Genomic DNA, 137,170 nt, shown 5'->3' with positions numbered 1-137,170 from the left:
GCCCACCCAAGTAATCAAGAATAATCTCCTATTTAAGATCCTTATTTTAATTACATCTGCAAAAAAGAACTTTTTCCAAATAAGGTCACGTACTTAGGTTTCAGAGTTTGATGTGGACAGCTTTTGGGGGCCATTTTTCATCATACCATAGGTACCAAACCGGAAGCATAATAATATTTAAGTGACTAAGGTCTCAAAATATAGGAGAATGAGAATCATTTCTACATATTACTAATATATTATTTTGTCCAGATGCTTTGTTGCCTTTTAAAGAGGTAAAATAAAATTTTCTATAGGGGAAAAAAAAACAACTACATTTCTGACTTGATTGCAAATCACGTAAGGTGTTCATCTCTACATATTAAGCCTCCTGCCCTCTTCCGGGTAATTGTTGAAACACTAGCTGTTTTTGAATTTTTTTCACTCCTTTTCTGCATTTTCTTTAGCTCTTTTTTAAAAATATTTTTATTAGCAATACAGTTGGCCCTTGAACAACATAGATTTGAACTACACAGGTCCACTTACATGGGGATCTTTTCCAATACATGTAGTACCATAAATGTATTTTTAAATGATTTTCTTACTAAATTTTTTTCTCTAGCTTACATTATTGTAAGAATACAGTATATAATGTGTATAACATAGACAATATGTGTTAATCAACTGTTTATGTAATTGGTAATATTTCAGTCAATAATAGGCTATTAGGAGTTAAGTTTTGGGAGAATCGAAAGTTGATTGCAGATTTTCAATGTGTGAGGGGTCGGTGCCTCTAACCCCCACATTGTTCAAGGGTCAACTGTATTAATGGATAATAGTTTATAAATAAGAACTCAAATGGAAAAAGTCACTGGCAAGAATACCCACTTTTCTTTTCTTATTTCAAACAAGTGAAAACATTCACAGTCTCAACTACTGACCTTTTCTTGACCAGGTAAACGTTCCTAGGAACCCCAGGCTACATTTGAGAAAAACGAGACAAAGATCTTGTGAAGAAATCAACAGGAGCCCCCTACTCCTCAGAGAAGACAGCAAGCGGAATACATGTTTTTGAATATATGTCATTTCATTCCCTATTTCCGCCCACAATCAGCCCAAGCAGCCGCCCTTACTGGTTGCTCAGGTTGGACAGGGATCACACTGGTTACTGGTATTTTCCCTGGAGGCATCTTGGCAGCAATTCTGGGTTCAGATCCTCAGATATCACAGGGTCTGGGCAGGTGGTTCTGTGCTTTATCAGCTGGATGAGTCTTACAGGTGGAGTTTCACAAGAATGGGGATTGGGGGCTGGGCACTGCTGAGGACTCTGATCCCTTGACCGTTCTACCCTACCCAATTCAGGAACTAGGGGGTGTAGATCCTCATCTGTGATTCTCAGGTGTGGATTTGCTTTCTCCACTAGAAACATATAGAATCTGAGAAGGCGGTTGGGTGTTACAGATTTCTGCTCCTCTGCATCTGGAGAACGAACTCAGCTTGCATCTGGCACACAGAAATTAACATGTATATGTGTCGGCAGAGTGAATTTCCAGTGTTGGAGACAGAACGATGAAATGGGAGGAGCTCTGGCCTGGGACACTGGTAGGCAGATCCTTCTCTGCCACCATCTTGCTCAATGACTTTAACCGGCATCTTCCCTTCTTTGCTCCTCAGTTCCCTGCATTTAAACAAGATGATTGGACCAGATGTTCTCTGAGGCATCTTCTACCTTCACTATCTATGAGATGCATACACATTATACCCTCCAGGCTGAACATTTGGAATACCTGTACGGCTCACTGGCTGCTTCTTTTTCCAGAAAGCTCTCTTCCCACACACCCTTATGTTGCTGGTGGTTAAATTCAGCAGGCCCCTAAAAGAAGTCCAAAAGTACAGGATTTCAGTTAGAGTTCACAGTTGTTCTCAGTTATGCTAGTATCAGTCATTCATCAAACATGAATTGGGTGCCCCAGGTAGGTGCTGGGGCTAGAAAAGATGAGTGAGATGGAGACCTATCCCTGAGGAGCACACAGCCCAGTGAAGGAGAAGGATGAGCAAATCAAAGGTTGCGTTACAGTGTGATAAGCTCCACTACAGGGTTATTAATCAGGCTGCCTGACACAGAGATGATGGACATATAAATCTGTCTTGGGTGGAGCCAAGAATACCTTCCTGGAGGGGGTGACGCATGGGCAGACGCTGAAGGAGTGAATAGGAATTACCTGGGTGGAACAGTGATCAAATACCTTAGAGAGCTCACAGTAAGGGTGGCCGCTCAACAGATACTTGCCAAGTGCCATGGGACACGTCTCTTCCTCTAAAGACAGTCGTTTCTCCCACTGTTTATTCCTTCGGGTCTGACACAAGGACTGGAGGAGTGTGCACCTGACTGGAGTCTCAGGGGCAGCCCTGAGTGAGCTGAGAAAGCTGACCTGAGCCCAACTTCAATATAGATCCAGAGACTGAAGAATTGTGGGCTCCAGCAATACCATTTTTGATATGCTAACACTTGGGTCTGACACAAGGACTGTGTCTGTGTTCTGTGTTCTGTGCATGGAACACATTCCCTCCTCTTTTTGGTTTTGTTTTGTTTTGTTTTTCTTTTTCTGGTGCAAGTTAGGGGGAAGGCACATAAAAGCTTTGGTTTCTGAGTGTATTTTTAAGGTCTCCTCTGATCTATTCAATCATGGCAGGCTTCTCGGAGGAAGTGCTCAGAAAGAAGGGTAAAGACTAACTTGACTAATGAGGCTAGCATCTTAGCAAGAAGCGATTCCTAGGGCCACTTGCTACTCACACCCATGCCGCCACCCTTCCCTGCATCTGACCTTTGTTCCTCTACTAACCTCCCGCCGAGTGGAACCTGGTTTGACCACTTCCCCTTTTCGGTTCAGCGGCTGAACATGTTCCTGAAGTTCGTGATTCAAAGCCTTCAGCCAAACTAGTTCTCCAGCTCCCTACGCTGGACTTGGGGACCTGTGGGCTGCATATAGCTCATTCTGGCTGTGAATTACCTTCGGAGGCGGTGGCCTGGCTCCGCCTCCGCTCCCGCCGCAGGTTCAAGAGTGGGTTTGAGCCAGCGCGGTGAGGCAACACCCCTAGCTCACACAGCGACCTGCTCCCTGCTCAGCCTGCCAGGCTGCTAGCCGCTGGGAGTAGGAGGGACCTAGACCTGGCGTTGCCCTGAGCGGTCCAGGCCAGAGTGTCCGGACTCTCACAGCGCTGATCGCCAGTCTCCAAGTTCACAGGCGTCCGAAGAGGAGTCGGCGCCGGCAGGAGGCAGGTGGCGCTGGGGCTCGGGCTGGGCGGCGCTGAGCGCGCTCGGCCCCGCCAGGGTTAAATCTTGCCGGCTCCCTGCTGCCCGGCTGGCGGCCAGCTGCCTTCAGGGAGAGGCCAGAGCCACTGCCAGGGACCCGGAGGGGCGCCAACAGTGGGGGGCTGCACCCGCATCAACGCGCCCCCCTATCCCCATCACTGCCTCTAGGAGGAGCAGAAAGTGGGGGCCGCGGGTAGGAAGCTCCTGCCAGTCCAGTGCCCCGGTGCCTGAAGAGCCAGAGGGGCGGCGGGACACGGAGATGGCTGATGAGGTTGACTGGCTGGACCTGCCAGGCCGATGGACGTATGGAGTTGACCGCGGCGGGAGAGTCTTCTTCATCAAGTATGTTGTCTGTGTCCTTTCTTTCATTTTTTCTTTAAAGTTGTCCAACTTGAAAGGCGGCAGGGCTGGGGGCTGGCTGCCGAGGGTGGGGGAAGCAGGGCTGGAACAGCAGGCGTGACTAATAAGTTTATCGCATGCCCGTTTGAATGGGTCTCCCGCCTTTTCCTCAGTGGGTCAAAGTCCAGCACAGGCTCAGCATTCCCGCGGCTTGGAAGGGCAGGGCCAGGCTGGGCAGGTGCGGGCCTTCCCCCTCCCCCACTCCCCAGTCATGCACGGGAATGGGGGTCCTGAGTAGGATGACTAGACCCAGGGCCCAACCTGCAGTTCCTTCCTTTCGGCTCCCACCAGTCTGCTGAAAGAGCCAGGCGTGAGTTCTTTCTTCTTCTCTTGCCAACTCTCCCCAGCCCCCACCCCTTTCCTAAGAGAAGACTTGGGCTAAGTGGTAACAAACCAAGGCCAAGGGACCCTACCTCTGCCACCCAATTCCTGGAGTTTGCTCACCCCAGGACTCAGTGTTCCCAGGTCCACAGCCTCTCTCTTTTCCTGCTTCTTTATGGGGCTGTGGTCATCGCGAAGAAGATGCCCACAATACATTCAGCATTCTTTAGAGAGAGGGACCCTTTGCTGCTCTCAGTAATATATCAGCATTGTTTTAATAATTTCATAAACCAAAATGGCTCTGGCATAATCTCATTATAACAGAGTAGCCCCGCCAGCACTATTTTGGCTTGCTCCTACCGTAGTCATCTTCGCCAAGGATGGACATTTCCCAGTAATATAGCAAGTTGACAAGCACCGCATGCTGAACTGTTACCCACATAGGATGAGTTGTCCCTTCTTCAAGATAGCCACTCATAGAACATGAGAGCTGCAAAGGCCTCGGATACACCTCCTCCCTTTTCAGAGATTGAGAATACTCATCTGAGATAAAGCCACTCGCTAATCAGAGCTCGGGCTAAGCCCAGTACCTGCTGACTTTTAGTGTGTTGCCTTTCTTGGTACAAAACTGCCTTTGCAGGAGGCCAGGAAGCCCGTGGTTTCTCTTTGGTGTTTCTCAGTTTCCACATTCGTTTGCCGTTGACCTTTCTTCTGTAATTATCATCACTACAATCATAATTGAGGTTGTAATTAGATTATCTTAGAAAGGAACTCCACTAAAGTTCTGGACCTTGGGTCAGATTTGTAAATAGTAGAACTTCCCCAGTATTTAAACTGGAGTTTCTTTGGTCAGTGATTTGAAACTTTAGTGTCTATAAGAATCACTCAAGGAACTTATGAAAAAGGCTGATCCTCACCCTACCTCCAAAGGTCTGGGTTCAGAAGATCTGGGGGGAGCCTTAGAATCTGAATTTCCAAAAGTTCCTCATTTATTTTGATGAACTGTTAATTTGACTCTTCTCATCTTTTTTCCCAATCTCTTGTTAGCCTTCCAGCTTCTTTTCTTTTTTTATTCCACACACATTCATTGAGTATCCACTATTTGTCTGTCGCAAAGCTAGGCATTGGAGATAAAAATAATCATAATAATAAGATACAGGTTTTTTCCTTGAAAAGAGTAGGAAGGAAATGTAAATAAAAATGTAGGAAATAATAAGATACATTCTAGAGCTATTTGCATAATGTTCCAGGAAAACAAAGAAGAAAGAACTAATGTTCTCTGGAGAGTTGAGGAAGGACCTCCTTGGCAAGAAAACATTTGAGCTACTTCTGGAGGAGAGAGACTAGAGTGAAAGGGGCCTCGAAGCAGAGGCCTGTGGGAGGAAGGGCACCGATGGGTGCCAGGGCACAGGTTTTCTAGGACACGCCGAGGGGGTCAGCAGAGATGGAGTGGAAGCTGCAGAAGATGAGGGGGAACAAGTAGGAAGGGAGCATCTTTGGAGAGGCCTGTGTGGTAGGCTAAGGGGTCTGAGCTTGATCCTGTGAGTGAAGGGAAACCAAAAGAGATTTTAAACAGAGGATTGACATAGATCCTTCTAAAATAGAAGGATCCTCTGGCAGCTGCATAGACGGAAGATGACTTGAGGGCTAAACAGGGAGGCAGGGGGAGAACTTGAGATGTGAAAGGTAGTTGGGAAGCGATTATAAAAGTCTAGAAAGCAGCTAATGGGAACCTTACTTTCAGCGATGAGGAGAGAGCAGAAGGGGAGGGAAAGATGGTAGAAATCTTTAGGAGTGGGATGGAGAGCACTCATGTATTGCTTGAATGTTGGGGAGGGGCGGGAAAAGGAAGAATTGAAGATAAATCTCAGAATGGTTAACTTCAGTTTGACAGAGATCAGCAGTATGGGAAGAGGAACAAATTTTAGGGAGGGTCAGGTTCTGTGGGGAAATATAGAATTTGAGGTCCCTGTGGGACATTCAGGTGATGTCTAATAGGACAGAGGTTCAGGAGAAAGGCCTGGGCTGGAACGAGTGTCCTGGGAGTCATCATGTAGAGCTGGAACCACCCAGAAGTATGTGAGGGAGAAGAAAGGGGGGTATCTAGGTAGCACCATCATTGACAGAAAGTATAGAAGAAGAGAGGATGGAGAAGACCTAGGGGTCACAGAGGTAGACAACATAAGAGCCAGGGAAAGGTGCTGCCCCAGAAGGCAAGGAAGAGGGCTATTAGGAAGGAAGGAAGGGTCAAGCAAACTTAATATTGGAAAGTCTTTATTGGATTTAGGAATTTGGGGGGAGGGGAGGTTCCTTTAATAACCTCTCAGAAAGTGTTTTCCAGAGAAGGCTGGGATCAGAAACCAGGTTGCAGAGAATTGGTGAGTGGGAGATCAGGATGTGGGAACGACTAGAAGGGATTCGTTTCCAAGAGGGATGTTTGGTCAACAAAAAGAGGAGCATGAGACAGGAGCTGGAAGAGGAGATGGCCCTGAGAGGGAGGAGGGGGCCACTGAGAATGACACGAACAGGAGTGGGGGCTAAAGGGATAGACCTGACAGGGAGAAGGAAGTTGAAGATACCAGTCTTTGATGCTCAATAGAATAAAATTCTACAGAAGATGGGAGAGGGTGGGAACTACAACCCAGGCAGAGGGATCAGCCTTAACGGAAGCGGGTCGCCTCTTCCCCAACATAGGTGGAAGTAAGAAAGGATGGGTGGGACATGGGTAAGTTTGAGGTGGTTGGGTGCATTAGGGAAGCTCCTGCCTAATGCTTTCTATTTTTTCTTGAATTATGCGATGAGATTATCTATTGAGAAGGGGTGAGGGATGCGAAGGAGAGGCAGGCGTGAGATTTGAATCGGTAAAAGAACCTTAGACAGAGGTCCCCAGCCCATGGGCTGTGGACTGGTACTGGACCGTGGCCCTTTAGAAACTGGCTTGCATAGCGGGCAGTGAGCAGTGGGCTTGTGAGTGAAGCTTTATCTGTAATCGCAGCTGCTCCCCAGTGCTAGCATCACCTCCTCAGCTCCACTTCAGATCATCAGACAGTAGATTCTCTCAGGAGCACCAGTCCCTGGTATCAAAAATGTTGGGAAACGCTCTGCCTTAGAACATTTTGCAAATGGCAACTAACTGGGCCACTGAAGAAGATTCTATGTGGTGTTTAGGGCCTAGCCATGCTTGGGGACTGTGGATTTGCAGTGACATCAATCTTTCCAGTTCCACAGTTTCTCCATCAGCCCATTCTGGAGTGGAGATAGCCCGCGACTGCATTGTTCTGGGCCAGGGGCTGACAGCGGGAGGGCGGCAGAAGGCAGAAGGGAAGAGGAAGTTGTGGGTATGGTGGGGCTGTGCCCACCCCGTTGACCCTGTGATTAGCCTTGATGGCTAGGTAGTGTGAGACAGACATGAAGGCTGAGGGTGCCGATCAATCGTGAGGAAGAGAGCGGTCAAGGGCTGGAAAGTCTCAGGGCGGCTGCAGAGGAGCTATGAGAATAAATCCCCCCCCCACACGCTTATAATTCAGTTCTGGCTGGATTTCCCCTTCCTCAGCCTCCTCTCCCACTGCCTCCCAGGACCAAAGCCCAGCCCAGAGCTCATCTCTGATGGTGCAATTGGCTCCAGAGCCCCAGGGGCACCAGAACAGTGACTTTGTTTCTTCTCTCTTGCCCTAATTAGAGGGGTGGGTCACTGGGAAATCTCTTCCTGCAGCAGGTGTCCAAACTTAGCAGAAAAATTAGTGAGGTCAAAAGAAAGCCTATGTTCACACAAAGACTTGGCCATGAACGTTCCTAGGTGCTTTATTTGTAATGGCCCCGAACTGGAAACAGCCCCAGTGTCCACCAACAGGTGAGTGGATGGACACACTGTGGTATACTTACAAGGGATTACTACTCAGTGATGAAATGGAATGAACTATTAACACATGCTACCACATGGGAGGAAGGAAGAGAGGAGGGAGGAAGGAAGGGAGTAAAGGAAGGAAAGAAGGAGGAAGAGAGTGAAGGAGGGAGGGAGGGAGTGAAGGAGTCAAAGAAGTCTGCCTTCTATAATTCACTTACAGAAAACTCTAGAAACTCTAGAAAATGTGAACTAATCGATTGTAGCGGGAAGCAGGTTATTTGTTAGTTGATAGCAAGAGCGGGCAGAGGGCAGGGAGAGAGGAATTACAAAATGGCACAGAAGGAATTTGGGGGAATTTATATTTTGATTTTTGTGGTAGTTTCACAGGTATACATATGTTAGAACTTTAAATTGTACATTTTAAATATGTGCAGTTTATTGTATTTCTTGCTTCAATAAAAATGTAGTGGAGCCTTTCTGAGTGGAATTTGTTATATTAATTCAAGTGATTAATTACCTTAAAAGCATTGGGTGGAGTCCTCTCCTGAGCTCCAGGCCACCCCTGGCCCCACCCTAAGCCTGGATGATACAGGTGGCCTGAGAGTCCTCTCCTTCACGTACATGGATTGGCCGAAAAGGTCAGGTGCTTCATTCTGGGTCATAGGTGGCTCTGGAAAAATCGTGTCACTTGGTTGGTACGGGCTGGGAAATGTCAGTGGGCTCATCTGCCATCAGAGCCAGAGCCTAGAGGATCTGTACTGCGTGGGAGCCCACCTTGCTGGGAGTCGGATATTAGAAAAAGCTCGGGGTTTAGGGGTACGGGTCTGGGTCTGAATCCTGGCTTCATCGCTTACTGATTGTGTGACTCTGGGCCAGTTGCTTCATCTCTCTGAACCTCAGATTCATCATCTGTAAAATCCTAATGTAAAAGAATGTTGTGAATGAAACTATATAGCACTGTGGACACCTAAGGACTGTCAGTTCACGCAGCCTCCTTCTTTCTCATCCACTGAGAAGCTGCCACTTGAGGACCTTCCTTGTTCTTCCCATGTGACTTCACCTCAGTGAAGTTCTCAGGCTGTTCCTCTTCCTCAACTTCACCCGAGCTAGTATGCCCTCCTCCGTGCTGGCATAACACGCTCTGTGCACACCTGTAATAGAGACTACTTCCTATCACATCATAGTGCAACTCTTTTTAATTTCATTTTTTAAAATCGGAGTACGGTTAACATACAACATTGTATTACCAACTACCTTTTTTTTTCTTCTTCTTCTCTTTAGTTCCCGTCCCCAACCCCCTGCCCCTCCCCCCCCCCACACACTTCCAGCCCTGACCTGACCCATGGATATTGCCTTTTCCCCTGAAGAACTGGATCTCCGAAGGCGGGGCATCTCCTCCCACACACTTGTGGAGTGCAGCCAGGGCCTGGAGCACCCCGGGGGGCCTGGCGCGCCTGGAGTACGGACTTTCTACGTGAAAAGCAGACAAGCTAACCATTACACTATGGAGCCACCCCCCTACAACTATCTTTTAATATGGTTGTTTCCCCAATGGGTTATAAAATCTTTGAGGTCAGGTATCCGATATTATTTCTCTGAGTCCTCAGAATCTGCTTAGTAAATGCTCTGTGAATGTGAATGAATGAATGAATGAACGAATGAATGACAACGTGGATGCTCCCGTCTCACGTGTGTGGGATGGAACAATTGGTGTTGATGGGAATTTGGAGATGGTGGCCTGCTCAGGGGAGCCTCTCTTGTACCTGACACCTTTCAATTGATCTTCTACAGTGATGAAGAAAAGTCAACCAGGTGGGTGCACCCTGGGACGAAGTCACCCATCCAGAGTGGACACTGCTCCAGCCCAGGTAAGGAGCTCGTCTGTCTCTGCCTTTGCCATCAAAGAGGAAGCTGCGCCTTGAGGTGGCAGTAGGACTTTGTTTCTGACTTTTCCTCTCCCCATGAATGGACTCGGCTGAGCTTACGCCCGCTATCTGAAGGATATTGCAGGGGGATTGATGCTCACCCTCAGCTCTTTCCAAACCTCCAGCTCTATAATTAGTACCTGGGACTAAGGTGCTAATCTTTGAGGACAAAGAATTTACTTCTCTCTCATCCCCTGCCCTGGTAGAAATCTCCAACTCGAGACCTCCTGAACTGGGCAGAATCCCAGTCCCCTTTATACCATGATGGAAATGTTCTCTCTCTCTCTGTGCTGCCCAATATGAGTTGTGTGGCCATGGGTAGCTACTGGGCAATTGGAATGTGATTAGCGTGATGAACTGAATCTTAAATTTTAATCATTGAATTTAAAAAGATCCACCTGACTAGTAGGAATTCCATGTAGGGGGGACATGAAAGAAAAGGAGACAGGGTCAACACTGATTGCTTACGATGGAGAAAGCTCCATTGCTGGCCCTCAGGGAACTCCCAGCCCACAGGGAACCCACAGGGAAAGGTGGGATGTGTACGGGCAAGGTTTCAGTCTAGATTAAAGATGTGGAGACGCCAAAAATCAGAAGCCCTGGGGCACTTCCAGTAAACAGCCCGTTGTCCTCTCCAGACGCCACCACAGACCCACCCCCACTGACCTTCTGGCCCTTTACCTGACCACAGAGCAGGCATGTAGTTCCAGAAGCCTGGGTCACTTGTGGGGCATGGCCAGCACTGCTGGACGCCGGGTTAAGGTATTGAATTTCCCAGGTTCCAGGCTGGAATCATTGTGTTTTAAGAGCTGGAAGAGTTGTCAGGGATCCTGAAGTCCTAGTCTTTCATGTTAAAGGTAGGAAATTGAGAAGCGAAGAGAAAGTCCTTGGCTCAAGGCCACACAGCTAGCTAACAAGTAAAGTGGTGTCTGGGTTAAATGCATAAGGCCTAAAGGCAGAGAGACCTGAGCTTGCATCTTGGCTCTACTTTCTATTAGTGTGGCCTTGAGCAAGTGGAAGGACTCGGCTTCTTCATCTGTAGAATGGGGAGAGGATTACGAACCTCAAAAGGTTTATAGCTCGGGGTACAGGACAGAGTCACTGTTGGCGGAGGTGACTGCAGTTTTTATTGTCATTGTCATGGTTCTGAAAGAAAGCGAGGCCTCTGGACCCTAAGGCAGGGCTGTTTTCTTCAGTGTTTCAGCTGTTCGCAGTCCGAGTCCATTCATCTCATCGTGACCTTAGGTAGGACTGGAAGATGAATAAAAGCCTGTGAGCCAATTCTTTCATTTTTGGCTGCAGCCAACTGGTCATCCAAGACTGGGAAGGGGTTAAGATGCCCCTGAAGCTTGCTGGGAGGGCAGCTGTCTCAGCGGGCACTCCGCCTGGACAAGAATATAAGCACACTTGGTGTTACCCAGGCAGAGAGGGCAGTGTGGAGGGAAGTTGCTGGAAAAGGCAGAGGACATAGTCCGTGCTGGCCTCTTTCCCAGGCACACCACAGTAGCAGGATTTTTTACGGTTCTGACCCAATGGGGATCCCTCTACTTTGGGAGGTTGCCAACCCATACCCTTCTGAATGGGAATGTCCTCCCGCAGGGATAGAGGGGAACAAGCAGCATTTATAGAACAGCACGGAGGAAAGAATGCAGGCTTTGCAGGCAGCAGACCAGACTCACATCCCGGCTCAGACGCTTCCTGTGCGACCTTAAGCAAGTCGATTAACCTCTCTGGGCCTCAGTTCCTTATCTGTAAAAATGTTTGGGCTGAGGCCTATTACATAATGTTGCCGTACAGATTAAATGCACTAGTGGCAGCGAGATGTGTAGCTCGGAAGAAGGAAGAGTTCACTCAGTGGTAGCTGATGTTATTACTCCTATGGACCAAGTCCTGAGAGGGGAGGTAGGCCTGCTGGCTGCCCTGCTGTGTTGAAGCAGCAGCATCGCCATTGGCAGCAACTATAGAAATAGACCCTTGATAAACAGTGGTGAGTAAAATGAATGAATAAAAACTGGGCTTGCCACTGTAGAACTTAACTGATAACATGGCGGGAGAGATTCAGACCAAGAGTAAAGTTATATTTTATAAAACCTCATACACAAGGCGGGCATTTGGACTGACCAGAAAGGAGGCACTGACTGTCAAGAGGATCTGCACCTGTTTTACATCATGTTAGCCAGGGATGTCTTGCACCCCAAAAGGAATGATCTTCCCCAGGGTCCTGTCAGTCCCCAACTCCGACAGTGGATTCCCTCAGAGTTTCTCAAAAGACTTCTCCACCCCTGTATGGGGTGGAGGAATCCTGTATGCTGGGCAGACAGGACACTTCCCGGAGGCTGTTCTGGGAGGGTGGGCAGGATGAGGCGAGAACCAACAGGGCGCTCTAAGGAGATGGAGGCGCCAGCCTCCGGAGCTGGCCTGCGGTGCCGGCACCCACGAGTGGGAACTGCCCAGGCACCTCTGAGCCAAGGTCAGCTTCCTCAGCTGTTCGGTCCTCATTTGGCAGGTCTGTGATTCTCTACTATTTCATGGATCATTTTTTTCAGAGATGTTATTAAAAATTTGTTTAAGACTCTTTTGTCCTGGGACTGATTTCCTTAGTCCTTGATGTCTGGTTTACAGCAGCAGAATCTGGAGGTAATAACACGGGCCTGGGGGTTAATTACCTGTGAGGCCTGGGGCACGGGACCCACCCTTGGCTCCAGCTTCTGCTGCTGTGATGTAAGGGGGCTGTGGGATGATCCTGAGGACCCTTCCAGGGGCACCATCTATGTGTTCACTGCTGTATCCTCAGGGTGGATGCTTGATAAAAGTTTGTTGACTGAATGAGCAAACCCTCCTGTGGGGTGATGATTCATTTGGTCACTTTGCTGCTCATTGATGGGGGATGTCACATTCACTGTTATCTCTCCTAATATTTGCTGGAAACATAGACTGGTAAGAATAATGGACAAAAAAAGGTGAAATGGTTGGTTCGAACACTATTGGCTGATCTGTGAATTTTCCTAGTTCTCCCAACTCCCATCCCTCTGAATGCAGATCGAGCTTGTGGGGCTAAGAAGGAAAAGAGGGTGATTTTGTGATTTTGCTTCCTCATAGATTTGCCCAAGGGCTGGGAGATGGATTTCACCCAGGAAGGAGCTGTGTATTTCATCAAGTGAGTAAGATGGACTTTCCTTCTGGTCTCCCTGGTTAGTTCTGCTTTTATGTTTGTCACTGATGCCTCCCTTGAGAGAAAAGGTTCGAGGGTCCGGTTTTTCACTGATGGCTTTACTGGGGTTTCTGAATGGCCAGGAGGTGTTAAGGTTTCTGAGTGAGCTGCAGATAAAATTGGGTGTGTGTGTGTGTAAGGTGTGTGTCTCTCTGCATGTGTTTATATTGGCCAGTGTTAATTGTGGGAAGCTTTCTAAGGTGGGGTGGGGTGGGTGGAGCATCAGGCTTGGCTCTACAGGTGGGAAGGAGATGGCTAACAAAGTAGAAGAGGGAGGCTCTACTAGACACACAGGACAAGGTTCAGAGGAAGGAGATGGAGCACTGGGTGCCACAAGAAACAGGAAGCGAGCCAGTTGGAGGGGAGGTGCGGGGAGGGGCACAAACAGGCAGGCGAGGTGGTGACAAGGCTGCCTCCACCACTTTTGCTCTTCTGGATGGGGCATTGTGATTCTGGGGGTGGCAGGTATGTGTCCGGTGGTCTGTTTTTCTCTAGGGAGTTGGTCAGGCCCCTTTGTGGGTCGGTTCTCAGCAGCCGACATGCCACCCTGCATGTGAACGTGGGAGCAGCTCTTTGGGCTGGGATGGTCCACATCTACCCAATAGGACTCACTTCCTTCTGTCTTGGCCTTGGTCTCTCCGTCTCCCAGCCAGGCTGGGTGCTGGCTTCATTCCTGTGGGTGAGGCTCGGCGTGCTCAGGCCTGTGGGCCTCTCTGCCTGGTCTGGCCTCAGAGTCTACAGAGCTGGTAGAGAAGGCGGCTGTCCAGAGGGAGCCCTCGCCCAGCCAGGGGAGGGGGGACCCTCCTCTCCCTCCCCTCCCTTTCTTCTTTGAATCTTCATTCATCTATACAACAAGAGGTCACCTTTCCATTCCCACCTCAAGACCAGCCAGTACTTTCATTGTCTGTCTGTTAACCATACTCTTAAACCAAAAACATTTGACAAATTATCTGTTTCAAAATTGTTGATATCACATAGCTGTTATAGCCTGAGTTTTCCCTGAAATTGAACCTGAATCCTTATGGCTTCAGTTAGGACATTTCTCCTTTGCTCCTTGCAGATATCATCTTATGATTCCTTTAAGTACATTTGGTTCTCGAGATCATTGACTAAGCGCTTTAACATGCATCGCCTCTCCTTGTCAGTCAGTAAAAACTTACCACCTACTACGGTCTGGCCCTGCCCACTTTCCTGATCTCACCTTCCATAGCTGGACAGCTATGGCGATTTTCATTTTTCTTTGTCTCCGTCATGGCAAGTTCGTTCCTACCTCACGACCTTTGCATTTGCTGTTCTTACTGCCTGGGAGCGCTTTCCTCTTGTTTTTGCACATCTGGCTTCAACTTATCATTTAGCTCAGTGTCATCTTCTCAGAGGGACCTTTCCTGACAACCCCTCTGAAGATCCCCCTCACTCCTCCTTAGTCCCGCTTACTTTTCTTCATAGCACCTACCACTGCCTGGTTTTTTGTTTGTTTATTTATTTATTTACTTATTTATGGCTGGTGTTTTCCTACTGCCATGCCAACCCCGAGAGCTGATTCTGGCTACTTTGTCCTATAACCTTTCTGGCACATGAGAGGAACCCAATATCTGCTAAAATGAATGAATAATGAACAAATGAATGAAAACTTTGGGGAGATGAACCACAGAGGCATAATTAACTGTTGCTTTGGCTACCGGCCTGGAGCATTCTCCTGAGCTCCCCCCACTCCGCACGTCCAGTCCTGAACCCATCGCCCTCCCATCACCAACACCTGTTCCTTCTTTGACAGAGGCGCCAACAAAGCACCTCAGAGACAGCCTCGAGCCCCTCCCTTGTAGGACCTGTCAGTTCTCCTCCTAAATATCTCTCAACCCATCCACTTCTCATCACCCCATGGCCACCACCTGAGTTCATGCCCACATGGGCTCTCACCTGGATCTTTCCAGTAGCTTTCCAACCCATATTCCTGCCTCCAGGCCACAATGCTGCAAGAATGCTTTTTCTACAATGTGAATTTGGTCATATTATTCTCCATTAAGAATCTTTCATGCTTTCAGTCAGTTATAGGATAAACTCAGGCACTTGAAAGGGTTTCACAATATGGCTCCTGCCTTCCTTCCCTAGCATTGCCTCTCACATTCTTGTTTGCCAGACCAAATTGCAGTGGTTCCCTCAACTCTCACCTTCCTGCCATGATTCCCAGCCTTTGCAAGTGCTAATCCTTTCTCTAACATGGCTGGTGTCCACCTGTGAACACTTGCTCTTCCTTCAAGACTCTGTTCATTATATCACTTCTTCAGGGAAGCCCACCTGTATTGTAATTGCTCGTTTACACATTGTCATTTTCCCTAGATCAGTGGTTCATAAACTTGGGTTTGCATCAGAATCACCTGGAGAGCTTGTTCAAACAGATTACTTGGCCCCACCCCTTGAGTTTCTGATTCAGAGAGTCTGAGAATTTGAATTTCATAACAGGTTCGCAGGTTATGCTGATGTTACTGGTCCGCAGACCACACTCAAAGAACCATTGGTCTAGATCGAGAACTTATCAAGGGCAGGGGTGAACACAGGATGGCGTAAAGTCTGAAAATAGATGACGTTATTCATTATGTATTGTAACGAAACGTCAACGTGCCATCTATTATGCATTTGTGTCTGTTCCCAGACTTCGTGGCCATTCCACACATCGGGAGCTGCCTTGGACACTCGAAGAACTGAGCGTTTTATTATGTGATTTCATTCAATCCTCACAACAGCTTTACGAGGGCGATGCTATCATCCTTCTGTGAGCAAGTAAACTGAGACTTTGAAAATAACTTGTTCAGTGTTACAAAACTTGTAGAAATCAAAGCTGGGATCCAGCCCCATGTCTGCCTGATTTCACAGGCTGTGCTCTTAGCATAATGCCATGGCTGCCTCTGGCATCCCCGGTGCCTGGTTCGGACGGGGAGGTGCTCAATAAAGTAGAGAAGAGAAAAAACAAAGGGTTAAAATGTGGTTAAAACCCACTGCACGCCTTATGCATGTACCACACAAATCCATAAGAGGGCACCAAAGCACATATGATCTGTCCAACTAAAGCTTGAAAGGGTCGGCTCAAATTCACTCTTAAGGCTAATAGGACCATCTTGACCATCCTCTGCCATATTTCAGTCGCTATAGGTCTGGTAGATTTCTTTCAAAGCTTAAACATCTATCCACTCCTTATTTTCTCTGACTCCTCCCCCTGCTTCCTGCTGAAGCAGCCAACAGTGGAGCTTGCCAGTTCTATCTCCAGTAGGTGCCTCTCTCTTTCTTCAAATCTGGCAGGGAGGGAGAAGTGACAGGGTTGCTTTCTGCAGAGCCACACCCCTGATAACCCTTGTTCCCAATCTGGGATCCCGCTGCTCCTCCTACGTGGTTGTGTAGCCCCCCTGGGCCATGCCAACCCGGCCTGGCACCTCCTCCAGCCCAGGGAGCCGCACTCAGCCACTGTGACTTCTTCCTTGTTCTGGTATGAACACTTCCTCCAAGAGGGTGTCAGAAGGGGCAGTCACTCCATCGGTGTCTTTGGCTGGTCCATGAGCTGGTTTGCTCAGTGCTGCGCTAGGGGATGTGGGAGGTAGGAATGCAGAGGCCCAGGGCTCTCTGTCCTCAGGTGCTTGTTGGCTGGGTCCCTGTGAGTGATCAATATACATCTCTGACCTGTGGGACCCCAGAGGGAGCAGTGCCCTGGAGAGTGCAGTGGATCTGCCAAGGGGAAGACGGGACGTAGGAGAGAGGTTGCAGGGCAGCAGATCTGGTAATTAGTGTCCCGACTAGCTCTGCCCTCGGAAAGGCAAATGACACCCTGCACAGTGAGGAATGAGACAGGTGAGGAGAAAAGATAGTGAGTGGTACAGGGCTGAGGGGAGAGAAGCCCCACCTGCAGATGAGGAACACCGAGGCTCAGCAGTGTGGGACTTACTCAAAGTCCTTCCACTGGTGAGGGAGGGAGTTGGGGTTTGGACTCAGGTAGAGCCTCACAGACAATTCGTCATGTGGGGCTCCCTTTTCTGCTCCCCAGGTGGTTCATTCTGGGAGGAAGGGAGACCCCCACGGACATGGCCTGAGTGAGGAATGGGGAGGACATGTTTAAGGGACAAAACGTCCATTGCGTTAGCGGCCACTGAGGCCGTGTGGCAGGAGCAGCGATGACACCGGAAGGCAGGAGGCCGTGCGTGTTTAGAGAACACTTGGGCTGTGGAATCTGGAGTGGAGAAGGACAGGACCACAGAGTCACTTTCTTGGGAACCCTCCTCCCCCACCTGGCTCCTTACAGCCACCTGAGCCACTGAGATAAGTCTTGTTTCTCTGCTGGCAGAAAACAAAGAGAATTCAGATTTGGCGAAGGGACCCAATCTCGTTGGAACTCTAAGACCCCCTTGCTACAAAATCTCCTCCACCCCCGTTCCCAGAACCAGGGCACTGCCCCCCGTAGCAGTCTCCCTTTGGCCTCTCAGGCCACCAAAGCCACCCAGATCTTCCAGAGGTATTGACATGTCTGGCTCAAGCCTCTCAGTGGATCCGTGGGGCTCGTCTGTCGCCCTTGCCCTCTGTCTGCCAGTGAGGAAACCCTCCCAGCAGGCCCATCTGTCTGTTTCCTGTCTTTTCCAGCTGCCTAAGGATTCTGTGGGATGGGGTCTTGGGTCCATGTCTCCTTCCCCACTCTTCTTGTCCCCTCTGGATGCTGTAATCTTTAGCTCCATTGGCTCCTCAAGGCCAGAGACCCCTCCCCCCCAGAGACCCTCATCTTTGGCTGGAAGCCAGCTCTCCCCCTGCCTGTCTGGGGTCACCTTGCCAAGTCCTGGAGAGCCAGAGCAGGTGAGTTGGGCTCAATCAGTCCTGCCTGGCACTGGGCCTGTACTTAGGACTTTTCTGCCCCTTCAGCTGAGTGGCTTTCCCATAGCTGATGTGTTCAGCATCTCAGCTGGGCTGGGGAGAGTTTCAGAGGGACCTATGGCTCTCCCTTCCCATCACAGCTGCAGGCAGGTGCGTGCTGCTCTAACCTGAGATTTCCAGCCCCTGCTTGGCCTGCTCTGAGGTGGGAGGAACAGCCCTTCCATAGCCTTTTAGGGTGTGGGAGTGGGGTTCGGGGTTTGGATCAGATCCCCTTAATAAACCCTGCACCCCATTTCCCAAACAGAGCTCCTCCTGGACCTGGGAGGAAAGTCTGCTTTCCTGATTATTCCAAAGCTGAGTCTTTTTAAAGATAAGGCTTCATTGGTAAAAATGATGCTTATACTCAGATCACATTAAAAGACACCCACTGAGAAGGGTAAATAGTTGTATTTGAGTGAAGAGAGCTTAATTTAAAATATAAGTTGTTCTAATAAATATTCAAAAAAGATAGACTAATCATGCGGGTGGGTCCTTGCAGATGCTCTTCCTCTAGCCCCTGCTTCATAAAATGTCTCTATATTCATTAGTGACCCCAGGGGTGCATCCGGTTCGGACTGCTTCTTCTGGGTCTCAGGGGCGGGTGGGACTGAGACCCAGTGAGCTGGCCTGGAAACGCAGGAGGGAATACTCCTTTTTCTTTCCATCTTTGATCCTGGTTATGAAACTCGTTGTTTCAATTGCACTTACCCATTGTTACAGAGAATCTATTATTTTTCCAGAATGCACAGAAATGTGAAGAGAAGGAAACTGAGGGAGGGAGATAGATACAGAGAGAGAGAGAGAGAGAGAGAGAGAGAGAGAGAGAGAGAGAGAGAGAGAGAGAGAGAGAGATCTCTTAATGGCATGGGCTTGTCTGCAGCAGAAACAGGGCTGCAATCCTATTGTCTGAAGCCCTTCCTTCTGCCTCTGACCCTTGATAATGCAAAACACAGGTATCCCCTGGCTTGGCCAGCATCCTTGCCCAAGGTCATTGGAAACTAACTTGGGCTGAGGACCTAGGAGGTCCTAGCATCTTGTAACAAACTTCAACCAGCTCTAAATGTTATTTCTTTAAATTCATTGTGCTGGGGTGGGGGTGGGGAACGTAAAGGCACTAGGGCCCTGGCCAAGCCCTGTTGATAACCAGAGGTGTGCCCATCTCTTGGGTGGACAGCCACAGAGGTGAAAGTCCACTATGGTCAGGCCAAACCTATGGGCAGCTTCTGGCCCCCCACACTCTGGTGGCAGAACTGAAAACCCAGATGGTGGCCCAGATCCCCTTTGGGGGGCAGCCTTGTCCTGGTGCTGGAAGGCCGGGAGGGCTGTGTGGGCGTACTCCATCCTCTCTGGGACAGGCAGCATGGGTGGTTAGCAGCTTGTCACTGGTGTGGATGGAGTTAACCTTTCCGGGGACTATTTACTCCTGATCTTAAGTGACAGCTTGGGGAGGGAGAGTCACGTGGCCCTGAAATCCCCTTGGGAGCCCACGGAGCATGCCCAGCTGCTTCTGCCTGGGAAAGATGCTGGATCCTGCAGTCACCACAACAGCATCCTCTGCCCGCGCCAGGGACCTGCCAGCCAGAGAGATGACTGATTAGAGCAGATCAGATCCAGAGCCCCGCTCTCCAGAACGGGCCCCCCGAGGGGCTGGGAAGGAGGACCCAGCCGGCCTGAGCTGGGGGAGAGTTATAGCTTTTCAGCAAGGGGCTCACACCTCAGAAGCCGGTGAGTCTGTTTTGTTGCATGTGTGGACGAGGTGGGAGGAGGGAGGCTGGGCTCTGGTCTGGGCTGGCAGCTGCCTGCGGTGCGAGTCTGGGCTGCTGGCACCGCGGTGCCACTCACTGCCTTCCCCATCTCTCATGCTTGGCAGCGTTACTTGGGGATCATGGATGCTGAGAGTGCTAATTATAGCCCTTTCTATGCCCCCCACCTCCAGAATCCCCAGGAAGGGCTGATGTGGCTTGATTTATTACACTTGAATTGCACCTCCCAGCTTTGGGGTTGCCACCTCCTTAGGGTCCAGCTGGGCCCCCCAGCCTGGCTATAGCAAAGAAGCCAGCCCCACCCTGCCTCTAATGCCGCCAGAAGGAATGCGGCCACCAGGAAGGAAAGATGGAGGGAGTTGCTGGGGTCAGGTTCAGGTCAGCCCCAGGGACTCACCTGCCTCAGTGCGGGGCGGGGTCAGGGTGTATATGTTTTTTATGGCTCAGAAGTTGGGGCTTAGAGCTGCTGAGGCTCTTGGACTCCTAGGGCGCATCTGATCTCTGGGGTCTCAGATAAAGTGGGGAGCACCTGAATGAGCTGGAGCCTGGTGCATGGGTGTGGACGTATGAGGGGGCAGGGTTATAATGGTGAGGCCAGACTGCAGCTGGCTAAGCTTCCTTGTGTGAGGCTCTGGGCAAAGGAGCAAGGTTGGGGTGCTGGTGGAGAGGGGTGGGGGGCAAGGCAGGGGATTGGACAGGAAAGGCAGAGGGAGTAGAGGCTGCCCAAGATGCTCTTTTCAACCACAGGCAAGCCAGGGAATGGGGAGAGAGGGGAGAGCCAGCCCTGGGGCACAGGGGCAGGGAGGCTGAACTGCAGGGCGGAAGGTGGTGGGGGAGGATGGATTCAGGGTCAGAGTCAGAGAGGGTACTGTCCTTTAGGGCTTGGCAGCTCCCCCCAACCGACCCGGCCTATCCCTGTAGACCCCTCGCCCTCAGTCTGGCAGTTTGGGCCATGGGCTCCACTGAGGGTCTTGTGCGTATGGGCGGGAGCTCTGGCTGGCCTGTCTCTGCCGGAGCCTGTGTGGTTCAGATGGCTGCAGGGGCATCGCAGGCGCCTTCCGCAGACCTTGGCTTCCAGGCCCCCCCTCAAGGAGCACTGGCTTCCACTTCAGAGCAGCCGCATTTTAGCTTGGGCAGGAGATGGGCAGGCCCTGTCGGTGGAGAGGAGGTGGGAGGTCCCACAGAGACGCGGGCTGGAGGCTCCAGCCATCTCCAGGTGGGGGCAGCAGGAGGGCGCCGCCTGGCACTGCTCTGAGCTTTCCTGCGGGAAACAAGCGGCTCTGTGTCTCCTCACTGCGGCGTGCTGGGCTGCAGATAGAAATTATTAAAAGCCTTTGGTTTTCCAACCAGTGCGAGGTGATAAATGTGTTAGCCTGGAGTGTAATTAATCCTGGGGCGGCTGCACAGGCTCAAGACAATGGGGGCTTTTTTTTCGGCTCGGTCGTCTTTTTTTTCTTCTTCACAGGAAGGTGACAGTGCAGGATGCATTACACAGATAATTACTTTTAACGTGTCTGCCTGGATTATTGAGTTGGATTCTTCCTGCTTGGTGTAAATGAAGTAATTATCTAGGAAGTCAGTGAGCCAGGCAGGCAGCCCTAGCTCCCAGGCTGACATCACTGGCCAGGCCCAGCCTAGGTCCCTGGGCTCCAAGGAGGGAGCTGGTGGAGCCTGGGGGCACTGGACAGGGAGAAGCTGAGCTGAGAGCCGGCCCAGCCCAGGGTGCAGAAGCCCCGCGAAAGCCAGTGCTGGTCGGCTTCAGTCTCTTTGAGCCCATTTCCTCTCAGTCTTCCTCCCCGGCCTGCTGTGAGGTTTCCCGAGGCTATTGGCACTGAGAATGGGGAACCTCCAGAGGATGGTCAGGAGGAAGAAGGTGGAAGTTGGGCTGCAGTGGCAGGAGTGGGTCCTGGTTTCTAGGGGTTTCGCGTGGGGTCTGAGCTATGGTCTGAGGTGGTCTGGAAGCCAGTGCATCAGTGGGATGACTTTGGCAGGCGAGTCTCTGACCGGTTAAAAAATATTTGGAGAGGAAAGAACATACTTCGGGAAGCTATTAGAAAAAATGGGGAGCAGAGAGGAAGAGAGGCTGAGGGTAGAGTGAGTGGGACCCTTTCCTTGGCAATCGCTCATCCAGGCAGGCTCTCGCTCAGGACCACACCTCCAGATGCCCTCAGAGACTGTCTAGTCCAGCCTCCCTCCCAGCCCAGATGAGCCGTCTGCAGCCTCCCTGAGGGGAGCACCAGCCTCTCGTGGATAATTCCAGAGACGGGGAACTCACCACCTCATCAGCCAGCCCGCGCCATAGTTAGAGCATTCTTTTATATTGAATCAAAATCTGCCTACTGCTAAGGGTCCGGCCTTTGATTCTGATTCTTTGAAGCAGCACAGAGCGAGCAAGTCAGCTCTCTTTCCCGTAGTGATAAAGATGGTTTTCTTTATATTAAAATAGCTTATAATAGTGTGTGGGCATAATGTATTTTATATAACTGTATTTGTATTGAACATTTAGGTTGTTACCCTTATATCCTTTTACAAATAACACAACATGAAAATTTTGTGCATAACTTTTTTCTGTATTTTGGATTATTTCCTTATAATAAATCCCAAGACATAGAATTAATGTGATGAAGGGTATATACTTTAAAAATTACTATTCTGTAAGTATAAAAGTAATACATAGTCATTAAAAATGTAGAAAACATATAAAAATCAAAATCATCCATAATTGTCTCAGAGATTTGGTATGTAATTTTGATGTTTTGGTATATATATATATATATATATATGTTTTTATGAATTCATACACAGACATGTGACTATATTTATCAAAATACACATATATCCTGTTAAAATTTTGGAGCAAGTGAATATTCTGTCACTTAAATAGAAGCATTTTTCCATGTCCTTAAATATTTTTTTACAACAATCACTTTTAAGTGACTGCCTAGTATTTTGTTATATACTTATTCTGTTTATTTGTTTAATTGGCCCCCTGTGTTAGACTAGAATCTTTACACATATCAATGACTTTTTTTCTTAGATTACATTTCTGGATTTGCTATGTTTTTAAATATTTTTACATATTTTGCCAAATTCCTTGTTAGAAAGTACTAATTGACATTCCCAGCAGCTGTGTATGGAAATGCATTCTGCTGCATGAACGTCGGCATTTAATATTATTACTTTTTATGTTGTTTTAATTCACTTTAATTCTTCGTTGTTTTAATGCATTTATTTGATCAGTAGTTAGTGTTAAAATTTTAAAAAGAGGTTTATAAGTATAAATAGTCCATTTGTTGTCATTCATTTGTTTGAGTGTTTGGCTTTTCTTTAAAGGCAGTTTAGTACAGTTATCAAGATCTCAGTTACGGGATCAAATTTGGGTCGAATCTGAGTTCTGCCACTTACAGTGACTTAATCTCTCTGTGCCTTAGTTTCTCCATCTGTAAAATGAAGATAATAATGTTCCCTGTCCCACAGGCTTCTTGTGAGGATAAATGAGGTCATATATGTATGAAGTAGATTCACATCAGGTGGAGGAAGTGATGAATGTGTTTGTCCTTATTGTCCTATTGCCGTTGATTTGCATGAGAAACATAGATATCTGAAGACGGTATCATGATCTTCCTCCGTCCAAACGTCCAAGTCTCCTTGTTGGATGCTCAGCGCCCTTGTCTCTCTAGTGATCTCCACTCCCCTTCTCAAGCTTTCCCAAGCCTTTCCTGGGGCCTCACACCAGGTGTGGTCTCGCCAGCATGGAGCACTGCGAGGTGGCCCCCCCTCCCTCATGATCCCCTGGGATTTCACACTTCTGAGGACTTCTTTTGGCAGGTGGGTGAAGGGAGTTAGGCTCCTCTAGTGTCTTCTGGCTAACAGGATGCTCCACCGGGGCCCCCTCCTCCGGTCGCCCACCCCCCTCACATACTGTCATGTGCACATGCTTTCTTTTCTTCCCCCCTCTTTAATTCCCTTCCTCCCCACTTCCCTCCCTGACCTATGGATGTTGCCATTTCTCCTTAAGAACTGGATCCCCCAACTGGATCTCTGACGGCGGGGCCTCTCCTCCCACACCCTCGGAGGCATGTACCTGGGACCTGGTGCCCCCGGCGCATTCTGGGGGCCTGGCACACCCGAGGTATGGTCCGTGGCTCCACCACCTGTGGCTGCACCTGGGGTGTGAACCCAGGACCTTCTGTGTGCTAACCATTACACAATGGAGCCACACCTGCACATGCTTTCTTGATTCTTCCTTGTCAAATCTACCCAGTGTTCCTCATCCCCGTGAGCCCTCTTTGCGCTTTCCAAAGTAGCACTAGCTGACAGTATAAACTAATTCTGGTCCATGTGTTAATGAGAGAATTGGTGCACTGCCTGCCAGGATTGTGGAAAGAACGCCTATCTTGAATTTGAGACTTGGTCCAGATTAGCAGCTGTATGATTTGTAGCAAGTCACTTAATCTCTGAGCTTTTGTTTCCTGGTCTGAAAAATGGGGTTAGTATCACCACCCACCTATCTAGTTGACAGCTAGATAAGTAATAAATATGGATGTGCTTTCTAAACTGTAAATAATTTCACAAAAGTCATTTATTATTAGACGTGGATTTTTGAACAAAGTATATCAGAAGGCGATGCTTTAACTTGAAGGTCAGACAGGTGCTGAGGTAAGTTAGTAGGAAATGTTTAAGGCAAATGGTATGCAGAGTGACTGTCAAGCCCCCTTAGGTTACTTAGTTTTGGGAAAGGGTTGGTCCTTACTGTGTGAATTCAAGAAATCAGGATCAATGCTGATCTGATAAACATACATGGATATCGAGGCTTTACTCCTATAGAGCCTAGGACCCCTCTCCAGGGCAGAGGTGAGGGCTCTCCTTAGCTCTGACATCACCAGCCTGGCTCATCAATACCTGAGAACCTGAGTCTATCATTGCAGGTGCCAATTTGCTTTTAATTAGCCTAATACTTGCAATTAGTATGTTAAATTCAACCCGGCCACTGATGGCCAGGTCATTTTTCTGATTTTGCTTGGTTCCTGGGTCCTCAATAGCATTACTGGGCTATCCAGAGACTGTAGGCAAACCTGTTGATTCACCTGAAACTAGGGAATTGAAAAGGTCATAGAGGGTCAGGAAAACTTGCTTCTGGTGGGGCGGGATGTGGGGTGGGAGTGCGTTGATGGAAGTATCATTAGACTTGTTAGAATCACCAGCGAGGTCTAGAACCCAGGTTTCCTCCTCCTAACTCAATGTTCTTCCCCTCCTGAGGCTCAGTCTCCCTGTCTCTAAAATGTAGGTAATAATTCCTGCCCTGCTCGCATCACTGAGGTTCAAACGAGCTAATGCAGGAAGTGAGTGTGAATGTGAAGCAATGCAACATGAAATGGCTCTATCACATCAAAAGCGAAAGCTCTGTAGAGTGATACAAATGATCCCAGTGTCCCGGCTACTAGTTCCTGGACCCTTGTCCTTATTAGTCACATCTCATTCTGTCTGGTAAGTCCTGATTCCCACTGTCTTCTCATTCTGCCCACACTGCCCCAAACCATGAGTGATTTGAGAGCATTAGGTGCTTAATAAATGTTGGCTGGTTATATGAAGCTTTGAATGGGAGGGAGTTTGGCCCAAATAGGCGTGAGGACACACTCATGAGAAAGCCTTTGATAGCAGTGGTGGGGGACATTTATCGCTTTTCCTGCTCAGCCTTGTCCCTCCCTCCACAAGACTGGGCTGCTTCAAGGCAAGAGATGGTTCTCTTTGCCTTTGTCTTTGTGATGTTTCGCACAGAGCCAGGCACACAGCAGTTGTCTGATAACTGCTTTTTGAATGAATGAAAGAGTGGAAGAGTGAGACAGGCTAATGTGATTGAGAGCACATGCAAATGAGAGTCAGGTGAATAGGACTTGGAATCCCTGCCACACCACTTTCTTTTGGCCAATATTTACTACATGCTCATTAGGTACCAGGTGGTGCTAGGTTGCAAAAGTGAATTTTTAAATTCTAGTAAGTGAGCAAATGTGGGAGCAAATGATTGTCTCGTGTATGATAGAGACATATGCTACGTGTGTTGGTGGGCAAGACAAGAGTGATGGAATCTCCTGGGAGAGCCAGAAGAGGGTTCCCCAAAGAAGGGAGTGTGAGCCGGGCCCCATTGGCTTGGGGAAGTCACTGAATTTCTTTGGGTCTCAGTTTCCTAAGGTGTCATAGGAAGAGACTAAAGCCTTCACAGAGTGAGGATGAAATAAAATAGTATGAACAAAACACCTGGCACTAAATAATATTTTAATAAAGGGGAAAAATGTTTCCTTGAAGGCAGGCCAGACTGGTGGGGGAGGGGCAGGAGCCAAGAGCCCAAGGAATTTCAGAAGCCGATCCATATAATTTCATCTTAGCTCTGCTAATTAGTACCCACGTGATCTTGAACAACTGCCTTAACTTCCCAGAATCTGTTGCTATATCTGCAAAGTGGGGATAATAAGTTTGTTGTGTGGATCAATGGAGAGGCTTCACACAAGGTACCTAGGACATGCTTGGCACATTGTAATGACTATCCTAGAAGATATCAGCTCTTCTTCATTATTATTATCAACATGTGTCATGGAGAGACTACATTGCATACAGACACACACATGTGGCATGCATGTTGAATCCCAGATATACTCAGAAAGGGAGGAGGGTGAAGGGGACTCAGGGTTAAGCCAATTGCTGCTCAGCTGCTGAGAAAACTTCCCCGAGGGAAAGTGACAGGGGAACTCTGTTGAAAAGGTTCAGCGACCAAATGGGAAGTCTGCTTGTGGCTCATGCCCAGACTGGGGAAGCTTGCCTCACGGGAAGCCAAGAGGTGGCCCCCTGACAGCAGCAACTCCATTCCCTCAGGCACGTAGGCCCCCGGTCCAGGCTAGTCCCACCCTGGCAACATCCCAGCCGCTCTGGCTCTGTCGCCTGGCTGGTCCCCTGACCTTCCTAAGCAAGGCAGCCTGGCGGCCATGCTGGGTTGCCATGGTAACTGGCAGCCTCCCAGCTGGGTTGCCGGGGTAACCAGTTAGCTGGTATTGGGGGAGGGGTAGTGAACTGGGGGGAATCAGCCTCCAAAGAGGCAGAGAAGGACAAGGGCGGGAAGAAGAGGAAGACAAACCCTAGATGCCCCCAGCACAGCCCACTCCTCTCACCCTCACAGGACTGGGAAAGCCAGAGAAGGGCAGGTAGGAAAGGATGCCGTGTTGTTTCCACCACACATGTGTGTGCACGTGTGTGTGCGTGTGTGTGTGTGTTGTGAGTAGTCTTGGCCAATGCAGGACACTGGAAAGATTTGACAGGGTGGTGCAGGAGCGCCTGTGGGCAATGACAAAAGCGGCATGGTCCAGAGGGACACCGTGGACGGTCCAAACGTAGGACTCAGTCCTGATCCTCCGCCCCTCTTTGAGCTCTAGTTTCCTCATCTGTAAGACGGAGGTGCTAATATGGACGTCCAGGGACATTGTTCGGGACAGTGCCTGGCGCTGTCAGTGGTGGTTCCCTCCTCACCTCTTGCGCTGATTTTCTATTCGGTGGATGCTTTCCAGCTTGTGAACCGCCCGTATGGAGAAGCACACAGCGGCCCGAGCCCCGCCCCGTGGCAGAGGATGGGGGTGGGAGGGCTGGAAAACAAGAAACCCGAGATGTGGCTCTCGCCCTCAAGGATTTTACCATCCCAATCTGCCATCTACACAGGTGGGACCATCTACAAAAAATGGTTCAAAGTAAGACATAATCGAATTTTTTTACTGCAGCCCGTAGGAATAAATTTTGCATCATAACCCAGCAAACACATGTGTGTTACCTATACTCCAAGTTTCTGTTACATTTGAGATTAGTCTGCTCTATTTTGTTTTTTAAAAGGGATAGCCTTGACCCTTTAGCTCAGTTGCACATCCACCGGTGGAGTCACTGCCTTCAGTTTGAAAAACACTGAGAAAAAACTTAAGCTCCTCGGGTGTGTGTAGGAGCTCAGGCTTCTCTCACATTCCATGTGTAACTTACCTGGTTGGATCCATACAACTCTAATCCATGAGGTAACTGAGGCTCAGCGGTCACAGGAGTTGCCCAGGGTTACAGATCAGGGGTCGCTCATTTTGTCCAAAGTTGTAGAGCCAAGGCCTGAATGGGGCTCTCTGCTGCTCAGGTTCATGACTCAGCATCCCTACGTGAGCTGGATCTGTTGCCTAGTTCTTTTCTTGCTGTGAGATAGACTGAAGGTTCTTCTTATAGAAGAAGAAACTGGGATCTAAAGATCCAAATGGCCCTGCCCTGGCCACCGTGGATTCATGGGCCGGGAGCTGAGCCCAGAACTCAGTGCCTCTTGTCCATTGTTGCAGGGATGGGAGAAGCTGTGTGCTGGGGAGGGCCATCAGAGGAGAGGCTGGGCCCAAAGTGGTCTGGGTGTTCCCTCGGTTTGTCAGGGGAGTGAGTCTAGGAAGGGAAGGGGAGTGTGGGCAGCCTGAAACTGAGTTGGGCTGGGTACCACTGCCAGGAAAGAAAGAGTATGCATCAGGGTCCTGGGGCCCGCCTAAATGCTTCTGGGAGATCTTCTGACAGGACAGCCTTAAGCCGGGCTCTAGAAAAGCTAGTTTTTAATTGTCTATCTCCTGTTTGACAACAGAAAGATAGTCCGTCAGCAGGAGGCTTGTGGAGTGTGGACTTGACCACAGTGTAGGTTCAGCTGGGGGAGAGATCAGCACCAGGTGGTGAGGTGAGGCGTGGCTGGAGGGGGAGGGGTGCTAGCTACTCTGAATACCCGGGAAGAATGCTGCCCTTATAAATATTTACCTGGATAAATTAAAGATAAGGCCTGGAATCAGAATTGGGTGCAAGTGGAGAATTCATACACTTGGTTCCATTTTCAACTGTGCTATGAAAATTTAGCCCGTTTCTCCAGTTCTCAGAACTGGGTTTTCCATGTGTGGCTGGTGCCATTCCCAAAGGACTTTGCCCTTTGCAAACAGAAGAATGGGCAAGCAAGGGGTGTTTATAGCTGAGAGACATTTCCTTTCCGTTTGGGTGTATTTCCTGCTCAGAGTTCACAGGGCCCCTACTGCACACGAGGCTGCCCAACCTGCCATGGCCCTGGGGAGGAGGTGGCATGGGGGGTGGATGGCGCTTCAAGCCCAGATGTGTCTTAGTCTCTGTATGCTTCTTGTTAATTTACTCAGCACCCATGGTTTGAGCATCAATTCCAACCATAAAAATGAGAGCGGTCAGCGCCAGGATCCTGATTTCAGGCTCTGGGTTCCTTTGTAACATGTCAGGCCAAAGAGGTGGCTGTGTGACTAAGAGTTCTGATGGAACTTGAGTGGGGTGTATACTTCCATCTGAGGCCGGGAGAACAGAGGCTGGAGCCTAGGTGGGCTTCCAATAAGGAGAATCAGTACCGTATAAGGAGGTTGTGCCTGATGCTTGAATAAGAATGGATCATACTGTGAAGGTGGATGAGTGTCTTTCTTGTATCAACCCTTTATCTCTCCATCTGTATATTCTGCGTGTCCTAGTAATATTCTATATTACGTTCCCTCCAGTTTCTCCAGGGTGACTTTCGATGACCCCTTTTTCCCCATGAAGAATCTGTATTTCTGAGATGATGGGCCATTACTTCAAGAGGACATTGAGAGGCTGGGGAAGAATCGGAATTAGAATTTATAGATGTTTCCATGTTTCCTGCTCAGTCCTCTCCTCACCTCATGTGACCTACGTTTGAGTGCAGATATATTAGCCAGTGAGATGGTGGAGATGGGGTCAGGGGGAAGGATGATGTAGTGATTTATTAGGCTCCACTTTGTCATAACACCTCCCCCCCCCAATAGTCACAGCTTATTTGTGGCTGCTCAAGGCTGCCCAGCTGGCCCCCCTTCCCCAGGCACCCAGACCCTGTGTCCTGGGAGAGGCAGGTGGTAGACGCTGCCTCCTCTGGAGGAGTGTGTGTGCGCTACTTGCATGTTCACGTCTGTGTATGGAGGGCCCGCAGCTGCTTTTGGTCTCATCAGGGGGCCCCTCAGACCATGCAGAAAGGGAGCCACAAAGACACTGAGGCAAAAGCTCGGAGGCACAGTTGGGCTGGAGGGAGAATCAGAGACGGTGTCGGGTGCCAGTCCTCACTGCTCCCTCCTGCCCACATTCTGCAGCAGGGGGATTATCTCAGAAAGCAGCAGCTCCTCTAGCAGCCATGGCCTCCTTTCGTGGCGCACGCCTTCTCTGAGTCCAGAAACCCAATGTCCTTATTTAAACCCAAATAGCCCTCTGGTAGCAGCCAGCAGGGTGGGCTTAACTTATTCTCTTTTTTTCTCTTTATTCTACTCCCATGTGTCCCTGCTCTTCCCTGATGTCCCTATCACTGTGGTCAGTGTGTGTGTGTGTGTGTGTGTGTGTGTGTGTGTGTGTGTGTGTGTGTAGATGTGAGTATGGACAGTGACTGGGGAAGTTGGGTGAGCTGACTTTCTCCACTGTATCTGGTCCCTTACTATTAAGGTCAAGTGATTCAGCTGAAAAAGGAAGGTTTTTGTTGTGGGGCGGGGCAGGAGTGGGACCTTCCACAGGGGAAGGGAGAAGAGGGAACAGGAGGAGTCCTTGCTGATCCTGCTGTCCTGGTCAGGGCGATTCTAGAGTGTCCCTGTTAGGGTGTGGCGACTCAGCCCCCTCCCCCATCTCTGTAGGACTGGGCTATGGGTGAGGCTGTACCCAGGGCAGAGCGCGCATTGGTTCTGAGGGGGGATGAAGGCGGAGCTCCTCTACACCTGCCTCTGGCGGCAGAGCCCAGATGCGAGGAAAACAGGAAGAGGAGAGAGTAACTGAGACCTCTGGAAGAGCAGCGCGGCAGAGACGAGTGTGGAGCGGCTTCCTAGGGGAGGGAAACCTTGGAGGGAGGGCCGGGGGTCTGAGGAAGGAAGCCTGGGTCAGCAGGGCCAGCCGCTGCCTCTGGTCAGCTCTTCCGGAGGCAGCGGGGCAAAGCACGACAATTTAGAGAGCGTCCAGACCCCAGAAAGGACGTTACTGAACTGAATGAAAGCATCCCAGTTGGGCCCAGCATCTTCCAAATCTGGTGTTATCAGAACCAAGGCCAAGTCATCAACACTTTACTTTGCTATATGATATTTTTTAAAATGTCCTTTTATAGGCTGAAAGAGCCAACTGGAAATAGAAGTTGTTCCAAAATATTTTTATGCACATAAGTCCTTCTCTCTGATCAATTTGTATTTCTCCCCAGTAAATAGCATAATGTCTTGAACTAGCTGGTGCTTGATCCCTACCTTCCCCACCTTCCAGGGGCATTATGCTCGGGGAGGGGGCAACGTGCAAGAGGGTAAGATAAGGAACCGCTCTCGGTCTAGATTCTTTTGTGGGCTGCAATTTCAGATTACAGCGAAGTCTTAAACAACGTGGGGGTTGGGGGTACCGCACCTGTTCAGTCGACAGTCCTCTGATAACTACAGTCCTCCCTCTGCATATGTGGATTCCCAGCCGAGGAGCTGACTCTGGAACAACACGGGCCAGTTGAAAAACATTCACGTATCACGTAGAGTGGGACCTTGCAGTCCAAACCCATATAGTTCAAGAGTCAACTGTATTTCTCTACCTGGCTCAGAGCCAGGATCATTGTCTCCCAGTCACTGCTGAAGAATTTAGAGTGGAGTTGGATCACACCTTGTCCACCCTTCTCTGCCTTTTTTCTTGGAGACCTGGTCTTGTCACTCACTTCTGGGGTACTCCAATAATGTAGATAAGGTGCTTGCCCACAGTATAATGTGGGTTAGGAAACACTGAATCTCTTACTTTTTATGATAACTCTGTATATTTTTAATATTTCTTCGAGAAAGAGTAAGCTATTTTAGACAGCTTATCACCCCCACAAGAACCTCATGAGATAACGGGTTGGAGAAGGAGGTGTCAACAGAAGCTTATTTGCATAGTTCCCACAATCTTTCCTTGGTCAATTTGTAGCTGTTCCCAGCAAGTTGTAGTCTGGGCCCGGCTGTCATTTTCTTTCCACCACACACGCCAGAATCAGTGGGCAAGTCAGGCTAGATACAGCTTGTTATAAACTCTGTGCATTGGTGTCAGAGTCTGCTTTTCTAGATCAAGAGGTCAAGACAGGAGAGGAACCCGGAGTCTCAACCTTGAAAGCGACCTTTCATTCAGTTCCACCCTCCTCCCACAGCATCCGCCTTTCCAGTGTCCCAGACCTGTGATCAGCCAGCGCCACTTGAATCACCCCTGTGACTTGGAGCACCGCTCTGTGAAGCATCCCTGTCCATCAGCGGACAGTGTCAACTCCTTTCTTAACATGGATCTCACACGTTTTCTCCTTCTACTGTCCACTCTTTAGTCCCAGTTTGACATCCTGGCCATTATTTCCTGTGCTCACTTGTTGTCTTTTTGAGAGTCAGGCAAGTGTTGAAAGACAATACGGCACAGTGGGAAAAATCTAGGCTCTGCTGTCCATCTGCCTGAGTGGGCACCTAGCTTCACACTCACCAGCTGTGTTACTCTGGTTATAAACCTTAACCTCTCTGGGCCTCAATTTACCTATCTGTAATACATGAGTAATGATGGTACTTATCGCATAGGGTAGTTGAGAGAGTTAAATGAATGAACACATGTAAAAAGTTTAGAACAGTGCCTGGCAGCTTTGTAAGCCACTCAGGTCATGGTAACTTTTTGTCTTCTCTTAAAGTAAGCTGTGTAGAGTTGAACACAGTACTCCAGATGTGGTCTATTCAGCGGGACTCTGATGCCCTCTACTTTATAAACTATTTCTGTTGTGTCAGACTATGTTTGCAAACCACCGGTGTTTAAATTGAGCTCATTGTACTGAAATCCTCAGGTCACTTTCCCATGGACAGCCATTAAGTTTAGATTTCCCCTCTCCTACATCAAAGATGTGATCTGCTTCAGAGAGAAGGTCAATGTCAAGGGCAGCTCAGAGAGTCCCTTCACATTGGTTCCAAACACGCACGTACCCTCATTGAAGCAGTCTGGTCCTTTTTATAATGTCGTTCTGCAACTGGTGTTCTATTTGGAACATCCCTTGACCCACAGTGGCCTGAAATAAGCTTCCCTGCCCCATAGGTCTTTTCTTCTTCAGTGGGTCTCTTTCATGCTTCTCTGCTTATTTGATGCTCTTGCTTATCAGGTGAGCTGAGCGTGTGCTGTTGGGACCTTTCTAACCTCCAAATCCAGCTCCCCCACTTCTCACATTTCCCACAGGTACCACAAGCCTACTCAGAATGCCCAATTTCACAGGTAAACCCTTGAGACCCTCTAAATCCTTGCTTTTCATGGGCCAGCAGCATTTACAACACTTGGTAGAAATGCAGAATCTCAGGCCTTACTCTCTACCTATAGAATCAGAATCTGCATTTGAACAAGGTCCCCCAGGAAATTCACACGCACATTACCATTTGAAAAGTACTGCCCTACATTATTCAACTTGAGATGAGAATGAGGTTGAGGGGGGAAGAATCCCATCTCCTAAGATCTTGAAATCAGTCCTACTGACCAGGCTCCTGGGGACAGACATAAAACCTTTTCCAGGGTATTTGATCACAAACACTCCACATTCTCCATTTACTTCTTAGAACTCCAACAATAAGATTTTTAGAAAACACCCATACATTAAAAAAAAAAATCTAGATTGTATTTGTGTTTTCCTCTATTTTATTAGGAACATGCTCTTGAGCGTATCTCAGATCTTTGGATTACATACACAGCTGGAATCTTTTCAATGTTAAATGTGGGGTTTTACACTGATGGTATATTTCATTTTGTCAATTTTAGGCCGTTATTCCAGTATGTGGAATCCTGATTCTGCCATAGTGTGTTAGCCATCCCTCCTGGCTTTGTCAGTGTTAAATCTGGTAGCCTTGCCTTTTGAGTCTTTTTGCAAATCATGGATGATGAAGCCCTGGAACAACATAGCAGGATCAGCAACAGACCCCTGTGGGGCACGGCTGGGGCCTCAGCCGTTGGTTCAACCAGCATTATTGAGTGTAAGAGCCTCAGTGCTGTAATCAGAAGAGCTGGTTGGTGATTCAGCTCTGCTCCCTGCTGCCTTTGTCACCTTTGGCAAGGTATCACTGCCCCAGAAGCCTGTTTCTTCATTTGTAATTGAGAGAATTAGAGTAGTCATCAACATCCCCTGGGGCGCATTAAAGAAATACTTGTGTCTGGGCCGCCTCCTACCCAGAGATCCTGATTCAGTTGGTCTTTGGTGGTTCCAGGCCTTAATATTTTTAAGAAGCTATCTGGGTAATTCTAGTGTTAATCTGGAATTGAGAACCACTGGACCAGATCATCTCTAACATGATGATCTGCATCTCTGATCTCAGGGGCTCCCAGGCAGCCTGGTAGGCATCTTCTGGTGCCTTCTGTCCTACAGCCTGAGTTCTGCTGGCTGCTGTCCGCGGTCAGAGAGGGTCTGGGTGTAGCACAGTGGCAGGCTCTGGGTGTGCCATACGGGACCACAGGATATCCTTGCCTGCCCCAAGTTTCTGGGAGAGGACTCGGGATGCTGCTGTCAGCTACTTGAGCGCCCATCCTTTTCCTCAGGACAGAAGAATCATCTTTGATTCTCTGACACTGGCTCCTTTCTGTGTTTCTGAGCTTGCTGCCTAAGAAAAATAGCCAGAGGCCAGTGTAAGTCAATTTTAGCCTAGATCAGTCGAGATGACTCCCTGTCTGGTCTGGTTTATCTCTGTCCTCTGTTTCTTTCCTGTGTAAATCAGGAGGTGACAGCACCTCCGAGGCCATGTCTTTCCCGTCATCTACTCCCATAGGCCGAGTACTGCTCCGTGATGGGCTGCAGCAGCTGTTAGGAACCTTGGTGGCCAACGCACGAATGCATACAGACCCCTCTGCCTTGGCGCTGGGTATCAAAGCACCTGTGAGCCCAGCTTAGCTCATTTGGGGCAAGACTGGCTTCTACCCTGGGGCTCAGGATGTTGCTTTTAGCATCCTTTCCTGCTCCTGGGGTAGCAGTGTGCCCAAGATCTGCGTTATCTTGTCCTATTCCCACCCCCCTTGCCACTGGGTGCTGGAGTGTCTGCAGTGGGCTTGTTAATTGGCACTTCAGCTGGCTGATTGACTCTAATGCGGGTGAACGTTTAGTTACCCGGCTGCGCCTCTCAGACAGCCGTTAATTGCAGGCACGAGAGAGACAATAATTATGAGATAATGGGTGGCTTTTGTGTGAGTCCTTCTCCTTGCACTGTGTCAGCAAACACCGAGGGTTTGTTTCCTAACATGCAGCTACCCTGCTGAGGAGATGCAACAGCCCCCTTCTGCTCACTCTGCCCCTGTCATCCAGCCCACCCATCCCCACCCCCGACCAGACATTCCATGGGTGACAGAAATCATGTTCCCATCTTCCAAAATACTATCCCCTAATTCCCAGGCAGTCATGACCCTATTTTGGTATTTGTGAGGTTGAATTGATGCTTTATTAGAAAGTAGTACTTAATCAACCTTTCTTTAAAAAAGGGGAGTGGGGTGGTAAGTAAATACCACAGTCTGTGCCTTTATTCCATGGGCTTTTCTTTGTTAATACTTTTACATAGTTGTCATTGGTGGGTAGCTCTTGTCCTGCGCCATGCATTTTCTTGTTTAACGATATTTTGTACAGACATTTCCAGGTATGACAATGGTCCATAAATTTGTCATTTTAAATAGCTGTAAATATTTCTGTCATGTTACTCCATTACTGTATTGCTCTTCTATTACTGAAACTTTGGGTCGTTTCCAATTTGTTACTGTTATGAATAGCTCTGCTATAACCATCTTTACATGTTACCAATTTTTTGTCCCAGTTATATCCCGGGGGTAAACTGAATGAGGAGCTGTACTGACTGATCTGGCATCATGTTGGGAAGAGTCGTGGGGAGTGGAGAGCTGAAGGCTAAGGGAAAATTTGACCGATTCCCTCCCCTGTCTCTCCCAATACGAAATTCTTTCTCCGTGTGCCTTTTTCTATCCATGTCTAGAATGATCTTGACTCCAACTTCCCTAGTAACACCCACAGTTAGTGACATGTTTACCTATTGGTGCATAAAAGATCGCCCCAAGATGCAGTAACTTAGAACAATGTATTGTCATCTCTCAGGGTTCTCTGGGTTACCTGGGCTCAGTTAGGTGCTAGCTTGGTTGTCTCCTGACCCTGTAGTTATCTGAAGGCTGGACGGCCCAGGTGGATCCTCCCATGTCTGTCATCTGGAGCTCAGCTGGGGCTGCCTACCTGAGCACCTCCATGTGGCCTCTTTATGTGACCTGGACTTACCTCAGTGTGGTAGTTGGTTCCCAGAGGGAGTGTCTCAAGAGAGAATATTCTAAGAGGCCCAATTGGAAAGTTTAAGGCTTCTTATGCCTTAGCTTCAGAAGTCACACAACATCACTTCTGTTGCATTTTCTTAGTCAAACTGAGTCATAGGCCACCCAGATGCAAGGAGGGGAGAAATAGACTCCACCTTTCCATGGTAGGAGTAGCAAAGAATTTGCAGCCATCTTTGATCCTCCACCCTTGAAGAGAGAAAGCCTGTGCTGATTAGTATCCTATGAATCCTATCAGCATCTCCTTAGGAGAGGCCATATTAAAGACCCTGCCCCTTTATTTCCACTCCAAATCCTGCCCATTTTCATAGTTCAGAAGTCATGTGATCTCTTCTCAGAACCTTTCATCATGGCCCTGTGGGAGTCATCTCTCTTCTTGCCTCCCTCCTCCCTCACCTTCCTGAACTCCCAAGGCTCTGTACCTTTGTTTGCTTTTGTCTTACACAGCTCTTATAGCGCGCATCGCTGCATTCAGTTATTAATGGGGTTGGCTTGCTAGGTTGTCAATTCCTGCTTGAAGGCAGGGATTCTTTCCTATTCTTCATGTTAATCTCTATGCTTTACCCGAAAGACCTCGTAAAGTGCCCGGCATGTAAAAGGGCTTCCATACATCCCATTCCCTTCCCCTTTTTCATACTTTGACCACTTTACTGTCTGTTGAATGAATGAGTAAATTATCTAATGAAAGTGAGACAGGGAAGAGGACAGACACTTACTGAACACTTAGTGTGTGCACGGACTAGCACTAGCTTTATATAAGTTATCTTATTCAATTTTTATAACAACCCGGGGAGTACATCTCTGGTTTACAGACGCTGAGGCTGAGGTTCGGAGGGGTTAAATACTATGTTTAACGTTACATTGTTGGCTCACATAGTTAGAAACTTCTAGAGTTATGATTTGAACTAGGTCTTTGGGAACTTAGGATGAATGTTCTCTCCTATATGCTTTACCTCTTAGAACCTCAGTTTCTTCACTTGTAACATGAGGAGGATACTACTTTATGGAGTTTTTGGGTGAAAGGAAATAAGACAAGCAAAATATCCAGTGCTTGGTATAGAGCAGGCATTTTCTTCATACTGCACATCATGCCGTCACTTCTTGTTCCCAGGGATTTCACAAACACTCTATGTGTTTGGGATGCCTTTACGGCTAGCGATGTAGTTGACAGAACTGCCCCGTCCCTGTCTTTGGGTATATGCATTCTTCACCAACACATACATAATTACTCTGGTACCGTGCTTCCCGATTCCTCCCCGCTCCCCCTGGGCATCGTTTCTTCTGGAGTCCTCCCTGATGAGCGACCTCCCACCTTTGTAATCACAGTGCAGACAGCCAGGTCTTCAGTCACCTGGGCGCCTCCCCCAGAGCAGCTGGGCTGGGAGCCTGCCCTCAGACATTAATTGCTTTTGTTTGCTCTTTGAAAATTAATTCCAAAAAGAGCTCATTAGTTATCTTTCTTTTCCTCATGCTTACTTGCTTACTTTACCTCTCATCTCTGATGCATTTTTTGGTCCCTTTCTGTCTCATTGCATACAAGACCCCGTTCAGGATGATTGTGCAGTGGTGATGCTTCACTGGGTGAGTTATGATATGGGCTAGAAAGGAGACTGCAGTGCTGTGAAGGGGGTTCCTTGGTAGAGCTAGGACTTAATGATTTATGTCTTTTCTCCCCTCATGCCCTTCCCTCGTATTGCTCTGGCTCTGGCCTCATCATTCTCTGGCTCGAGATGCTGCCGGGAAGGGAGGAGCTGGCTAGTCTAGGCGTCCACTAGTCTGGTCTGGTCTCTGTCCCTTCATTCTGACCCCCGTTCCATTTCCCACTCCCCTGCCTGGCCACTGATATATAGCATCAACTTGCCTGAATCACAGAAAGCAGATGAGGTTGGACTTTTTTCTTAACTCTTTTTACACCCTTTCTTCTAAAGGTCCGTATTGAAAAGTCTGGGAATCCAGACAGATGCAAGTTTCTTCACATTCTTTTCTTCCTGCTCTTCTTCCCTCCCAGGGATGGCTGTTTGGACGACGAGCACAGGGCTCAGGAGAGGTGCGATGGGAGCCATCCCAGAAAATTACTCTGTTTAAGCCATGCTCTCTCTATCACTCTGGTCCAGCACTAGCAGGGGGCTTGTCAAATGCAGCTGCTAGTTGTTGTGATTCTGTTCCTGGATGCCTAGAGTTTTACAGACCTTCAAGTGCAGAAAAACATTCCGTGCATCCATGTGGATTTGTAAACATATGTCCTGTATGGATTAGAGAACAGTCTGAAGAAGGATCCCTTCCCTCAAATGCATCTTTACACAGCAGTGTGTGCTATGGTATTTAACACCTCTGAACCTCAGCTTGCAAGCCCGTGGTGGGCAACATAAGGAGGAATGGGGCAGAACCGCAAGCAAGCTGGTGTAGCGTGTGATTCTGAACAGCGCCTCTGCCCTCCACACAACTTCTATGGAGTCAGGCCTGATGGCCTCAGCCAGAATTGACCTCTGCTTCAACTGAATTCCTCTGGTCCGGTGACCTGTAACATTTACAGGAAATCTGTGCTTTTAGTTGTAGAGTGGTAGTAGAAGATCATATTTGGTAAATAAATTGAGGCTAGATTATACAAGGTCTTGCATTTTGAGCTAAGAAGTTTAGCTTCTATCGTGTAGGCACTGGAGCTACACTGAAGGCTTGTGAGCCAGGGCTTGACGGAATTGTCATTTATAGAGAGCAGGGAGACCAAATTCAGAGGCACATTCTTTCTTCTCCAGGGCAATGGGACGGGAGATGAATGTCCAGACAGGTTGCTGGCTCATGCTTAATTTATTGTCTAAAGACTATATCACAAACAGGGAGGATTTCTTCATAACAGGGGCTTCTGGTGACACATCGAGAGCTATTTCAGGATCTCAGGGGGCGATGCTGGGAACTCAAGTCTTAGGATAAAGTTAAGTGCATGACTGGAGGCGGGAGGGTTAGTGTCAAGGCATGGGTAATCAGACCTAAGGGGTACAGATCCCCTTACAAAGCCCCTCTAGACACCAGAGATGTTTGTATTGGGCCACTCCCATATGCAGGGGATTTTGCCTTGGAACACCTTAGAGACAGACACCTTTCAGAGGTGACCCAGCAGCATTATTTGTTAACCATCAAAGTAGGTGAAACAAGGTGACAGGGGACTGTGGGAGAACAAACAGTGGCTATGGGGGGATTGAAAAGAGGGTACAGATATCCCCATTGCATAGCTCAGAACAGCCGCCCCTCCGATCCCCCTGGGGGCTCAGCCTTTACTGCCCAGATAGAAGAGGGGAAAGGGGGAATGACAGGACTCCTTGTCCATCCGCTTTCTCCCAAAGTCATTTTTATCTCTGCGGTGCAGTCCCTGGAGGTGGCGACTGCCTAGTGTCACCTAAATGTCTTCTTGCCTTAATTCAGTTGCTCTCGCAGAGAGCAAAAGAGGGTATAGCTTCCGACCACAGTTTGAAGATGCATTTGAGAGAAAGGATCCTCCTTCAGACTGTTCTCTAATCCTGAAAAACAGCCTCCCTCCACCCATCCTCACAAGAGGGGCCTTCTTTAGAGCCTTCTTCTGGTGGGGGAGGAAGGGAGGGGCTTGGTCCAAGAGGCCCAGCCTGGATATCTATACATTGAGTATTGTTATCGGTAGTTCTGGGCTGAGGCCAAGCTAAACACCCCCTACCTTCCCCAGCCATCCTGCTTTCCTGGCCCTGCTGGGAATGGGGCATGTGGGGTGGTTGGCTAAACTCTGGATGGTGAGAAACCCCATCAACCTACAAATACAAATCCTAGGGCCAGGTTCCCCCGCCCCTGTGTCTGCTTCTTCCTTACTCTTCCTTGCCGCATTTTTCATTTCCCTCTGACGAAGCTGCTGGGCAGGGTGCCCGAGGATGGGGGGCTTGGGGGGGGGGCGTGTTTTCTTAGTATTCATCCAAGGTGCCTGCTCCACATTCGTGGTTTGTGCTTTGCCTTCTCCTTATTCGGATGGCCTTGCAGCACCTGACAGAAACCTGCTTCCTCCTTCCTAGGTGGGGCAGGCACTCGCATTTATGGTAACGATACCTTGCGTTTATAGGGCGTTGTTTCTCCGGTGAGCCCAGAGCACGTCTCCTTCCGTGTGTTCACCCGTGGCACTGGAAGTACAGGCTGAGGGACAGGACCCCGGTGACTTTATAACTGGAAGGCGGTTAGCGGCTTGCCTTAGGTCACACAGCCAACAAGAGGCAGAGCCAGAATTTGAGTTTCAGAGTTGGGACAGCCCTGGGATTAGTCACGGGGTTCCTGACTGTCAGCGAGGGACTTGTTGGCCCACTTCCTTCATGCCTAAGGGTGAAGACTGATGCCGACTTGCCCTGGCTTTGGTGTGAGCTGACTCTGAGGCAACCTCGGGCCCTGCGGTCCTTGAAGGTCAGTGAGCCTGTGCTAGTGGGAGGCAGTCATCTTGTGAACACCCAGCATGGGCATGAATATGGAGCAGGCACCTTGGATGAATACTAAGTTAACCCTGTGTCCCCTTCAGCATTGTGCCCCAAAGGGAGGGCGCTGGGCAGGCTCCTTTTGGTTCCCTGATTGGCCGGCTGATCGGAGCTTTCCTTCAAGCACTGGGCCCCTCAGAGCAGTCCGTTCATCTCTCTCTTCCAGGAGCAGGCTGCCAGGAGGTAGGACAGGGAGTGGCTAGGCCATGAGGTGTGTCTGCCAGCTGGTGCCGGAGACCCCTCCTGGGCTGGTAAGGGCAGAGAACTCCCTCTGAGCAAACAGGGTTGGGGATGGCTGAGGGACCCTAGGGGCGTGAAGCTGTGGCGCAGTCACCCCCATTATGAGCTCCTGGGGTTCTCTAACCCTCCCTGCTCCATCTCTCTCCCTTCACTCCTTACCGTAGCTTTCTTTCCCCCTTGCTCTATCTGTTCTTTCCTTTACTCGGTTATATCCTCAGCCAGGTCTGCTACTCTTCCCCTCTATTTCCTCCCTTTCCCGGGACTTATGCAGACACCACATAGTTCTCTCCCCTTCCCTTCTGAATCCTCCATTCCTTTCTCCCTCAGTCTTCTCTGGTCTCCCATGAGCTCTGTGATCAGCAGTACCAGGAAGTGCGAAGGGGAGGACCAGCCTGGGAGGTGCCAGCTGTTTGCCCAAGGTGGGGTTGGCGGCAGCCTGGGCCCCTGGGCTGGGCTGGGCTACAGCGTGGGCCTTGGTGCTTGGGTGTTTTGTGGCCTGTCCTTCCCGCAACTTCTTCCTTCTTGCCTCCTCCTCTTCTCTACTCTGGTACCTAATAGAGGCAAAAAGGCAACAGACATTTTAAATACTTACTTATTTATATAAAGAACTTTTTTATTATTAAATTTATTGGGTGACATTGGTTACTAAGATTAGATAAGTTTCAATCTGCGTATTGCGATGGCAGGCATTTGATCCAGCTGCTTTGCGATGATTCTAGTTCCTTTCCAGATCCTAGGGTAGTGAGAAGCTAAATTCATTATGGGTCTAGAAAGGCTTTTCACTTTCAGCTCTGAGCCAGGATGGTCCAGGGAGGAAAGGGAGTGTGGAATTTCACCTCAGAAGACTGAATGTGACTCCACTAATGTCTCTTGGTGGGACCTTGGGGGGTGGGGTGGGGTTGCTTTCTCTTATGTTGTACTGGCCCTACCTCTCTCTGTCAAAGGCCCCGGTGGGACATAGCTGTAGTAAGTGAGGTCTAACTTGTGGCAGTGGAGCTTCTGGAAGGGGAAAAGCAGCCTGGGGGGCCGGCCCCTCCCATCACATTCTCAAGGGTGGGAGCCCCAGAGTACAGAGCCCGCGTGACCTGGCCAGTTTGGAGGAGTTTAACTGCACTGTGCTTAAGTCACCACAGGGACAATCATGGGGGGTCTGATCATTATTCGAAAAAACTTTATCACAGAAAATTATGAACATATATAAGAGTAGAGAGAATAGTGCAATACCCCCCATACGCTCGAGCTTCAGTAGTTTCGTAGTCATCTCATGGCCTATCTTGATGTAGGTTTACTTCCTGTCCTTTCTACCCTTCGATTAGTTTGAAGCAAATCCTAGACAGCTTATCATTTCATCTCTAAAGATAGGGACTAAAAAACTCTTTAATGCACCTAAAGATAATTAGTAATTTCTTAATGTAATCAAATATTCAGTTAATATTTATGTTCCTATGATTATTATTATATCAATTTTTGCTAGTTTTTAATTTAGATGCAAATAAATCTGTACATTGTGACTGGTCATTATAGTTCTTAAGTCAACGCTTAATCTATAGATATTCTTTTTCTCCTTCTTTCTCTCCTGCATTGTTTTGTTGAAGAAACTGGGCCATTTGTCCTGCAGAGCAGGGGTCCTCAAACCCCGAGCCATGGACTGGTACATTGCCTGTTAGGAACAGAGCCACACAGCAAGAGGTGAGCAGCGGGAAGGCAAGTGAAGCTTCATCTGTATTTGCAGCCACTCCCCAGCACTAGCATCACCGCCTCAGCTCCACCTCAGATCATCAGGCATTAGATTCTCATAGGAGAACCGTCCCTGGCGCCAAAAAGGTTGGGGACTGCTGATGAAGAGTTTTTAACATTATGGGTTTGGCTGATTGTATTCTTCTTATATCATCTAACATGTTCCACTGTCCTTGTACGAGTGGTGAGATCAAAGGCTTAATCAAATTAAGATTCCTTTAATTTATTCATTTAGGGGTAAGAAGCAAGAATCTCTGGGTTGAGGTGTGTACATCTATCGAGAGACATACAATGTCTGGCTGTCTCTCCATTTATGACACTAGCAGCCTTGATGATCATTGCCTAGATCTATTAGTTCATTACAGGCTCATTGCCTGTTAATGATTCTCTAATTAGACGTTACTTCTTTCATCCCATGGTTAAATGGTCTCTTATTTTGGATGGAGGCCTCCTTCTCTGGGAGGTGTCGCTGAGGAGGCCGAGGCCCCATGGCAGCTGGGCGGCCCATTCCCACCTGTCCTGGCCTCTCTGGGGATTGGTAAGGCAGGCATCCTGTAAATGCCAGGTTGGGAGCCCTGGCATTTTGTGTCTCCACTCAGTTAAATTTGGAGTCAGTTCAGATAAGTTTTCCAGTTAGCTTTGAAATACAATTTGGCCACATTTAATCAGATTTATGCTCAGGCACAAATCTTTCCTGACTACACCTTATACCCACCCCTGCATCTTACCACTATCAATTACCTCACAATAACTCATCATATTTATATGATAGCTTACAGTTTGCAAAGCACACATACACACACGTGCACACACATGCACACGAGGTTAAGAGGGGAGCACTGATGTCAGCTTCCTGAGTGTGAATTTTGATCCACCACTTTCTAGTGTCCTGGCCTTGGGCAAGTTAGCTAGCTTCTCTCTGCATCGGTGTCTCTACCTCATTATAGAGTTGTCACGAATATTAGCTGAGATCAGCATAGTGCCTGGCACATAGCAGGTGCTCAATAAATGTTAGCTATTGTTATTTTGAATCATTTGCTCACCACAATGCAGTATCTAGCTGTGAGAATTCTCACATACTACAAAAGGACAGAGTAGCGGCAGACCATTGAAAGATGACTATGTGTCCCAGATGTAGGATTGCACACTACTTCTTCCAGGATCTATCAGCAAGGAAGTCCAAGCACCATTTAATAGCAATTTCTTTCCTTTTCACCCCGGCCGGGGTCATCTCAAAGTAACCCGAATTTTAAGGATGATGAGGTTGTGTCCAGAGAAGTCAGGGAACTTGTTCTCTGAAACACACAGCTAGTCAGAAGATGTGTCTGCAGTCGGAAAGGAAACCAGCCACTCTGCCTCTCTGATACCTGCTCTGTCCTTTCCTTAGGAATGGGAGCAGCGGGGAGGGACTGTGCAGACCTGGGCTTTGGCTTAGACTTACTCTTGTACTTTTCCCTTTTGGAGGCCTGAGCTGTCTCTTGCCCTTGAGGAGGCCCCCTGAGGCCTCAGGTCTAGAGAGCCAGGTGGATGAGCCTCCTCCCCGGGAGCTTGCGGTCCCCTGGGGCCTGGCACAGCTGCTTGCCCATCTGCCCATGCAGATCAGAGACGGAAATCTGTAGTTAGACAATTAGACACAGCAACCTGCCTGGGCAGAGGAGGTGCCAATCAACCACGGAGCTCCCGGCATACTCCTCTGCCTAAGTGGGCCAGAGACGCCAAGCCAGGAAGGGCTCTGAGAAGGGGCTTGGAGAGAGAGAGCACGAGAAACACTGGTAGGCACCAAGCTCATTTACTCTGTATTAGCTTCTTATCACTGGCTAGTTCCTGTAGTTCTGCATGTGCTTAATATGGACAATAAGTCTCCATTTGTGGGCCTTCAGAGAGATACAACAAGGAATGGATCTGAGAATAAATAGCGAGCAAGTCCTCAGTGGGGAGGAGAGGTAGGCGGGCTGGGCAAACAGTAAGCACTGGCACTGCTTTCATAGGCATCAAAAAATGGGAGATTCATACATAAGGAACAAAATGAAATGCTATATTTCTGTTTCACTGGGCTCCTCCCTATTATATCCTTGAGCTACTTCTTTTGCTGGGAGCTCAGCCTTGTGACTTGAGCATGTGAGCCGCGGAGTTTCCATCCCAGGCAGAAAAGAAAGGGGGAGGGGAGAGACTGGGAAGAGGCAGAAACCCAATTAACTGCTTTTCATAATTTCATACTATAGAGGCTGCTATGCGGAATGGGCTTCTGCCTAGACTGTTCCTGATCTAAACACAGAGCCCCAGAGTTTGGGCAGTGAGCAGAGTTCAAGGGTGCACGGTTACAAACCATTGGGATAGTACAGCTAGAATGAGGGCGATGAGGACAGTGGATGCTGAGTAAAGTTGGGTAGAACTTCTCCGAGTCCCAGTGCCTAGCTCTGTGCTGCACACAGAAGGCTCTCATGAAATAGAAAACGAATGAATGAATGAACAAATGAACGAACAAATGAACCAATCGAGGAGAAAGAAAAGGAATTTGATTACATTTTTTTCCCTAGACACTTTTCATTCACTAGCTTGGACCTTGGGGGTTGGACTTAGGGCTCAGGCAGCAAATGTTGCTTGTTAGAAACATGTTCTAAGTTGAGGTAAAGCTTGGTTATCTGTCCCACAGAGATCTGCTCTATGAATTAATCACAATTTTGGCTTTTTTCTTTCCCTTTTACCTTCCGTCTCTGCATGTGCTCACTTTCATGGGTGCTGGGGACACAGAATGAGGCCATCATACATATACTCCTTAGGGAGAGTGTTTGGAAGGATCCACAGATTTTAGCTCTCTGTGCCCTCCTGTCCCTCCTTGGTCTCTGAGTCTGGGTCTCAGTTGCCTCAGTTTCTTTCCCAGTGTGTTATGCATAGTGGGCACCCATAAAACATTTGCCAAATTAAGAAGTGACTGTAAATTGGGAGAGAAATTTTCTCCATCCTGACTTCTTAGGCCCAGTTCCTCGTCCCTGGCTCTAGAATAGGACAGATTGCCTTTAAGGGACAGAGGATCTGGGTGTCCACTCATGCTCTCTGGTCTCCATGAACTCAGGGGCCCAGTTCAAGCCCGGGCTCCGGTTCAGCTGGCAGAAGGGGCATGGAACTGGAGCCTGCCCTTGGCCATAGAGAAAGTCGGCTACGGCAGGACTGGACACGTCGAGTGCTCAGCAGCCTGCCCTACAAAGCAGCTTAGGGGAAAATGAAGTGGATTCAAGCCAGAGGAAGCTCAGCTTACTATGCTGGACTTGTTTGGGAGGGGGCTGGGCAGGGCGAGGAATGGGGCATTGCCCCTTTCTCTGCTCTGTCCAGTCTATATCTTAATGGTAGCTCAGCTGTGCTTAGTGTTGGAAGCCAGAAATGGCTCTTCTTGCATCTCCCTCTGCCCATCCTTCAACCTTTGTCTGCCCCAGCCACTGAGATCTTTGGAGAACTAAGTGACCTCTGGAGATAGCCAGGAAGCAGAGTGTTGCTCTGTGTCCTCCTCCTGGGTTTGCTCACAGGCTACTCTAAGAAATCACCAAGAAAGACCTTTTTCAGGGCCCAGGGTCCTGAGCAATCTTTGAAAGTTTCTAACAGTATTTCGTCTTCCAGCTGGGAAGGTAAACTTACCCGGCTCCTCTGGAGGAACCGAAGCCCAGCCAGGCTGGGACATGTTCGCAGTAACATGCATGCCAAGGGCTCGCCAGGACGGGTATGGGGGTGCTCGGCCTCCCGACTCTGGGATCTGAATTCTCTATATTTCTGAGTATGAAAATTTCATGTAGTACCCATAGGTTCTTTGGAAAACCGGGGGCTTATTTTATGTGTGAATCCTTTGGTAGGGTGACCAGTTTGTCTGGATAGGCCTGCGACTTTCTCTGTTTTAGCACTGAAAATCCCACATTCTGGGAGCTTCCCTCCCTCTCCGCCACCCTCCCAGTGCTGGGAAGACTGGGATAGTTGGCCATGCTATCCCTAGGAATTTGCCCTCCGCCAGCCCTCTAAACCCAGTTTGTGTTTCTCTGTGTTGCTTAAATCACAGAACTGCCCCCGCATCTCCACAGCCATTTAACTTCCATGGGCTGACCCCAGAGATCTGAACTCAGATAACTGGGCAGCATGTCACCTGCCCAAGGGGCATGAGGCATGTCTTCTTTATCTCTCAGGACCCATAAGACAATCAAAACAGTTGCTGCACTGCCTGCAATTGGGGCGGTTGAAGCATAGCCTGGGGTGGCTCCTGTCTGTCTGTTGCCCAGAACTCTGATCAGATCTTGAATTTCTGCAACTCCAAGCCATCTAGTCTCTGGTCTCTTTTACCCTAACACAGTTTCTATGTCAAAGGATGAAGACACCTTCAGGTGACATGATACCCTTTTAATAAATGGGGAAGCTGAAGTCTGCGGAAGGTTTAGTATGCTATTGGCCCAATGTCAGATGGAAGCACTAAGGTCGGAATTGACTTCCAATTCAGCACCTTTAGGCACAAAACCTTCCGCTTTGGTGATTTCTGGGATAGTCGCTGCTGCTCCAAATCCCTTCTCCTGAATCTTATTTCTCCCAGTTAAGATTCTGTGGGAGAAACCTGACGTTATAGTAGGTTATTTCTCCTGTCTTGTTGGTGCCGGATTTCCCTGTCTGCGCATCAGCCTTTCTGATGGGGGCTGACAAACAGCCAGAGCTAGAGCTGCCCAGCCCTGTCCTTCCCTTAACAACCCATAAAGGGGTTATTCACTGAGGCCCCCTCTTTATCCTATTTATAAATCTTTTCAGCATGTCTTTGTCCCAGTTACAAACATGACTCTACCCTTCTTAACCCTGTTTTCTACTTCAGCCTTGGTTGAGATGCTAGAAATTTCTTTCTATCCTTTATAATCCATAGCACTGGTTCTTACCAGGTCTGTTTGGCAGTCAAGTCAGAGAGAAAAGCTGCCCTTTGAGAGACAGGCTCATGGGTAGCAGCAGGACTCCGGGATGTGGACAGTGCAGAAGACTTGTAAAGTCCTTGTGCAGCCAAAACACAGCCATCACCACCCCTCTCCCTTGGATATTTATTACAACTCATTCAAGCAGGGGTGATTCATGCAGGCTCATGTAGAACCTCAGGGCACAGGGCAGAAGTGTGACTTTGGTCCTCACTCACCACTCATCAGAACACTCACTCAGTGTGCTCGTAATGAGAATTGAGTGATATCCTGATAGCAGGAGCATATGACCTATACTGGGCTAATGTGGTCAAAAGCGCAGCACCGGAGTCAGTCTTCCAGGTGCTATTCAAATCCCACCATTTGGGGTGTTCAACCTCATTTTGTTCATCTGTAAAAGGGAGAGATAATAGCCATCTTGAAAGTCATGAGGGTGTTGGAACCAGGGCTATGGATTATAAAGATGAAATGAGTTGTGTTTAGAATTATGCCTGACAAAGTGTGTAGTCAAGTAGCTGTTATTGTTAGTTAGCTCATACCCTCTGCCATGTGCCGCTCTAGTAAGTTGTTCATTCATTTGACAAATATGTATTGAAAGCCCATTATGTGCCAGGAATACAAGGACAAACTTGTTCAAACTTTCCAGTTACACAGCATCTTATAATGCTCTCTATTTTTGCCTCAGCCTTCTTTCTTCTCAACATCCCTTGGCAATGACAGAGGTTGAGAAATGGGTCATCACTTAGGTTCCATCTACTCTTGAAGATCCTGGTCTACATGGTGTGGGGGCATGGTATGGTGCAGAGGCCACTTACTTGCCTTGGGAGTCGGGGGACCTGAATTCTATGGATGACCTGGCTGGTAACCAGCTGGGGCACCTTGGACAGGTCACTTCATCTTTCTGGGCCCCAGTGTCCCCATCTTTCAAATGGAATAATAACATCTTCTGTCCTACCTGTAGGGTACTTTGCAGATAAAATGATGTAATGAATGTAGAAGCACCCTGCAAAAGTAAAAGTCCTTTGTAAACATCGGGTGTTAGGATGGAACAGAGAGATGATTCCTGAGAGAGCCCACAGTCTAAGTGCCAGGCCTCCCAGGAAAGGGCCTGAAGGTAATTAACATGAGCAGAAGCTCCTTAAGGGCACTGAATGTCCAGTGCCTAGCACAGTGCTCGTTGCACAGTAGATGCACAATAAATGCCTGACACGTGGTTGTGGACTCTCAGCACATGTTTGTCAAATGAATGAATATAACGAATGGCTGCACCCAATGTAGATGCAGGAAAGGTATTAAGTTCTGAGGAAATGTAAAGACAAGATTAAGGTTGGCCATGGTCTATCAGAGAGGGCTTCCTGGAAGAGATGATTAGATTTAGGATGGGAAGAAGGAACAGAACTTGCATCTGTAAAATGACACTCCATAGGGCAGGAAAGGCATTTACAAAATTCACAGGGCCAGTTAGCTTGGTTCTAGTAGGGGGTCTCAGAAGAAAAGAGTGAACGGAATAAAGGATGTCGAGAAAGAACCCTTAAAGACCAGGCAGAGGGGTCTGCATGGGCAGTAGCCACAACTGAGTTTTGAGAGAAAAGTGCTTGATAGGAAAATGTGAAAGAGCACATTTGAGAAATGTGATTGTGGTTGGGGGAATAGTTCGCAAGATGCCCATTATCTGCTGTCTCCCCATTAAGGGCAAAATCCCACTGGTTGATAGCTCTGGATAACAAGAACAGTGGTTGAGGCTGCAGGGGCCTGGGACCACCTGCCAAGCAGCCACTAATGATGCTTTGAGGATGGCAAAAGCTGGATGGCAGTTTTCTGATGTGCAGTCCCACTGGCTTCTCCAGTGAGGAGCCAGCCTAGCTCATTAGAGTTCTGGAAACTGCTGTTGCAGTAGGAAGGGAAGGGAATGGAGAATTTCCAGAAGGCCGCCTGGGAAGCTAGGATTAAAGTCATACCATTTCGAGCCTCAAGGTTAATAGATCATTATTTCCTCCTCTTAAAAAAAGAAGTCTCGGCACACGGGCGCTCCTGTTAGTGCATTTCAGCTGGGCAGCACGAGACCAAGAGTGGGGGAGGGGGGCGCGTCAGAGAGACCCGGGGCCTGTCAAAGCTCTGCCACCTGCTGCATGACCTTGAGCAAGTTTCCCAACCTCTCTGGGCACCACTTTCCCCATGTACGAAGACCTTTGTCAGAGAGTTAATTTGAAAATTACCAAAAATAATGTTTTCGAAGCACTGACAGCAGTGCTACTTAGCACATAGCAAAGTGCCCAGGAAGTGTTCATGGTTTATGTTTTTTGTTCCTTCTTCCCAGTATCCTTCAGCCTCCTGCTAAAGGAGGGGAGGCAGAGCCTGCGCCGCGGAGCCCAGGGGCAGCTCCTGGCGCCTCTTTTCCGAGTGCAGCAGGCTGGGCCCTCTCCGCCTACTCTGTCCTCAGCACCAGGGACACCGGCCTGTGAGACTGCCTTTCTCACAGAGGGGACACTTACTAAATGTTTGTTAAATGATGGATTCGACATGGTCCCTTAAAGTTCACAATCTAGCATGGGAGACATACTTGCAGACAAAGAATCATGAAAAAGAAGATTAGGTGTGCAGAGTGCTTTGCAGACACTGAGGAAGGAAGCCTGCCTGAGGTGGAAGTCAGGAGAGGCTGTAGCGGGCTGAACCTTAAAGGAGGGTGAGGGGGTGGAAGGGGAGCAGCTCAGGCAGAAGGAACAGCACACCAGATCTTACGATGCACTAGGCAGCATGGGAACTGGAAATGCGTGAGCTGATCACGGGCTGGGGCACAGGAACCTTTCAGGGGCTCCAAGGGAGGAGGCCGAGCTTTGGCAGCCCTACCCAGAGAATGGATTTAATCCTTTAAGGGTTAAGCAGGCGTGGGCAACAGTTTGCTACTTCTCCTCTCCTTGGCCCCATACTTCAGGCCCTGTGCAGATGAGCTACCTGGGGATCAGAGAGGCTGTAGCCTGCTTGAGGGCACACAGCATATTAGCGTAGTGCTTTATGTAGTGGGTTCTCCTATCCATGTTGGCTGGATCTTTCTACTGTCCTGTGGATGCTCCCCAGGGTCACCCGTGCAGCCATGGCCCCTGGCTAACACTCGCCCACATTCCACCCCAAGCAACAGCTTAGCCTATTCAGAGAGCCCAGTGTGACTGAGCTGGGGCCTTCTCCCCAACCCAGTTCTTTGGCACAAAGGAGAAGCCACAAGATCCCCTGGAATAGCTTCCTGCTTCACTTCCAGGTGCCTGGCTGCCTGGCATGGGCCAGATTTGGCTCGAGGATTTGTTTTTCAAAAGAGATTGGGCAGATTTGCAGAGTGTGATGCCATTCTGGATTTTTTAGAGAAAGCCAAGAACCCTCATCCTACCCCCACCCCCACTGTCCCACCCCTCCAATTCTAGAGATTAAGAGTTTGCCCTGGGACCAGCATGTTTTGTGTATTGTCCACTCACAAGTGTGGAGTGAGTGACTAACAAATGATTATGGACAACATGGGGAGAGGTAGGAGACCTGGTACTTTCCAGAAAGGGGGAAGAGCAGTGGGGGCCTCTCAGGGGTTCAGTGTGAGCAGAGTTGATTAGAAAGTCTCCCTGTCTCCTCATCCTGGGGGAATTCCAGGGAGAAACCAACATGTTAAGCTGTGGTTTCCAGTTATTTCCCAGAGTCATGCAGGGGCCGAGCCTGCTTGGAGCCCCCTCCACAACTTAATTGAGTACTTAATACATCATGGGTTTGAGCCTTGTGAACAAGTTCATTGCCTCCAACTATTGTAGCAGAACTTTCTGGAGTCTAAGATGGGACCCTGGAGGTGCTGTTTCCTGAATTCAAGCCAAAAGAAAATTAAATTGCCTGTTTTTGAGGCGTGTGCAAATGAAGCCACCCCTTCACAAACAGGGCTCCCTCCCCAGTGGCAGAATCTTCTTGGGTCTGGCTTTCCTTCCCATGCGAGAAGGTGGCAGCAACATAAAACTGTAGTCCAATGGTCAGATGTCCAGACTTGAGAGGCGGAGTGCAAATCCTGGCTGCACTACTTATTAGCTGTGTGGCAACTTGACCTCTGTGCTTCAGTGTCCTTGCTTGTAAAGTGGGGTGATAATAACCCCTACCCCGCAAGGCTGAATGTGGATTAAATAAGTCACTTTGGAAAGCACTCGGCATAGCTCTCAGTTGTTCGAACCCACTCTGCCCCGCCACATGCTCCTCGATCATTGAGGCCTCTTTTTCTAAAGTGAGGTATACAAACACCTGCGGAAACTCTGAGACCTGGGATTGTGACTCGAAGCACATATGGTCCTCAGAGAGAAACTTCTTGGCTTCTCCCACAGTGCTCGCTTTGGTTTTTCTCTCCACACTACAGAAAGATGTCTACCTTGTAAGCAAAAATGTGCGTGCGCACACACATGTGCACTTATGTGTGCATGTACATTAAATTACACTTTTATGTAACCCCTGTGCCAACTACCTTTCCAAATGCTTTCTATGTATTGACTAAAGTAAATCTCACAGCAGCCCTATGAGGTGGACACTGTCAGCGTCCGCATTTGAAACGAAGGCACTGAAACCTAGGAAGGTTAAATGGCCAAGTCAAGATTCTAACACTGTGTTACAGGTTTTCGAAGTCTCACAAAATACTTAACTCTTACCAAGCGAAGTACACACTGGTATTTTCTATTCTGTTCCATTACATTTTACAAATGTCAATCTTGATTTACTAAATTGATTTCTCAAACACCCCATGAGCCAAAAATTACTGTGTGAAGGTCACTGTCCCTCGGAATCTGCTCGGAAAGCGAGAAGGGTCGTGATGGGGAAACTCCTGAGGAGTTGGGGACAAAGACAAGGCGGCCTCAGCATGGCCTTTCAGAAGCAGGTGGAGCTCTAGCTGGGAGTGCTGGGACTCTGAGACTTGGGAAGGTCCCTCGTGGTTCGCAGGTGTGGGGCTCTGAAGACAGTGGGCGGGGTGGCTGCAGCTGAGCCCCGGCATTCGTTCCCGGAGACTGGGCTGTGGGGATATTGCTGGTTGTTCTCTTGGCCTTTCTCAGACTCAAATCAGAGAACAGCCTTCGAGCCTGGAGCCCCTACTAGGAGCCCAGGATGTGGGGCTGATTGCTTGATTGCTGATGGCTTGAAGTACCTAGTCCTCTTTATGAGATGATTGGTGTTCCATCGACAGTATCCTATGTTAGTTATATTTTAATCAAGTCACGTGACACTCACAGAGCTGAATTAGGTGAGCGGAGGGTCTGTTCCATTCCACAGGTGAAGGAAGAGAGGCTCAGAGCAGACTGGTACTCAGGTCACCCGGCTTCCAGTTCCAGTGTTTTGAGCTGCTGATCCCACGGCTGACTGTGTGATTCTGTATTAACTATGGAGATGTTTAAGGAAGTGGATACAAAGAAGTTCATCATTTGGCTCCTCTGTCCCTCAGTCTAGTTGCCCACTGGTGAGATACAGCAGAGTAGTTTCCCCCCTGGGACAACCTAATGCATAGGCCAGAGGACGGAGGAGTGCGCTGTGGCTTCCATCCACCTGGGGGTGTCATTCTTACATGGGTAAGTTTGATATCTGTGTTGACTTCTCCAGTGGGGAATGAGTTTAAATTCCAGCCAGCCAGATAAAGGTTAAATTCGAGATCGAATGGCTAGACAAGGTGGATACCAAGGGAACTCGTGACTCTTTAGAAGGAACCATCATCTCTTTGGGATGGGTCAGCTCAGGCACTGTGTCTCTGAGGCAGGAGGAAGGACAAGATCAGCTCAGGAGGCTCTGTCAGCTCCGGGGTGTGTGGAGGGAACACTGCGCCCACAGGTCCCACCCTGGCATCAGGGATTAGGGACTGCTGGGAGTTTGGGTACCACTAGGCCGGCCATTGAGAGCATTTCTTCCGTGGTCTACTCTGAGTGACCTACAGCTGTTTTTCAAGGCAGCTGCCTCCCCAAGCCTGTCTCGGGTTTCCTGTGGGGACAGGGAGTGCTCTAACACCCACTCTTCCATCCTGTGTCAGGAAAGCCAGGCCCCCACCAGCCAGTGCTTCTCCTCCCTGGCATTGCTTTTCATAGTTTTAAAAGTTAGGGAAATATTTTTCAGGGCTGTAGTTGCGCCCACAGGATTCTCGCTTTTTCCCACTTGGGAGAGAGCCTTCGAAGATCATTTTATCTATTGATCAGTGAGAAAATGTTTACTGAGCAGGAGCCGCTTTGTGCCAGCTGGAACTCCACATCCTGGTCCCCAATACTCTTACAACTTGAGTTAGTTATGAGGGATAAACAGGGTCCTAAATATGCAGCAGCTCTAATAGCGCATAGCATAAGCACATGGTAAATGGAAGTTATTCTTACCTCCGGTGTGACCCCTGACCTAGTTGCAGGGCCAATATTCTCCTAACTCTTGACTGGGGTACTCTTTCTGGAGTGCCCGCCCTCCCTCTGAGAAGCTATTGTCCCCATGCTGCTCCCTACCCTGATCATCTCCCAACTCTCCATCATTCTGCCCCCACCACAGGCTGCTTTTGAGGGGAGGATGGTTTTGTGGGTTTGGTTTTATCTGTGTCCAGATGGGGGTCCCTCGAGTGCAGGGATGCCACCTTAGTCTTTTGCACAGTGGATGCTCAGGACATGTCTATGGAATGAATGATCAGTGCATGCCCATATCTTCACGCGGGAGTGGCTTTCCGTAGGTGGGGGCATTTAACAGGGGCTTTCGCATCTGAACTCAGCCTGAAAGCAGTATCTGCCTGCTTTTTAGAGAAGTTTCTCAGGTTATCTGATAATAATTTTAGCTGAGATCTGCTACCTTAAAGGTCGACTTGCTCTGGTGGCTGGAGAGGAGAGGGACATCCTGGGGGAGAGGGAGGTGGATGGCATGGCCAAGAGCAGAGATGCCTAGGGCCTTTTGAGAAATATTGAGAAACTCTGGCCGGGTTAGAAAATTTACATACTGAGCGGTGAAATATGACATTTGAACGATGAATGGGGATGTGCCGTAGTGGGCCTTGGACACCAAGACAAGGCGTGAGGCCTTTACGTAGCAGGCAGGGGTGGGGGTGACCACTGGAAATTTCTGAGCAAGAGAGTAACATGATGAAAACGGGCATTAATCCATACCCTACAGAGGGGAAACTGGCTGTAGTTTTAAAGCACAATGGCAAGAGTCCTAAGCTTCCTTTTATCACTCATTTCAAGTGCTTCTTGGTATCTAACCTAAATCTTTTCTGTTGTAATCAAAGTCCAATTTGTCTCATAGGAGTTGGAAAACAGCTGGACAGGTCCCAGTGACTGGAAAGAAAAGCAGTCCTCCTGTTTCTGTCAGCGAGAACCCACATATTTTGGTGGAACAAGAGCATGTACTAGGGTCCTGGGCCAAGCTGGCAAAGCCCTGGGGCGCGTGAGGGCAGTGAGGCCTGCACTGGTATAGCTGCCCACCGCCAGGGGTGGGAGTTTGGGGTAATTGGAGCCCTCGTGGAATTAGAAGCCCTGGATTTGCCCCTAAGATGCCCCCCCCCGCCACCCGCCCCAGGACTGGCATACACACTGTGTCTTTGAAAAGCTTGTGGCATCAACACAGGCATCTCTCCCCTCCTGCTCCGTTGTGAAGGTGAAAGAGGTGGGGCTAATAAAGGTTTCTGAGATGAGGGCCTAGAAGAAGAAAGATGTGACTCAAAGAGGGGAGCGGATGAAGAGGTTAAAAGGGGGCGTCTCACTATTTCTCACCCCAGCCTGTTGGAGTGCCCCTGTGACGTCTGAGAGGGGGATCTTCCAGGAGCCACAAAGGCATCAGGTGCCTGTTCCCGTCCGGTCCGTCTCCAGCTTAGACCATCCGCAGGCTACGGGGAGTGGGCCTGAGGCCAACTCCGTCTCGTCCTCCAAGGGTCTTCCTCTGCTGTTGCCCTTGTGCCATTTCCTCCACTTGTCATCTGCAGCGGTATCTGATCCCAGGGATGCCAGGCTCCAAAAAGAAGGCTTTTCTTGAACAGAGAGTTTCTCCTCGCTCTCTGCCCTCCCCCCCTGCCCGGGCTTCCAGGACAAGTGGAACATTCCATTTAAAGGGTGAACCAGGAACAGGTGAGGTACAGTACAGAAGAGAGGGAGGACTGGGAGACGTAGGTGGGAGGAGTGCTGAGCCACTCACACCGCCCGCCTCCTCCTCTGCCACCTCCTACCGACCTGCTCAAGGGCTCTTTGCTACCTATGCCCTGACCCCAAAATGCCAACACGGTAGGATATGGCTCTGAGATACCTAAAAAGGCCAGGTAGGCGGACATCCCCTCAGAAGACCCTGTCCCTCCCATCTGGGGACCTTCACTTTCCCACCCACGTGGGGCCGCTGTGCTCCACAGTTCTGGGGGCACCATTCACACTGTGCTTCATGTGAATGGCACCCCCTGGGGTTGTGCCGAGGCCAGGAAGTCAGTGCCAGCAGATAAGTAGGAGGGTAGAATCCGACACTTTTCTGTGTTCTAGGCAAACAATAGGGACCTCTCCAGGAAGCTAGGGGGAGGGAGTTGCCTGTAAGAGGATCCCGGTAGATGCTCTGTGTGGTGGCTTGAACAGGTTTCTGCATTTGCTGCTGGTTGCTTAATTAGACACCTACATAGTGCTCCCAGCTAATGACCATGTCTCCTGGGGAGATGACAGATAAAAGGGTGGGTCACTTCGGAGTGCCGGTTGAAGGTCTCAAGGACAGCTTCCAGAGAATGGACAGGGGAGGCAGAGCATCATGGGATTTCCTTGGGCCAATAGAGGCTACAGACTATCAAAGAGAATGGGTGTTTTCTCTCCAGGGACTGAGAAGAGAGGCAGCCGGCTTGGGGCCTGTCTCTCTCTCCAATATTAACATCCTGTGTGTGAGCTTTAAACTTCTGGCTGTGGTTTGCCTTCTTGACAAATGGGAAGGGTCATCCCTGGTATCCAGGTAGTCACAGAGGCCAGATGAGCTCAGGAATGTGTGTGTTTCTGGGGTTGGTGCTCTGAGGTGGAGAGCAACCATGTGTTTTTTTCAGGTACCTGCAAATTAGGTTGGAAAGAGAGCCAGGTGGGGAGCTCTGCTGATTGTGTGGAGAGTGCATTGTGAGCCTTGGGAACTACGTCTGGACAATCGGGAACCATTTGGGGATTTGAAGCTGAGTTTTGACAATGGCTAAAGGTCTAGCTGCAGATGTTTCAGAGCTGCTCAGAGGGCGGGCTGGAGGCAAACTGATGCCAGTGACTGGGCGAGTGGCTGTGTTTAAGTGTGATTCTTCTGTACCCATCCCCAGCACTCTCCAGCTCATCTTCCTAGAACTGGGCTTGTTGGGATGTGGGCGAAGAGGCCCCAGCCCTCTCCTGGGTGAGCCAGCCAAATATTTACCAAAATCAGGGCTGCAGAGGAAAGGTGCCAGAAGCCAGGTAAGTGTTGTGTTTGTGCTGCCCAAACAAAGCCATGCTTCATGGGCTTCCAAACACCAAGGCCTGTTGCGAGGCCGAAGCCAGGCCCCTGCGAAGTCCAGCGGGAGGAAAGCACAGGGCTGGGCACCGTGCGTGCACCCAGGAGAGGCCACTCTGCCCCTTGGGTCTCTGGGACACTGGCCTTCTGGCTTTGGATCATCTTTGATCTCATTTCCTCTATCTCAGGAAGGCTTGAATGCATCAAGAAGATGGAATCTGGCAAGGGACTACAGGACTGCTGCAGGCTGTTGGTCTCTTCCATGTTTCTTATGGAAATAATAGAAATAATCATTTCTGTCCATTTCAGAGCCAAGGTGAGGTAGATGATCTACTATCATGGAAACTTTGAACTGGAGGGAAAAGACTGAATTTTTGAAACTGGGCAGACCTAGTTTTGAGTTTTGGTTTTACCACTTACTAGTCGTGTGACTTTGTGTAAGGTAGCTAACTCCTCTAATCATTCTAATCATGAGTTCCCAGTGGTGTTAAGTGGGATTTTAGTACCTACATTGCCATAGGCGGTTGTGAAGTTTCCTCCTATAAAGAAAGAAAACAATTCTTTTTACTACATAACCTGAATTCTTTTATGTTGGGAAGCAGGAAAAGGGACTATATTCAGTTTCATTCAATAAACATTTTGAACAAAGGTATTTCCAGTTTCAGAGAGTCAATGATTTTGTGTCTTTAAAAACCCTTTGAACACCTTGGAAGGATGAAATATTTGAGAACTCTATTATATTTGGCAGTTATCATTAGTTTTTTGTTACCCGCTCAGGAAGACTTTATCTGTTTAGTTTTAGCACTGAAAACAATGCTAACAGCATTCTTCAACAGTGGAACAGGCTACTAGCAAAAGTAGTGAGCATCTCGTTCCTGCACGAGTTCAAGTGGTGTGTTTACTTTTTCTAGATGCTGGAGAGAGCTTTTCCTGCATTGGGTGGGAGGGCAGACTGCTTAGTGCTGAGATCCCTCTTCAGTGTGGGAGGCTCTCACTCTGGGATCACAAAAACTCGCCAGCATGGGATGGGGGGTTTCCCTACCCTGCTAGGCTAATGTGTGAGAGATTGGAACTAGGGGAAAATTTCCCTGGGGCTTCATGGCTTCTTTCTCCTAAGCACAGCTTCTTTTATCTGGACCAAGTCTTGACTCTAACATCTCTCCTCTCTCTAAATGTTTGTTACTGCTCATGTGCACTCTGTCCTACCCTGCTGTGTGTCTCAGAACCACCTTCTATTCTGGATGGATCAGACCACCTTAGACAGGATGGGAGATTAACAACCAAGCAACTATTTACAGCATCTTCACTAGGTGCCCGGCACTGGTGTAGAAGCAGAAGCAGAAGGCAAGAAATTGTAATACATTGTCCCAGTCCTTAAAAAGCTTCAGTTTCTCTTTTGGAAATAAGCTTTATACACAAAAGAAATCAAGTAAGGGTGCAAGGCTGTGTGGAATGACAGTCGAGTGGTAAAGACAATCATGGTAGGAGTGAATGGAAAAGTGGTAGCTAGTAGTGGGCCGAGTGAGGCGCTTTGGCGCACTGGACCAGTGCTTTTGGGCACTGATTACTGTTGGGGTGGGAGGCTGGGGTGGGAGAGAGAGACTCAAAGTTGACCTGGCGGTTTGACTGGGATGGTTAGTGTTGACATTGATAGAAGTAGGAGAACTTAGATGAGGAGCCCATTAATAATGGACTGTTTTTAACATGCATAGGTGACTGTATTCAAATGATACAGAATAGTTGTCAGTGTGGCTTCCCTCCCGCCCCATCTCGGATCCACCCCCGGCTTCCTCCTTGGAGGTGGTCACTGTCATCAGAGTCTGTGTGTCCTTCCTGAGATGAGTTAAGCCAGTCTTAGCTATGACCCATGGGCCAAATCCCACCCACCACCTGATTTTGCATGACCCATGAACCAGAAATGATGTGTACCTTGTAAATGGTTGAAAAAAGTAAAGAGAATAAAATTTTGTGACACATTAACACAATATGAAATTCAAATTTTGGTGTCCACAAGTAGAGTTTTATTGAAACACAACCGTGCTCATTCATTTATACTCATTCATTTATGCTCATTACTTTATACAAATTGTTTATGCTGATTTATGCTAATTTATGCTCATGTGTTTACACGTTGTCTGTGGCTGCTTTTGTACTACAAAGACAGAATTGAGTGTGTGCAATGGAGACGATATGGCCAAGGAAGCTGAAAATATTTACTATCTAGCCCTTTACATAAAAAGTTTGCTGACTCCTGCTTGGGGCAAATATAATCACATAGGTAGTTACAAATTGTTTCGTAACCCAGATGGCAGCATACTAAGTTAATTGCTCTGCCCCTCACTATCTTCATTTCCTCTGTCTTGGAGACTGTTCCATCAGGACTATAATATAGTCAGTGGGGGGTGAATCTATATTTTATTTTAGGCATGTTGAGTTTCAAGCAAATACTACAGGCGTACCTCAGGGATATTGTGGGTCTGGTTCCAGACCACCCCGATAGAGCGAGTCGTAATCTTTTTGCTGGTGGAGTGTCTTGCCTTCACTTTGTAAAAAAACCCAACACTCGTGAAGCACAATAAAATGAGGTGTGCCTGGAGTTTTGGGGAAATGCTCAATAGCTGGCTGGACCCAAGGGCCTGAAGCTTGGAGCCTGGAGTGCAGATGCGACACACATCTGCAGGGAGGGCTGTAGCGCCAGCCTCTGGCCTTGGCCTGTGAATGAAAGATTTCCATTTGTACACACGAAGTGTTGCATTCTGAGCACTGGACAAAGTGACCTGGGAATGTTACTAGTCAGATTGACTTAAAGCCAATAAATGAGAAATGTTAAACCAACACCAGAAGGAACAGTAAACACTAAGGGCAATTTCGAGTTACCTCTTGAATCAGAAGTAAGCTAATAAAAGGGAGCGTGCAGTGGTGAGCAGAGCGGGAGGGCGGGGGATCTTTATTGAATGCCTACTGTGTGCCTACTGCTTTACTCTTGCTACTTTATTTAATTATTACTCTCCTACATGGCATCTTTTACCTCATTTTATAAATGAGGAAATGAAGCCCAGAGAGGTTAAGTGACTTTTCTCACAATCAGTGATTCAAGTGAGTATCTAGTTGTATTAAAGCGTGATTCCATCTGACTTTTAAAAGCTTCTCCTTCCATCCTGCCACCTGAGATGCCAAATCGGGCCGGCGGTCCCTCCCTAGCTTTGACCAGTCCTTTCCTCTTCCTGGTCTCAGCTTCCTTGTCTGCAAAATGAGGCAACTGTCACCATTATCTCCCTTTCCACTCTCACCTGGCTAGATTCTAGATATTACAGGTGAGAGGTAGGGGAAAGGGTGGCTTTATAAGAGCCAAGTGCAGGAACTCAAGAGAGGAGAGGAAGGTGCATTTAGCAATTAGTGCGTGCCAGATCAGCCACCTGGGATCTGATCCTTAGGAGACTGTTACTCCATATGCAGAAAGAGTCCAGAAATCTCTGCTTCTAAACTGGAAACTTGCCCATCATCTTTACTGCTGGTGGACAGCGCCTGGCAGGTCACTCCCCGTGCCTGCAGGGCTCCGCTCAGAGTTTATGGCGGAGCTGCAGCTAGAGGGCTGTCTGATGTTACCGAGCTGCAGGCAGGGTGAGGAGGGAGGGGAGTGCCGGCGGGTAAGCCTTCAGACCAAGGAGCCGGCTGTGGTGTGTTTATATAGGACTCGGCCAACCTGCAGTCTCGGATTTCAGACCCCTGCTTTATCGGGAGAATTTCCCCTGGTTTTCAGTCAATACTGGAGCAGGGAGAGAGCTGACACTAGAGTCTTCCTGGAAGACTGGGGAGATCCTGGATTTCCAGGCTCTCCTTGTCTCCTTCCTTCTCTTGGGAGCTGCATCTACCACCCTTGGCAATTTTCTCGGATCTGGAGTTTCATTCCTTCCCATTCAGCAATTTGTGTCTTCCAGTTGGGTCCTGACTTCCAGCATGGAAGGTAAAATCTGGGGTCCAGGGGACCTGGGCTAGGAGGAACTGAGGCTACCCAAAATGTCACTGGAGAGGGCCATGGAGAAGGACATACATGTTGGGTAAAGAGGAGTAATGAGAGCTATTAGAGAGAGAGAGAGGGGGAAGGGAGTGGGGGGAGAGAGGGAGGGGGGAGAATGGGAGAGAGAGGTGTGTGTTGGGGACACTTCTATTGTATTTTGAAGGCAAATCCTTCACTTCCCCTTCCTTTCATTTAGCCCCTTTTCGCTCCTAAAAAATAAGAATATCTCATGAATGTTCATCTTCCTTGGAGAGGTCCCCCATCAAAAAGTTAGAGAAAATTTGACTTGTAGAATGCGAATTAAAAAAAAAAAAAAAAAAAAGGATGTGACTATGTCCTCACTTGACAGAAAAGGGCTGCAGAAGGAACTTAGAGACATGGGTTTCTTCCGGAGATATGTGTCCAGAGGACTAATGCCCCTAGAGCCAGTCCTGGTTTTTGCAGGCACTTGGAAATATTCCTCGCAAAGCCTTGAGTCCTGTAGCTGTTTGCATGGTGGGAAGGTGTAAGGAGTGTGGATACCAGTATGGTCTCTATGTGGAATTAGTTTGAAACAACCTAAAGGGCTTAAAGTGGTGAGAAGCCAAATGCCAGAGCACTTTTTCCCAATGCCTCAGAATGGGGCAGGATGGAGGCCAATGTCTGGAGCAGAGGTGGAGGTGGGGGCTTAGCACTCTTCCTGAGAGCAGACACTTGAGTAGGGAGGTGATTGGTGGCTGGTGGTTCAGGCTGGCTGAAAGTGGCTTTGTCTTTCCAGGGTTTGCATGGTGTTTCTCAGTGGCCAGGAGCAGAGATCAGAGACAGACTTCATATAAGGGCTAGTGGGTGGGCAACCTGGCCTAGATGCCAAGACCTGTTGTTTGTGCAGTTACACCCAGTGAGCAGCCCATGCTGTGAGGAAGGGTCTGGCAGGAAGGGTGGGTGGGCCAGCCCGGTGGCTTTTGAAAGGCAGATTTGGGGTGGTGAGATAAGCATTGGAAGAGGAATGTGGTGGAGTGAGCTGGAGGCAGATTGTGGAGGGAATAGAAAGGAGGAAAGAGAGGGGACGAAGAGTTCTAAGCTCTCATACATTCCAAAGCTGCTGCCAGCCAGGGGACCTCAGCTCTCAATACAGATGTAACCCAAAACAGCGAGAGAACCAGGGTTTGCCCACTGACTTCTGAATATAACAAGAGAGATGGCTGGGAGGTGATGTGGGTTGGGCAAAGTGCATAAAAACACACTTTCAGCACAAGAAATTGTATAGTGCCATTGAATCTGCGAGGCGATCACACAGCTATTTGTTAGGCGACGTAATTAATAGGTTGTACAGTCTGGTTTCTTTTGAAATTGAAGGCATTTTTAAAAATTATTTTTTATTTAAATCACAAGCTATTTCCAAATAGAATTCCAGTGTCTCTGTATGTTTGATAGATGGTGTGGTGCATAATTTTGGCCAACAGATAATAATAACCCTTTTTATCCGGTCATGTAGTGCTTTCCAGCTTGGAGTGCACTTTCATAGACACTCCCATCGGGTGCTCGGTTTATCAGATGTCTACCAGCCCCTGTTTCTCCTGGGTCCTGTGTTAGATACTGAGTATGCATAGCTGGATAAGACCTGGTTCTGCCCTCAAGGGACTCACAGTGTAAGTGCAGTCTTATAAGGAAGAGGAAGTGAACATTATTCCTACAACAGAGATGGGGAGACTGGAGCCAAAAGATGCAGAACGGCAAGGATCAGGATCAACATCCAGCTTCTGATCCAGGGAGTGTGTGTGTGCGTGTGTGCGTGTGTGCGTGCGCGTGTGCGTGAGTGTGTGCGCGCGTGTGTGCGTGTGTGTCTTCCCCTGTGCACTGCTGCGCTGTAGTCGCTTCCCTCTGCCTCGTCACCCCCTACGCTTTCTCTTTCTAGTAATGAACAATAATCAATAAGCAGCAGTCTGTGGAAGGCAGAGGGGAAAACTGCTCCCAGGAATGGTGTCAGTCTTCCCCGGGTTCCTAATGGTGCAACTGAAATGGCATCACTGGGTCTGGGTCTCTGTCACGTTGAAGATCTGATGCTGCCACTCACCAGAGGCCCCTTTCTATCTCAGATGATTCTTGACTTGGTGTGGACTGGCTTCCTCCCTTTCTCCCTGGATTATCTGAACAGGCCGGGGGACTATAAAACTCAGGGGCTCACAGAATCTTGGGAGGCTCCACATGGAGGTAGATGCTCACTGAACCATGGATTTATAAAATAACAGTATATGTTCAGTTCTTTGTAGTTGACACAGTGTATTCACATAAGCGAAGAATGGTGTATGCTTCTTGATTTTCCTGTCCCTTCCACATCTGCCCAGCCCAGGTGTCCCGGAAAGGCCCGAATCCCCAAAGTCTAGGATCTCTCTCTTAATTTAAGCTTAAGCTAACAGGAACAGAGAGAAGTCATCTGACCCAGTGATTATCAAATTTTGGTCTGCAACAGAGTTTTCACCAGTCTGAGGTGGAATGAGAAAAACAGGAAAAATGTACTGTTTTTGTTTGTTTGTTTGTTTTTTCCGGAAAGCAAAATGTATTCGGTTTAAAGGATTTCTTTTGGGGGCAAGAGATGTGCTTAAGTATTCTGAGGTTATGGCATTCTTACTCTTTATGAACTGATGGTGAGAGTAGATGGTAGTTGGCTTTTTAAAATGTCCTTATTTGGCAAAATAAAAAATTGGCAACCTTTTAGTGGTTCCTTAAATTTCATTTTTGAAATTTAACTGGTTCATGAAATCCAAAAATTCTGCCTCCAGGCAGGACCTTCTCCAGACAGATGAGAATCTCCCTGATAAGGTTTGTGGGGCAGGTGCCAGAAAACTTGGCGTCTGATCTCGTCTCCACTGCTCTCTTCCTGTGGTTCCTTGTACTATGATGAACTCACATTGAGCCTTGGTTGCCCCATTTTTGTGTTGTGGGAGGTTTCTACCTCGAAGACAAGGCTGCTGGCAAAAAAAAAAAAAATGTGTTCTTGCTTCTTCTTCCCCTTTAGCAGAGAGTCTGAGACTCCCTCTTTTCTGAGGGGCTCCTGGTCAGGCTTTGCATGTTATTATTCCTACAGTTATCTTTTGAGAATGATGGAAGTCATTTTCTATCCTTTGGAAGTTGGAGGGGGTTAATTATAGGAGCAGCATAAGGTATATTTTACATTTGGGGTCTTGGTTTCCAGTGGTGATCATTAGGAAACACCTTTGTACCTAAGTGGTCAAGAGTCAATGGTATTTAAAAATCTTGCTATCAGTTTTTGTAATGGTGGATCTTCCTGAGCTCTCAAAAATATCAACTGGAGCGTTTCTAAATCTGGAGGCTCCTGGAGGCATTAGAGTGTCTGAGTCTTCCACCTTCTGAGGAGTCAGGCCTGGAATAGCAACAAATATGTGGGAATCCCCAGGCAGCCCCAGCTGCCAGCCTCAGACACGTGGCCGGGCGTGCACATGTGTGCAGACTTGTAGGAAAGAGATCATTTAGGGGAAAATTAATTTGAAATCACCCTAGAAATTGAACTAGATGCTCTATTTGGGATTTAGTCTAAGACCTTTTTCTGAAAGCAGATGCTTCTTTGTAAGAGAATTTTCATGGTCTGAAACGAAAGCCTGCCTTGTCTAGAAAAACAGCTGAGATTTGACTTAGGTTGTTAAATTTGGAGGATTAGGTAGCAGACCTTCAAGCTTTTCCTGGGGAAGACAGAGAAGTAGGACAAACTGCTAAGAAAAACGGGAGCCTTGGTTCTGATCTGGAATACCAGGCCCAGGAGCATGGGATTCTCTTGTCCAAAAGGTTTCCAAATAGTGAGGGGTCAGTTTAGCATCATGTCCCTGAAAAACAGCACTGTGGAAAAGCCTACACCTGTGGCTGATGACAGGCACCACGTACCTATTCAAACTAGCTGAAGGAGAAAGACTAAGTGAAAAAGTATCCAAGAAGGGCTGCCCTCGGTCACGGTCTGCCCTCGATGTTTCCACTAAGGTTTGGGGCAGGTGAATGATGATGACAAGGCAGTGGTTCTCTTAGCTTACCTCTGGTCACCAGTGATGGTGGCTTTCCCCAAAGAGGCTTTGATGAGAATTTGGTGCTAAGTTTGGATAGATTTGGGATGCAGAGACAGGGAGTACAACCAAATTCTTGGAGATAAGACGTCTTCTGAGATGTTCAAGCCTGGATGGCAGAAGGTGTTAACCACTTAGCATGGCTTTTTCTGATGGTAAAGGTCCACAAAGACATGACTGGGACCTTGAAGGTGCTCCCATCCTTGTCATGGTGAGGCTATGGAAAGCAATGTCTGGATTCTAGGGCCACCTTTGTCTTCAACTGGGTGCATTATCCTGGGCAATTCGGTCCGTCTCTGGGCCTCAGATTCCTCACTTGTAAAATGAGGGCATTAAATGTGATTGCCATCAGCCTATTTGTTTAGCTCCACAGGCCTCCGTTCTCAGGGGCAGACAGAAGGGCCTTTCTCAGAACTTCGGGTGGACATTAGAGGAGAGCCTACTGTCTCAGAATTGTGGGTGTGCTGTCCAACAAATGCATGTCTGTTGAGAAAGTGGCTGGAGGTGGCAGGACAAGACAGATATTCTCTAGACAGCACATCCAGGGTCAGAACTGAGAAACCCACTTGGATGGCTGTGCCTTGAATAGGGTCAAGTCCCTAAAATGTATGTCTAGAGCCAAGGGATATGAGGACAGCAATTGCCCAATATTGCTCACAGTTATTGGCCAGGGCTGGTTTCCCATTTTAAAAGCCCCTGGGGCCATGAAACACATCAGGAGAAACACGCCAAACCTGTTCCACTGTGTGTTGGATGCGTTTCTTTCTTACCCCAGAACGTTCCATCTTCATCATCTCCCTCACATTGAGCATCTTTTCCTTTCTTTAGCCCAAATCCCCAACAGACTTTGGTACTCTCCACTCATTTGTACACCTTAAGGCTCAATCGTTTATTATACCCCTGGGAACGCACATAGGGAGTAGGTAGCACTGATGAAGCTGTGGGGAGTGGTGGGGTGGAGAGAGAGCTGGAAGCCCAATGAGGCAGAGAGTTGGGAGGCATGTATGTTAGGAATCTTCAGACATGTCTATACCTGAAGTCCAAGCTAATAACAACATTGCACTGCCTCTGCCAGCTCTGTTCGCCTAGAAAAGCAGCAGATCCTTAAGGGCTGCTGGGCTGGTCTTTGGATCCTCTCCCCTGCCCCATGCCAACTTGCGTTCCAGGGAGCTGGCTCCAGGCTACAGGAACCCAGGGACCCAGGAGAGATCCAGGGAACCCAGAAGAGATCCAGATTGTGACGAGGCAAGTGCTTTGAGTGGCTGTCAGCATCTTTAGTTTAAATAACTGGTGGCTCTCCTGAAACCCGTTTTCAGAGGCTGGAGGAGCAGCAGAGACGGTTCTACAACTCGTCATCTGAAACCTTGGGGCCTGTGGGTCTCAGGATGGTAACATGGTGCACATACTGTGTGTTACAGAGAACCTCCAGCAGGGTCTGGAGCAGCTACCAAATCAAATATGTTAACTTTTCTGCAGCAAGACCTATTGAAAGAGTCACATACATGGGATAGGTTAAAGGCTGTAAAGAGTCTCATGCCAGTACGGGTCATACTTTGTTGCTAACTAGGGTCAAGTCAGGTTGGGTTCTGCCACCAGTTGAGTTAGAAGCTTTGAATTTTCAGATGTTTGTGGATTTGGGAATGCTATTAAGGCAGTGCAGTTCTGCATTGCCTCCTAAAATCCTGTTTGCATTCTCGTGTCACAGACGAGGAAGCCAGGGCTCAAACAGGGTCAGTAAGCTGCCTAATGCCATTTAGCCGATAAGTATGATTCCCATCCAGATCTGTCACCTTCAGAACCAGGCTTCTTCGCAGGAGGTTTGGCACACTTTACCTCTCTAGGAGTGAGTGGAGGACAGTCAAAGGTGGGGGTGGGGAGCTCTGGTGAGGAAAGCACTTTCTGCACATCTGATAGGTTTCATTTATTTATACATTGACTTCCGGGATCCCAGTAGCTCCTCAGAAGAGAGAAAGCTAAAGTTCAGTCAGCTTTGTGGCTTCAAGAAGAATCCAGTTGGCTTTGAGGGCGCTGTGAGAGCCAAGAACAATGGGGTCAGGTTGGGTTTAGTGAGAGAAGCACCATCTACAGTGGGAACCCGCCCGCCCCCACCCCGCACCCTCTGTGAAGATCCAGTGGAATGCACAGTGCTTCCTGCTTCCCTACCACATTGCCTGCGTAGAGAAATCTTGCCTTGAGTAGGGACCAGTCTTGAGAGAAGGGCTGTCTGGAAGGACCACGAACCCCAGATAAAGATGAGAGTGATATACAGCTTGAAATAAGGAGAATTCAATTAAGGGGTTTCACTGGTCTTCACTAAAAAGGTTAAAAAGGTCAAGGGAAGTGCTAATTCAATCTGCTAAAGATACACCATGTGCTTTTTATCCTTAGTGATGGACATTAGTCTGATGTCTGGCAATGGCAGAGATAACCCCTCCCCCGCTTCTAAGTGCTGTCAGATGGTAACTGCCTTTTCTGAGTCATCTCTAGGTCATGTAAGATTTGAACTCTCAACATCCAGGCTCACGCGTCCATGGTGTTCCTGTGTGGTGAGGAGTGTGCCGTCAGTGAACTCTATGCAGCATGGCAGGGAGACCTGCGCTGTGTCCTTCACCAGGAAGACACCCATTAGGAAGGGTGATAGATTAGTTGCCATAGGAACAAGAAACATCTGCTCCAGTCACCTAGAGAACAGATGGCGGAAAATATTTGTAAAGGGACCAATAGCTCATGAAATTGGCGCTAGGGAAAAAGGTTTTTCTAAAGAAGACCTGAGGGGCAGGTTAGACCCCTTGACCTGAGAACTCTGGGACTCTAAGGCAGCAAAGGACCCACATTTGCTTTAGAAAGTGCAGAAAGAACACGAAGTTTTTTTATTCCCCTGAGTAATGACTGCCCTGGGGGACATGTCTCAAAGCTGCGTCAGCTTGTTGGCTCAGAACTCCCCAAGCCTGTCCATCAGCAGTGCTCACCTGCCGCCTTCCTTAGGGATCTGAGCTCCCATTTCTCCCGTTGCCAGCTCCCTCCTAATCGTCCTAGGAGATTTTCTAAACCGAGTGGTAGTAAACTAATCTGCGTTCTCTGACCTTCATCCTGTCCTCTCAGATGGCCTGATCTCTAGACCAGATGAGGTCTCCCATCACTGTTTTCTATTGTCCTCGGGCACACTTCCCAGTTCTTTTCCTTCTTCTTTCCCCCCTCCTCTTCTTCCTCATGCGTTATAACCATGCATGAAGAGTCAATGAGATATTGGGTCCCTCAGAAGTCAACTTGGTCATCTTCTCCCTCTTTCTGGTATAGTTAGGACTTCTGAGTATATGTTACTGAAACTGCTCATAGCAGCTTAAGCCCCAAAGGGGATTTTATGGTAAGGGTCAGAGAAATGGCTGGACCACAGGAACAGACTAGAACCAAGAAGCCAAGTGCCTCAAGTATGGTCTTGTTGTTTTGCTCCTCTCCTGGCTTCCATCTTTGCTCTCACTGCAGAGGCCTCTTGACTTTGTGGTCAGTCTACAGGGTAGAGAAGACAGTCTCTAGCAACTCCCTTGTGTGCACATCACCTGGAGAGGATGGATCTCTTTTCTCTCTCAATCCCAGTTCTCATCCCTGGCAATGGGTTTGGCTGAGCTGAGAGCAGGCAGCTACCCCCGTAACAAAGAGAGTGGCATCAGTTTTTAGGAACATGGCTTTTATCACTGTAACTATATGGGTATCTAGACCCTGGGCGCAGTTTCTAGAAGGTGGTATTTTCTATCTGTCTCACATTAGCCTTCTTTGGACCTTTGAGCCTAGAGGAATTTGGTGTGGACCGTTTACACACCTCCAAGCTCTCCTGTTCAGTTCTTTCTCCACCCGACCATGGAGATGGGCAAAGCCTAACAAGTAGTAGGTAGTGAGACTAAGGGAGCCCAGGGCATGGCTGTGGTGTTGTTGCCATTCCTTGTGAGTAGAAAGGTCATGTGACATGAACCTTGAAGGCCATTCAGGCTCCTGCCTTGCCCATAGGTAAAACTCTATCCTTTTAGTAAAGTACTTCATACAGGATTTTATTGTTCTGTCAGACACTAGGGAGTCAATATCCAAAAGCTCATCACCGTTTCTGAATTCAGTCATTCCTGATATGGTTGAATCCATTGTCCCTTGTTCCACTTGTGCTCCTGACGATGACCAGGTCAACTGTCTTGGTTAGTATCAAATCAGTGACTATGAAATTGTCCCCTTGCATGAAAAGACAAGGGTTTGAGCTGGCTGCTCAAAAACAATGTGAGGGGTCAGATTGTATAATCTCTTCATGATGCTCTACCTCCATTTCTTTATGCCTCTTTCATGCCTTACTCTACCAAACATCTCATTGTAACAGCAGACACAGAGCAGAAATACTGGGGCTGGAAGGAGGGGTGAGGAGGCTGGCCCCATTCTGCTCTGCTCTGTGAGAGGTGTGTGGGAGGGGAATGGAGAACTGAGCACTTCTCTCTGATCTTGCCTGACTCCCCTGGAGCCTGGAAGGTGGGGGTGTCTCTGAGTGGAGGAGAGGGCGGGCCGCAGGGGCCCAGGAGCTGGGCTATTTCTGTAACACAGAACACATCTGCAGCCAGCCGCAGAGAAGGTCAAACTCTGGGCGCATGGCTGGAATGCAAGGGGCCAGGCGTGGGTGGGGGGAGCTGTGGTTTCATCCCTCTGGCAGCTTGAAGGGCCCCTGCAATGCCCGTTGGGGAAGCTGGGGCTACCTGCCGTGGGTTGGGTGGGGATGGCCTGCGCCCTGATGGTGGTGATGATGTGCGGTGCATCCGATGGGGTGGGGAAGTGGCTCAAACTCCAAATACCCATTGCACTGAAGAGGGAGGAATTTAATTCCAAGTTGTGGGGGCTCTACTTTGTGCTCTCTGCCGTGAAAACAAATCAGGTCGTGCAAAGCACGTTGTGAAGGCAAGAGAAGTGCTGAGGCAGAAACAAGGGGTCCAGACAAATGCAGGTGTGTGTTGGCTGGTGTTCAGGGGTCCCGACAGGTGGGGGCCAGCTTACAGGAGCGATGCACCTTAGCCGAAGGCTCCTTCACCTGCAGCAGCCCCTCCAAGGCCCAGTCTAATTTGTATGTGTAGTCTTTCTCTCAGTGAAGACCACTCCGCAAGAGAACGGTATAAGCTTTAGGCCTCACAAAACCTGGTTCTGCCCCTGCATGCATGAGCAGCCACTCACCCTCCCCCTGTCCATCACTGCCATGCCACACAGCCCTCTCCTCTACACGCATCCCCCTGGTGTCTTCTGTGTCACGCCTGTGTGGTTTGGGGCTTCTTGAGTTTCTCCTTATAGTTAGAAAATTACCCTGCTCCAGCTCTTCCTTTGTCACAGAAGGACCATCTTGGCTAAATCTGACTGCTCCTTGACCTTTGACCTCTCTGCCCTTGGCCTGCCCTTCTTCAGCACCCTACTCTCATAATCTGCTGATTTGTTTTCCTTCTCATGCTCTGGGTCCTGCCCAGATGCACCCGGATCTCTAAGATGAGCAGAGGGCTCCAGGTGGGAAATTAGCCTTAGAGGGGGGCTTTCTAGAAGAACCTGAACTACTCAGGGCTCAGTGGCCTCTTTTGTCCTCTCATTCACTCAAGGGGCAAGTGAGTCCTGTCTCATGTCCAGCGGGTCCCAAGCAGTAAGCACTTGTCCATGGTATGTAGCTGGATGGGCGCAGTGCAAGCATTAGAACTTTGTACTTCTCAGTTAACAACTTCTGCCCAGTGATGTAACCCCTAGAACTGACTTGCTTTTTAACTTCAAGTGTAATAGACACAGAAAAAAAGAAATCTGCCTCCTGTTCAAAGTGTGCTAAGGGCAGATCTCCCTCACACTTGAGCTTCTCAGGTGTTGATTATTATGGCTCCTCAGGAAAAGGAAGTGGGCGGGGGCTAAAAGGCATATTACAAACCATGTTTAGGAATCTCTAAGCGCCATCTTGATGGATAACTTATTTCAGAGCAATTATTAAGCATCCATCTTCCCGTGTCAAAGTGCTGAGGGGTTTTATAGTCAATGTCAGGCCGCTGCTTCCCATGAGTGAAGGGTCTAAGGCAGAGGCAGACAGATAGTAATTATTACTGTCATTTATTGAACATTTACTAGGTGCTAGGACCTCTCTTAAAATCTCTACTTGTATAATCTCATTTAATCCTATGAAAACCCCATGAAATAGCACAGAGAGGTTTAATCACTCACCCAAAGCCCTTTAGGTAGGAACTGTTAGAGGCAGGATTCAAACTGGGGCAGTCTGACTTCAGAGCCAAAAATTTCAAGGCCAATGCAGATTCAATTTAGTAAAAATAAACTAAAGGATTAGCTTGTAGGGTGATGCATGAGAAGAGAATGTTGAGTTGCACAACTAATATGGAGTGGGAAGAGAGCTGGCTCTGGACTGTGTCCTGGCCTCTAATCCCAGCTCTCCCACTTCCTAACTGTATAGCCTTGGGCTACTCACTTGACCCTCAGGTTTCTCCCCTATTAGCCAGGACAGCAGTACCTGTCTCCTGGAGGTTGGGCAGAGAATTTGCTAGTGTCATGGCTTAGGTGGGTGTTAATTCCTTTTCTTTCCTGTGCCAGTTGACAAGTCTTCCTGGGGAGGGTGAGGAGTGCTTTGGGAATTCAAGGTTAATTCTTGTTTCAAGAGAAGAATATTCAACCAGCCCTCCAATACCCAGTCTCTGGACAAGACTTTCCGCCGTCACCATTTCCTACTGTCCCTTCTTGGGTTGCCTGGGTTAGCAGGAGAGACGCCCCAGAGAGAGAGCATTTGGCTTACTGCAGCTCTCAGGCAGCTGTCACCCTCTGGGCTGTCTTCATCTTTTTTTTCCCCCTTTTAAAAACAAGGATATTCTCTTGCATAACCACAGTACGATTAACAAATTCAGAAAACATAACATTGATACAATACTACCATCTACTATATAGTCCCCGGTTGCCCTCATAATGTCATAAGAACCTAATCCAGGACCATATCTCCACTCCCCTAAAATCGAAAGTGTTCCCCAGCCTTTCTTTGCTATTTATGCACTGAGGGTTTTTGAAGAGTACAAGACACTCCCTGGTCCTTTCTGGGCCTTGTCCAGTTTTCCCATCTCCTTCCCACTCCCCTGGCCTCATCCCTGAGCAGGGCCAACTAAGGTGAGGTGATTGAAGCACTCTCCCCAGGCTCACAATTTAAGAGGGTGCCAATAAACTCAGTAATGGAGATAAATAACACTTTGCTACCTGCCTCATAGGACCATAAAATAATCCAATGAAATCGTGATGAGAGTGCGTTGTGAACCATTAAGGGTCTTACTTGATATTTTCTCTTCTGTCATAAAGCAAATAATCCTTTATTTTTAGAAAGACCATATTCAAGTCTGCCACATGATTTTAATGCAATATTGAAAACAAAGTCATTGCAAAAATTTCATGAGGAACAAAACATCAACATTTTCAATAAAGACGGGATCTGTACCAGTGCTACTCCAAGCCATGTTGGAGCTGCAAGCAAAAGGGAAATTCAAATTCAGTAATATAGATCCAGTCTTTATGGAAAATATTTCATTCATCATGGGTTTTCTGGATTCATTTTTGTTTCAAAAAAATTGCATCAAAGCGTCATTAATCTTGGTCGCTGAGTTTTCTGATGCCACTTAACATGTTGTGTCCCCATGCCCTGCAGGGTGGATTTTCTCCTCTTCCCATCATCCTGTCCGGCCGGGAGGGCGGTGGGGCTCCCCGCCAGCACTGTTCTTGCGCCCTGGCCAGAGTGGAGGAGGAGGGAGGCGATGGGACAGGGAGAACGGCAGGGAGAGGAGGGGTTCAGAGGCTTGGAGCCCAGGCGGGTCTCTGGCGTGGAGCCCTCTAACAGCTTCCAGCTGCTTCCACACCCACCAGACTTCCTGCCTTGGGAGTGGTGTTTAGTTGGATTTCCCCACCTCTTTTCTCGTTAAATGTGCGATCTAATTAGATCCTTGGATCCCCTCATGTCTACCAGTCTTCCCCTGTCTTAGCACATTGCATTGTTCTTGGTGAAACCTATCCTGACCCTAGATCTACCCATTTTTATCCATCCTGAGAGCCCCTTCCAGGTCTATCACTAGCCTCTAAGAGCATCTTCCCCGCGCTGGGTGAGCAGCACAGTGCTGATCCACGTTCCATGACTCTGGGACAGAGAGAGCCAGGGCTGAGGGATGCAGGCAGGCATGTTACCCAGTCCTTGGGGGCAGGTCATGTGTTAGCAGGAAAGAGCTCTGGACCGACCACGGGTTCAGCCTTGCCTCCCATGTAGGAGCTGGGTTACCTTAGCCAAGATCCTTTACCTCTTTAAGCTTCAGGGGTTTTTGTTTTTGTTTTTGTTTTAATGAAAATGTTAATACTTTTTCTGGCTACCTCCTAGAACCATAAAAGAATCAAACGAGATAATGATGGGAGTGCTTTGTGAACTGTGAGGGTTTTACTTGGTATTATCCCGTCTGCCATAAAGCAAATAATCCTTCATTATTTTTTCACTTTTTAAAATTGAAATTATTGGAGCGACATTGGTTAATAAATGTTTCAAGTGTACAATTCAACAATATGTCATATATGTATTGCATGCGTGTTCACCAATCAAAGATAAATTTCCTTCCGTCACCAAATATTTGAGCCCCTTACTCCTATCTACCACCCTCTCTCCCCAATCCTTTATTTCTATAAAGAACGTACTCGGGTATGCCACATTATTTGACCTAAATCCATGAGAGGAGTCCAGGCTCATTCAGGGTCTATATCCATCCCTGTCTTTAACCAGCATTTCCATCAGATTAAACAACTCGCTTGGAAAAGCCGGAACCCCTTCCCATCCCCCCACCTACTCACCACATTCCATCACAGTGTAAAACCTAATGGTTGGGGCCCAAAGGTAGTTTTGTTTCTTTTTTCAGTGCCTTCAACGAAGGCTTTTCTTTTCTTTTCTTTTTTTGATAGCTTTATTCATATATAATTGGTTTATGATAAACTCCATATATTTAAAGGGTAAAAATTGAAGTATTTTGTGAAACTATAACCACAGTTAAGATACTGCACGTATATCCATCAGTCCCCAAAGTTTCTTCTTGCCTCTTTGAAATTCCTCCATCCACTGCATCCTCATGCAACTTCTGATCTGCTTTTGCCACTCTAGATAGTTTGTATTTTTTAGAATCGTATATAATGGAATAATACCTATACACTTTTATTGGGAGCGAAGATCTGGCTTCTTTCACTCAGCATAATTATTTTGAGATGCATCCATGTTGTGTAGATCAATAATTCATTTGTTCCTTTGTGGAGGCAGGTTCTGTTGTATGGATGTGATGCATACATTATAGTCACAGTTAATGGAGATTTGGGTATTTTCAGTTTGGGGTCTTAAAAGCAGCTGCAATGAACATTTGTGTACAAATCTCTGTGTGGACATGTGTTTTCATTTTTTCAGGTAAACACCTGGGAGAATCAATGGGTTGTCTGGTAACTTTTTATGTTTAACTTTTTAAAAAATTGCCATATTTTCCAAAGTGGATATCCTACTTACATTCTCACTAGCGGTGTTTGAGTTTCAGGTCACCTGCGTTCATGTCAACACTTGGGGTGGTTAGTCTTCATTTTAGCTTTTCTAGTGGGTGTGTATAGTGTTATCTCTTTTTGTATTTGCATTTTTCTAATGACTAACAGTGTTGAGCATCTTTTCATGCACTTTAACATCGTCTACCTTCTTTGGAAGAATGTCTGTTTAAATCTTTTGCCTTTATTTTTATTGTATTGCTTGCCATCTTAAGTAGTAAGAGTTCTTTATATGTGCTAGATAAAAATCTTATGTTGGGTATATGTTTTGCAAATCTTTTCTCTCAGTTTATGGCTTACCCTTTTCATTTTTGTTACAGCAACAGGAGCAGTTTTTTATTTTGGTAAAGTTCAGTTTATTGGTTTTTCTTTATTGTTGGTGCATTTTGTATCATTTTTAAGAAATCATATTAATGCTAACTGCATTCCCTCTGCCGTGGTCCCCGTGCCCAACTAACAACTACTAATTCGTACTTCTTTAACCCTTCACTCCATTCTCCCAGCCTCACAACCCTGCCCCTCTGTCCATCACCAAACTGTCCACTATTATATGTGAGTTTGTTTTTGATTAGTTTGTTCTTTTTGTTCCTTAGATACTGTATGTAAGTGAAATCATATGGTATTTATCTTTGTCTGACTTATTTCACTCAGCATAATAACCTCTAGGTCCATCCATGTCATTGCAAATGGTAGGACTTCATTTTTTTAAATGGCTGAGTAATATCGCATTGTATGTATGAACTATAGTTTCTTTATCCAATCGTCTGTTGATGGGCATTTAGGTTGCTTCTATATCTTGGTTATTGTAAATTGTGCTTCCATGAATATTGGAGTGCATAGATATTTACGAATTATTGTTTTGGTTTTCTTTGGATAAATACCCAGAAGTGCAATTGCTGGGTAAAAAGGTATATCCATTTTTAATTTCTTGAGAAACCTCCATATTGTTTTCCATAGCGGCTGTACCAACTTTTAATCCCACCAACAATGTATGAGGGTTCCCTTTTCTACATATCCTTGCCAACGCTTGCTGTTTTTTGATTTATCGATGATAGCCATTCTGACAGGTGTGAGGTGATATCTCATTGTGGTTTTAATTTGCATTTCTCTGATGGTTAGCAAGCTTGAGCATCTTTTCATGTGTCTGTTAGCCATCTGTATTTCTTCTTTGGAGAAGTATCTGTTCAGGTCTTCCGCCAATTTTTTAATTGGATCGTTTGTTTTTTGTTGTTGAGTTGTTTAAGTTCTTTATAAAATTTGGATGTTAACCCCTTATCAAATGTATCATTAGCAAATAGCTTCTCCCAAACAGTTGGTTGTCTTTTTGTTTTGTCGATGATTTCCTTTACTCTACAAAAACTTTTAAGTTTGATGTAGTCCCATTTGTTTATTTTGTTTCCCTTGCCTGAGGAGATATATCTGAAAAGAAATTCCTGTTAGTAATATCAGAGAGTTTACTGTCTATGTTTTCTTCTAGAAGTTTTATGGTTTCGGGTCTTACATTGAAGTCTTTAATTCATTTCGAGTCTATTCTTGTATACAATGTAAGAAAGAGGTCCAGCTTTTTTTTTTTTTTTTTTGCATGTACCTGTCCAATTTTCCAAACACCATTTATTGAAGAGACTGTCTTTACTCCATTGTATATTCTTAACTCTTTTGTCATATATTAAGTGAGCGTATAGGCGTGGATTTATTTCTGGGCTCTCTATTCTGTTCCATTGTTCAATGTATCTGTTTTTATGCCAGTACCGTGCTGTTTTGATTACTGTAGCCTTGTAGTATATAGTTTGATATCAGGTAGTATGATACCTCCAACTTTGTTTTTCTTTCTCAATATTGCCATGGCTATTCAAAGTTTTTATGGCTCCATGTAAATTTTAGGATTATTTGTTCTAGCTCTCTGAAAAATGCCATTGGTATTTTGATAGGGATTGTATTGAATCTATAGATTGCTTTGGGTAGTATAACCCTTTTAACAATGTTGAGTCTACAGCCATGCCACTCTGAATGTGCCCCATCTCATCTGATCTTGAAAGCTAAGCAGGGTCGGGCCTGGTTAGTACTTGGATGGGAGACCACCTAGGAATACCAGGTGCTGTAGCCATTAAAAAAAACAAAAAACAAACAAACAAAAACCTAATGTTGATTCTTCCTACTCTCGAGTTAACTTTTTAATGGTAGTAGGATCAAGAGTTTTTTGTTTTATTTTGTTTTGTTTTAGTATGTGGATCTCCTGTTTTTCCAGCACCATGTGTTGAGAAGGCTGTCATTCCCCCACTGAAGTGCCCTTTCACCTTTGTTGAAACTCAGTTGACCATACATGCAGAGCTTATTGCTGGACGCTTCTGTTCCATTTACCTAACATTTATCTTTATGCTGATACCACGTTGTCTTGAGTACCATAGTTTTGTAATAAGTCTGCATGTCAGCTAATCTGTCTTTCACTTTTATTCTTCTTTTTCAGTTTTGCTTATTATAGGTCCTTTGAATTTCCACATGTATTTCAGAATCAACTAGTCAATTTTTTTGAGTCTTCTGGTTCATGCAAACAGTGCGTTTTTCCCTTTATTTGGATACTATTTAATTTCTCTCAGCAATATTTTATAGTTTTTAGTGTATAGACCTTGCATATCTTTTGTCAAATTTATTCTTAGTATTTCACATTTTTTATGCTATTGTAAGTGATGTTTTTAAATTTTAAAATTTTAATTGTTTGCTGTTAGTATATAGAGATACAACTGATTTTTTAATATCGACTTTATATCCTGAGGCCCTTTAAAAAGTTCAATTTAACAGAGCAGGGGGCTGGAAATACTGAAGTGCAGGGTATTTGCATGATATGATAAGCATTTAAAATGGCATGTAAAACATCAGCATCTTTCCCTGTTTTGAGTCCATAAGGCATTCCATTAGCAGCCTTGCAGACAGCTGTGGCTGTAAACTGTGTGAGAGGAGGGGGTGGTATGGTGAATCTGGCCTTTCACAGGCAGTGCTCCCCCAGGTTTTTGGGGTATCCTTTTGAGTGAATGAAATCGGTGGCAATGCAGTGCAGCCCCTTTAAGAGACCAGGGGCAACCAGCCATCAGGCCTCTGGGAAGGCAGCCCAGGAGATAAGATAAGGCTCCTGGCTGGTTTAAGCATGGGTCCTGAGCCACAGTGGCTGGACTACTACTGATAGACAAACAGGAACCAGGGGCGATAAGGAAGAGGTGCTGGCGACTAGACCCAGGCTGGCCAGATGTGGAACAGCCCCATTACCCACTAGGACTTGAAAGGAGAAGGGGATACTAAATGTGGCTGCCTAGAGTGAGGGCATTTGCATTCTCCTGTATATCCTACTGTGTTTATGATCATGGTTTAAAATCCCTACTAGACTGCACTTAAAAGCTTTATATGTAGTAAATGCGCAATAAATATGTTTATTGAGCTTTTAATGTTTTCTCTACTGATATCTTTATGCTCTAGTGAGATGCTCTTATGTGGGCTACCTGATTTCTTGCTCCAACTAGAAAAATCCTGGCAAGGATTAACTCTGAAGAGCCTGGAGCTGCTCATTTGCACATATCTGCATAGATTTGCATGTGTCCTACATATAGATACTTTTATGCTGGATTTAGATTTTCCCAAATCAGCTGTCTATTTTTAAAGGGATAAAGAGGGGATCTGTCTCTAATTATTCCTGCCCACCTTTCATCTGCATCCTGCAAAAATGCAAAAATGATTTCTGCTACTTTGAAATACAAGGACCAGCTGTGGCCACATATTTTATGTAGACACAAGCAGCCTTTGCCTGTCAAGGTGTTTCCCTTCTTCCTATTACAATTAGTTTTTAGTTCCACTCTCCAAACTCCTGAGTGAGGTGGTCAGTTAAAGGCAAAGAAACCCTCTAGCTAAATAACCAGGAGGTGAAATTGCTTAGCAGCCTTCAAGGTTTGTGCACGGAACCTGGACAGAGCAGTGAGAGGTGCTCACGCCGATGCGAAGCCCACCTTCCCACTGTGTCTCGTCTCGTCTCTAGGGGATGCTATGACTACCTTTGTCTGTTCTCCCTCCTCCAGGAATAAATAAAAATATCATCCCCTCCCCCAAATCCCAGCTTCTCTATTGGCCTGCAAGGCAAATATTTCATAATGTGGGCTCATCCAATTGGGCATCGTGCCAGAGCCAAGCGCCTCAGGTTGCAAGTGTGCTCCAATCAGGTGGGGTGGCCAGGGTGGGACTAGAGGGCTCCCTCTGCACATGGGAGGCAACACATTACTCAGGTACATGGCATCAAGGTGAGAGTCGCCGCTTCCTTGGGGCTGGGAAGAGGGCACAGGGCAGTCCGTCAGCCAGCTGGAGGCAACTCAGCGCTGAAGGGGTTAAGGCCAGTCAGCATGTGTGGCTGTTAATGATTGCTACCCACCAGGGACCTGGTGAGTATTAAAGGGAAACCTTTTCCCTGTTCCTGAGTGTGAAAGGAGTCAGGGTGAGAGCAGAGGGGACCACAGAGGAGCCCCGGTGAGTGAGTGGTTGGGTATCTGTCCGCTACACGTTTGTCTGGGTGGCTTTGGAACAGGTAGGAACACTAGATATGCCCATTCCATCAGCTCAGCTAGAGTGGGCTTTTGTTATAATCGGATACAAATTCGCAGCTGGGGGCCAGAGTTCCGTGTCACTCCTGTTTATTGGAAACCTTCAGGATTGTTTTAGCCTGAGGGGGCGAACAACTTGGCACAGAGGCCAGAGATAACGACTGTCGTCCGATCTGATGCAGAGATGGGGGTTCTGGGTGGCCGCCCCGCACACAAAGCTGCAGCTGCTGCTCTTCCTTCTTCTCTGAGCCATTGTCTCCGGAGCTCTGGGCAGAAGCGCGTGGGCCCCGCTGAGGAAGGGTGGAGCGGGCACAGCCAAAGAAGGCTGGGACAGCAGTGTCTTGTCTTTCGTCCTTTTCACTTAGGTGTGGAGAAATGGACGGTAAACATAACAGGGGTGGGGGAGGGGGTTGTGCAGAGAGTTGTGGGGAAAACTCTTAACTCATTAAGAAGACAAAGTTGTCATTTGGGAGCAAAACTGAAATCTAGGAAGAGAACCAATCTTTTGGATTCGGGTATTTGTTGTCCCTGTCCCTGAACTTCTCATTCCGGTCCCTCATTCTCTCAACCTCCAAAACATCTGTGCTCTTTGACCCGGCACCTTATCATGGCAAGTCGGACTTATGCAGGGAGTGTGGGCGACCACTCCTTAGCTCTGTTGCAGGAGGTGGGTCAGACTGACTTTTTCAGCTGATGCTATTTCCGTGTGTGTGTGTGTGTGTGTGTGTGTGTGTGTGTGTACTCACAAAATATGACAGCATGATTAGTCGCCAATGCAAAAATGTTGACTTTACCCCCCTCTCAGCCAAGAGCCCTTTTGTCCTCTGCCTTTCTTGAGAGGGAAAAGGTTTGATGACATAATGGTGATGTTAGGTGGCCCTGGAGGGGTCTGTTGGGTAGGAACGCAGTGCTCCCCCAGTGCTCCCCCGTGCCAGTCTTGAAGGCAGATTTGAGAGATAAAGCAACCCCCCTGCCCCCACCCGTGGTGCTTCCTCTGTCTGGGTTGCCCTCAGGCAAACAGAAACCAGGCGCAGCAAGGGGGAGGTGCCAGCCCGAGAGCCACAGGGCAAGAACAAAACAGCCAAGTTTCTGGGCATGTGAGCCAAGGAAAGGGTGGGAGTAGACAGGACAGGAATGGGGCCACTCACCATGCTCTGCCTTAGATTGAGAGCCACAAATGTGACCGTCCACCTCTGTCGTCTCCCCCCCAGGAGAAGCACACAGAGGAACTGGGCCCCTGGCAGCACAGGCTTCGTGGGCATGCAGCCTGCACAGTCCCCCCACATGCTCAGAAGGGCTTGTTGTAGCACTCCGCTGTCGCCATCCTGAAAGTCTTAATTTGCAAGGAGCCCTGCATTTTTGTTTTGCACTGGGCCCTGTGAATTATGTAGCTTGTGCTATTTCCAGGCGCAGCCAGAAGTTGCAGCAGCAGGATGTGCTCCAACAGGTGTAGGCAGATGCACCTGTTATTCAGGTGTCACCAGGACTGGCTTCTGTCCTGGCTAGGAGCAGCATAGCATCCCTTTCCTTTTTCTCCTCTCTGCTGGCCTCGCAAAGTATTCTGTTCCTCCTTGTCACAGCTTCCCTGCCCAGTCATCCTTCAAGGCTACTGCATGACAGGGGTCAGGGGAGGGAGCAGCAGTGTCTCTTACCTGATTTCCTTCCTTCCTCCCCCTCCCTCTTTCCCTGCCTCCCCAGGCTCCATCTTTCCCTTGCCTGGGCTCCAGGCAGGGGTCTTGGGAGCACCCCTTCCATTCCTCTGAGATCTTCTCTTCCCTCTCTAAGCCATACTTGCCAATGGACACAGTCTGGCACCTGCTTCTTGTGCCATTTGTTAGCACAGGATCCATCAGATCTGGATGGGTATGGGGTGGGGACAAGGCAGCTGCGGGGGACAGAAGACCCCTAAGCCTGCTGTTCTTGGTGGCAGCATCTCTCTCTCTTCCCCCTGTGCTGGCTCCTCTTGCTCTGAACCAAAAGACCTTACAGACCACCTCTTCCCTCTTCTTTCCTGTAGCCTTGGCCAGAAGTTGGCCAATCCAAGAAGGAAAAGGAAGGCAGGAAGGAAGAATACGTCCCCTGTGTCTCTAGACATTTTTTTTCTGAACTCTTTCCCCTTTCCCCACTCTCCTCTCCAGGCTTTCTTGAGCTGCACTATACATCCTTTCCCAAATGCCTCCTTTGTCCCCACCCCCAGTAGGGCTGTTAGGCTGTTAGTAACAATATTTCAAACCCAGGAGGAGAGTCTTAATACGTATATTTGAAAATGATGGGTTATCCAAAATAGTTTTGATTGGACTTTGAAGTGTATCATTCAGTTTTAGATTTTTAATTTCTTTGTTATTGTTCTTGGCAACAGAGTTCCCTTTCTTTTTGGTTTAGCTGAGGACTGTAAGGGTACTTGTATTCCCTGAGGACACTGAGGACACAGCTGGTGGAAGGACAAACTGGTTTGGAGTTAAGTATTCCATAGAATCCAAAATGTTAGAGCTGGCAGGTGGCTTCGGGAACATCCAGCTCAGTGCTGTCATGGACCGTTCTGCATGTGGAACGTGCTACAGCCACTGTGCAATGTGGTAACTGCTGTGGCTGTTCAAGTGTGGCTGGTATGACTGAGGAGCTGACATTTTAATTTTGTTTAATTTTAATGAATTAAATGTAAATATCTACATATGACTAATGGCTACTAAATCGGATGGGACAGATTTGGGCTAGTGCTCCTCGTTTTATTTTATTCCTTTATTTTATTAATGGTTATAGCGACAGCCACTTACTGGGTGTCAAGCATTCCCCCAGATGCTTTAAATATGTGATCTCGTTTAATCCTCCCAGCAACTCCAGTATGACTTCATGTTATAGATGTGGAAAGGTGAAAGATCAGTACGGGGCAGCCGCAGAGACCCCTCCCCCTTTCCTTAAGGATAATCCACACCTCACCCATTCTTCATTGAACAGCTTTCTGCAAACATTCTGCAAGTCTTTTCCCTTCCAGACCTCACTCCTCTGTTCTGAAATGTCGGGGGTGATCATGATGATTGTCCCCAGTCCACAGAAGGGGAGACAGCCTCTCTGTGGGTAGGTTCCACTGGGGACCTTGTCCCCAAACTCCCTTCGGATACTTCCTACAGCAGATAGTGTTCCGGGACATTCCTCTGCCCTTGAAACCCTTGGCAAGCTCCCCAAGTACATGGGAAGTTTCAGACTCAGTCCTAATGAAGGAGGTGTTGAGAATTTCCCACAATTCATGTGTGCCTTTACTGGTCCATTATTCTCAGTCTAGGAAGGATGAGCAGCTGAGCCTCCCTGGGGGCACAGGGGCAGACTTGTCCCTTGGGTCAGTGAGGAGGAACGCTACCCCCGAACTTTGCTGCTGTCTCACCTGCCTCTGCACCATCACCCCACGCAACACTCCAAAGTGGGGGCTCCTTCCTCCAGAAGCAGTCACCCAGGCTCCTGCGCTCCTGCTCCCATTGATTTATTGCTCTCCTCTTCCCTAGACAAAGCCTCTGCTTTGCAGCCTCTTGTCAGAGTCTGGCTGGCCAGTAGGGAGAGGGCAGGGAGAGGAGGGGCCGTGAGCAGATGGAACCTGCCCACGGGATCCAGTGAGAGGGATTTGAGGCTCAGCTCCCTGCCTCTCTCATTCAGCATCCTAAAGCAGAATGGCATGTGTCCCATCCGCCCACTGTGTTTAGATTACTGGCCTGCCTCTACATCCACTCCATCAGATAGCCTTTCAGTTCCTTCTGAGTGTGAGGTCCTGGCCAGGGAACAGTGACAAAAAAGGCCAGGCTGTAAGCAGTGTGTATGTGGTTGTCCCTCCACGCCTCTGTACCTAGGCAGTACCCCCACCCTGTATCACACACAGTCCCCAGACCTATGTGTAGCTGGAATCATTTTGAATCATGAAGCTCTCTTCCTCTTCTTGCTTGGACAAGGAGCTCATGTTGGGCAGATTGAAGGGACTGAGGACAAGCAAGGAGATGGGAACTTTGACTTGTTTCTCCTGTCACTTTAGCTGGGCAGCGCACCTCAGCTTCTCTGACTCTGAAGTGGGCCTTGTGTTCCTCCCAGCGCAAGAACCAGGTACCACGCACAGGAGTTTAATTCTTCCCTCAGTTCTGTAGCTCCTCACAGCATCATCACCTTTCTTCCTCTGCTTTCTAGTCTGATAGGAACTTTGCGTTGTCTACTGAACAAGGCAACACTTATTACCATTGTTTCATTCTTAAAAGGAGGAAACCAAGGCACAGAAGAGCTTGACCCTCGCAAATTGCCAGACTGGGAACCAAGAAGGCATTTGTAGCTTTTGAGGGTGTGGAAGGAGGGCCATCAGCCCAGCTTCATACAAACACTTACTTTGTAAAATTCCTTCCTGCAGGGCGGAATGGGGTCACTGCTCTCTGTAGGACACCAAGACCAAATCTGCTGAGCTAAGAATGAAGAGAGCGGTTCTAGTGACCTTCCATAGGCTTGAAGTGGACAGCTGGGCTGCCTCAGCCTCTGAAGGGTAGGGGGTTGGGACTGGGCTCAGAGCTGAGGGAGCAGGGGTGATTAATTATTGCCCTGCTCCACTACCTCTTGAGACTCCTTCCCTGTTGCTGACTGTCAGGAGCAGGCAACTCGGAGGCTGAGGGAACGGCGCTGGAACCCTCTTTCTATCTGGCTGAGCTGGGGGCCACTCAGGGGAAAGCTGAGCAAAAGAAAATATAGAGCTGGAGACCCAGGCAGCCCCTTTTTCTTCCTCTTTCATTTCCCCTTCCTCTTAGCAGGGAACAAAACAAAAGCAGGAGGACAGCAGCGTGAGGAGCCCCGGGGGGGCCGGGCCCGCCCGGCTCTGCAGGCTGGGCCAGGCGCGAGGGGCAATGCCTCCACCCTGCCCTGACAACCTCCGGGCCCCAGAACCGCAGTTCTTAACGCTTGAGGGAATGTCTGTCCTAGGAGGAGCTGTCCTAGGAATGACATTCAGTAATTTGTCCACCTGGAAAGACACTGGCCTGGAGTCCCGTTGGGCCCTGTGGTGTCTCTGGATCGCTGGGAGGTGGGGAGGTCCCAGGCGCTGGCCGGGGGAGCGGGGCACTTGAGAGGACTGGCAGAGCAGTTCTTACCATCGAGAAGGAAGGAGCTCCACAGTTTAACAACCAGCGTGGCTAGGCTGAATATCCATCCACCCTGGTAATCTTCATTTTTCAGAAGGTAAATGGAGTTCATAAAGTAAAAGAGCCAGCTTAGGGATAAGGTGGTCCAAGCAGGGTAGGAGATCAGCATGACGATGCCCTACGAAGTTCCCCAGGGAGAAATTCACAGTTCCCTCATGCGCATGTTTATACCCACACATTTATACACACACACACACACACACACTGTACACATAAATGTGCATTACACACACGTTCACACATTTACACACAGACACACGCATACATGCATAGACATGAGTACACTTACATAGACATACTACACACACACACACTGCACATGCACTAGGCACACATCATACATGTACATATACACACACCTTACACACAGGCTACATACATACATACACATATCACACATATTTACATTATACACACAAACATGGACACAGACACGCATAGGCATGTATACGTGTAGACACACAATACACATAAACACATATCACACACACTAACCACAGACACATAGACACATCACACACGGTGTACACAAATAGACACATGTACACTCACATCATGCACATGGCACATAGACACACGCAATGTACATTATACACATAGACACAGATACATGGACATATTACACACACACATACCTACACAAATAGATACACGTCACACATACAACATATAGATACACATAGACATAAATATACATACTACACAGAGACACATACACACATCACACACATACACTTAAACACATAATAGACACACATATATGCACTACACACACCCAGACACATACTCACATAGACACACACACACACACACACACACACACACACACACACACACACACATACAATGAGCCGTCACCCTGAAAAAGAGCACACAGACCCTCCCATGCCTACCCTGCTGCCTTAGGCTTTCCTCTCTCCAATTATAGGAATAAAGGGGACATGGAGGCTCAGGGTGGGGGCTGGGAGGTCATACAGTGAGAGACAGGAAAGGACATCCACATAGGATGGAAGGGAGGACACCTGGATCTGGCCCCTGATTTGTGACTTTCATCCTTTGGCTCATGAGCCAGCTCTTCTGCTTTCAGTCCGCAGTGGGGGCCCGGCTCAGAGCGACCACCCACCATGTCCCATGATTGGCCATTGTGGGTAAGGAAAAGTGTTTTGGCCCTGGGGCTGGGGGATGGGTATGAGGACAGGCAGAGTTTAATCAGAAAAGGGAGCAGCAGGGTCTTACCTCCTAGATCCTCAGCACAGTAGCCTAGCATTTGTGGAGGGTCCAAGCATGCCTGCAGGAGGATATCCTCTTGCCATTTTGCGAATTACTGTGGCATAGGAGGAGGGGTGGGGCCAGGATGGAGAGGAGAGCAAGAGCAAGTGCAAGGCCAGCAGCTGGGCCCCCAGAGCCTGCAGAACTGGCGTTTCGATTTGTAAGCAGCGAATGGCAAATACCTTGAGGTGCCACCAGGGCCTGACTCACTTAGGCCTCTTCCCTGTGTGCCACAGTAGTCAGGAGGACTGGGGGCTCTGGCAGGGAGAAGCTGGCTGGGGCAGTGTGTGTTTTCCTAGGAATGGCTGGGGGAGCTCCAGGAAACAGGCACATCAGGGTTTTTGGAAATGTAAACTGAGCTGGTTTTTAATTGGGACAGAATGCCGGAACAGATAAAGCGCCTTGAAAATAATGATGAGATCCAGAGGGGAAGGTGGAGAGCAGGAGCCAAGCCTCTCCCCACCTTCCCCTCCTCTGTTGGCAGCAGAAATCCTCCCTGGAGTGTAGACAGTCTTGGCTTGGAATTTGCTAGTTGAGGGAATGAAGGAAGTGGGAGGGATGGGCCATAGGCAGCCCTCTTTCCCACTCACCTCGCTGTCCTCTCTCCACCTAATGAGCTGTAATGCCAGAAGCCAAAGCATTCTCAGGATGGAGAAGCCTGGCCGGGCTAAGTCTCTGTCAGCAGATTCTCAGGAGCTATGGAAATGAAGCAGCTCAGCGTACAGCAGATAACCAAGGGGGGCTCAGGGGTGGGAGGAATTGAGTGTCTTTCTGTAGTTGTTCAATATTTATCATTGTGGGAGCTCTGGGTAGGCAGCCTGGGTGTGTATGTGCACGTGTGTATGCATGTGCAAACGTGTGTGCCTAAAAGGGTTGTGAAGACCCAGGTTGAATTTATTACTTTTGACTGTGTAGTGCCAGACATCACTCCAAATAGATGCTGATTTTCGTGGAGGACGTTTGGTAAGGAATCAGGATGTGGTTATCTCTGCAATGAGGCTGTCACTAGGACTTAAAAGGCTAAGAATGTCTCTTGAATTGTACAAAAGCCCCACCTAGATGGAGAGACAAATGCCCGGAAAGCGGAGAGGATGTGCCTCTTTTCCTTGCCGCTTATTGGTCCTGGCCCTTCTGGAATGCCAGCCCCCTCCCGCCTAGCCCCTGCCCCATATACGGCCTTCTTAATCCGGAGACCGTGTGCTTTCATCTTCCAGCTCCAGCACTTGGCATATTTCTTGATTTTTACATGATCATAGGTATTATCTCTAATACATAAAACATTTCACATTCTGAAAGTTTACAGCTATTATTTTATAGATTAACAGGTGTCTTATTTGCACATGAGAAAACTAGGGCCAAAGAAGTCAAATCAAAGTGCTGATTCACATTGAATCTCAGACTGAAAGACTGGTCCTGCCGATTCTCTTTCCACTGAAGGTGCTACCACTGGGGCCGCCTTCGTAGGTGCAGTGAGTAAGGTGGATACCTGATGGACATCCCGGGAGTTCAGGGATGCTCCTGCCTCCATCCCCAAGTCTCCTTTACCCCTTGAGATTCTCCTATTGCTTGGGCGCCATTGGAGAGGTCCATTTGGCAATACGTTCATAAGCATTTGTCCTTGAGAAATGAAGTTTCTTTTACATTCCAAAAGAAAAGGAAGAGGAAATAGAAAACCGATGACCTCTCCTTGTCTTTCTTTTATTAATGTGCTGCATCTGATAAGTTCTTCCTGATGTCTAAACTAACATGGAAACCTGCCATTCTGTGCAATTTAGTGGCAAAGGAAAAGAACCCCAGCGAGGCATTCTGTGTGCTCAAGTAACCCTGAGGGTTTCAGAGCTCTCACCAGGCTGGGCGATCCCTTGAGCCTTCGTTCCTACCTCCCTGTGCTGTCGTCACCGGGCACGGGGAGAACGGGGAGAAGTAATTTAACTTGCAACTTAAGCAAAGGCTGTGGGAGGCCCCCTGAGCTCAGCTTGAAGGGAAAGGGGATTTTTTTTTTGCTTCCAGAAGAAGAGAACTTATTTTCCCAATGTACCTCCACCCCCTCCTTCTGTGCAGATGAGCTTAATTTTCTTTTCCTCTTAATGAAGGTGGATCAAAGCCAAACTATATATTCAAGGGGGAACCAGGCAGGGGAACTGAGTGAGGGGGTGTGGGGGCAGAAACAGCTTCTCTCATGGAGAGGAAGTAATTAATTTTAAGAGAGAGTAGAGATAGGGAACCCCTTGGTAATAGAATGTCAAACTCCAAGTGCAGGTGGTTAACAATGAAATCAGAGCACAGAGAATTTCTTTTGTTTGTTTGCTCACTTGCTCATTCATTCAATAAGTATTTGTTGAGCCTCTACTGTGAACAGAGACCACAAGTGTGTATTAGGAGAGGGCCCAGCTCTCCGCAAGCACGGTGGGGCTCAAGTAACTGGACTAGGGACAGGGGGAGTGTGGCATCTGGAAACTGAAGCCTCTTGTCAGCAGAACAAAGAATTTGCAAAAGTACCAATAAATGTCTGAATTTGGATTTAGGATTAGTTACTTAAATATCAGCAGCTGTTGATATTTAAGTATTATCAGCCCAGCTATATGTGACCAACTTGTCTCATCGTGGGTTAAATAATGCTGTCTATTTGCTTTTTCAATCTCTGACTGCACTGCTCTCTGACCGAGTTCTATCCTCAATCCAAAAAAAAAAATTAGATCAGCCCCTCCCTTTCAGTGTCTGTTGTGACATCATAGAATTGCTGTAACAATAGACTATGATGTCAACAGATTGCCTGGTGCTGCTAAAAGGAATCACGTTAGTCAGAAATAATTCTGTCATCCAAAGACAAAAATGGAATAATCTTGAAAGCCGGAGGAACTGAAATTTGGTATCAAAAAGAACTTCTCGGCAGTATAAGATAGCAGTGGGTCTGGAGCCTTCTCTGCTAGAACCCTTTACAACCAGGCACTTAATGAGATTGATTGGAGAGCCAATGGGCTTGTCTGGAGGCAAGGGGATGGAAGAGATGACCTTCAGAGGCCCTTGCAGTCCAAGGACCCTAAGTCATGGAGGACATTAGGAGAAGGGGAGATTTGACCATCTTTGGAGTCTGGAAAGGTCAGGGGAATGAACAACGATGCAGACCTCTTTGCCCTTGAGCAGATCTGTCAGTAGCCAGCTGGAATTTATGATATCGCATCTGGGAAGATTTTCAGAAATAAACATACAGTGACCCCGCTTTGAGCCCCAGTTGCTGCCCTCCTCATGAGCTTTGGGAGGAAGCTTGCCTCTAATTTTTCCCTGAGCAAAGAAGCCAGTCCTTGCCACCAGCCGTCCTCACTACACCTGCGCTCACGTGCTCCTCGTGCTCCCCATTAGCTGGACCGCCCCAAGAGGAGGACAAGCAAGCCGGGGCTGTGTCGACAGGGAGCATGTAGGGGAAGGTGGCAGAGAAGCTTCGCTCCTTCTGCTCCTGTCCAGACAGAAGGCGGCTGGGAAGGCTGAGAGGAGAGCGGAGACTTAATCAACCTCAGCTTCCGGGCAACGCAGCAACAGCTCATGAATCTGGAGCTTCATTTAACCCTGCGCCCACAGGATCAGAACCGTCTCTGGGAAGCAAGGTGATTTCAGCCCAAGGGCCTGTGTTCTGCACTGGGAGTCAGGAGGCAGAGAGGACTATCTTCCTGCAGGTCGGCTGGCTGAGTTTCTGCCGTGCAGATGGGCATGCAGCCCCAGACTCCTCCGCCCACCCAGCTGCTCTGTGTCCTTAGCTCAATGAGTCGGACTACCTGGACGTGGTACACCTGCTCCACGTATGCCTGTCTATCTCAGCAATTTTCTCCTTGGGGACTTGGACTGGGAGGATATCATCCTCTGCTCACTTATTCTACCTCGAACACTCTGATGGGCTGAAAGCTGGGGAGCCACAGGCCCCCTGGGGCACCTGGGCACCCCTCCCACCACCCGGGGAGAGCCCTCCCCCTTTCCTCATGCTGGAGTCAGGAGGAGGGGGAACCAGCCGTGTCTGGAATTCAGCCAAGGCCCTGCGCGGGACTGGAGGACTTACTGCTCAGAGGGATGGTAGGAGCGGGGTGGCTGGCGGGTCCTCCTAGGCTGCCGAACGAGGGGACAGAGCTGCCAAAAAGATGTTGAAGTTTCGAGCTGATCGCCGGGTCAGGTAGGGATTTCTTCAATGGACATGAGCCGTTCGAAGTGAAAGCAGGCAGAGCTCCCTGGATCCGGGGCATCCGAGTGAGGGGCCTGCCTGGCCTGACCTGGGGGAGGAAGAGCAGTTAGGTCAGTGGTTGCTGCATTGCAGTGCTTGTCAAGGGGAAGCTATTTTGAAATTGGTAGCGCTGGGATGGAGAGAGGACGTCATTTGTAGGGGTTGCTGGGTAAGAGAGTCTGGGGCAGGGAGAAATTCTCCTTGCCCGTGGTGGCCGACAGCAGGCTGTGTGTGTGTGTGTGTATCATTACCTGCAGGGAAGTTTCCAGCACAGTTACCACAGGGGCATATATAGAGCAGGGGAGCACTGGGGTGGGAAGGGGCAGGTGCTCTGTGCCACTGGGAAACAGCAGAGACCTTGGCACCTTGAGGATCTTAGTTGTCACAGACCACCTGCCCCCTGGACCCCTAGTGTGGGCAGAGCCAGGGATGAGGGTGACTAAACAGCTCAAAGATCCCCTGCGGTTAAGTCAAGGAGAACTTCCTGCTTGGACCTGGGAGGGAGGGAGGGAGCAGGTGACCAATGTACTAGTGTTAGAATCTAGGCCCCATGGACGCTGGCCAGATTTAGGGTCCCAGCCAACAAGCCTGGGCAGTAAAACCCAGATTTTCCCCTAGGCTGTAGCCTCTGCCCGCTGTGCTTTTATCCGCTACATGTCTTTGAATTTCATCTGAGCATTACTGGTTTGGAAGCTGAAAAAATACCTTTTGGTATTATCTTTAGCTTCAATAGACATCCCAAGAGCTCAGATGTATCCAGGGTTATTGACAAGGGATCTCTAAAAAGGTTATTTTTCTTCTCTCTTGCAGCTGAAAAGACCAAACTAAGATCTCTTTCCTCTGGTGCTGGCTGACCAGCTGGCCCTCTGCTGTGCGAATGCTCAGTGCTCATGTGGCTGGTTTTAGGACCCACAGCCTCAGTGCAGCCTGAGCAGGCTCTGTCTAGGCACCTGCTTCTTGGGGTAGACTGAGCCAGCTCTGAGCTTAAGAGCAGGGGAGGACCTTAACACTCCTCCAGCACCCCCACTGGCTGCATGCTTGACTCTCCTACAACTTTCTTGCTAGGTGGTCCCCTGCGTGCAGAATCCACCACAGACGACTGCCATTTGTGCCTTAGACCCACTGCAGCAGCCCCCTCCAAACTCTTTCTGCTGTCCTTCCTCCCCATCTCCCCAGAGAGCCACCAGGGAACTAACCTGACATTCAGTCAGCCAGAAAAGCCACAGCAGGACTCCCAAAGGAGCCTCCACAATACTGCTCCCCATCTGCCTCTGCACAGACCCCGCCCTGGTCCATGTCCCCTGCTTCCTGCAGGCTGTCCTCACAACACCCGACTCCTGGGCCACACGTCCCTTAATTAGATCTGACTGTTGAGCCAGCTCTTAACCTCACTGCCTGACAGAACTCCTGAGATCTCAGCGCTACCCAGAGCCTTTAGATGGGAAGACTGGGGACTCAGAGTATGTGCGGGTCCCAGCCCAAGCCCAGGATATCTTATTACATTTAAGGAGACGGAACACAGAGCAGGAGAGGAAGGAGCCCAAGGTCATGAGGGAATTCTTTCAGCAGAAATGAGTGAGCAGTTTTTATGTGGGGCACTGGCAGTCATTGCCCTGGAAGAAAACCTGCCACAGGTGAAATCCTGACGATTGGAGTCCCCTCCGGCCCTACCCGCATACCCACAGAGGAAGACCGCTGAGAGGGTTAGGTGGGGCTATTTCCAGCCTCAGGGATCTCTTATAATTAGATAACGAGTAGTGAAAGGTGTCTTCCCCACTGCTCCCTTTACAGCCCAGCCCTCCGTCTTGCCTGCGTCTTACCTCATGATCCCACTGGAGGATCGAGGGACGAGCTCCACAATGATCACCATCCCTGTCACTGTCCAGGGCCTGTCCACTCTTGGCTTGTGTCTCTGCTTTCTTCATATGGACCACAACTTCTCTCTTTTTTGCCTCCACAGCCACAATGAAAGACGGAACACATTCCTACACCCAGTGACTGGCCAGGTCCCAGAGGAAAACAAAAAATTTGACTTGAAAACGTAAGTTTGCCCATTTACTACCTGACCTTTCCATCTGTAACTACCACTACCCCACTCCCACTTTGCAGCTGGGAAGGGGAAGGGAGTGGGGGAGGAGAGCACAGGAATTCAGGGTCACTCCCCTCAGTTCTGAGGGCTGGATGCTTCTGAGACTTTCTGGCTTGACACCTTCGTCTGCTTTTCACAGAATCTAACAGATTTCAGGTTGCTGTGTCCCATAGGCTGAGCTAAAGGAGTGAGACGGGCCTGAGGCTGGCACATCCTCAGAGACCTCTGAGGGGAATAGTGAGGGAATCTGATATAATCACGAGAGCCAAATGTTAATTCCACTTGCTCTGGTTCTTGGCTCAGTGGAAGGAAGGAAAGAAGGAAGGAAGGAAAGAAGGGAGGAAAGGGGGGAGGAAGAGAGGAAATTAAATGACTTTCATAGGCCACGGGGCTGCTGTATCTTTTAAATTAGAAGGAAAAGGAGTTCAGAGTCCGAAGGTTGAGGTTTTTAAAATAAATTTACAAGAAAGAAGAGAATGTCCAGGATTACTGGCAGATAATCTCAGAAGAGCTAAGGTAGCAGCCGAGATGAACTCTTAACAGGACTTAGGAGATCAAATTTTGTGCCTGGTGCTGGAACAGTGGGTGGCGGGGTGGGAAAGCGAGGGGTGGTTTTCATCGTTTCTCGGTTCTGACTAGTCTCTTTCTTCTCTTCTGGTCAACTTGAAACCAGATCGGCCTTGGACATGTCCAATAAAGCAGGTGGGAAACGCCCGGCTACCACCAACAGTGACATATCCAACCACAACATGGTGTCCGAGGTCCCTCCGGAGCGGCCCAGCGTACGGGTGAGTTCAGCCTCCAAAGCAGGTTGTCAGGCAGGAATCCGAGGAGGCGTATTATCCTGCCCAGCTCTGTCTGCAGGCTCCAAAGAGCAAGTGAGGCATCAGACCAGAGGCTCATAGAAAACCGACGTCTAGAGCAGCGGTTCTCAACTTCAGCCCTATTAGCATTTCGTGCTGACTAATTCTTTGCAGTGTATGACTATACATTATAGGATGTTGAGCAGCATCCTTGGCCAAATGTCCCCTATGGAACAAAATTGCCCCTCTCTCATTGAGAACCACCGACGTAGGGCGACAGCAAAGGAAGAGTAACTCATGAAGGGCATGGCAATTGAGAGCTCAGAAAGGGAAGAGGAAGGAAGGAAGTCTCAGAAAAATGTTGCTGAGAGGTCAAGTAAGATGTCTTACCTAGATGAAATCGTCCATGGGGTTTAACAACATTGTGGTAATTAGAAGCCTCACAAGTTCCAGTGATGTGATGAGGGTAGAAGACAAGCCAGAGAGGACTAAAGACGGGGTGCGAGGGGAGATGGAGAAACACTGAAGAGTGAGCAGACACTGCTCTGCTAAGGAGCTACACAATCGACGGCGGTCTAGTCACGCAGCGGAGCACTCTCCAAAGATTAAATGGACCAGAGCTCTATGTAGGAGTAAAGTTAAATACTGAAAACATAAAGTTGAGTAAAAAGCAAGTTGCAGAATGTAAAAATATCATTTATGTAAAACGTACAAACATGGAAAGCAATGCTACATTTTTATGGATAAATATACAGTACAAGCATATAACCACTGTCGGGCCAGTGGTTGCCTAATGGCTGGCAGGGGCTCAAAGGGAGTTTCAGCAATCTTTGTCATTTTTTTAAGCAAAAACAATAAACCCAACACATAGGGGAAAAAAAACCTACTTTTCTGAAATGTTTGGAGTATTTCAAAAAGTATATTTAAAGAAACTTGATTGTTAAGGGAAATGAGGGCAGAGGGTGGAGCTAGAAGGTCTTGCCCAAGACGGAGATAGATTTTCTTTGTTCATTTTGTTTTGCTTCAAGACATTAGAGTCAGGAGGGGAATGACCCGGTGGAAAGGTTCAGGAGAAAGGAGATAGTGAGTCGCATTTCTGTGGAGACAGGAGTCCGATGCAGAGGTGCTGTCGGCCTGAGTAGGGAAGGGGCGCTCTTCCTGAGACTGCATTAAAAAGGCATGTGAAGCTGGGGAGTTGGGGCACCAGGAGGTTAAAGAAGATTCCACCTGACCTTGGCTTTTGCAGGGAAGTGGGAGGTTTTCTACTGAGAGGAGGTGGGGTGGGTGAAGAGGCATTTGGGGGCTTGAGGATTTGCCCAAAATTTGGAGAATGGGAATAGTGGTCAATAAGGGACATATGAAATATTGCCCAATAATGTCAAAAGGTCATCTGAGGTCCTGGGCTGAATCTGCGTGGCTCTAATCCCCAGGCGTGTGATTTCATCCAGCAACGCTCGCAGCCTGGCTATGGAAGCAGGGAAGGCCCGTGGTTGGATTGGCCTAAGGCTGAGGCTTGCTGGGAAGCAGTGGCAAAAAGATAAGGAGGCTGGAGCGTTGAGGGGTTGGCAGAAGACTGGCTGAAGTGGCGAACTACTTGGAGTAGCTTCTAGGTTGCTGAGAGGAGGTGAAGCTATGACAGATGATTGACAGAGGAAAGGGAAGGATTTGGGGACTTCCTATTCTTAGGACAGTAGATGACTTCTTCAGGTGGCTAATCTCAGCCATTATATATGGGTTTTCATTAGTAAGGTTCAGAAAATGATTTTATTTCCCAGTTTTGGGGATATGTATAATAAAGCCCAATTTCTTCTTTTTTTTCCTTCTATAAGTACTTTATTAATGTTTAATATAGCCAGATTCCTTGCTAGCTTCTGGTAATAAAGAGATAAGCAAAAGTTCCTCCCTGTGAAGACCTCACAGTTTAGTGCAGAAGACGAAAGGCTAACATTGCAGGGTGACAAGGTTTAGACCCTCAGAATGGATGGAGAGAAGGGGGCAGCTAACTGCTGTGAGGGATTAGGGAGGTTTTTTGGAGTAGGGGGTCTTAACTCGGCTTTAAATGATGAGTTGGGATTTGTAGATAAGGGAGATGGGCTCCCCAGCCCTCCACGGGAGAGCAAGTGAGCAAAGACATACGGGATGGGATCGAAGCACAGGAGTGAGGCCCGACCAGGGGCAGGGCCTGTCTGCCGGCATGACAGAAGGCGGGCCATGGCCCTGCCCGGCCGCACGCGCCTGTTCCTATGTGCTGTGCTGAGGAGTTTGAATTCTCTTCTAAGTGGTGGGGCGGCAGTAGTAAGAAATTTTAAGCAAGAGTGACGCGATTATATTGTGTTTTAGAAAGATAGCCTTAGTTTAAGGCAGGGCATGGACAGCAAGAAGGGACGACAACCTGTGAGGCAGCAAGTGCAATTTGAGAGGAAAGGACAGATTTGAGAACTTTCAGGAAGGTAGACTTGTCCGACCTGCGTGAGTGACTGTATAAAGGGATGGAGGGAACAGTGCGGGGTGGTTCAGGGCTCTGGTTTCGGTGACTGGCCGGATCGTTGTACCATTCGGCAAGATGAGAAATATCAAAGAACGGGTTTGGTTAGAGAGAGCGTAGTTTGGTTTCGCACTGTTCTTAATCGTGGTTGGACAACCAGTTACCAAATGGACTGGGGCTAGGAGAGAGATTTTAGATATAGATTAGGAAATTTTCAGCATATTGCTGGAAGTTGAGCCAATGGGTATAGATGAGATTACAGGAATAGCATATAATGGTATAAACAAGAATAAAAGGATTAAAGTTTCATTAAGGTCCCCAAACACTTAGAGTACGGGTGGAGACTGAGGAGGAGCGACCACAGATGGAGGTACTGAAAAGGAAGAGCAACATCGCAGAAACCAAAAGAAGAGTTTCAAGGAGGACAGAAAGGTTAATGTTGTCCAGTGCTTTAGAATGGTCGAGGACTGAGCAGCCTCACCTCAATGACATTGCAAGAGCCATTTCACAGAAGAAGGGGAGGGGGTTTAGGAGTGAGTGGGAGGAGGGGAACAAGACTCTTTCCAGTAGCTCATCCCTGAAGAGAAAGAGGGAAGGGAGGGAAGGTGTTACCTGACAGCAGACATAGGTTACAGAGGCATTCGTGAGGGGAGGGAGGAAAAGAGAGGGAGAGAGACAGAGAGAGGGATGCTTTAAGGAGGAAATATCTGAGTATGTTTGCCAAAGAGAAGAAGCCCATGGAAAAAGAAAAGCTGAAGACGGATTGGAGAGGAGATCATTGATGGAGCAGTGTCAGAAGAGATGGTGGCTTGGATATGTTAGCCTTAAAAGGAGGACAATGCTTCTTCTTTTGACATTGGAGGGAAAGAGACAAAGATAGTGGTAAGAGAAGTAATTTTCTAGGTAAAAGGGTATGAAATTGAGGAAGTGCATGTCTGCTAACCTCAGTTTTCTCTGTGGAGGAGGACCCAGGTCCATGTGGGGAGGGCAGAGCGGGAAGCTGTGGGCCTGAGAGAACGGTGGGGGTGTGAAGTGGCAATGCCGCTCTGGGCTGAGCCCAACTGGGGCTGGGGGCCGTGGATCTGCAGTGGCCTCATCTGTACTGCAATGGGAGTTTCCTCCAACAGCACCATAATCTTCTTATGAGTGTGAGTGTGTGTGTGTGAGTGCGTGTATGTGTGTGTGTGGGGGGGTGGGTACTTTGATTAATCTTGGATTTTGAGAGAAGATTGAGCAGAAAGACCATGCATGGGGTGTTGGGGTGTTTGAGATTGCAGTTGATCTACCACAGAGCCTCGGTTTTGCAGGGAAATAACTAAAACCAGGAGGTGGCTGATGGATCCAGGAGAAAGGGAAGAACTGAGGAGCTGGGGGCCCCAGTGGAGTAGAAAAGCTTGTGCAGTTGAGCGACAGGATGAGAAAGCCCAAAGGAAGGAATGTTGTGTTCAGAAGGTGGGAACACTGGAATTGAAAATGTTAGCAGTGAAAGGACTTAGGGGCCGTCCAGGTCTCAGGTGTGGCCATGGGAGTCAGTCTGGGGTGGCGGTGGAGGATTTTGGAGTTGAGGACATCAAGGTCATATGAAGTTTGGGCATCAGATGGGTCATCCTTGACAACAGCGGTGCCACGGTGGTGGCAAGACTTAAAATGAAAAGGATGACTGACTCCAAAAGGATCATCTGAAAGCTGATAGTAATAAGGGCTACGTGGTAGAAGAAGGAAGATGTTTGGTGCTTCAGGAAAGAGACCGTTGTCAGAATGTGGAAGAACGACAGCGTGCACATGGCAATAAGGAGCCAGGAGAACATCGTGCAGGTGTTCCCAGCTCTGTGGTGTGTTGGACATTTGAGAATGAGCAGAACTCTGAGAGAATGCTGATGTAGGGAAGCTACCTGCAGTTGAATGAGTTCTAGAAAGGATGATGCAAGGGGTAGGGAGTAAGGACAGTGGAAGAAGGGCAGGCCAGGAGTGAAATGAAAAGTCTTATTTTCTCAAGAAAACCCCAAAAGTCCCCAGCACTGCCAGACAGAGAGGACTATTATTTTGGACTAGTATTTTGAGTCCTATTTTAGAAATAAGAAAAAACCCCAAAGACTTAAGAAGCCATGCATGCACTTGAGTTAGTAACAGATCCAAGGCCCACACGTGGGCCTTTGAGCGTGAGGGCGCCTCGGGGTAGGCCAGGAGAGATATAGCTGCTCCCCTCGCCAGTGGAGCAGGAAGCAGGGGAAGGAGGCAGTCAGGCCAGCTTCTCTCTCTGCCTGCCAGGCCACCCGGACCTCTCGCAAGGCCATTGCCTTTGGGAAGCGCTCACACTCCATGAAGCGGAACCCCAGTGCACCTGTCAGCAAGGCGGGCTGGCTCTTCAAACAGGTGAGGCCTCCTCTGCCATTCTGTCCACCATGCCCAGTGCTTTCCTCTCATAGCACTGTAATTCCTCTGTGCCTACAATGGTCCATGTCTTTTTCGGTATGTGTTCACATGTCCTAATTTTATGAAGGCCCAGAGAAGTTGAGTATCTTCTCCAAATGACACAGAACAATTAGCGTTGTATTTAGGAATTCAACTAGATCAATCGATAGGCAGATACAACGATTTTGAAATATGTTAGGTCAACCACCCGATCAGAGCAACCCACTGGCTCATCCTTGGGAGGTCCCTCTTGCTGCGAAAGAGGGTGGTGATGGTGATGTGTCCTTTAAGTCTGGGGTCTAACAGTTCCCCTCACTGGCCTCGCCACTGTCCCTGCCTGCCCTCTGCTCACTCATTCTGGCTCTCTCCCTTTTCATCTTCCCTGAAGGAGGCAATGAGGCCCAGGAGGACAGAACTGAAGGTCACAGGCGATGTCCCAATGTCAGTTCTCTGCATGTGGGGTCTCAAGAGGGTTGCTGCAACTCGTTAGTGGCCAAGCTGCAACCAGAGGCAGGATGTCCTTGCAGTTAGTGCATGACCCTTCCTGCCACCTCCCCCTCGCTCACGCCCAGCTAAGGTCCCTGCTGTCTGTCTCTCCATGTACCCTGCAGGCCAGCTCTGGGGTCAAGCAGTGGAACAAGCGCTGGTTCGTGCTGGTGGATCGCTGCCTCTTCTACTATAAAGGTGAGCTTGCCCCCGGGCAGGTGGGGGCTGTGGGAAGCCAGGGCTCACCATTCTTTTCCATTCTGCCGGAGAGCTGGGCTTTGCTTTGGATGGAAGTTGGGCTGGGGCATACCTCTCCCCTGCAGTCTCTGTCACCGGTGGGGATGTCACAGTGGGATAAAGACAAAGCTCACTTTCTCATACATTCACTCACTCACATTCAGTATATACTGAGTGCCTACTGGGTTTCAGGCACAGTCCTAGGTCCTGCTTGGTGATACAGGGAGTGAACTGAACTGTCATGTGACAGATGGTGAAGTTCCGGGCCTAGGGAGGAGGGAGGAAAGGAGGAAGAGAGGAAGGTCCCTAGTCACTACTAGTAGGTCACCTACTAACCGCAGTTTGTATGCCTCCCGTCCTATTGAATGCAACATCCAATCTGTGAAGGCAGCGATTTTTGTTCATTCTGGGCACTGCTGTATCCACAGTACCTGCAACAGTGATGGCACTTTGGAGGTGCTCCACCAGTGTGGAATGAATGACTACCCCCAGCTTCTGCCCTCTTTGCCCACCCAACACTCACTCGCAACCTTCTCAAAAAAAAAAAAAAAAAAAAAGCAGAGCAAAGATCGGTTTACTGTGATGCAGCAGTCTCTAGGAGAGTATTTAAAAATATATACAGCAACATTGTGTCGAGGAGGGTGCTGGACGGAACCAGTGAGGCTGATGAGAGTGGTGGTCCTGTCACGCTGATGGGAAGAGAGGGACGCAATGACTTCGCAGCAAAGAGAGGCTGCCCCCTTCTCCTCCATGCCCCTCCATGCCCCTCCATGCCCCTCCATGCCCCTCCATGCCCCTCCATGCCCCTCCATGCCCCTCCATGCCCCTCCATGCCCCTCCATGCCCCTCCATGCCCCTCCATGCCCCTCCATGCCCCTCCATGCCCTGGGAATGGCAAAGCCCTGACTTTTTCTGGCCTCCTGGGAGCAATTCAGTGAATCATTAACTTAGGCAAACAAAGGCTGTACCCAGTCATCCCCCACAACGCTAATGTCCTTGTGCCCCGCGTTGCTGCCATCTGAACCCTGAAGAGAAGAATCAGTAAGGGTCCAGTCACAGAGGAAACCCCAACATTGGGGGAGAAAGATGTGCCCAGGCTGGGCCCCAGGATAGAGGGCTGCACTGGACAAAGCTGGGGAAAGCCAGGCTCTGTGCAGAGGAGAGACTCTGGGCCTGGCGTGAGGACAGACCCTTAAACAGCTGAGCACTTCAAGGTGCATTGTGATAGGGGTCATTGGCCACCGAGAGATGCTCCTAGGAAACCCCCTAAACGGAGGCCTGGACAGGACTAGACAGGGGGTCTGTCTCCTCCAGAGGTGGACAGCCTCTGCTTTTCTGAAGAAGCCCTGGGTCCCCAACCTGTCTCTCCTGCTCCTTTGGCTTAGCCCTTCTCTGGCTGAGGCACAGGAAACTGGAAGGTAGGCCTAGTGTCTTGTGCAGGTGATGAGTAAGAAGAGAAGTAGAGTTTATAATCCCTAAGAGAGTTCTTCTGAATCCTATCTGAGGGTTTTACAGTGTCCCCAGCCCAGGGAATAAGGAGCTATCCTGGGCAAGCGGGGAGAGTCTTGCCCTGGCTTCACAGTTGCCTCCGCCCCCCCTGCCCCAGTCCCACAGAGCACCCTACCCTTTCCGACCTCTTGCTGACAGCTGGGGGCCAGACTAGCTAACCCATCAGGCTCCTTTGGAGATCCAGGATGAATTATGTAACAGCCTGATTGTTAGCCTGATCCAGGAACCAGAGGGCCAGGAGGCCCTGTAGGGGCACGTCTTTCTGCGGAGACGCGGGCACAGAAAAGGGAGGGTCTGTGTCAGGAGAGGACAAAGCAAGCTGCTGGGTGCCTGGGAGAACCTGAGAAACAGTGACCCGGAGGAGCCAGAGCCAAAGATGGGGCCGTCTCCCCCGCCGTGCCCTATCCCGTCATTAGCCTGTTACGTGCGTGGCCGTTGGAGAGGCACCATGTGTGGAGAGGCACCATGCGTAGGAGGAGTGGTTCAGAATGTCAGCTCGGATTCAAAGAGCAGTCTACGACTTTCTACTTCAGTAACCTTGGACGGTTAAGTAACCTTTTACTTAACCTCTTTGTGTCTCAGTCTCCTGACCTTTAAAATGGGGGCAGTGACAGTACCTGTTCATCGAGTTGTTGGGAGGGCTACATCCATGAAGGCATTTCACTTAGAACAGCGCCCGACAGAGATGGACCACTCCAAAACTTTAGCTCTGACTTACTTGCTTCCTTGTGTACTAGAACGTCAGCTCCCCGAGAGTGGGGCGCCCTCCTTCCCACTCACTCCAGAGCCCCTGTGTCTGGAGCACGTCTGCAGAGCCGTTGTGCGCCCCAGCACCCTCGCTCCAGGGAGCATGCCTGCGTGGTGACGAGGGCCTGACAAATCCTGGATGAGCAGCTGCTATTTATCTAATAGGGCCGATCCTCTCCTCTCTCCTCCCCCTGTGTGCACACACGTGTGCACACACATCTCGCCTGTGCCTCTGTTTCCTGACAGATGAGAAGGAGGAGAGCATCCTGGGCAGCATCCCACTCCTGAGCTTCCGGGTGGCTGCGGTGCAGCCCTCGGACAACATCAGCCGAAAACACACCTTTAAGGTCAGCTGGCCTTCTTCTCCCAGGTCAGATGGAGGGGGGAGGCCTGCACTCCTAGAGCATAGGGGGATGGACGAGCCACCTCCCGAAGGAGTCTCAAGTGGAGGCGGAGGGAGGGAGTGGGCAGCGGCACCTGGACTCGGTACAGGCTGTCGTAAGGTTAAAGTGAGGCCATGCCAGGACCCCCTCTTCTTTCCTCGGGGATCGGGTGGGTGATTCTCCCCAGGGTGAGGCCAGTAGAGATGCGCTTCAGTGATGCTGCAGTTTTTCTTGGGGGAGGAGGAAGGAATGTATCAGCCATGTTAGGACAAATATCGATAAATGTAGCCCAGCTGTGTCCTGAGCCCATGGACCCTCTGCCCAGTGACCAGGCACCTGGTACCAGGGAGACCACTTGCAGCAGAGGCGGGAGTAATGGGCTGGATTGGGGGTGGGGGGCTGCTGTATGGTCTTTTCTAGAAAGTCTCCGCCCCACCTTGGGCCCAGGGAACTAGACCCACAGTTAAACTTATCAAAATATTAATCTCTAGAGAAAATCAGAAGTTGAGTCTCGTTACAGTCCAGAGAAGAAAACCTCATGTAGACAATTCAGAGAGTGAGCACCCAGGAAGCTGGGCCTCACAGGCCTGCTCAGTGAGGCTCCTTCAGAACCCTGGGGATCTACCCATCAAAGGCTGCAGCTGACTCATCCTAGGCAGGGTTTTTCCACATTTAAAAATTCATGACCCATTTAAAACAATAAAATCCCAGGCCCTTTTTGTATGTAAAGATCCAAGGTTCCTCTTCATTTTTCAAATATGAAATTCTGATGTTGACCATGTATTTTCTTAGTATAAAGATTTCTCTCTCCCAATTGCTGTCCAAGGCCCTGAAAACCTAAAGCCATGGTTTTAAGACCTGCAGGTCATGCCAGGTCAGTGCCTAAGCCTCAGAGACTCTGCCCATTTCTGTCCTTTCGGACTCCGGTCACCTGGCCGCAGAGAAGAGGCAGGCAGCATACACAGGTGCTGCTCTGGGGAGCAAGGAGGGACTGCTTTGGCACATAATTAGTTTTCATACTCCCCGGGTCCTTGTGTGAGAGGTGTGAACAGAATGAACAATTAATAAAACTGGCTCCAGGGAGCCGGGTTCTAGCTGGGGAAATAGGAACAGGCTGTTTAACCAACAACAAACAACCCTGATGTACACAGGAGCCCACACACGCCCACACAGTCAGACAGCCTGTTGTACCCTCCCTTCCAGACCTGTGCATAGACACATGCATACGCCAGCTCGGAGCTCAGTAGGCATCGGATCAGCATCCTGATGACTGACATGCACCCGCCAAAACCCCAGATGTCATTTCTGCGCCCATCGGCCCCTCTCCTCCTTCCCCACCATCCAAGGGGTTTACTGCCTCTTTAAACCCAACTCAGAGGGCTGTGCTCAGTGTCACAAAGGGTTCCAGTTGTGGCTGATCAGCGGCCCTTCCCTAGAGAAGGGAGGGGAGCTGAGACAGATGGGAGGTTTGTCCTGCTACACTACCAAGTGAAACTCTTGGGTGGCTGATAATGAGCCATGACTGTTCCTGCCTAGCCTACTGCTGAATGCCTGCCTTAACCTATTCCTATCGCAGCCCCACGGCTCGGTGGACTTTACCCCACTGGGGCACCCCCCTCAATTCTCTGGTCCCCTTTCCTGGTTCCAGGATGGTGTCCCCTTTCCACTTCCCATCATTTGCTCTGTCCTGCCCCCTGCCCTCAGCTCTCTGCCTTCCCCTTTTTGCCCGTTAGCCAACAGTTGTTCCCAGGCCTTTTCTCCCTCCTGTTTCCCCAAGGGCATGTTGGCATGTTGTGTCCACCAGCTCGTCTGTGAGCTCTTCAAGTGCAAAAAGCATGTCTTTACTTTTCTTGTGACTGGTGCCCAGAGCAGAGCTGTGTACTCACAGAAGGCTCATTAACTTAACTCATTTGCTGCCCACTTCTACCAGCAACAGGACACACCCATGAGTCTCCTCTGTGATAACCCTGTGTTCACCCCAGAGGTTGTGACTTGCCTGGGCCTCACAACTCCACCGCTTTTCCTCAGCACCTCCCTACCTCTGCTGACATGCTGGGCCCCCTTGGTGCAGGGTAGGGACTGGCAGATCCAGAGGAAGGGGACCCATCTCTGTCCCTAAAGAAGGAGGGTGCACCCACACTGGGTAAGGGCTCCTGTCAAAAACAAAGCCTGTGCAGAGGGAAGGGCTGCAGTAGAGGGAAGGTCCAGCCAGGAAAGCATTCAGAGGGTGTTGGTTTTGACATTGCTGCTTAGGAGAGCTCTGGAGCTTGGTCAAAGGAGCCCTGTCTCCTCTCCTTCCAAACCCAGAGACCCAGGATTTGGCACCCAGAGATCAGAGGCTAAAATGAGGTTTCTGTCTGAGACTCAATAACTTTGGGATCTCTCATGCTGAGTGGAGAAAACAAGGCTACTTGCTTTTTCTGGGAGATTGAAGGTCTCACCTGGGAACCATGCTGAGGGCCCCAAAAGAATCTAGCTCTGGAGTATCTTTTCCTTGTGGACTAAGAACCTTAAGTTTCACCAGGTAGACCCTTCCCCATTCAATAGTAAAATAAATTAAAGCCAGAGCTGGTCAGGAACTGAGCTAGGGTTAGCACCAGGATGCCCGACTTCTCTCCACCACCAGCCGAAATTCGAAATTCCCTTGGTGCAAGCTCCCTCTTCTGGTGGGCTGAACTGGGCATTGCTGGGTGCTGTGTCCCAATGGTGACACGGAGTAGAAGGGGATAATCCGAATAGCTCCCACTTCTGTCTGTACCTTAACATTCCTGCCACGTCATCTTCTGTCTCTCCCTCTGGTGTTTGGTTGACCTGTTCTCTGCTTCTCCTCCTTCTGACCGCGTGAGGACCCCTCCTCTGGACAGGAACTCTCTTCTGGGTTCCCGCCTGCTGCACCTGCTCTCGGCCACCAACTAGGTAGCGTGTTCTGACTGTCTGTGCATGCCCCTTGCATGCCCATGGAGAGAGAGGTCTGGCTGTCCCTCTGCACAGAAGAGACAGTGCTAGCTTCTCAGAGGCCAAGAGATTGGCATGTGCTAGGGGGCATCTCTCCCAGACATCGGGTAATTGCCCTTCGAGTCAAAGATGCAATTCGATGGGAGACTGGGTGTGGTAATTGTCCCTCCTACTTATAATCACCTCAGGTGGGACAGGTAAGCTTACCTGGGCTGCCTAGTGGTGTCCAGAGAGCTAGCCACAGCAGACACCTGGGATGGCTTTGGGCCACCCTCCTCACATTGCTCCTGAGCTCCTTGTGGGATAAAGAACTGCAGGCCAAGGGAACAGCCTTTCTGACCACCCACTCTTTTCTCTACAGGTGACTGTGTGCTGGGTGGACGAGGCCGGAGCTAGTTCCACGCACTGCCTCTCCCCACAGGCTGAGCATGCCGGGGTCCGCACCTACTTCTTCAGTGCCGAGAGCTCCGAGGAGCAGGAAGCCTGGATCCAGGCCATGGGGGAGGCTGCCCGAGTTCAGATCCCCCCAGCCCAGAAGTCTGTGCCCCAAGCCGTGCGTCATAAGTGAGTGCCAAGGTCCTGGGCCCGGGCGTGGGGAGTGCTAGAGAACAGAGAAGGAGAGAGGAAGTGCTTCACTTTATGCTGAGCCCAGTGTGCTGGCTTGAACCTCTGAGAACTGTAAACCATCTCCTTGCATCCCAGTGGGGCGCCTGGCTGAGCGATTTCAGAGCTGGTGGTTCCTTCCCCTGACCACCTCCTTACCCTCTCCATGAACAGGTGGAGGCCAAGGGAAAAGCCAGGTTCCGTTGAGCCAGGAGCCAAAGACCAGGGTTATTTGCTTATTTTTTCTTGGCTGTGCACGCCAAGCACACAGCTTTTGGAGAAAGGTGAACTCAGATTCAAATCCCAACCTGGCCACTTGCCCACAGCGCAACCCTAGTATAAGTCACTAACCCCTGGGAACCCACATATAATACAATCCCACTTCATAGGTCGTTGTAAGGTCTAGGCAGTAGATAACATGCTTGGCACATTGCGAACACTCAGTCCGTGGCCGCTCCCATCCCTTCCTCAGCTGCAGTCTCAGCGCCCGTCTCCGCTTTAAGCGGGTGTGGAGTCAAGTTCAGTGTTAACAGGGATCTAGACGGAAGTGTGATAGTATAGACCCCAAGTCTACTCACATATCTAAGCAATGTTTACAAGAAATATCTCAACAAGGATGCTCGAATGTGTTGAATTTGGGAAAATATAGGAAGAACATTGTCACGAGATTTCATCTTTGCTTTGACTAAGTGTACTTCCAGAAGTTCATGTATTCATTTAATAAATATTTCCTACAAATATGTAGGAAGTATGTAAGGAACTACATCAGGTGCTAAGAAAACAAGGGAGGAAAATTCTGATATCCTCTGATATTCTCCTGCCTCATGGAGCTCATATTCTAACAAAAAGTCAGTGCTGGGAAAAGCTTGTTTTTGAGAAGGGAACTAGCATGTTTCTATGCCTGCGAAGTTTGAGGCAAAGCCTTCTGCCCTGGTGCCGGCCATGTTTGATCCCACAGCAGCCCTCTGAAGGCAGGCATTGTTATCCCCATCCAATCAAGGAGCCCAAGCCTTATGGATGTTAAGGAACTTTCTATGGGAGAGAGGGCGGGGACATCAGGGGTGGTTGCTGTTGTGAAACTTCAGTATGGTGTATACCCATTTGGGGGACTGCATCAGAGACAGACTATAAAGGAGACCGAGGCTGGGTGAGACTGATTTTGGCCATAGCTCAAAGGCTGGGCTCAAGGCAGGTCAGCAGAGGGAGTGGAGAGTGACCCATGGGAGAAGTCCTGGAGGGCAAAATGAGCACATCACACAGGCAGGATCGGATGACTTTTTATGATAATTAGGAAAGAGAATTGTAATTCACTAAATTCTGTTCCCATCGCTATCTTCCTGCCCATCCTTCTCTATTCCTTTTCTCCTTCCCAGTCTACTACCCCCGACCCAACCCCATGCTGGGCTGGAGTCACTTACAACATCTCCCTTGGCATCCTGCAGCCACGAGAAGCCAGATTCAGAGAACATTCCGCCCAGCAAACACCACCACCAGCCACCCCACAACAGCCTCCCCAAGCCTGAGCCAGAGGCCAAGACGCGAGGGGAGGGTGACGGCCGAGGCTGTGAGAAGGCAGAGAGGAGGCCTGAGAGGCCCGACGTCCAGAGTGAGCCTCTGGTGAAAGCCAATGGCATCCAAGCTGGACTGGAACCAGCCTCAGAGCCGGGCAGCCCTTACCCCGATGGCCCAAGGGTCCCAGGGGGTGGTGAGCGGCCCACCCAACCCAACGGCTGGCAGTATAGTTCCCCAAGCCGGCCAGGGAGCACGGCTTTCCCGCCTCAGGACCCCGAGAGTGGGGGACACCGGCGGAGCTTACCCCCACACACCAACCCCGACAAGATCGCCCAGCGCAAGAGCTCCATGAATCAGCTTCAGCAGTGGGTGAACCTGCGCCGGGGCGTGCCCCCACCTGAAGACCTTCGGAGGTGAGGCCTGTGCGGGGCAGGGGTGGAGCTGGGGCGCCGTCCTGGCTATGGGCTGGGGCTGGAGTTGCAACGTGAGAGGCATCCCCTGCTGGAAACCGTGGAGCCTGGCTGAGTCGAGAAACCAAGAAAACTCCAGGATTCCCAGCTGGCCCAAATCCTTCGTGTTCCGTGGCTCCCTCTGCCCCTGATTTTGCTCTCTCTGTCGACTTCCTTCAAAGGAAGCGACAAAGCACCCAAGGCCTCTCCACAGGGAGGCTCGGTAGCCCAGGAGAAAGCCAGACAGTCATAGGGAGGGGTCTTAAAGTTGTTCATCAGACATCTGTCCACTCCAGCTTCCAACCTCCTACAACATCCTCTGTTCCAGTGTTTTTACCAACAGGACATTCACCAACCACCCAGCCAACTCACTCCGTTTTTAAACAGCTCTTATTGTTTGGAAGCCAATGTTTATAGACAGTTTTAAAAAGAGAAAAGTAACAAAATGTTGCAACTCATTGATCCTACTTTTTCCCTCTGGACCAATATAATCCTTTACCTAGTGACTGACTTTCAAAGATTTAAAGATGTTTGTTGGAGTCCATCATCGGGGCAAGAGGGGTGCCTTCCCTGGGGTCTGGGCAGCTGGGGGACTGGAGGTGACAGCCTCAGGACGGCTGCTCGCTGGGAGTGGTCTGGCATCTGGGGCCTCTGGCCTGCCCTAGGGAGAATGCCTCTCCTGGCGCGAGTCCCATAAAATCAGGGAAGCTGCCCTTTGATCCTCCTCCATCCCTCTCCTCCAGGTGCCTGGTACACTGGAGCTTTTTCTTCTGTTTGCCTCTCTAGACAGGATCTGATAAGTTGGTTCACATTGAGATAGAGACAACTAATAAGGCTTAAAGTTTCTTCCCAGGGGTATTCCATTTTAAAGAGACAAAGATGGAAGCTCTGAATAACGGAATTTTGGGTTTCAGGGAGTTGATTGAGGGAGGAGCTCTGAGGACAGGGTCTTTCTTCTCTGCACCTTTGAAACAAACCTGGCACTCTGCGTGCTCACAAGGCCAACCTGAGGCACCATTCACCTGGTCAAATCCCACTCTGGGCTGGAGGATGCGGAGGTGGGGCTGGATTGCAGGCGGATGGGTGGGGACGTGCCCACTCTGTCCGCTTCCTTACATTGTCCCCTCTCTCAGTCCCTCTAGGTTCTACCCTGTGTCCCGAAGGGCGCCTGAGTATTATGGCCCCTATGCCTCCCAGTACCCTGACGATTACCAGTACTACCCACCGGGGGTGCGGCCGGATAGCATCTGCTCCATGCCTGCCTATGATCGGATCAGCCCACCCTGGGCCCTGGAGGACAAACGCCACGCCTTCCGCAATGGGGGCGGCTGGAAGGAGCCTGCCGGCTATGGGCGGCAGGACGGCACCGTCTGGATCCCCAGCCCCTCCCGGCAGCCAGTCTACTATGATGAGCTGGATGCCACGTCCAGCTCCCTGCGCCGCCTGTCTTTGCAGCCCCGGTCCCACTCTGTGCCCCGCTCACCCAGCCAGGGCACCTACAGCCACGCACGCATTTACTCCCCTGTCCGCTCCCCCAGTGCCCGTTTCGAGCGGCTGCCGCCTCGCAGTGAGGACATCTATGCTGACCCCGCTGCGTATGTGATGAGGCGATCCATCAGCTCTCCCAAGGTGAGCCACCAGCCTTCCCCTCCTTCCTCACCCCTGTGGTACCTCAGAAGCCTGAGACCATCTGCTGAGAAGTCGAGAAACAGGGGCATCTGGGACCTGGGGACCCTGGGCTGTGTATTGGCAGCAACGGGGACGCTGCCCAGGGAGCCACGGGCCCTGTGGTTTCATCCCCAGGAGAGCTGTCCTGGAGGACTTGCTTTGCCCCCTGAGGAGGAACATTGCTTTCTGTACCCGTCCCCAGACTGTGCCAGGATCCCTAATTCTGTATAACAGGGCGGAGAGGGTTCTCTGTGTTTTCAAATCTTGAGGACCCAGACAGATGATTGCACTGGATATTGCACTGGATAAATGCTGTCCATTTTCATTTGGAATCTGCTCTGGAACAGTAGACCAACATCCCTAACTTTAAACTTCAGTTGGTGGGGAAGTCTGTGTTCCGGCTGGACCCCCTTACCTCTCCAATCCCCTTTCTCTTCCAGTATGATTACCTGGGAGACAGGCGACCAGTCCCTGCAGGACTGTTCCCCTACAACTACCCACCACCCCCCACGGTCCACGATAAGATGGTACGTCCTCTCCTTCCCCTCTGCTCCCCCCCATGACCTCTCTTCCCAGGGTGGGCCAAACTAGGGTGGACGCACGCAGGGATGCTCTCTGCCCAACGCCTGGTCCATCGGTTCTTAGCAGCCTCTGGATACCTCCTCCCTGTTGTCCAGGACTCTAACTCAATACAGTTTGGTGGTGCCTGTTACAACCCTTCTCATTTGTGATACAGGGCAAAGGAGCAGAGACAGATCTAGAAGCATGTAATAGTCTGATCCTCTTGACCTTGGAACAGGCCTCCTCTCCATCATGCTGAGGGACTTGGACAGGGGCTCAGATTGTGGCTGGGAACAGTCAGGCTAGAGCTCCCTAAAACGAGCATGACCTTCTAGCCTTTTCCTGGCTGAGAGTATTCGCTTCCCATTTATCCTTGCCTGGAATGTCACTCTGGGGACTGGGGAAGAAAAGTTTTTCCATATTGTGTCTCCTCCTCCTTTCTTCTCCCCTCTCTACTGTGTCTCTTTCTGGAATTCGTTCTCCTGAGAATTTTTGTCTCTACCTGGAGAACTAGATGCAGATGCTCTGCCCGAGGGGTTGGGAGGACCATTGGAACCCACAGGCAGAATCTCCTTTCAGAAGGCCTGGCGCTGTCCCCTCTCCCTGTGTAGCACCAGGAGGCCAGGGCAGAGGAGGCCTGGGGGGGGGGGGGGGGTCAGGGAGGGCTGCTCCTCCCAACCCTCTCATTCTCCTCCACCAGTGTCCAAACTTGATGGTCTTGACTCATGGTAAATGCACCCATCCAGAAGCAACAGATTTCCCCAGAAAACTCAGAAGCGGCTGCTAGAAGTGCTGACTAGATCGCTTCAGGGAGGGCCAGGCTGACCTAGGAGCCACGGAGGGGGGCCCAAGAGTGTCCCTCCTGTCACTGGTCTGGGAGTGCCCAGCTGGTGGCTCCTGTGCCGGCCCACATCCTCACGCCTTCCCTCCCCCAGAACTCAAGGGCAGAGAGGCCTCTGGTGGTCCTTGCCCAGCTAACTCTTAACTGCTTTGCTTCCTTTTTATTGTTTTCTTTTGTTGTGTTTCTGTTTTGTTCCTGTTTGTTTGTGTTGCTGTTGGGCCTCGGGCTCCGGGTAGGATGAACTTTTAGACCTTCAGTTGCAAAGAAACCTAGAGTATTTGGATCAGCAGGTAGGCAGAGCTGGTGCCCCCTTGCCACCCCTGCTCCTTTCACATCTACCCACTCCTTCCTCCCTCCTCATCTTCCATCCATTGGACAACCTTTGTTGGCACAACCAGGACACAACAAAGTGGCTTATATTTTGGTTTGTGCCTTCACATCCCTTCTCTTCAAAGCTCTTTAGGGCAGCTGAGAGTTTCTTGGGGAAAGGAGAATAATAAATGACCACATGAATAATTAACGCCACCTCCTATTTGTTCAGCCCAGTTGGAACTACCTCCAGGGGACAGGCAGGAATTTGCATCTTTGCTAGAGAGTAGCAGAGATGAGAGGGAGTTCCCTGCTTCAGCCTAAATGATAGGATTTAGTTCAGCCTGAACCTGAGAAATCATCCTATCGTATTCCACAGGTTGTTTTTAAACTCCACAGTTTGTAAACTGAGGACTATAGACCTGTCCTAGGATGACTTAAAAATTGTATTGATTTAGTATATTTGTCAGTTCCTCCATGAAGTTCTTTTGTATCCACAGCTCATGTTTCAGTATGGTGGACTGAGGGAGTTTTCATCCTAGTTTACAGATGAGCATCCTGAGGCAATGAGGTTGCCTGAGTGGGAGTGGTTGGCTGCCTCACTCCTGGCTCCAGGGCTCTAACCATTGGCTGCCTTGCCTCATAAGGCTAAGGGGATTGCGACACTCCCTGGGTTTAAGCAGGCCAGAGGTCAACATGCTGGATATTTATCTAAACAAATAGTCTTGGGTTCAGATCTGTGCTACAAATAGTGGGGGACCTCACCATGCACGCACTGTCCTGTGGAGGCGGCCTGGGGTGGTGGTGGAAATAATAATGATAGTAATAATAATGGCAGCAGCTATGGTGATTGGGTGCTTCCTCCGTGCTCTGGACCATTCTAAGCACTCTACAGATTCGAACTCATTTAATCTTTATAACAACCTGCAAAATAGGTACTGTTATTATCCTCATTTTATAACTGGTGAAACTAAAGCACAGAGAGGTAAATTTATATATATATATAAATGCCTGCCTGCCAAGGCGCATAGCCAGCACATAGCAGAGCTCAGAATACGATTCTGAGCTTTTGACCCAGTTTGCAGCTGAGGAAATATCTAACATATGAAGAAGCTGTGGTCGAACCTCATCAGGATGGTTTTGTGCCCTCAAAAGTTGTAGAAAGAACCATAAACCTGAACTCAGAGGACATAGCTGTGACTTTTGGTGGTTCTGGTCACAAGCCACATGACCAGCATCTCACCAGGCCTCGATGTCTTGGTCAGCTCATCCTTGTAGAAGACCCTGGGCCCTGGACAGCACTGATTTCTGTGTTTAAGTCAGAAGCAGCTTGTGGTGCCCAGTCCATGTGGTGCCCAGTCCAGGGAGCGCCGACCACCCTGCTGGAGCAGGGGCTGCGGAGCGGGGAGTGGTGAGCAGTGGGGCTCAGCGCCCCTGCAGCCCTTCCTCCCTGTCCCGCTCCCCCTGCCTGGCCGTCCAGCTGACCAGTGCGAATAGCACTGCCTTTTTCTGAGGCTTCTTTCTATATCCCAGAGTCACTGGACCCTTAGCCTGGGAACTTCAGAAATAACCTTTCAGAGGACCTGCTCCTAGACACACATAGATATTCTAGGTGTTCTTAAAAGGTGATAAGAGTCCAGAACTCGGAGTCAGACACTGCACTCTAGTTCCAGCTCTGCCATTTACAAGGATTTTTTTTTTTTAAACCTTGAACATGTCAGTCTCTCTGGCCTTGGTTTTCTTAACCATAAAATGGATATTATAGAATCTGCTCTTTCTACCTCACAGAGTTACTGGGAGAATCACCTAAGAATGTGTCTGAGAGCACTTTGTCAGACATTAGCGATGAGAGGTAGTTGCTGCTATGATTATTTTATTGATCTTTTTCATCTAAAACTCAAAATGTTAACTGAGCACCCTCACTATGTATATGACGCTGGGCTAGGTGCTTTCTCACAAATTCTAACATTTTGGAGAAAGAGAAGATGGCATGTAAGAATCCTTCTAAAAGCAAGACCCGCATGGGCTGAAAGATCCCCAAAGCCACACATGGGTAAGCATATTCTTGCTTCCCTCCTGATTGCTTTAGATCCCTTGTTGGGAAAGGAATGAGATCAGTGGGTGTCCAGGAAGAGCCTGGGCCTCCCTTGCCTTCTCAAAGCCTGATGTGTTGGGTAGATCTGCCTTGTCTTCCACTCATAGACATTTACTACACACACACATACATACACACACACACACCACCTCACATACAGGATACAAGCATGACACACAGGTAGCAGATGCACACATATACAAACATGCACACCCCATACACAGGAATCTCTCTCTCTCTCTCTCTCTCTCTCTCTCTCTCTCTCAATCTCTCTCACTCCAGGAAGGTAGGGATCAATTTGAGTTCAGATCCTTACAGAAAATGTGGTTGATGTCCTATCGACTTTTAACTATTTCACAAAGCTTAAACCTCATATTACAACTGCTCTTTTCAAAGCCTTTTAAATGACATTTATGTCATAGGAAAAAATTCCAATTGGACTAAAGAAGTAGAAAAATCAGATCCTAGGAAAGCCTTTTAAAATGCTGTGGACGCTGCAAATAGGGGCAGGTGATGTCCTCGCCCTGTCCATAGCACACAGGTGTAAGGCTGCATTTGGACTCCCTTCTCAGTGGGGTATGGGGAAAATACACGTGGGTCCAAAAGAGATTGGGAAGACAAGGGCAAAAAAATGTGGGGGCTCCCTGAACCATGACCCCAAATATCTTCCCTATGGTGGTCTTATTCTTTCCCTTACTCACTTCTCCTCCCCAAAAAGCTTTTCCTGCAAACTTTCTTCTGTCTTCTGCTGCCTATTCCCGCAGAGATGAATTAAGTTAAAGGGACATAGCCAAGGACACTCCCTAATATATTCACTTTTTGATGCTGTCACACTGGAACCAGCGGGCGAAATGATGACATTTCTGGTTGATTTAATTGGCTTGTCCTCCCTCCCTTCCTCCCCCTCTCCCTCCCTTCTGCCTCCCTTCCTTCCCTCACCTTTCTTTTTCTTTTTCATTTGGCAAATAGTCTTTCCCCTCCATGTTTCTAATGATTCTTGAAACATAACATAATGTGTTGGGAGAGCAGTGTTCCAATATCTGGTGTCCCTTTAACATGGCTTGCTTGTTTTGGCCTCCTTATTTGCTCCCTAGCATCATCCAAGATCGGCATGGATGCTACCAGCCCAGCTCTGGAAACCGTGTTTAGCAATCCTTTCTACTCTAGAGCCAAGAGGTGGGCAGGGGCTGGGGAGAGAGACCTGTGCCTATATGTTTGGGAAGGCCCATCCAAAGGGCAAGTCCCAGGTGTTTTTTCTTAGCTGTTTCATTTAGTTCAAATTTTGGAAGATTGGCCTTTGCAACTGCCTATGTGGTCTTTGACCAAAGCAGTGTGAGAAATGAGAGCTGGGGCAAGGAAATGATGACCTTGGCCAATGTGGATGTGATCCACAACACTCAGGCACCCTGGGGGAGTGTCACTGGGCCGGGAGCAAGGGCACAGTGGCCTCCCGGCTCCCTTCCGTGCCCTTTCCTCAAGGGCAGCTTCAGTGCTGGTCCTGAGATGGAGTTCACAAGGGGTGAGCAATGGGTAAGGCCAGATAAAGAGTGTTGGCATCCCCAAGGGGAGCTGCCATTTCCTGTTTCCTGGAAAGCCAGCGCAGGTGGGTGTGGGGGAGACATCTCTATGTGGGTCTGAGTTTGAATCATTCGTTCCTTCCTCTGCTGCAGATGAGTGAGAGTGAGACTCTCATCAGTATGGTGAATCGCATGGTGGAGAGCTCCTCCCCCAGGGCCCAACTCTTCATGCAAGTAAGACCTCTGCCTGGCAGCATGGTCCTTGTCAACATCATTCAGCTGCTTGTGCATGGTCGAGTCAACCTGTTTGGGATGGGGCTCGTTCTGCCCAACCCGCTCATCTGCCAGGCTCAGCCTGCTCTCCTTCCTTTAATTCCACTGTGTCGCCTTCATTTTCCATGTTCATGGATAAACCCAAGGCCCATTTCCCAAACCATCAAAATAGCTAGCACCGACATCTCATGCCTGCCAAGGATCACAAATCTGCTTTGTAATGTCTAGGACTTCTATTTTGTATTTGGTATCTTCTTCACAGACATTATTGGGGTTAAGGGCATGGGGGTATGATACAAAACCATCCAATGTCAAAGGTATGTAGACTGTGCTGTGGTTACCAGATGTGTCACCCAGGGCACGGAGCATGTGCTGGACCCAGAGACACTTCTGAATTCATACTAGTCCTGGTTTAGGCACAAGCCCTGTGACTGGCAACTGTTCTTAAATGTTTCCAATGCTCATTCCATTCTCCTGTGTCTTATTTCCAAAATCAGCTAGGATTTAACTGTTGTTCTCGTGGTTGCTACCAACAAGCCACCTAGGAGCTACATATCCCTGGAGTCCTCGGCAGTAGATCCTAGAGCTTAGGGAAGAAGAGGTACATGGCATGAGCTGCGCAGCATCTCTATCTCCAGAATCAGCCTAGGACAGTTAGGATGGAGCCTAGATTGGGCCATCCCGGTCTTCCCACCCAGGGGACAAAGAATTGGCTCAGCTCAGGGCCCCGGAACCGAAGCCGCCAGGAGTGATGCACCATGGTCTCTGGCGAAAATAGAGCAAGAGCTGTCAGCTTTCCTGCCCCCACAGCCTTTTCTGTCGTCGGCTGCAGTAACCGGTCTCATGTTCCTGCAGGTCCCTGCATACCCAGAAGTGTTCCGGGACAGCCTGCACACCTACAAGTTAAACGAGCAAGATACAGATGTAAGAGCAGCTCTCCTGCTCCCTCTGTCCACTCCGGCCCCTCCCGCTGTTGTCTTCATCTTCGAGTTCCTCCTCAAGGCTTCTCTTCCATCCATCTCTCTCCTTCTTGTGGCTCTTCATACATTCGATTCATGTCCTCACTCACTGCAAAGACAGCATCCCTCCCGTGCCTCCTCATTCGCCTTTTCTCATTCTTCCCACTTACTCAGCCCTGCCTCCCACGCTGGCTGTGTTTCCCCACTGAGGTCTAGGCCCCTCTTGTCTGCAGCACTGGGATCTGCTTGTCACAGGAACACAGACTTTGGTAGAAGGTCGGTCGATCAGTCCACTTTGTGCCCAGCATGGCTTAGTCCCTAGCTAACTGGAAAGAGCATGACCGTATTCCTGCCCTTACAGAGCTTCAGGGTAGTGGCAGATGGCCAGGTGGCAGTAGGTGGCAGCATATGATTCACGTACTGAAAGGCCCCAATAACAGGTTCTATAGGAGTGAGGAGCAGTGAGACCAGGTGGGCTGGTGGGTCAGGGACGAAACAGGTAGCATGTGAGCTGGCCTTGAACTAAAAGGCCTAGAGGGTAAGATCTGGCTCAGTGGGAAGGAGCCACCGGGGTATTTGAGGAATGGCACAAATAAAAGTGTGCACACAGGAAAGCATAAGTCTTTCCAGAAAAGTTTGGCCTGACCTGCCTCTTCCCATTCACCACTGGCCTGGGAGAGGTTCCATCCAAGCAAGAACCAGACCTCTGAGGGACTCCGGTGTCAGCTGTCCTGAGACCCTGGAGGGAGGAGGGGAGAACAGGTCCTGTGGGACTGAAGAACCCGGTTGACATTGCTCACAGATTTTCTGAGACGTGTTCTGATACCCTGCCTACGCCCCAAGTCCATACCCACCTGGGAGGCCAGGCCATGTTCTGTCTTCAACCCTCATGACTTGGAAGCTGTAGGAGGACAGGACTTACTGTGTGGCTCTCAGCCCATGCTTCCCTCAGGCTGACTCACTTCCTCGGAAAATAAACACACCTCCTGTCCCAATGGGTACTTGGGCGTCTCCCAAGGTAAAGACCATCTTCCTGTTTCCAGGAGTCTCCAAGGTCAAGGTGAAGAGCCAGGGGTCCTCAGCAGGGGAATGGAGGCGGTATCCAGAGGCTAGGCCCTGTCCGCCCAAGTCTCAGGTTCCCATCAAACTGTGTCCTTCACCCCCTTCTCTCTCCCTCCCTGCCCCCCAACTCCCCTGGGACCCCAGAAGCTGCTGGGCAAATTGTGTGAGCAGAACAAGGTGGTGAGGGAGCAGGACCGGCTGGTGCAGCAGCTCCGAGCTGAGAAGGTGAGAGCCAAAGGGTGGCCTTGAGCGGGAGCACGTTGGGGGCTGGTGTGACCAAGGCGTGGGCTGCTATCTCCATCCTGACTAAAATGACAGTGCTCCACCTTCCCTGAACTTCTGCCTGTCCTTAATCAGACCTGCTGAAGCTCTCCTGGGGAAGCTTAGGCAGAGTGAGCACAAGCTACCTGGTTGAACCTCTAGGGCTCAGGCCTGTGCTGCTAACAGTCCTAGAGAGGAGATCTCAGGGCTGCTCATAGCTTCCCCACTGCCTTCCTTCAGGAGAGCCTGGAAAGTGCCTTGATGGGGACCCACCAGGAACTGGAGATGTTTGGAAGCCAGCCCGCCTACCCAGAGAAGCTGCTGCACAAGAAAGAGTCACTGCAGAACCAGCTCATCAACATCCGAGTGGAGCTGTCTCAGGCGACCACGGTAACCCGCCCGCACACGGGTCTGCATCTGGCGGCAGAGCTGCCCTGCCAGGTGGTGCTTGTTGTGGTGCGATCAAATTTAAGACCCTCGGAGCCAATTGAGATTAATTATGAGCCTTTATTAGCCGGCCTGCGACTGACTCTCCCCACTAGAGAATCAGCCCCGAGCCTCTAGAAGGAATAGCTTAAAAATCCCCAAACCCCCTCTAGCAGGCAAGCAAGCAGGTTTACAGACTTAGAGGCTGGCCATTCACATATCTTTACACAGGATAACTACACCCTTAACATTAGCATATCTTTGCACAGAATATCTCTTAGAACTACACCCTGATTAACATTAAACAATGGAAGCAGAAGTTGGTCTTTTGAAAATTTTCCACCCTTAACAGTGCTCTCCTATTCCTGTTCTCCTTGGAGGGCCATAGCAGGATGCTCCTCTGGGAAGGGCATAAACAAAGACTTTAACACTTGCAAATAGGCAGCCAGTATGCCAGCCTGCTCGATCCATAGTGTCCACCAAGAACACTGGCCAATTTCCCACCAACCACACATGCACCGAGGTTTGTTCAGGACAGTGCGAAGTTGGGTCACTTATTTCCTCAGCTGTTCCAATACCTTTGCTGCCCACCTCTGTCCTCTCCCCTGCAGACCCAGGACATTGGCAGCAATGCCGCTGTCCTGGTCATTTCCCGGTGGGCACAGGGCAGACATTACAGTACCAAGTGTCTGGGTAATAGCTTGAGGGACTGCAGCAAAAGCCCCAGGAAAATGTGGCCCAGAAAGGAGGTCAGGCTCTAACCTCCAGAGAGCAAACACCTTCCCTCCGGGTCCTTTCCTTTTGTCTTCTATTTTTAATCGCACTGAGCAGAAGGGTGAGGAAGGAATGTCACCTGCTCTGGCCTATCCACATGTCTGGAGAGGATGCCCTTTTCTTTTTAATTTGGTTTGCAGAAGGATGGGCTGTGGCTAGTGTTCAGCTGTCACCAGAATGTCACAGCCCTGAGCATTCTCCTCCTGGCCTGCCGGTTCTTCTTCCCAGACCTGCCAGACCTTAGGCTCCATGGCCCCAGGCCATGTGGCAGGGTGAGGAGGAATCTAGGAGACCAGAATATCAGCTCTCTCAGTAAACCCTCCCCCGCACAGGCCCTGACGAGCAGCACCCTCGAGTATGAGAACCTGGAGTCGGAGGTCTCTGCTCTGCACGATGACCTCTGGGAGCAGCTCAATCTGGACCTTCAGGTGAAGAGGGCCCTGGGCAGGCCAGGGTTGGCATGTGCTTTGGGTATCCCCTTGTCCGTTTTGTTCAAAAGAGACCAAAGTGGCTTTATTTCTTGCTTTAGAAATTTCAGAGACCTAAGACGAGGAGTTGGTTCTAAGACAAAATACAAGGTTCAGGGCCACTTAAAGCAGACTCTAAATTTCAGGATGAAGATAATGTGATATTCTTCACTTCCATCAAATCACAGGGGATGGAGTCAAGCAGAAGCCTGGGAACTTAGGTTAGATGTCAGGTGTTTTATGACTAAAAGGTTTTAACAACCCCATAAATATAAATATAAGAGAAATATGAGTTTCTCTCATGACGTCAGAAGAATAGGCTGTTTGGCAGCAATCCACTTGGAAATTTTAGAATAGGAAGAGGCTTTCCTTTCTGGGACTGGTGAGAAACACTGTACCTGGAGGCAGATGTCTGGATACATTGACCTTGGGCCAGCTCGTTCTTTACCTCCCTCTGTCTTTTCTCTACTCAGGCTCTGCCTCTTCTCTACCTGGCTTTGCAATCCCTGTCTCTTTGATGCAGTTAGAACTCTAGTTTCCCATGTTTTCTTATTTCCCTCTGGATAACAAAACTTACCACCCCAGCCTTGCAGCTGGTTAGGTAGGGTGAGGTGAAGGCCCTCCTGGCCCAGAGCGCCCGAATGCCACCAAGTCCTGTGAGCAAGCCTCGCTTTCAACATGCACGTTTTTTCGGAGGTACAGTAGTGTCATGGTCAAGAGCACCAGCTCTCGGAACAAACAGACCCAGATTCAGATGGTAGTTACACGACTTACTAACAGATGGTCAGGCACGAGTCTCTTCGTCGCTGAAGTGGGGACAGCTGCTGCCCTTGCCTCATAGAGTTGTGCAGCCAAAATGGGTTAGCAAAGCACTGAGTGCAGTGCTGGGTACAGGGGAAGGCTGCTAAATAAGTGATAGCTATTGTTTTTCAAAGAGTGGACGCTGTAATTGAATATAATTCATGAGTATTTAGGCATTTGTTGGGTGTGGGTATTACAAAAGGACTGTTTGGATATGAAGAAAAACAGGAAACTGAAAACTCTCACCCCTGGAAAATAGGCTACCATAAAATGTCCATCACAGGGGCCTTCGCTCCAAGACCCCTCTGATCTTCCCTGGGGGTCTCCAAGAGGCAGGCCCTCGCTCTCTCTCCCTAAAGGGACTCTTTACTGTGATGACAGAGCCCTCTTCTCTGGCAAGTCAGACCTCTGTATTATAGATGCTGAAGAGACAGAGGCTGCCTGTGAAAAAGATGAATGTGCTAGAGCAGTGTGTGTGCGCGCTTGTGCATGCATGCATGCGTGCATGGGCTGGAAGGATATGTGTGTGTGTGTGCTGGAGGGATGTGCGTGTATGTATATGTGTGTGATGGAGGGGAGTGTGTGTGTGTGTGTGTGCACCAGAGGGATGTGTGTGTGTATGTGTGCTAGAGGGATGTGTGTGTATGTATATGTGTGTGCTGGAGGGGAGTGTGTGTGTGTGTGTGTGTATGTGTGCTGGAGGGATGTGTGTGTGCATACATGCGCATGTGTACACAAAGCTCCTGCCTACTACTGGTCCAAGGGCTGGGATGCTCCTCAATAGCCACTTCCTTTGACCTCCTCTGTGGTGTTTCAGAATGAGGTGCTCAACAGGCAAATCCAGAAGGAGATCTGGAGGATCCAGGATGTGATGGAGGGGCTCAGGAAGAATAACCCGTCCCGGGGCACAGATACAGCCAAGCACAGAGGTGGGCGCCTCCCTCCAGCCTTGGGGCTTCTGGCCTCACCAGGAATGCTCCAGAGTCTCTGGCCTCTGTCCCACACCTGCCAGCTCACACTTCTCCAGGCCCTTACAGTGTGTTCAGAGCCAGTTAGGGCCTTCTCAGGGCTCCAGAAGCTTTCCTGGGCCCTGGGATGGTAGGTAGGGCTCCCTTATCCCTACCCTCAACCCAAGAATAGACCAGATATACCACTCAGAGATGATATTGACCTTGATATCCTAGACTCCTCTCCAGCAAAAGTCATGGAGCACCTGTGCCTCCCTGGCTGAGAAGCCCATGGGCTCCTTGGGAGTCTGAGACCACTATCTTAGTGTCATTCTTCAGCTGCGGAACCTCAGGCTGGCTTCTTCTGACATCTCGGGGGCAACAGTGTCATTTCCTCCCGTCATCTCCCCCCGTCCAGCATACCTCTTCAGCCTGTGCCTCAGCCCCTATAAGAAGTACCTTCGGCAGGTCCTCGTGGCCCTGAGGCACTAAATCTTCCCTTCCACATGTTTGGGTCCTCCGCCGCGTCCTCCCCCTCGAGCCCATCCACACTCACGGTCACACACCCACCTCAGCCTTCGTCTCTCTCCTCTTGTTTTTCCTAAGGAGGACTTGGCCCCTCGGCCACCTGCAGCTCCAACAGCCCTGCCAGCCCTCTCAGCTCTGCCAGTCTCACCAGTCCCCTGAGCCCCTTTTCACTGGTGTCTGGCTCTCAGGGGTCCCCTACCAAGCCTGGGTCCAATGAGGTAAGCTGATAAAATGGAGTGGAAGGTAGGTGGGGAAGGGAGGACCAGGTCTTCGTTTGCCCGAAACTACACAAATTCTGAGCCACCTCCTCTCCAGTGGCCTCCAGTCCCAGTGCTTTAGTGCTCTGTCTTAGGGCGTCATTCTCACATCCAATTGGGTGACCTTCCCCCCACATTTCTCCTCTACCTGCTCTCATCTCCATCTGCCTTCTCCAGTGTCCTTTAGGGAAGTCTTTCTGGAACATCAGGATGGTTAGCAAAGATACCAAACACTTCACAGGCATTTAAATCCAGGATTGTTCTAGGAGGTAGAAAGATTGAGGGCCTTGTGGGGAGCAGTTCCATAGTCAGTCAATCAGCAAGTGTTTACTTAAGACTCTGCTGTGGGCAAGGGATGGTGGTGTCCTCTCAGAAAGACACCGTGCCTGCCCGAGACCTCCATTCAGTGAGCCCAGTGTCCAGTGGGCACCAAGACCGAGTCACGGTAGCTGCGGAACTGTGACGCCGTGTGTCTCAATACCGCACCACGTGGTTCAGACCGTAATGCTCTGACGTTCCAGAGAGAGGGTGGCGCGCGAACTGGGCCGTGAAGCACTGGGACAGGTACAGGAGCAAGGCATCGCAGGGAGGAGAGGGGGTGGAAGCACAGGTACAGGGGTGGGAATGTGTCCAGCGTGATGGTGAGGCAATGAGGAGAGAGCTCTGGAGGAAAAGTGGGGAGCGATGTGGAGTGGCACACAGGTGGGGGCCCGGTGGAGGAGAGCCTGGAAGGCCAGGCAGAGAGCTAGCTCTGCAGGTGGAGCTCTGTGCAGACCATGGGTGGGTGTTTGGTGCTCCAGGGCCCACCGGGTCTCAGCATTGCCATCTGCCTCCTGCTAACGCTCTTTTCTCCTGCTCTCACAGTGACCGATCTCGCTCCTAATGCTCTGGCTTCTCTCTGCCTCAGGAGCCCGGCCCGCCACGGCCTCCCCTCCCCAAAGCCTACGTGCCCCTGGAGTCTCCTCCCACTGTGCCTCCACTCCCTAGCGAGAGCCGCTTCTGGCCATACCCCACCTCCCCTTCCTGGCACCGCAGTGGCGAGACAGCCAGGGGTCAGGTACCCAGCACCCTTGGGTCCTGGAGGGCAGGGGAGGAGGGAGTGGGACAAAAGTCCAGGTGAGAGGGCAAGGCAGGACACCGAGTCATTTCCCCATTCCGGTATTAATTTTCCCTCACCTCAATTTCTGCTGGGCCCTCTGCCCAGTCAGACTCTGGGCTAAGGAAGGCTTGACATTCTCACACTGGCCCTCTTTCCACTTTTGCTCTCCTTGGACAATGGGGAAATGAGTTGCTGCCCTACCCTGTGCCGGGTTCCTGGGCAGCCCCCACCATGGGCGACGGCATGGCCCACTCCCTACCAGCATGACCAGACGATGGGAACTGAGGGGTCCTCCACACAGACATGCGCTGGCATGATTCCAATCCTTCTTGCTCTTGTCCACCCCAGACCTCAGTCCTCCCGTGCTCTCTCTCTGTCTCTTCCTTACCTGTGTTTTCTCTAAGCCTGCTAGCCCCTGAGCTGTAAGGATACAGGCCCCTTTCTCCCCTGTTCTGGCCCCTTCTCTCACCTAGATCCCTAGCCAAGATCCAGGGGAGATGTGTAGTTAGGTTTGGAAGAGGCTGCATCATGAGTAGACATAGTCTTGTGCCTGAAATTAGGAAACCCACATTCTCACCTCAGTTCAGCTACTGGTATATGCATAACCCTGAGGGTCTGCCAAGAGAGGTGGCAGAACAAGTAACAGCACCTCTGTTTTATAGGCAAAGGAAGTTGGTAGGACCGACCCATGCTCTCTAGTTGGGCTAGAGTGGAGGTTTCTGACCTCTGGCTTAGGCTTCTTTCTCTGTGCCTCTCACTGGGACTTAGGTTCTTCAACCCTATAATTGAGGAGATGGGCCAGATGATGGCTGAGGTCCCTTCTAGTGTCATGATTCCGTGAGCCACAACAAGCTAAGTTCCCCTTTCCTGTCCTCAGAAACCTGGTACCAAAGCTCCCCTGGTTCTTTTGCTCTGGTCTGGGGCAGGATCCTGGCAGAATCCTCAGAGATCCTTGGCCTTGTAGCCCCCTCCCCTCTGGTTCATTGTGCTTCTTGGAGGGGCCGCCTGGAGGTTTGAGCCCTCATTCTCCAAGATGACCTTATGCCTCCCTGCCACCTTCCAGCTGACCCACACAGAGTGTCCCTGTCCCATGTTTTTAAGGGTTTGTGCTCCAACTATTGCTAACCCAAGAAACATCACCAGGGACCAAATTTCTGGCAGTCACTCCAGTGTCAAACATCTTATCCCTTCTTCCCAGCCCAAGGCAAGCTATGAGCAAAGCAAGAAAGAGCCCCACCAGACATCACTCCTGGACACCTCTAGAGACATCAGCCTCGTGTCCACCAGGCAAGAGGTGGAGGCAGAGAAGCAGGCAGCTCTCAACAAAGGTACCGCTGTCCCATCCTTCCTAGAGGTAAAGCTAAGGGTCAGAGAGGAGCCTGGAGCGTGTGCTCACACCCAAGGAGAGTACTCATCCCCCAAGGCCTTTCATCTCTGCGGTGTGTGAGACCGAGCCTCTCTGAGAAGCAGGCTCCCCTGTCTCTCTGCCTTCCTCTCTCCCTGAGGCCCACTGGCTGCTCTGTCTCCCTGCAGTTGGCATTGTGCCCCCACGGACAAAGTCACCCACTGATGAAGAAGTGACCCCATCAAGGGTAGTGAGGAGGAATGCCAACGGGCTCACCAATGGACTCTCCACCCGGGTGAGTATTCCCCTGCAGGCTTCGAGAGCTCGGGCCGGCTGAGCCAGGCCGGAAGCCAAGGGACCTCTGTGTGTCCACCCATCTGTCACAACTGTTCAAGAAACCCAGGGCTGGAGGAGGAGGCAGAATGAGGAGGAGTTCTTTAGAGAGGCATGTCGAGGGATGAGGAAGATATGCATAACAAAAATGAAAGAATATCTAACCAGTGGTCAGAGCCTAGTGTGCTGGCCCAAGGCAGCATATTAATGTCCTGGGGCTGCTAGGAAATGAACAAAATACCATCAATTTGGTGGCTTAACACAGCAGAAGTTTATTCTCTCACAGTCCTGGAGGCCAGAAATCTGAAATCAAGGTGCCAGCAGGGTTGCTTCCTTTGGGAGGCTGAGGGCAAACCTGCTCGCTGCCCTGTCCTAGCTTCTGGTTACTGCTGACAGACAGTCCTCGGTATCTCTGGCTTGTAGACACGCCACTCCGCCCTCTGCCTCCACCTTCACATCACCCTCTACCCTTCGTGCCTTCTCGTCTCCCGTAAGAACACCCATTACTGGTTTTAGGGCCCACCCTAATTCAGGATGATCTCATCTTGAGATCCATAACAATTATATCTGCAAAGACCCTATTTCCAAGTAAGATCACATTCACAGGTGCTGGGAGTCAGGACTTGGACATGTATTTGGGGGCCACTATTAGACCCACTACAGGGAGGCTTCCCAGAGAAGGGAAATGTAAAGGATTAGGGAGGATGAAAAAGCTGGTTGGAAGCTATGGCTGCTCTCACAGCCCCATCTCCCACTGCAGCAGGAGCGCCCCAAGAGTGCTATATTCCCAGGCGAGGGCAAGGTCAAGATGAGCGTGGAAGAGCAGATCGACCGCATGCGGCGGCACCAGAGTGGCTCCATGAAGGAGAAGCGGAGGAGCCTGCAGCTCCCGGCCAGCCCGGCCCCCGACCCCAGCCCCCGGCCTGCCTACAAAGTGGTAATGTCCTCCCAGCCCCCCACAGGCGTGGCCTGGCATCTGCTGGCACTGCCCACTCCCAGAGTGGCCAGGCTGGGCCAGAGAGGTCGGGGGCAGGCTGGGGTTTAGAGAGGAAGTGGACTGGGGAGGACCCAAGCTGGGCATCTGGGAGAACTGGGCCTGTTTTTCCCTACTCAACAGAAGAGAGCCTGAAACAAGTTTTTCCTTTTTTGTGTTAAAATGAAAAATAATTGACAAAAAGCGTTGCCTTGATTGTTTCAGTTGGCATGAATTATACAAAATTCAGTTAATGGAGAATACTACAAAATCCACCATGCAGAATTAGCTTATGCACGTTTCTAGAACACTTTCTAGGTGCTGGGTATGCTGAAGATAATCGCAATAGTTCAGCATTATATGGGACAATACAATTCACGACTCCCTTTCACATTATCCTATTTAGTCCTTTCAACAATGTGAGGTTAAGAATTATTATCTCTATTTTAGAGATAGGGAAACAAAGTCACAAGAAATTAAGGGAGTCCTGGGCTACATAGCCATTAAGCGCAGAGCTGAGAAGAACCCAAAACATCTGCCTAATTTTTCTTTCCAGTGAATTTCAGAAATATGGAAAAATTATGACTCACAAGTCCTGCCCTCAAACGGTTTACATTCTAGTTGGTAGACTGGAAATTCTTTCATTCGAAATGGTTAGAGACCAGTGTAAAAACACTGATTCAACAGCCCAAAATATATGGCACAGGAGCTGAACACAGAGCACAGCGGGATGGGGAGTGACAAGTGCTGACAGGAGTTACTGCTCAGATGTACCTTCAGGTCGTTGCAGGTGGGCAGGTCCTGGGCAAGCAGCATGGACGCAGTGGGATGGTGGCCAGATTGGGCGTGTCGGAAGGGACAGTGAGGACATAGCATGGTCAGGGCTGCCTGGTGGCACCAGTGGCAGTGGGCATGCCCTCCGCTAGGTGCGCCGTCACCGCAGCATCCATGAAGTGGACATCTCCAACCTAGAGGCGGCCCTTCGGGCAGAGGAGCCTGGCGGGCAGGCCTATGAGACGCCGCGGGAGGAAATCGCCCGGCTTCGGAAGATGGAGCTGGAGCCCCAGCACTATGACGTGGACATCAATAAGGAGGTGAGCAGAGTCCAGGGGCGGGGATGGGGGAGAAGCTCTGGGAGGGATGGAGGCAGTGACCTGGGTCACTCCACAGCTCTCTACCCCAGACAAAGTCCTCATCCCCGAACGGTACATTGACTTGGAGCCTGACACTCCCCTGAGCCCCGAGGAGTTGAAGGAGAAGCAGAAGAAGGTGGAGAGGATCAAGACGCTCATTGCCAAGTCCAGGTAACAGGCCAGGTGAACCTCCACTTCTTCTGCCCACATGGCACCTAGGACACCTGGGGCACTAGTGCTGCTGACTCCAGCACCCCAACACGTGTCGTTGGGGACCCTGAGCCTCTCCAGCGAGGAGCAAATAGAGGCAGTGGCTCAGGGCAGTGGACTGGGCCCAGCCCTGCAGCCAGGACGATGAACTGCCGTTGGGCGTGCAAAAGACCTGCCAAGCTCATGCACATGCTCTCATCACCAGGTTGCCCTCTGGGGACTTCTTTTCCCCTTCAAGGCTGCCCTAAATGTTTACTTGAACCTTTTAATTCATTTTAAAATGTGCGGGTAGGGGTCCCAACATGTGCTTTGCCAGGTCCCTCTCACCTTTGGGAACAGCCTTGTTGGAGACCAGAGCCTGCACGTACACAGGCCCTTGGCCCCCCTGCCAACCTCAGTCCATCCCCCCCAAGCCAGTTGGACCATCCTGTCCCCCCACCATGTCTGTCTGTGCCTCTTCAGTATGCAGAACGTGGTGCCCGTCGGCGAGGGGGACCTTGTGGACGTGCCCCAGGACTCAGAGAGCCAGCTGCAGGAGCAGGAGAAGCGGATTGAAATCTCCTGTGCCCTGGCGACCGAGGCCTCCCGCAGGGGCCGCATGCTGTCTGGTGAGAGGGGCTGGGCCTCGCTCTGCCAGGGAGACCAGCTGACCATGTGTAGGGGAGGAGGCACGGCGCTGCCAGGGGCCAGGGATAGAGAGGAACAAGGCCAGGGAGATGTCCCTCGAGATCAGGATGAGCATTCGCTGAGCACCAGGTACTGTGCTAGACTCGGTGGGTGTGCAGGCCCAGAGCTGCTGACATGTAGGAGGTCAGAGCCATCATGACCTTCTTCTCCATTATATGGAGGAATGGCCGAGGCCATGCAGAGAGCACAGGGAGCCATGCTACCCGGGCAGGTTGGGAAAAGTACAGAGAAAAGGTGATAACTGACTTGGTTGGGAGAGATGAAAGGATTTACCAGTTGTAGAATGGGGGCCAGGTATTCCAGGGCATTCTTTCACTTCCCCTTCTTGCTGCATGCAGATAGGCAGCATAAGAGAAGATGGTGCAGGTAACCAAGGAGCTGAGCACAATACAATTATCACTGTGGCTACTGAACCCAACCCACTTTGTGCTAAGAAAAGAGGAGTCTGAGGAACTGAGGTCACACTGGTACACTGTGAGGTTAAAGTCGACGGGGGCTTAGGACATCGCCCAGAATAGATGAGAGTATAATTGGCAAGAATGAAACGAATGAGGATGGGAAGAATGAAAGAGATTCTGTATGAACAGGAGCATGAAAGGCAGAGGAAACACAGTGGTTAAGCCTGGGAGACGGAATATTTCCTCCCCCTCAAGACAAGATGGTTAGGACAGAGAGGGCAAAAGAGAGTGAGGGCTTCGAAGGGCAGTCAAGACAGATGTCCCAGAAGGTTCTGGGATGCCAGGTTTGTGATGACTTTAGTTGAGAGGCAGAAGCAGGTGTGCCAGCCATGGTTATAGCAGCCTGGACGAGAGTCAGGCAACAAGCAGACAAGGATTGTGGCTCGTAGCTCAGTGGAAGGGATGGTGTTTCCTATTGGTGATCAAGAGGGCTCGAGTTATGGCTCTCTGAGACTCCAATTTCTCATCTGAAAAATTTGAAAAATTCAAATCAAAATGCCTGTCTGATGGTGTGAGAAAACAGAAACCACGTGTGCTAAGCACCTAGCACAGCGCCAGGCACTCAGTACGTGCTTGATAAATGCCAGCCAGCTGTAGTAATGGTGCTGACAGCGGTGGTGGTGGTAGTAGTTGAAATAGCAACAGCTGAAGTAGAAATAGGAACCATTTGTGATTTTTCCAGCTATTTTAAATATGAACATTTTCAGAAACTAGGGGGTTTTAGGCTACAATGAAATGGATTTAAGCAAGCCTTGAGGAAGAGCCTACTGGCAGTTAGTGTATGATGGACTGTAGAAGGGTGGCCAGGGAAAGGCCCGGAGGTATTTCAGAGAGAGGCTGTCAGTGGGCTGGATTTAAGCCAAGAGAAGGGATGGGCTTCAGAGAGCCTCATGCTGAAACCAAAAGGCAGCAGAATCAGTTGGGCTGCAGGGAGGCCTCTGTCAAACCTCCCTGTAGTTTAGCGGTAAAATGAATTGAACCTTCCAAAGATCAAATTCCTCATGCTCTGGGCAAAAAGCAACTTCCTGTTTCAAGGGTTAGAACATACAGGGCTGTTTTTACTGCTTCCCTCTGCCCCTGCCCCAGTCCCTGGCTCTCTGTACCATAGCTGCCTGGCCAAAGGTTTCGCGAAAACAAAACCCACCTAGCCTATCAGATTCCCGCTCCGTACGTACCGGCTTACATTTCAGGGCCTGTGCACTGAAAGCAAACGGTCATCTGGCTTTTGCCAAAACCCCAACTATTTGAAAAATGGTTGTTCCAGGGCCAGACTTAGCCCACTGTTCCCACTGCCCCTGGCATATGGCCCAGACCCCAGAGCTGCAGCTCTGCCAGGCACAGCGAAGACTGGGCACATGAGGCGTGGGCGTAGGTCCATGCTGGGACCTGTGCCCATGGGGAGACTGAGCACGGGCCATGTGGACTGTGCAATGGACACGGGATGTAGAGCTAGTGCCCGAGTGTGAGTGTGTGGCGTGGATGGTGTGAGCAGTGATGGGAGCTGCAGCGTTTGTCAGGATGCAGATGTGACAATTTTAGATGCGTATGTGTGGCATGGGGTCACGTGCAGTGTGTATATCAATAATGTTTGTGAATACACATGTATTTGTATGTATTCAAGTGTGTGATATGTGAAGGAGGGAATGTTTGAGTGAATTTAGGAGTGTGTGTGCACACGTGCACACAAAATGTCTATGAGTGTTGTGTAGAGACCCATTATTTATGAGTACAGGTGGTATTTGGTTAGCTGTTGGAGTGTAGATATATGTTGATATGGGGGTACCATACAGGGTGGAGGTAGCGTTTATGAATGCGTGTGTTTGTGTGTGGTTGGTGTTTTTTGCCGTAAGGGATGCTAAAACCTTATTCTGTTTGGCGCGCAATGTATGTATGGCCGCACTTGTGAACATCTACCGGTGTGTGCGCTTCTGAGGAGAGCACAGTCTCATATGAGTATGGCTGACCCATTATTTGTGCATGCAGATGTGGTAGTACTGTGGACACACATTATGATACCACATCTGTCCAGTACGTACCTGCTGCATCTGTGAATTTTAATTATTTCAATGGATGTAGTCCTAATATATTTAATATTTCTCTCCCTTCTTTAAAAGGTTGTAGTTAACATAATAAATCTTGTTCTTTCTCCTTTCGTATCATTGTAAATATCCTTGTTTTGCTGACCTCTGTAGAAGAGATGCCCGTAGGGGCTACAAGGATACGGATCTGTTTATAGCTATGTTAAATGCTGTCAAACTGTTACACTTTTAAAATTGTTATGTCTATTTTTTACAAAAGATTTTCTCTCTTTAGTTGTGCCTTCTTATAAATATCAATGGGCCTCTCAACTTTATCTCTCTTTTAATTTTCCTGTTTCTAATCTCCCATGGGCTAGAAACCCAAGCAGTCGACACCGATCAGAATTGTGTATGAATAAGAGTAACTGGACTTCAAGGAGCTCTATGAGTAAATTTTAAGAGCTTCGCTACATGTCCCTGGTGACATCTCTTTGGCTTCCTTGAGACAATCCTTGCTTAGCTTTTGGGTTTCTGATTGTTTTAGAAGCTGAGATTACCAGATAACCAGCCATCGTGATACATACATACACACAAATGTTGTTTGGAAAGTGTTTGTGAGTGTATTTGTATGTGAAGTTAGGTGTGCTGGGCCATGTGGAAGTGCACAAACACACGTGTGTGAGGTGTGTGCAACGAGTGTAAAGATGCGGTGCTGCCAGATCCCACGCGTAGTGTCAGTGTGATGTGCGGCAGGCACAACTTCCTGCTTGCGAGCGAGCCCCGTGTCTGCCTATGGGTGTGTGGGCTCATGCGATGGGCGCCGCGCTGGCCTTTCTCTTCTGCACAGGGCAGGGAAGGTGATGAGGCCCCAGGCAGGGCGGGGAGCAGGGGAGCAGGAAGTTCAAAGCCAGGAGTCCTCTCTCCGAGGAGACAGTGTGGCCCTGGCTGAGGTCTGGTTCTTCTCTGAGCCCGAGTGAGGAGGACATCCTCTCCCCTCTCCCTCCTGCCTCCGAGCTGCGCTGAGGGTCACGAGGACCTGGAGGCCTCAGAGAGCTGGGCCCTAACACCATGCTCGTTTCATTGTTCGCCACACAGAATGATAACGATAATGATAATAGAGTAAACTCTCCTTAATTCAAAGTCACCACTTTAAAGTTTGTAATGACTTGTTCAGGGGTGGATGGAAGTTTGCCTTTACTGAATTAATGCAGAGGGTCTTTAGTGACAGTGGGGCACACGTTTCTGAGCCCTTGAGCCTAAGTTAACAGAACTCGCTTTCGGCCTGTCAGAAGCCTCTGTTTTCATAGTGATTGCTTTACTTCAACCTGGTCATAAATGGGGGCCTTCATGCCTTGAATTGGTGTGATTTTCCTGCACTATTAGTCATTATCATAGCGACATCACCGTAGATAAGGTGCCATCCCCATTCTGTCCACACCGAAGTGGAGAAGTGTGCGACCCTCCCGTTGCCCAGAGAGGCCGGCCTCGCCCGCGGTCACACTGGTACTCAGCAGAGCCTGAATTGGCCAGGTCTCCTCTGGGGCCCCATGCTCTCCTCCATGGCACCCCAGAACCAGGCCGGCTCTGCCTCAGCTTGAGCAAGTCTCCAGGCCCAGCTCTCCTCTCTGCTTGCCGCCTGCCCTGCTCCCTGCCCACCTGGAGCAGGGCCTCACCTGCTCACTCCTCACCCACCCCAGTTCACTTCCCTGTTCATTTCTGTTTCCAGTGCAATGTGCCACCCCAAGCCCTCCCACCTCCCCTGCTTCCCCGACTCCACCAGCCAACCCCCTCTCGTCTGAATCCCCACGGGGCGCCGACAGCAGCCATACCATGCGGGTCTGAGCTCTGACGTAAGCACTTTTATACTGTATTTCATCCACCCCAGGGACTGGGACCCCTGCCCTCACCCCCATTGAGCCATGTGCACCCTCTCATTCCGGCATCGCTTCACCCCTCACCCCCAGTGCCACATGCCGCTCTTCCCCCGCCATCCCTCTGCTTGAGCCCCCAGCATCCCTGTGCAGTGCTGGACAAGGGCCGGCTGGCCAGGCGCTTCTTGGATGCTGCAATGCCAGTGGGCTTTGCTCCTCCAGAAGCAGACAGGGAACAGAGCTGAGGCCTCCCTTGCCCGCTGTCAGGAAGGAACTTCCCTGACACCCCTCCCCGTCCCTCCTGTCGGCCAAAAAGCCTTCCATCTGTTGAGATACACATCAGTCCTGTCTCAGGAGCCCCCAGAAGCTACCTCTCCCAGATCACTCCCAGATCCTATTGTAAATTAAAATAACATCGGAATCTATAGCCAAAGGCTGTGTACCTTCCTTACCCCTAGCACACAGCTGCTCAATATCAGGCAAGTGGAGAAGCACTTTGACTTTTATTGATTTGTTCCCCTCTCTCAGGGTTGAGGGAGTGGGGTGGGTTTCCAGGTTTTTATAAGAGACTTCTCGCTCCTGGGAGAGACTGTCTAGAGTCTGCTCCTCTGAGTGGCACCTTTCTCACCTGATTTCTCTTTTCTTTAGTGCAAGCCCTGGCTGAGGCCAATGCTGTGAAGCTCCACCGAGCTACCTTCTGAAGCCCTCCTCTGCTCGCCTGAGGTCCCGGCCCCCACCCTGGCCCCGGCCCCTGCGCTCCCATGGGGAAGCTGCAAGGAGCCAGGCTGGGGGCCAGGGGTTGCTGCTGAGAGGAGCATGGATACCCACCACACCGGGCCCTGCAGCCCTCACTACCCAGGTGGCGGTCCTAGGCCAGGGCCTGAGATGGAGGGGTGAGGAGTACCCTGTCTGACGCCCAGGTCACAGGGAGCCTAGCTGACTCTGGCTGGGGCTGTGATGGCCCTACTGGAACATTCCCTGATGGAGAAGACATCGTGGTGGGAAAGATGCCCTGGGCTACCTTAGTTTAGAACTAGAGGTGATGAGAAGATGGACAGCCTGCCTCTTCCAGCCCTCCTTGACACGTGGACAGCACCTGCCATCGTCCCCTTCCCCTACCAACCCTACCCGAACCGCCCCAGCTTTACCCAGGGCTTTGACATATCTCTGTACATGGGTGCCCCTTTGGGGTCCAGTGGAGACCGACCACCCTGCTTGAGCCAAAGAAGCTGATGAGAGATGGGGAGAGGCTCCCTGGCTCCCAGAGGGGACGGTGCTGGCTGTGAATAGAGGGCAGCAGGTCTGTGCAGCGTCTGAGAGAAGGTTGAGAAGGCGTAGGGGAGAGGGAGAGATCCAAGGAAAGTGGGAGGGAGAGAAGCAGCAGGATTCATTTGCAAGTAAGAGGACAGAAAAGGAAAGGGGGATAGGATAGGATTGGTTTCCCAAGGTGGAGCCATAGATTGGTGCCAAGTACAGTGCCCGACCCTCCGCTCTGCCCCCCCCACCTCGTCCCTAGGATCAGTGGGCCTGCTGATGCAATGGCCCCAGGAGGACCCCCCACCAGTGAGCACACCATGGCTTTCAGCTGAGTGCTTGGCCTGGGGATGTGGGTAGGGAGTGAGGGGCTTGGGTAGGACAGTTTAGGAGACTGACGGCTCCTTGTAGGTCTGAGCCTAGTGTCTGCCTCTCCTATGGGCTTGAGGGCAGAGAGAAGGACTGGTTTTACACAGGGGATGGTCAGCCTTGGGGCCTTTCCTAACCATTTTCAAGAAACCTTGCTGTCCTCTCTCTCCCTGGAATGTGCTGTGGGCCAGCTGAGACTGTGCCCAGGGAGAGGGACTGCAGCCTTAACCTGGGAGGCCAGATTCTAGGACCCTGCCCCACAGCCCAGGCATCCCAGAGGAGGACTAGCTGAGGCTGTATGGACTCCTAGCTCTGCTCTTGTAATCATCTACCCAGGGAGCCCAGTGTGGGAGAGGCAGAAGCAAACTCATTCTTCCTCTGCTCCACCCACCTTTAGATGAAGGTAGGGGTAGGAGGCACTGCAGAGAGGAGGGAGGGGAGAGGGCACCTCTGAGAGCCTTGGCCCCTAGGCCTTCTCTTCGCCACAGTTGCTGCCCCAAGACTCCAGCCTGACCTCCAGTGGTCCCAAGAACAACTTTTTTATCTTCCTGCAATTTTTCAGTCGTTCATGGCTGGGACAGTCACTGATTGATATGCAAGTAAAGATGACAGTTCATTTAACAAATATCTATCGAGCACCTTTGATGTACCAGGCACGATTCCGGGTGCTTAGGATATTCTCCTGCTTATGAGGCGTCACAGACTGGGGGGATTCCACGTGTCTTCACTTCCAGCAGGTTTTTCGAACATGACGCTTGGCTACATCTCCCATCTTCAGCAAAGCTCAAGTACCCAAAACAGTCCTTTCTCCTCTACAGACTGGCAGGTAGGGTTGGCTCATAGGTAACCCTCTTTCTCTTTTCCCACACCTTTCTACATCCACAAGACAGATTTTTTAGGGCCTTTTATGCCTTCCCCTTCCTTTGTCTCTCCTTTTTTGTTTAAGTGATATTTTTAGAAATACATGTAAAATGCCAAGGATCGATGTCTGCACCTCTGCCACCGCCCCCTCGCCCCTTATTTCATAAAGCTGGCCCTTTATGTTGCTTTACATGCCTTAATATATGTTTTATGAAGATTATACATATTATAGATATATATGTAATATATATGTTTGGAGGTCTGATCCTTTCCTAGAACTCCTGCCCAGGCCCACTTTCTCTCCTCTGCTCTCCACACCATTCCTAGCACGTTGCGGCCGTACCCTATGCCTTTGATCCAAAGAAGGAGAGAGAAAGACTTATTTTAAGACAGGGATATTTTACGCTTTTGTTATAAAAGCAAATCTATTTTCAAAGTGTGCAATGTCTGAATGGATTGGAGAGCGATATGAGGCTGAGGCGGCTGCCCGAGGTCCGACCCTCCTCTCTTCCTCCTTCCCCAGCAGCCTCCCTCCTCCCGCTCCACAGTCTGCAGAGGATTGGTCCCAGAGCTCACACAGAGCACCTTGCCAGGGCAGGACGTCCCCTTGGAAACCCTGGTCTAAGGGTTTGATTACACTGTCACTGTCAATTCTCGATGACCCTCTAGGGTTATCAGATGTGAATCCTCTGGAAGGAAATGTTTACAGTGTGTGCCCAAGTACACCCATGCCGCACTCCCCCACCCCAACCTCCCGAGCCCAGAAATGCTCCTGGACCACTTGCTCTCATCACCCTGCTGGAAACGGCAGAGAGTTTAATGGCAGCCAGTGCCAAGCAGCACCAAGAATGTCAGTCTGGTCCTTGAGGGACCCAGATACAGTGCAAAGGCCAAAGGAAATGGTTGGGGATCCCTGGTCCTTCGACGCAGACGTGTTCAACTTCCTTGGACTTCTTACACTCCTTTTCACTTGACTCCTTTCTGGTCCGAGTCATGTCTATGGCATCTGTTTTCCTCTGTGACCTTTCCTCTGGGAGCCGTTGTTAAGGGCCCTGGTACCTTGGTCTGGCATCCAGACAGTGACGTCAGCTTCTGGGCTGAGGAGGGTTCCCCAGACAATGTAGCATCTCAGTCTTGCCTGCAAAAGCCCCAAGGACTTTTCCTCCAGCTGCTGCCACGGGGGTACCAGACAAAGACAGCTCAGCCTTCCAAACTGCTTACCAACTGTTGAAGTGGGCAAAGGGCTCTTGCCTTGCACAGATTTGGACAGGAAGAAAATCTTTGTTCAGATCTGGAATCCTGGGGTTTGGAATTGAGCACAGAACTCCTGGCCATCATTGGAAGCCTGACTTCCCAACTTTGACACTTACTGGACCCTATTCCCAGCCTAGAGCATCTTGCTATAAATGACTGGGGCCCAGATGGAGGCTCAGGGATGAGTACCCCACCTGGGGATAGCCCTGGTTACTAATCTAGAGCCTTCCCAATTAGCACATAACCTCCCTGATCAATAACCAAGAGGCTGTAATCAAATATTGCTATTGTCACTTTAAGATTTTCTGAGGTTGCAAGCTGTGCACATTTGCTCTCCTGCCTTGGCGAGAGGCATGTTCTTGGGACAGGGCTGACTATAGCAAGAGGAAACGAATTCCTTTCCCCTTTAGGCACTCCCCGCCCCCCAACCTGGAAGCTCTTAAAACTAAGGAAAATATGAAATATACATATATATACATATATCTATTTATGCACATATTGGGGCCAATCTGATTTGCTAGTATTAGACAATAAACCATACAAGTAAATGTATGATTTCAGTGTCTTTCCTTAGAATAAAAGTGACCTTAGAGAAGAGTTAAGGTTAGACAAACAGGGGGCATCTCTGTCAGGGGACCGAACAGCTGTAGCAGCCCCTCAGCATCTTTCTAACCAATGAGTCCTCTCCCTGGGGAAGGGGGCATCTGGACTGATAGACGAGAGTTTGGGTCCCCCTCTCAGCAGCATTCTTTTTAGATATAGGTACTGAAGAATCCCTGTGAGCTCTGCATTTGTATCTTGCAAGTTTGTATAAACCCAATACAGGAATAAAATGAATGGTTTGTATAAGTGGTGTGTGTCTTGCATTCTGTGTCCATGTCTGCCTATGGCTGGCATTGGGGTTCATGGCAATTTATGGGAGCTCTGGGGCCTCACTAAAAGCAGAGCTGGGTTTAAAGCATATGCACCACCACCCCCAACCCCCTGCCTCAGGCTGCACATCGCCACCGCCTCCCAGGCAGCAACCCCAGAGTTCTCAGAGTGCCTCCTCCCCATGAACCAGGGGGTGACAGTGTGCTGCCAACACCAGGGTCATCTTTTTGGCCCAAGTGACCTCAGATCAAGGCTTGTCCCAAGATCCTTTTTAATACAAGTATCAGATGCTTCAGGCCTTGGAATCTTCCTCTGGATTTGGTCTCTATGAGACTGAGGGTAGGACTGCAGGAGAAAAAATAACACTCAGCCTTTCTTAATTACGTACTACATAATGCCATTTCTGCTTTAGAGTATAAGAAGGTATATGATTGGGGAGAGGGTATCAGAAAGGCCACCCAAATTCTTTTCATTCAGCCTCAATGCTTTGGGCGGCTACTTAGTGATTATCAGTTAGTGAGGCTCAGTGTGAAAGACTTTATCAGGGCAGCCCAATTTGAAATCTTTCTATGAAGAATAAGAGTCAAGAAGCTCTATAAATTCCGTGAGATGGGAGTGAGAGAGAAAGTGAACCCAGGGTCATGGCAGCCCCCATCTGGACTTCTGCAGGGTGTCTGGGGAGAGATGGAGGCATTAGTAGTTCAAGGAAAAGAATTAAGAGGAGATAGGAAGGCGAGCTTCCTCTTATTCCTGATTTTGCCTTGGTCTAGTTATAATGGCTGATTTTGAATCCTGGATACCTATCCTTACCCCTAAAGGGCTAGTAGAGTGGGTGCAAATAAAGTACTTTTTGGATTTTGTAACACCCCTGGGAGAGCTATAAACCCTGATGTACTTTGTGAATCAGGGACAGTTGGGGCCATATGCAGGCTCAAAACAGGCCTTTTGGGCTGGGGAGGTGCATTGGAGAACTCATCATATCCTGGGCCTGGGGCTGGGGCTGTGTCTCTGTCTGCAGCCCTGTCTAGGCCAGAGCTCCTGGCTTGGAGAAAAGGTTGGATGTGAGAACACAGAGCGCCACTGGGCGTCGCTGTACCCACTAACAAGGACGGGCTCTTCTCCAGGTATGATGTCCACAGGTCCATGCCTGCTCCGCCTCCTGGCCCAGCAGCCTGCCGATCTATGCATCCTTTGATTGAGCCAGGCTGGGGGTGTAAAAGGGGCACTCAGGAGATGTAAATGAAACAGCAAACTAACGGAATGCTTTTTTAGGAGTGGTGCTCTGTAATTGCGTGGTCATTTATTCTTAAAGAAAGGCATATCAATGTCAAGAAGGCAGCCAGGCTTCGGACCCTGCTGCTCCCAGGGAACTGGAGTCGCACTGCACCCCTCATCCCTGAGTCTCCAGTGCAGAACTGCCCCCCACCCCCCACATTGCTGAGACTCATGAAAGAGAAGGTGATGTTGTGCTCAACTCCTGGCTCTGCTCCTTGCTAGCTGCATGAAGAATGGCACAAGTCCCTAAAATCCTTGAGTCTCAGCTTCCTCATCTGTGAAATGGAGGTATTAATACCATCTTATGACACTCTCAAGAAATTCAAATGAGAAAATGGAAGAAAAACACTTTGAAAACTCAAATTCACTTACAAAGGTGAGCAGGTGGTGGCGATGCTAATGTAGGCCTATCAGCCGCCTGCAGGGGCCTGATGCGGGAAGAAGGAGGATGTTTCCTAAGTCACCCCCTTTGCTGAAAGCCAGGGTCCCTGCCGTTCGGCTCTCTGAGGTGTCCTTTCCCCGTCTACTTCTACTCCTCCAGCCCCAAGGAGAAGTGCCAGGCCTTCCCCTTGGGCTGCCATAGGGTGAGAATCAGCCCAGCCTTCTAGGGCCTACGTCCTTCTCCCAGGGATTACCCCTGTGAACGGGCTCTCTCCAGGAGGGCGGATGCTGTGGACAACCCCTCTGGGCCCAACTCTACTACCCAGCGCTGCCATCAGAATATATGGCCAGGAGGGCCCAGTTTCAGGAGAGTTCAGTTCTGAGCTCACAGGCAGGCTCCATGGCTGGAGGGAGAGGTATTCTAAGCTGCTATTTTATACACCTGTGGGAGCAGTTTAGAACCACAATTTAGGATGAGATTAGAGGTCTTTCATATAATAGTATTTAATAGTATACTAATAATAGTAATATAACAATAGTAATTAGTATAACTATATGAGAAGAGTAATGATAATGGCTCATTAAGTATTTACTATGTGCCAGGTAACTGGTTCTCTGCTCTTCATATGTATGTATTTACTCACTAATTCTTGTTATATCTCTATTCAAAGGTAGTTATTATCTAGGAAACTGAGGCAAAGAAAGTATAAGTAAAATGTCTACGG

At 49.4% G+C, this 137,170-nt stretch overlaps 2 protein-coding genes, 2 long non-coding RNA genes and 1 pseudogene across 26 annotated transcripts; 3 read left to right on the top strand and 2 right to left on the bottom strand.

Annotated features, from left to right (window-relative positions):
- Positions 1–3,373: 3,373 nt before the first annotated feature.
- LOC118612834 (pleckstrin homology domain-containing family A member 7-like) lies at positions 3,374–16,904 on the top strand. Its single transcript, XM_036234409.1, has 4 exons — positions 3,374–3,634; positions 9,648–9,724; positions 12,881–12,938; positions 15,643–16,904. The coding sequence occupies exons 1-4, from the start codon at positions 3,552–3,554 to the stop codon at positions 15,764–15,766; spliced, it is 342 nt and encodes a 113-aa protein (XP_036090302.1). The 5' UTR covers positions 3,374–3,551; the 3' UTR covers positions 15,767–16,904.
- A 2,658-nt stretch (positions 16,905–19,562) lies between these two features.
- PLEKHA6 (pleckstrin homology domain containing A6) lies at positions 19,563–134,762 on the top strand. Of its 23 annotated transcripts, none has more exons than XM_016139977.2 (27): positions 58,444–60,750; positions 91,596–91,676; positions 92,398–92,512; positions 97,281–97,385; positions 98,036–98,108; positions 100,650–100,750; positions 104,103–104,305; positions 105,718–106,269; positions 107,439–107,934; positions 108,414–108,500; positions 109,612–109,665; positions 113,450–113,530; positions 114,425–114,493; positions 115,735–115,815; positions 116,092–116,241; positions 117,384–117,479; positions 119,137–119,248; positions 119,873–120,012; positions 120,959–121,108; positions 122,349–122,478; positions 122,684–122,790; positions 123,589–123,765; positions 124,728–124,895; positions 124,972–125,105; positions 125,607–125,752; positions 130,034–130,157; positions 130,827–134,762. In XM_016139977.2, exons 1-26 carry the CDS (start codon positions 60,356–60,358, stop codon positions 130,147–130,149), a joined length of 4,119 nt encoding a protein of 1,372 aa, XP_015995463.2. In that variant the 5' UTR covers positions 58,444–60,355; the 3' UTR covers positions 130,150–130,157; positions 130,827–134,762. The 23 variants fall into 23 exon arrangements, with proteins under 23 accessions (XP_015995536.2, XP_015995553.2, XP_015995562.2 ...); XM_016140033.2 differs by having other exon boundaries at positions 58,446–60,750; positions 104,163–104,305; positions 105,787–106,269; XM_016140013.2 differs by lacking the exon at positions 130,034–130,157 and having other exon boundaries at positions 58,443–60,750.
- On the bottom strand, positions 52,031–55,257 carry LOC118612835. Its single transcript, XR_004955084.1, has 3 exons — positions 55,076–55,257; positions 54,897–55,000; positions 52,031–52,731 (listed from the first exon to the last, which is right to left on the bottom strand). It is a non-coding gene; the product is annotated as an uncharacterized LOC118612835 (long non-coding RNA).
- Positions 76,415–76,533, top strand: LOC118613134 (annotated as a pseudogene).
- LOC107508373 lies at positions 78,927–85,526 on the bottom strand. The gene is made up of 4 exons (XR_001596301.2): positions 85,396–85,526; positions 84,109–84,277; positions 83,360–83,433; positions 78,927–79,363 (listed from the first exon to the last, which is right to left on the bottom strand). It is a non-coding gene; the product is annotated as an uncharacterized LOC107508373 (long non-coding RNA).
- Positions 134,763–137,170: the final 2,408 nt, after the last annotated feature.

This window comes from Rousettus aegyptiacus, unplaced genomic scaffold (genome assembly GCF_014176215.1).
Source record: "Rousettus aegyptiacus isolate mRouAeg1 unplaced genomic scaffold, mRouAeg1.p scaffold_m13_p_17, whole genome shotgun sequence".
NCBI classification, from domain to species: Eukaryota; Metazoa; Chordata; class Mammalia; order Chiroptera; family Pteropodidae; genus Rousettus; species Rousettus aegyptiacus.
Note: the sequence above shows the minus strand (reverse complement) of the source record. Positions and strands in the feature narration are given on the sequence as shown.

Bases quoted from the DNA above. Each gene is read 5' to 3' on its own strand.
- LOC118612834 (XM_036234409.1), top strand. From the start codon at position 3,552: ATGGCTGATGAGGTTGACTGGCTGGACCTGCCAGGCCGATGGACGTAT. The intron at 9,725-12,880 runs GTAAGGAGCTCG...GCTTCCTCATAG, and splicing joins TGGACACTGCTCCAGCCCAG to ATTTGCCCAAGGGCTGGGAG. The intron at 12,939-15,642 runs GTGAGTAAGATG...GTCTGTTCCCAG, and splicing joins GGAGCTGTGTATTTCATCAA to ACTTCGTGGCCATTCCACAC.
- PLEKHA6 (XM_016139956.2), top strand. From the start codon at position 60,356: ATGGCGGAGCTGCAGCTAGAGGGCTGTCTGATGTTACCGAGCTGCAGG. The intron at 98,109-100,649 runs GTGAGCTTGCCC...GTTTCCTGACAG, and splicing joins CTGCCTCTTCTACTATAAAG to ATGAGAAGGAGGAGAGCATC. The intron at 119,249-119,872 runs GTGGGCGCCTCC...GTTTTTCCTAAG, and splicing joins AGATACAGCCAAGCACAGAG to GAGGACTTGGCCCCTCGGCC.